This window comes from Labrus bergylta, chromosome 4 (assembly GCF_963930695.1).
Source record: "Labrus bergylta chromosome 4, fLabBer1.1, whole genome shotgun sequence".
Lineage (NCBI taxonomy): Eukaryota > Metazoa > Chordata > Actinopteri > Labriformes > Labridae > Labrus > Labrus bergylta.
This window is the reverse complement of record NC_089198.1, coordinates 3458261-3601519: the sequence shown is the minus strand read 5'-3', so window position 1 is coordinate 3601519 and position 143259 is coordinate 3458261. Positions and strand designations below refer to the sequence as shown.

Here is a 143259-nt window from a genome sequence, read left to right as displayed (position 1 = left end):
TGAATAAAAGCCTTCAAATCTCCCCAGCAGTCTAACCAGGTGTGTGTGTGTGTGTTGTTTTTCAGTCTCATATCAGTGGGGGGACATCAGAGTCGTCCACAAACCCTTCAGAGGAGCTGCTGGGACCGGAGGCGGGGGGTGGATCTGTCCTGAAGGTTTCCAGCGGACCCTGCTTGGTGCTCAGGTGTTTGGTGACGATGTTGGCGAGGTCGATGGCTGTGCTCTTGCTTGGGTCCACCTCCAGCCTCTGAGGGGCGCTGTTGTCTCTGCATAATACAGGATCAGGGAAAGAAACTAGTCAGGAGCAATTACACATCATTTTTAAATATTTGCTGAACAGAGTGGATCAACCACCGGAGAGGAGGGCAGACACAGGAACGCAAAGAGCATCCCGTCATGGACTCTATCCACTGCCCTCTGAACACGGATACAAAGCCTCCAACAACAGTCGGAAAAAAAGTGACTAAGGTGGCCGAAAATCAAAGTTTCAAAAAAAGCCCTTAGTCGGGAAACACTGTGATTAACAAGTAAGTTCTTGTTGGTTCATATTTCAGGTCTGAAAATCCTGAAGGGATAGCGTTCAGGTTTTGAGGGCTTAACTGACACCGAATGACTTAAACATGAAAACACGATAAATCACACGTCACACGTTTTTTTGGTGATGTTGCTGCAGAGACGTCGAAGTTAAAGGCTTTATATGTGATGTTTTGATCCAGCAGATGTCGCCCTTGAGCACCAGCATGAAACCAAAACAACTCTCGCTGCATTGTTGTGTTAGCATGCTAATGCTAGTGATCTTTATTATGCTGGTATCTTCACACTGCATGTAAATTTACCTGAAATGAGCGTGATCTAGAAACACAGTTAAGCTGTGAGTACAGTATGTTATTCTTCTTTTCTCTAGTCCCTCAATTAAACAACTTTTATACACGAGGGGAGGAGTCAGCCGGCCGTCCAGGCGATGTAAACAAAGTGAAGATAGGACTCTGAAAACTCTGAAAACATCACAGACAGTGGGACTCGGGTGTTACACCCATTGTAGACAGTCATGACTCACACAGTTATTTTCAGAGGAGATACTTGATTTATACATTTAAGTGTGAAAAATCACATATTAAGACTTTAAAGATTCAGATGTGGTTGAACATCCCTGATATATGATGCAGTTAAACCCTCAGACTATAAATATCACTGTGCACAAACTGTATGCATCCTGCTCTGGGTTTTATATTAAATAAAGCCTCATACTTCCGAACATGAGGCCTCAGAAGAGCCGTGACATAACAAACGACCAGATGTCTCTTACTGTGCGTCTCATACCTCAGATGGACGTAAACTCCCTGTCCAAGGAGCTCTTGGATATCTGATGAAAGAGCGCTGAAGAAAGATGCAGATCTGAATATGTATGTCTCTGGGCTGGGTAAAAGTTTCTAGTTGTATGTTGTTGTATGTTTATTCTAATTTCTTGTTATTTCTTGTAAATATCACCATTTTTCTTTTTTTGTTAATTAGTCCAAAGTAAGAATCAGTTGCAGCAAGTCGTAGCCCCTCTGAAGACTATTTCAGAAACAATCATGTTAGAGGAAAGCTCCCACATTCAGTGCTTAAAGGTCACATATAAACACTGATATGTGACCCTTGTCCGTCTACAAATCCCCCAATGATGAGAAAAGTCTGTCTTTCACCTTTTGGAGAATGTGTGCTCCAACTACAGACTGTAAATATTAATGCAAAAAGTCTGAGTGACGTCACCCGTCTGTTCCTGCAGGGGGCGCTCCCCCAGGTGGGTGTTTGTTCTGCCCTCTCAGTCTGCCTTGCAAAGATTGGCACATTACCTTATTTTTCTTTTTCATGTTAACAAGGGCTGAACAATATTCCTAAAATACAAAAATGTTCAGTAACATGTATGTTGTTGTTTTTTTAAAATCTACAGCTTTTACTATTTTACACATTTTTTTGTAAACTATGAAAAAAAACTTATGCAAAGTTTTTGCAAACAAGCGGACTGTTGTTTAACCATTTAATGACCTGAGCTAAATGCAGAAAGCTTTAACAAAAACATGAACCACGTTACAGACTCGATTCTGAGAAAAAAATAAAATAAAATAGAACGAAGAAATCAAAATATTTGATTTCCTTTTATTAAAGGGTTTCTTTAGCGAGCCTTTTGATTCTGATCTACAAAGCCTTTCTATTTTTTCAACTATATTTTAAAAAACAAAACCTGTGGCCCGCGAGCGATTCTAACACGACAATTTTGGCCGTCAAGAAAAAAAGTTTGGACACCACTGGTTTAAGTCATGCCAAGTCAAGTCAAATAAGGGATACTGAATATCTGGAGACCCCAGGGGGACATATTCTGAGTTAAAATACATATTAACTGACCCAAGCTATCGCTGACATTAGCAATAGAATTCAGCTACTTTCTTGTTTATATTTACGTTTGAGAGTCAATGATATGATATGAAAGGCGTTTATTAAGACTCGATATTTACGCTGATTTACGACGGAATTATTTTAGCAAAGTTATTTGAGCATGAGGTAAAACTGACTGGATCGATTTCCAGCGTTTCTTCCTCGCCATGTCGGAGTCTGTTGACGCTTTCTTTCCAATTCAGCGGTCTTTAGACTCAGCAGTACCTCAAACCACGTTCTGTTACTTCCCGTGCCAACATCTGTTTTTGTGGATTTCTCTGGCATCTCGCAAAGTCCGTCTTTTCCGTCTTTTCGGCCTCCATCGTTATCCTCTATCTCCGACAGTAAACAAACCAACGTCTAATTAACCGGATAAGAATCGTGTTCTGGCCAACCGTCTGCTTTTCGTAGCAACAGTGACCTGTAAAGGAATATCAGACTAGTGCGTCACCGCGTTAGTAGCCAATCAGACAGAAGTATTTAAGACAGCTGTGTTATAATGTATGATAAACACCTGTCTTGTTGTGTGATGACCTATGAGTGATGTTCGACCCCCTCCTCTGCTGCTAACAGACCATTAAAAAGAAACAATCAATGCCTTTTTAAAAAGTTGTTTGTTGTCTCTGTACCTGTCGTTACTCGCTCTATGACCTGAAAAATGAGTGGAAGGACTCTAATGGGACCAACAAGTAACAAATATCTCATTGGATTGTTTTATCTCTTGTTTGAACACCTGAGATGAAGACACATTCTGTGCACTTCAGTTTGATCTGCTCCCGAGGAGGACAAATGTCCCTAAAAATCATCTCCAGGGTGGAGAATCTTTGTTTTTTACCAACACGACCCGCAATGTTTACACGCCATCGATCTCACTGTGAAGTCATCACTTCCATCCCACAACAATGAAGTCGTTTGTTTTTTAGCGATTAATCAATGTGAGAGGGTTTCAGCCTGAGGTCTCCGACCACACAGTCTGAGCTGTGAGCGCTGAACGGTTTGAAAATCATCTCCGGGGATCACATCATTACTGTGTGTGTGTGTGTGTGTGTGTGTGTGTTCTCGTTTTTCTACCCTTATGGAGACCATGTTAAGGCACCTTTAATTTAAGGACCAGTCGACTAGTTAGGACCAAAAACATGCTCCTGTGTGAGTGTGTGTGTGTGTGTGTGTTTACGTAGACTGAAATAATGCTGAGTAAGCCATTTCCGACTTAAGAGGTTTAGGATATTCTATTGTAGTGTTGTAGCACTGGAAATTGGTCTTGGTCTCAAGACGGGTCTTGGGGCGACTTCTTGAAGGTCTTGGTCTTGGTCTTGAAATCAAAAGAAAGAAAACGCCTCTTTTTAACAGAACAAATAACTCCCATTAATAAGTTCATATTTATCCCCCGGTTACAGCAGAAACCTTCCAGGGGATACAGTGAGTGAGTGACATGCACACAAGTTGGTTATTTTTCAGTAATATTTATGGTCTTGGTCTTGGTCTTGGTCTAGGTCTTGGTCTTGGTTCTAACTCGGTCTCGTGTCCTAAATGTCTTGGTTTTGTCTTGGTCTCGTCCTGCCTTGGTCTTGGTCTTGACTCGGTCTCGATTCCTAAATGTCTTGGTTTTGACTCGGTCTCTGAGCACTCTTGTCTCGGGTCTGTTTTGGTCTCGGTTAGTGTGGTCTTGACTACAACACTTCCCAGTTGATGCGGTCTCATTTGTATCTGATGAACCCTTGTGAGTCGCTCATTATTTAATGATGTTGAAAGAAAAGCCTGCAGCAAACACAGACTCTGCAGGAACGCAATAAAATCTGCATTTCAACAACAGACTTTCATCTGGTTTGTTGCACACATTCTCAAAATCTCACTTTGGGCAGCTGATGTTTGAATCAGACTGAGCCGCGGTTGCTTGGAGTGGAACACCAAAAGGTGGGATGTGAAGAATAAAAGGTGCTGATTTTCCTTCCTGGAAGTATACCTTGCAATTATAATTCAATCTCCAGCACAGCAGCTGACGGTAAACAGCAGCAGGACACTGGAGGAGGAGCCCCTTCATTACGCTGTGCATTCTGACACTTGTTTATTGAGAGGGGAATAAAGCTGCCAGAGGACACACACACACACACACACACACACACACACACACACACACACACACACACACACACACACACACACACACACACACACACACACACACACACACACACACACACACACACACACACACACACACACACACACACACACACACACACACACACACACACACACACACACACACACACACATATACAGTATACAATATATATATACTGTACTGTAGCCACACTGCTGCATTCAGTCCCATCCTCATTCACTACAGTGATTCATTCTGCTGCAGGTACAGAGAAAATGGGAAAGTAATTTATCACATTGTGTTGCTGAGAGAAGAAGCAGGTGTCTATTTTTAGATCGGACAAGGTTAGATGAACGGACAGTGTGTCCAAACCAAACTGCATCTACCAAAGAGTTGCAGGTCCTCCAGTGTCCACTAGAGACTGTCTCCTGCAGTGAGTCAGTCCCCATAGAGCCCCATGTTAAAATGTCCAACTTTACAGCTGCAGTTCCTCCAGTGTCCACTAGAGACTGTCTCCTGCAGTGAGTCAGTCCCCATAGAGCCCCATGTTAAAATGTCCAACTTTACAGCTGCAGTTCCTCCAGTGTCCACTAGAGACTGTCTCCTGCAGTGAGTCAGTCCCCATAGAGCCCCATGTTAAAATGTCTAACTTTACAGCTGCAGTTCCTCCAGTGTCCACTAGAGTCTGTCTCCTGCAGTGAGTCAGTCCCCATAGAGCCCCATGTTAAAATGTCTAACTTTACAGCAGAAATAATAAACTTATTTACAGCCTGGTACAAAAACAGTTTGGGTCTCTAGAACTCATTTCTCTCTTCAACTGTACGGGCTGATTTTTATACAATTTACCTGGTTAAATCTTATTAAGACTTAAAGTGATGTAGCATTTGGGGGCGTGGCCTCTTTGAGTTACAGATGGGAGCTGCTAACTGTCTGCTAGGTGTCACATCGGCTAAATCCGACCCTGAACTTTAACCTCCGGTCCGTGTATGGGCTGGTTTTTTTGGGGGGGTGTCTTAAAAGCGCCTACCTTCTCTGGTCCAAACAAATCCAGAGCATTCAGGAGCAGAATCTAAAGTTAGAAGGAGGACATACTGGCTGCTGCATTGTTGTCAGAGAAGCCAGCACTTCAACATAGCATGTTTCCTTAATGATCAGAGAGTAAGATACCTTTATCATTTGACTCACGACACATCTCACTGATTGGACCTTTAATCACTATCAGAACTTGCTTTGCACTCCACTTGCTTCGATCTTGCTTGCATGACATCTACTCCTAATTGGTCTACAGGCTGTGAGAAAACAAAGAACTCTGAAATAAGGACGCCTACTTTGCATTTTAAACTGAACAAAGTGAACCATCAGGGATCCTCAAACCTCCACACTGCTGTAAAAAAGCAGAAGACATCGATTGTCTTTGATGGTAGATAGGATCCTTAATGCATGCTAACGTCAGAGCGGGGTTTAGAGAATGAGAGATTACTGTGACTGAACTCTTATGAGGTTATCGCTCTCAGCTCATTGACGGGGAACATGTGTAATTGAGTTGTAATCGGCGGCGGTAACAACATCAGCAGGTTCTGTTTAGTGTTTGAGGCCGATGATCCACCGAGGATTAGGTTTGGAGAGAGTGGAGATTCAGTCGGATAAGAACCAGACTGAACACGTCACACGGCGTGGTCTGAATGACCCGATGGGGGTTAGATAATAAAACGTTGCAGAACTGCATGTTTGCTGACAATCTTAACCTGTTGGAGACAATGCATTAAAATTGAAATTAGTTTTAAACCAACTGCTGTATTAAACAGAGTATATTTGTTTATGTCTTTCAGCATTTTTTCACATTTTCCAACAAAAATCCATCCATCCATTATCTATACTGCTTTTCCCGTAAGGGGTCGCGGGGTGCTGGATATAATCCCAGCTGTCATTGGGCGAGAGGCGGGGTTACACCCTGAACTGGTCGCCAGCCAATCACAGAGCTGACATATAGAGACAGACAACCAGACACACTCACATTCACACCTACAAGCAATTTAGAGTCAGCAGTTAACCTAACAAGCATGTCTTTGGACTGTGGGAGGAAGTCAGAGAACCCACACATGCACGAGGAGAACATGCAGACTCCACACAGAGAGACTCCTGTCAGACGAGGGAGTCGAACCAGAAACCTCCTCGCTGTGAGGGAACAACGTGCGTTGCCTTACAACAATTCAAAACCTGAAAATATTTGACTCACAATGTTTCAAAATTTTGAAAAAGCAGATTCTTATATCTTATTCATATATCTTATTAATGACCAATTAATACAATAGTATTAATTATTAATTATTAAATCAGGCCATTTTAGAGGCCGGTCTGAGTTTAGCTCGAAACACTAATCTTGATTACAGCTGAAGGTAAACCTAATCGTCAGCACTCCTCTATGTGAGATGGATGGACTCATTAGTCCTGTGCTCCTCTATAGTAACGACCTCCCCGGTTAGGAAGTCTTCCTGTAATGGGCCACCCAAGGCAGAGGCCCGCTGGTCGTCATACCACACAGGTAATGAGGCGTGCGTGCATCTCTGCAATCCACACCACATTATCAGGCAGAGAGCGAGTTGTAGTGCACGAGGGCAGCAGAGTGCTGTAAAGTTTGCAGCCGGGGTCAGGAGGCGGGGTGAAGGAGGTTCAACAAAGAGTTGTTATTTTGCATGTGTAGATAATCAAATCAGTCCCGAGGGGGCGCCATCACAGGGTCACAGGGGCCTCATGCATTATTATGATCTATCTGCAGACTTCATGTGGCCCTTAAGAGGCTGACCCCAGAGTAATGTATGTTAAATAAGTGTTTTTAAAGTCCTGTCTCTTACTGAGCTCTGAGTACATTCATCACCCTGAAGCCCAGATATTCAGTGTAATCACAGGTTGATCAATCAATAAGACAATTGAGAGGAAACGATGTCGTGTTGATATATTACGATCATTTGAAGACAACATGCTGGATCTTAAACGTCATATTTGAAGATGTGCAGCTTGTCTTGTTCTTATCTGATATCTCACTCAGGTTGGATTTTTTTGGGTTGTTGTTTATTTAAAGATTTACCCAGCGGATCTGGATAGTTCCATAGAGTGAATTAGTAAAGATTATAAAATTGTCCATCCATTATATATTCTGCTTTTTACCATACAGGAATGGGAGGCTGGAGCGTAGCCAAGCTGTCTTTGGGTGTAATATCTCAAATGAACTCTTGCTTTGAGATATTGCACGGTGAACTCTGCGACCCAAAATAGTCAAAGTCGATACAACCATTCCTTCGAAAGGGTCTCACTGGTTTTCGAGGGGTCTCATTCGATCTCATTCAAGATTGTTTTTGTGAGGATTTGGAGCCATACAAATAAAGATTGATTGATCATTAAAATGCCAGTCTCTCAGTCAACCACACGCTCATTCCTGCTATACAGGGGTGTTCAATGACTAATTCTACATATGTTTGCCTGTTTTGTCCAAATAAATCACTTCCCATAGCCCATCTTTGTATTAATACCACATTAATAATACTTGTAACTCGTAATTTTAACACCAGGCAGCATATCCACGTGTTCAGAATTTCATTGGCGACAAGAAACGTTACTCATCTGCACAGTCCTGTGCAATTGGCCAGGACATTTCAACTCTCATTGGCTATTATAGGCTGGGATTGGAAGGTCGTAATTGGCCAAGTGAGGTGTCAATCGAATGCTCAGAGTGCGGTCGCCATTTTGGTAAATCACAGTCGAAATAATTAATTCATAAAAGTAAATTAGAATTATAACAGAACATACAGTGGGAAATCAGGACATGTTTTAACAACTTTGAAGCAATCTGTCGATTTTCATGAATGTAATGTGTTTGGATTCAATCTTTAACTGGTTTTGGATCGTGGGGACCGCTGTTGATGACGAATGTACAAAGTTATGCATCTGTGAATCTATTTAGGAACAAGAGAAGCTTTGCCTGTTTTGCAGCTCTAAAACTCCTTATTTATCTTAAACTGTCGTCAGTGAAATCCCTGATTTCAACCTCTGCCTGAAACGGTGCAATTCAGCCCCTCCCCTTGGGCCCACTTTCTTCTGATTGGCCAGCACTCTGAAAGCATTCCGAGGTCAGAACGCTGCAGGGCTGCCACAAGAGGGCTGCTCTCCAGAGCTGGAAGAAGAGAGTCGATGTAAGAGGTTTAAACGGCTTACCTAGAGGCTTCAAGCTGTCTCCTGAAATTTTTCTCGTTTTAAATCGGGGAAATATCGTGTGATTTGCCAGCATATGTTTACCTCATGATCTGAAACTTCACCCACATTTAATATGGACATCCAGCATTGTAACCCTCACCTCTGATCTTTAAAAACCCACTTGGGAACTGAACTCAACTGATTTGTGCCGTGGGTTTGACATAAGGTTTGAGATTCCATTTTGTGACCCAAATCACACATCGCCCGCCTTATGTCATCGAGGCAAGCCCCACTTCAAAGTCAAACGCAGCCTTCAGATCCCTTTCCCCAAATGCTGGAGGTCAAATATAGAGTCTGTGGGTAAGCCTTGGGTCAGAGATCGCCCCTCATCATGTTTGAATGATGCAGTAACTCAGCAGCTCACCGTCACCTCGCTGCGGTGCCGCAGCAGCTAAGTCTTTTAATCGGATGTTTAATTTGAGGGTAGAAGATACCGGGGGCTCTTTAAAAGTGTTTGATGGGGCCAGCTGAAGGACGAGAGGAGACTCTGGGTCATAAAAATGGTAATGATGATGACGGTGAAATGACAAGGCGCCTCCGGGCAGGATAGGAAACAGAGCTCAGTGATAATACTCTGCGTACTGATGGTTCAACACTGAGAGGTGGAGCAGAGGCGATCTAAAGGACTCCTCAATGAGACTGGCAGGTTCACTCTACTGCACAAAGGAGAGGTGCTGTAAATGAGGGCTGTCATACTTATGTCTGCTTACAAATTGTTTTCAGTCTGTAGAGACTTTGGTTGGTGAGGTGGAATATCTGTAGTTATTTAGATTATAATGTAAAGACGTCATTATGTTTATTCACTTTTCTCTAATGTCAGTCAGACCTGACAGAGTTTAGCTGTGATTAAATGATTTTAAACACAGTCTTAAAACTCATTTATTCAGTCTGGCTTTTAATAGTGCTTTATATAAATTCAAATCTTAACATTATTGTATTGTCTTTTTTATCCTACTACAATTTTAAATATTCTTCAATATATTCTATGTATTCATTTTAATATCTTATTATCCTTTTATGTGTCGTATTTCATTTTTTCATTTTTATATATGTATTTCTTTAATTCTTATAGGTGTGCATTAGTCTCTCAATGATTTTATAAACTACTTTTTCTACACTCTTGTAAAGCACCTTGAACTGCAATTTAATTTGTCTGAAAGGTGCTATATAGATAAAGTTTGATTGATTGATTGATTGATTAGAACACCAAGTACAGCTTAGAGAGTGTCAACTGTTTTTCCTGATATCTGCTATCAGGATGTTTGGTAGACTTGTTGTCTGCTCCAGTGTAATTGACGTCACAGATTAGTCTAGGTTGGTCGATATGACACGACCCTTATAATGATAATGTCTTTTTGGGATATATGCAATGCCTTTCAAAAAGTTCTGCAGATGTGGTTGAGCAAGACACGAGTACAGAAGTGTGATGTTGATCCATGTCTCCTTGAGTATTCATCTTATGTCTAAACTTTCATCAACGTAAGCCATCTGAGTCAACTGAGTCTTATTGTGAGAAGTCAAGTTTTAGTAGTTTCCTCAACAGTTGGGAACCAGATTGGTTGCGGGTTCAAGCCTCAGACCAAGCAGACCAAGTCTGGAAGTTGGTCTGGTAGCTGGAGAGGTGCACCTTCACTTCTTGAGCAGTTGCCGAGGTGCCCTTAAGCAAGGCACTGTAGCTCCAACTGCTGAGACGATCTTGTGCAGCCCCCTCACTCTGACATCTATCCTATAGTAGTTTCTCCTTGAGGGATCAATAAAGGACATCTTCTTCTCTTTGTAAGATTTATGCAGCATTACTTCAGTCGGTGCCGACTTTAAAATGTGTTTGTGCTAAACCGTGATTCGAATTAGAAACGACCTTCAGTCGGGTAGGAACTGCACGATATTTGAAAAAACCTTTCTTTTTGCAAAAATGTAGAAAACCAAAACAGAGGCACGCTGCATGCACAGCAGTTCACTCTGTGATCTGCAATAATGAGCTACTAGAGAGACTTTTTAGGAAATCAACCATAAAAGGTGAATGGGGGGCGCCTGTGGTTAGAGACTGTGGTCCTTGAAGTGGACGTCCTGGGTTTGAGTCCCACCTGTGGCTCCCCCCCCCCCCCCCCTCTGTCCATGATATCTGACTATCCAATGCCCTATCTCTATATAAAAGGCATTAAAAAAGAAAAAAGAAAAAAGAAAAAAGAAAGAAAGATGAGAAACTGGTTTAGTTTTGTATCGAGAACCAAGAAAGGAGCAGTGTCTCAGGTCACGTGCTTGACATTGCATGTTGTGCAATGCGATAGTTAAGTATATCTTGTAGCCCTTAATCCAGGCGACATTTAAACGCACTCATGAGTTGCAACCCAGATATTATTCTGCTTGTTCCTCTCTACTGTATTGTAGTTTCATCTTCTTTGAGTCATAGCTGTGTGTCTTTGATTTAGAGCTGTTTCTGGATGGAGATTTATGAACAAGAATCCAACAAAAAGTAACAACTTCCTGAAGAGTCTCACATCATTACTGACGTGTGGTTACAGAAGGAGAAAAAAAAAACGTTTTCAGGCTAAAATTGTTCTGATTCACCGTCTGCTTCACTGATTCAGAGCTATCTCTCGGTTCCTACTCCTGGGGTTTAAGAATAGATACCGATCCTCCTCAGGACTGAAAATATCACAGAACAGCAGTGAGAGTCGGAGTGCCAGGAGCGAGGACTAAACACTTGTTCAGCGGAGTATGTTACCGTACAGTATGTGAAACGCAGGTTAAAGAGTAACCCCCCCTGCCCCTCAGGAACTGTGTGATGCTGCAGCTGTGGTCAAGGTTATCAGTAGCCGGTGTGTAGTCATTAGCAGGGGGAGCGCTGCCTTCAACACAGCTGATAAAATGAATCATGCAGAGCGTTTAATATACAACAGGCATGTGTAATTGGGACAACAGGGACCTGATAAGCCAGAGGCATTAGAATATGTTCTGCTTTGCTTGGCCTTGAGTCTAACACCACGGCCGGCCGAGACCAACACTTGACTCTGATAAACACAGAGCTGCCTGCAGGCTGCAGCTCTGCTCTTTACACCTCATCTGTATTTCAAACTGCCCTAACATTCAGTGTATAAAACTCACTTTTAATGACCTGAAAACCACCTTAAAGGTGAGCAGCGTCCGATATACTGGTGTGACAGATACACCGGTATAAAATACTGGGACATGAATCGTCATGGCCGCAAGTGCAGCATCTTAACATCTTTTCTACATCAAGAGGTCATTCCGTAATTCAAAGGGTAACTAAACCTCAGCGTTTCAGCTCAAGTGGATCTATCCTGGATAAATGCCATTTGAACTTCAATGTATGAAAATAGGGAGTGGGGGGAAACTTGCCAACTCACTCATTCCTGCTGTCACCATCAACTTTAACTACAGTCAATGCAACACAAGTTAAGATAGATTATTTTGCAGTTAAGGAAGACTCCAGAAGCAACTAGACACTATTGCAACAGAAATGTGGTTTGAGGTTGAGGACTTCTCTCCTCTCTACTGTATTATATTGAACCGTTAGCACAGCCAGCGAGCGCTGACACAACCGAGAGGACAGCGAGCGGCAGGAAAGGATGGGGGACGTCTCTAAATGGTAGACGCTGCCCCCTTGAGGATTTGAATGCTATGGCTTTAACACGTTTAAAGAAATAGACTTTTGTTTTGCTCTTAACAATCGGCATGTTTCACAACAAAAGTTGTGAAAAATTCAGTTGCAGTAGCCAAGTTCAACCTGTAGAGGTCAGTATCCATATCTCTTAGGGCTGTGTCTGAAACCACATTCTTCATACTGCCTACTACATTCTCAAAATATATACTGCATACTAACCCGACCATTAGTTTGCCGTTAGCAACATACTAAAATACAGGCCACACGACGTACTTCCAATCTTAGCTCCTTTCAAAGAGCTAGCATCAAGCTAGCACAACCGTCGGTCCATAAATATAATTCAACAACAATATGCAACAATGATTACTCATACAACTAAGTAGTCATTTTAGTATTATTTGGCAACATGTTGATGAATGTATTGCTCTTGATCCACAAAGGCTTACATTTCTAGCTGCGTCCACCAGATAGTTTAGAATGGAAGAAGGAGAGGTGAAACGTCTTCAAGATCTTCAACCAGTCCAGCTGCCTTTGGATCAAGCTTTGAATAAAGACAACAAGTGAGCAGAGGAGGTTGGCAGAAAGACTAGAGGGTTGTGGGTCCTTCACAATTATCTACATTACCACGGAGAGCAAAATTGCAAACTAGCTGCGCAATTTTCTGAGGCCAAAGGAAATCATCACACAGGTAGAGTGTGTTTTAACCTTTTTCAATCTGAGGGACAGACGCAGTCTCATATCAAGCATTACTTATGTGATGGTCACTGCCTTAGTCAGGCTATTACTAATTGATTCTGTCCCCCTAGTTCTTAAAGAATTGGATGGTCCAATCTAGAGCACCTGGGCCTGTTGCTTGCAGGGCATAAAAGCCCAACCCCAGGGTGGATCTCTGGCTCCCTCTCTCTCTCTCTCTCTCTCTCTCTCTCTCTCTCTTGCCTAACAATGACATTCATTCCATGTTTATTTGTGCTATAGCTGTGGGTGGGCTGTTCCAATAAATCATTGTTACCTCAATTTAAGTTGTTCTTTCTCATATTTGTCATGGCCATGGAGCCAGGTTATGACACTTATGTGAGTCATGTCAAATCATATGACGTTCTGGTACACTATTTTGATGTCTGTGTCGTCAGGTTTGCAGCTGCAGTGAGATCAGAAAACATGTTTACCTTTTGTTGTCCTCAGGCGAGCTGCTGTTCCTGGTTTGAGACCTTCTGGGTAGACGAGTGACGGCCTTTGTCACTTTGATTTCACCTTCAACCTTAAAAAACAATCATCAGAGCGGGGAAAAAAACATGTGACCTTGTTATGTCTGCAAACATCTTCCACACTTTCACTCCTGAACTTTATACTAGCGTTCTGCTGCAGGATGTAAGAGACACCATATGGAAGGGTAAATAGCAGCAGCTCTGACTCTGCAGTATCAGCACCTGTGTCTCTTTATAGACGCCGTAAAGAGCTCCCTCATTACACCTTACGGATCAAAATGCCACATCCACCGTTGGCAGGACAAAATAATCACAGAACACAGCCTGAAGTTCATGAGGAAAATGTTGTAATTTAACAGACTAAATGAGATCTGAAAAGTTCTCGGGTCTTATTTCATCATCTGATTCTGTTTCTACTCGACTCTGTGAAGACGTGATGGTCTACAAGCTTGGTGTCAGCCGTGTGTTCTCCGTGATAGATGACACCCCTCAGAAATGTCTGATGACTTTTTACTCCTGCTTTAGTTTCCATGAGCAGAGATCATTTCATCTGTCTAATAAAAGGACTGTTAAATTATGTTGGAGAGTAAGATTTCCCCACTATGTCACTGTTGTTATTTGACACCAGCTGTAGGCTTCAGTTCTCCCCTCATCATAATGCTTTGTCACGTCTGACAAACATTAGATAGATAGTTGACTTTATTTGACATGGACATCACAGATACATTGGACAGACTAGATGCATTGTTTAAGTGTTTTAGTATACATACTAATTCTCAACAAATTAGAGTTTGTGTTTGTGGATTAACGTCAGTGACAGAAGTTATTTTCAGCCGTTAGTCTGTTCAGAGACGATCTGACACTAAAGGAAACACTGGAGGAAGAAAAATGCAGCTCACCGATTGGTCACATCAAACCTAATTGCTGAGACAATATTTTGGTTGGTTTGGACATAACCCTCCAATAGTTAAGAAGAACCTTACGTCCCCGTGGTAACCGAACAATGACACAACGAAGGTTACAAACTAACAAGTGTGGACTTTTCACCAGAACTCAAGACACAACCTATACAGACTTTGCCTGCTGCAGTAGGACCACTCATCCATCTTTCAACCAATCCATCCATCCAACTATCCACCAGTCCATCCATCCATCCATTCATCCATCCACCAATCCATCAATCTATCCACAATCCATCAATCCATCCATCAATCTATCCACAATCCATCAATCCATCCATCAATCTATCCACAATCCATCCATCAATCTATCCATCAATCTATCCACAATCCATCAATCCATCCATCAATCTATCCACAATCCATCAATCCATCCATCAATCTATCCATCAATCTATCCACAATCCATCCATCAATCTATCCACAATCCATCAATCCATCCATCAATCTATCCACAATCCATCCATCAATCTATCCACCAATCCATCCATCCATCTATCCATCCAACCATCTATCCACCAATCCATCAATCTATCCACAATCCATCAATCCATCCATCAATCTATCCACCAATCCATCCATCCATCTATCCATCCAACCATCTATCCACCAATCCATCAATCTATCCACAATCCATCAATCCATCCATCAATCTGTCCACCAATCCATCCATCCATCTATCCACCAAGCCATCAATCTATTCACCAATCCATCCATCCATTCATCCATCAATCTATCCACAATCCATCCATCCATCTATCCATCCAACCATCTATCCACAATCCATCAATCTATTCACCAATCCATCCATCCATTCATCCATCAATCTATCCACAATCCATCCATCCATCTATCCACCAAGCCATCCATCCATCAATATATTCACCAATCCATCTATTCACCAATCCATCCATCCACCAATCCTTCCATCCATCTATCCACCAATCCATCCATCCATCCACCAATCCATCCATCCATCAATCCATCCATCCACAATCTATTCACCAGTCCATCCATCCACCAGTCTTTCCTCCATCCATCCATCAATCCATTCATCCACAATCTTTTCACCAATCCATCCATCCACCAATCCTTCCTCCATCTATCCACTAATCCATCCATCTTTCAACCAGACCATCCATCCATCTATTCATCCACCAATCCATCCATCCATTCATCCATTCATCCATCCATCCATCCAATAGCCTAAATGTGTACCAACATTACAATCTTAATATTGAAGTGTCTGGCTAAAAGTTCACTTTGTGTTGTCAAAAAAAAAAAATGTAACAGACATCCAATGAAAAATAATCATTATGTTTCTTTCTCCACCTCATCAGTCTTTGTAAGTCTTTCTGTTCCCTGCACATGGTTCAGATGTACGTTTGTCACTGTACGTACCCGTGGCATGCTGAGGACCAGGTGTCCGGTGGTCTGGGACCTCTGTGCCGTCGAGCTGTCGGGCTTCACTTCAGCAGGCAGAACTATCTGAAATATCTGCAAAGTAAATTATTCACAACTTTAATTAGAAAGATTAATGCGCTGATCTAGCACCGCTGCTGTCCCGCTGTGTCAAATGACTTTAATCATTAGTGGAGCTTTATATAGGTACACTTTCCAGAGAGTGACTAGAATAGCTCTGAATGAGAACAGTGGCAATCAATCACTGCTGCAAACTCCTATATGAAAACCCAAAATGATCCATGCGGGGGGAAAAATGGACACAAAATTAGATTCGCTCATTTTTCAATCAACCTTTCTTTTATTCAGGAGGCGATTAAGGGGGAAACCGTGCTCACAGCAGGCTGACGAGGAAAACGCCGGACTTCCTGCAGCTGTCAGAAAGAAGCTGATGGCTCCTGCACTCAATTCCCCCGGCTCCCCTAAACAAGATCATATTTAGAACAGATTTAGGAGGCCTGAGCTGATGTATCACGGCGTAAATCACACCAACTGTCCAATCAGGCTCACACCCCGGTATAATACAACCAACCATAAATATAAAAAGAGCTTGAAGTGACGCCGAGACGTCCAGGACTCAGGCGTCAAGGGCTGCAGATCTCCAAACCTGTAGAGCTCTGCGTTTTAAATACACATGCAGATGAAACAAATTATAACAACTGTCAGATTAGTGTGCTGTGTAATGAGGCTTTAACTCTGAGGAGGTCTGTTTGTAGGAGATTAAAATCCTCCACCTTTTTCTCTGCAGCTGAAGGAAAACATGGCTGAGTGGACAGTCAGGAGTCGGATGTACAAACACACAAATAGACTGACTTTATCAAACCATTTTTAAATCCCTTAAATGTTTGATACGATCATGGCAGCTCAATGAGTCAGGGAGAGGATCAGCAGATTTAACCCTGGATCTATTTAACTCAGCACAATCCCAGATGATCATCTGGGCCGAACTGTCACCAACCACACTCTACCTCAGATTAGTTTTTCACGCAGTGCTAATCTTCCATACTCAAAACAACTCCTTTATTTTGGGTTTGGTTTAAGATGACAAGCAGATCTAATCCTTCCTTAAGAATAAGAAATCAGAGGATCTCCTGCAGAGCAAGAATACAAACGCTACTCTTGTTGACACTGAATGTTCCTCTCTTTGCAGCTAAATCAAAAGATTACGGGTCCTTTTTTTATTGTACCTGACGTCGACACTTTGGCAGATCAGCTTTGGATTTACAACAGAGGAGTCTGCCTTTATGAGACAAAAAGTGTCTGGAGTTCATAAAGGGATATGACTTTACAGCCGGTGTAATAAACGTACCGGCACGTCAGAGTCTGAAACAGATGTGATGACACAGCAGCTTCTGACAGCCTTTTAATTCTCTCTAAATCTGACTTTGTATCCATCGCACTGTAGTCTGCACCGACTCAGCAAACGAGCATCATGTCCTTCAACTAACAGCAGATCACATCACGACCGAACAGTGGACGAATTAGCACGACAGGAGTCAGTTTGTTTAAAAGGAGCAGGTTAAAAACACAAATTTAAAAGCAATGAGGGCTGCGTGTTTGAAAATTTAATACATGAAAATATGTGAATGAAGCAGAAGGTCAATTTATTCTCAGACGATAAAAACGTAGGGTCTGATTCACAGAAGGATTGTGTAGCTTTTGCACCTGCTAAACCTGTGCAAGTGAGTGAAAAGGAGTGGACACACAAAGAGTTAAATGCTCCCCTAACTGCGCTGCAGCGCAAACAGCGAGTTGGTGGTAACTGCGCCGCAGTATTTGCAAGAGATTTCTCCAATCAGGGAGGAAGCTATGTTTTAAACGCTGAAACTCATATCACATGTTAAAGTCTTTATATGTGATGTTTTGATCCAGCAGATGTCGCCCTTGAGCACCAGCATGAAACCAAAACAACTCGCGGTGCATGGTTGTGTTAGCATGCTAATGCTAGCGATCTTTATTATGCTCGTATCTTCACACTGCATGGAAATTTACCTGAAATTAGCGTGATCTAGAAACACAGTTAAGCAGTGAGTACAGTATGTTATTCTTCTTTTCTCTAGTCCCTCAATTAAACAACTTTTATACACGAGGGGATGAGTTGGCCGGCCGTCCCGGCGATGTAAACAAAGTGAAGATAGGACTCTGAAAACATCACAGACAGTGGGACTCGGGTGTTACACCCATTGTAGACAGTCATGACTCACAGAGTTATTTTCAGAGGATATACTTGATTTCTATTATAGTTAAGTGTGAAAATCGCATATAAAGCCTTAAGAGTGCGTCCTCTTGATAAAGTGTGAAAAATTTCCGAGCTCATCGTCTTTATGAGGACAGAACTGAGCTCCGTCAGCATTAGAAAGCAGCTCTGTGCAGAGTGAAGGTGCAGACGGCTTCTCTCCACATTCATACACAAAACAAAGGAAAACTGCACGGAACACCTTGTGGATGTGTTTGTGTGTAAATATCATGAGCGCGGTATGCTTTATGAATTAGACCCTGACACGAACCATACAGGGGGAGAAAACAATGAACAATTTTATGGAGATAAAAGCGAAACAGACCCTCAGTGTTTCTTCTCACAAACTGTGGAGGCCAACATCAGAATGAATCAGCAAAAACACAGTTGTGACTATATCTCTGTGATGGAGAAAGTTGCTGTGCTGCGGTCTGACCTATAAACCTCCAGCTTCAATCTGAGAAGAGGAGAGGAGTCTAAATGTGTGCCGCTGCCCTTTAGGAAGTAAAGAACCCTGAGTTAATGCATCATCGGTTGGAAAGTTCAGAGAGAGCAGCACAAAACTGAGCGGATGAAAAACTTGTTTTGTCTGATCCTAAAGGTTACCAACTACTCTTTTAAAATCTCCACAGCGTACCTTTCCTTTGACGCTCACTCTGGCGTACGTCGGCTGGATGTCCACGTCCATCAGAGAGGTGTCCATGTGTCTGTGAGGGGAGAGGAGGGTGGAGGTCCGTGTTAGCTTAAGGACATGCGTGAAAGGTGAAAGCGTGTTTGTAGTTTACATGAAACAGGTTTGCAGATGGAGAATTAGGGTTTAAGACATGAAGCAGAGCAGAAGAGGAGCAGCACTTTCAAAAGTAGCCAACTAAAAATATGTAGTGAGTGAAATGATAAAGTGAGCTTACTATCTGATCAGACATTAAGGAAACATGCTATGTTGAAGTGCTGGCTTCTCTGACAACAATGCAGCAGCCAGTATGTCCTCCTTCTAACTTTAGATTCTGCTCCTGAATGCTCTGGATTTGTTTGGACCAGAGAAGGTAGGCGCTTTTAAGACACGCCCCCACACAGCCGTTTTGGACGCCCCTCAGTTTGCCAGATATGAGAGCAGTTATCAGGTCAACAGGTGTTGCAGCGATGGAAGCGGTCAAGAGAAGTGGTTCAGATAGAAGTGATTGTACCCGACCTAAAAAGCCTCTGCATGTTTCTAATAAGCTCCACGAGCAGAAACGTGCTCAAACTAGGATCAATATTGGAGATGCTTTTGAAAAATGGAGAGAGGTTAGAACACAGAAAGGTTTACAGACCCATGCAGAGCTGGAGAAACACTGAAGCTTCAGAGTCCACCACATGGTGACCTGAGTGAGGGGGGGGGGGGGACAGCTCTCTACGATGTTTAGAATTTGGACTGCAGTACCCATTTTAAACACTAGGAGTCAGAGTTAGATACTGCTCCTTTAATCTAATTATACGTTACAAGTTTAAAGATTTAAGACGTGACTCCGGTTACACAAGTACAATTGTGTAAAATCCTGAAGATTAGAAGCTCTGTTTAAAGAGTAATTCAAAAAATATGTACATTTGAAAGTCTTCAGGCATATGATTAATAACTCAAACTTCTGATTGGTCAGGGCTCATCGTTGGTACCTGTACACTCCCAGGTCTAAAACTATCATGTTGTTTTCTTCGTCTTCAGTCAGAGAGAAGTCCAGTCTGTAAACACAAACAGAAAGGAATAAAACAGACATGAAACAAAAACTCAGAACACTGCAGCAGAAGAACTTTGATAGTGATATATTTGAGCGTTGTGAAGCCATTTCTTTGTGTGTTATTGAATGCATCATTTGTTAAAAGACTCTCTTCTCTCTTCAGGAAGGGAAAAGAGGTGTGTGACCAACTTCAACGCCAATAAGTTTTAAGGCCCTGACCTCCTATCATAACCCCCCCCGTCCTGTCTCTGTGCTGGAGTACTAAATCACATAAAGGAAACAGTCCAGACCTGAGTGTGTCCTCAGCTCAGATTACAAATGAGATCAGTCGTGTTTCGAGGCCTCGACCTCCGTGGCCTCGCTCTGGATATAAACCTCTGGCTATTGGAGGGAGACCGGGATGCCCCACAGCACGCCAATCCACTGTGAGACATGAAAACCCGAAGGCCGATAATAAAGCAATCACACCTGGTGGCTCGCTGTCTGAGGCGTGTGGTCACTTACAGGAGGAAGTAATAAAAAGGTCGAAAAGAAGAAATCATTACAGCTTTGACGAAGTGTGAGGGAAACTAGGGTCGTTGTTTTCTTTATTGTTTTGTTCCCACGACAAATTGAAGCAGTTGATTGGATGTGTTCTGTCGTCGCTCTGAACAAAACTACAACCAATTACGTTGCTTTCTTTTGTGTTCACCGCTGCAGCAGCGTGTAGGGTTTCCCTCCCGTTTAATCTAAGACTGCAACAACCACGGTGAGATCTGACCAGCGCTGAAGTTTGTAGAAAGAATCTTTGTTTTTTCTTATTTACAGATCGAGTTTGGTGATTTTTTTTGTTTTTTCCAGCGAATGTGTTTTTGTTTACTTCGGCTCGTTGACGTTCATGACTCGTCCATCGGCGGTGATCAGCGTCCTTGGGGCCTTCGGCTTCTTCTCTTTCTCTCTGCAGATACACAAGGAAGCATTAGAGAAGAGATTGTAGTGAGTGTGTGTGTGTGTGTGTGTGTGTGTGTGTGTGTGTGTGTGCGTGCGTGCGTGTGTGTGTGCGTGTGTGTGCGTGTGCAGACCGACAGATGACAAAGAGAGTTATGAAGACTTTGGGGTGAAGGAGAGAGCAGCGTCTCCTCTTGGACCATCTTTAAAGAGATACACAACAGATATTGTGCTTGTACGCCACACACACTTACACACACAGTCACACACAGACACACACTTACACACTGAGACAGTACACACACTTTAAATAAGCTCTGCCTCTCCACAGCTTTTACAATCTGAAGCACTGAGACACTGAGAAAGGTTCATAAAAACAGTAAGAACTGCCCTGGATCCCTCTGATGAAATGCTCCTTATGATGTGAAATAGTAACACATCTGTCTTCCTTCAGACTGTGTTTGAATCAGTTCTTTAATTCATTTATCAGACGCTTTTATCCAAAGCAACAAACATCAGAGAGCCAGTGAGTGCAAACAAACAGCTCTAAGTCTGATCGGACCAAGCTCTGTTTAAAAATGAAGTCAATGCTGAAGTGTAAAAATCCTGCAGTTCCTGGAGTGTCCACTAGAGGCTGGCTGCAGGAACACAGGAAGTCACATACACACCCATTCTAAAAAGCCTGTTTTTACAGCAGAGATTAAAATGTTTACAGCCTGGTTAAAAAAAACTAAATAGGTCTGATAGTTATTGTCATCACTGGCACACACTGTACGGGGGGTGAATTTTTTTAAAACGGCTTAGTTTTGATTTTATGAACGATACGTGTTATCCATAGTTAGGCGTGTAGGTAACATGATTGACAGGTGGGCGCGGTGTAACGGTTTGTCAGGAGGTTTAAAACCCGCCTCAGCTCCAGCTCTCAGCCTGTCGTTAGGTTGACTGAAAGTTAGACTGAGACAGCATTTCCAACATGGAGACCGCCATCGATGGGACTCCAGCGCCCCCTGCAGGAAGAGACGGGGACGTCACTCAGGCTTCAAACATTAATATTTACAGTCTATGGATTGGACACACAGGTGCAGACAGGAAGTGACCAGAGGCAAAGCACAACATCGGCAGCTGTTCTTACCAGTTCTGATCAGCATCAAAACCATCCTAAATATAATCATCATCATTAAGTGTGTAGGTGTTCATAAAGAGCTGGGTCTTTAGCTTTTTCTTAAAGGTGCAGAGGGACTCTGCAGATTGAATGGAGTTTTTTAGTTTGTTCCACCACTGGGGGGGCGACAGAGGAGAAGAGTCTAGTCAGAGACTTAGGACCCTGTTGTGAAGGTTGACGGGCGGGAGTGTAGACCTGGATGAGAGAGTTCAGGTAAGGAGGAGGAGCAGGGTTTTAAATTTGATGCGAGCAGTAACTGGGAGCCAGTGGAGGGAGATGGGCTGTTTTGGGGTGAATCGGATTTCACTGTCGATGTCGTCTGTGTTTATGAAGTCTTCTGTGCACTCCTGCTGCAAAACAAATGATGTCCCCTTGTGGAGACAGTGAAGAGAATCTGAATGTGAATCTACCTTAAATATGGTCTGGATTACAAAGGGTGTGAGATGTCTGTCCAGCTTCACTGTGTCACTGTGTGACTCTCAACATGGATGACCGTTGTGGTAATAGAACCCAGGAAGTGTTGTCTCCCCGCACAGCTCCACAGCACCACTTACAACTCATTACAGGTGTCTCTGCAGCCCGTGGCTCTAATGAAAACTGGAGCCCGACATCCTTGAGGTCAGCAGATTGAAGGTTCCTCTCAGTGGCAGATTTACAGCTTCGGGGGTCGTGATGGCTGACCCTCCACAGAGTGCTAAACACTCGCTGCCTCGCTCGCCGAAACTCATTCATCCACTGCTCAGTGGGCTTAATGGATGGACGTGTGAGTGTGTGCTTCCCGGGCCTGTGCGTCTGTCACAGCCTGGCGACTGGTTTACAGCAGGTAGGGACGAGAACACGGTCAATCATTCGTCTCAGAGGGGGCGTTACTCGAAAACCAAGTCGTGTAATTTCATCCAGGCGAGCCGCACAGAGACTAAACATTTTGATGATCTTTTGTCAACACTCATTTGGATTGGATTAAAGATTAATCTTCTGAACCAGTCAAAAGCTTTCAATGATTTGGACCTCAGAGTCGAACCAGACATCTTCGGGGGAGAGGGGAGAGGAGAGAGAGGAGAGGAGAGAGGAGAGGAGAGGAGAGAGGAGAGGAGAGGAGAGGGGAGAGGGGAGAGGGGAGAGGGGAGAGGGGAGAGAGGAGAGAGGAGAGGAGAGGAGAGAGGAGAGAGGAGAGAGGAGAGAGGAGAGGAGGGGAGAGAGGAGAGGAGAGAGGAGAGGAGAGGGGAACAATCGTGCTGAATGTGAAAACGCCCTGGGACTTTCATTTTTGTTGCCGTGGTATCGAAACACATTGTCATTGTTTACTTTTCTTAAGTTTCTTATTTGGGGCGCTGGTGGCTCAGTGGTTAGAGCGCGTGCCCCATGTATGGAGGCTGTGGTCCTCCAAGCGGGCAGCCCAGGTTCAAATCTGACCTGTGGCTCCTTTCCTGCATGTCACTCCCCACTCTCTCTCTCTCTCCCTGATTTCACTCTCTCTCCTCTGTCCTATCTCTCCAATTACAGGCACAAAAAGCCCAAAAAACTAATCTTTAAGTTTTTTTTTTTTATTTTTTTCTCTCCTGACAACCCAAAGAGGGACATTACCAAAAACGTACAATCCGATCCGTTCTATTTTGGCGTTCATCACTCAGATTGAGCTCGAGCAGCGGGCTGGGGGTAATGAAGCGTCTCAACACATGATCGGAGTCCCATTTCCATCCAGAGATTGTGACCATTCAGCTGATCGTCATATTTCAGGTTTGGTTTCATTCTGGGAAAAAAACATGAAGACTGTCAGACAAAGTGTGTGCATGTGTGTGTGTGTGTGTGTGTGTGTGTGTGTGTGTGTGTGTGTGTGTGTGTGTGTGTGTGTGTGTGTGTGTGTGTGTGTGTGTGTCGGTGGGTGAGAGAGAGGCTGAGTATCCACTTCAGAAGATCGAACCAGAAAACAAGCATCTCCATCACTTTGCCTCCCACCTCAAACAGCGCGTGCCCCGCCTCCAGCTCATCCCAAGGTCACAGTGCGGCCCTCTGCGCTGTGAAGTCTTTTTCTGTCAAAGGGGGGGGTGTGACAGGGCGTCTATCAAACCGCTGAGTCATGGAGACATCAGTGGTGACAGCTCCTCTGCTGGTTTTTATGAGGAGTCCAGAGCTGAGGACGATGTGTTCAGACAGCTTTCTGTACAAACTCTGCAGAGAAGATTCATCCACAGAGCTACAACCGAGGCACAGAAGACTTCCAGGCAACAGACTGCAGAGCCTCTGTTTGGACCAGGACCACCCTCCAGCACCGTACACTCCTGTCAGTGAGTGTTACAGACAGTTGTGTGGTATTTTTTAGTGTAGGATGAAAGCTTAAATGCAATAATCTGATACTGAAACTTTTAAGTAAATTAGTTTATTGATAATGAAAAGGTATACAAGTTGCAGCTTTGCAGGTTTTCTAAGTAGTAACACTTCTGATCTGGTTGTTCACACATGCACCTCACAGCGGGAGACTATCCCTGTCAGACAAGGTAAGGTAAGACGAAGCAGCAGAGTCCTCTATACGACTCTATAATGAGAGTATCTCTATCAATGCTGCATGTAGTTGAAGAGAATCTCAATCTGAACTAAAGAGTGGAGAAGAACATCCTGGAGAACAGGAAACATGCAGCAGCAGGTTGATTAGAGCACGGAGATGGTAGAGGTGGCGTGCAGACAGTCTATGGTCGTGCAGCAAGGGTCTCCACCCCCTCCCACTGGCCCCTCCCACTGGCCCCTCCCACTGGCTCCAGGTGAATTCTCCTGATTATATCCTGCTGCGTTCTCACATCAGCTCACCCTGACTTTCTGCAGAATAAATTACTAGCAGGAGAAACTCCTGGAGTGAAAGTTTGCATTCACACATGCAGCTCTATCTGAAAAGTTTTGTGCCAGTTTGAAAGCTTTATGTTTCTACATAAATCTTAAATTATCTGCACGTGTCCACAAAGCATAATTCTATTCCATCACTCATTCATTAACAGCCATAAAACGCTTTATTTAAACATTTTCTCACGTAGGAACCCTTCATGCAAATATCCACCCGCCCGTCTCATCCCTGCACAACAATGATTTACTATCAGCCTGTCGGCGTCCCTCCACCTTAAAGCCACGCTGTGTTTTGAAGTTTCAGTCGTGCACGCTGCAGGTTAGTTCCCGCTGCTTGTCTGCTGTTAACCTCCCTCTCAGAGACAAAAACGCAGCAGCCATTAAACACAGAGGCGGTCTCCTGGTTGACCTTATCGCAAAATTTCCCACCTCAGGAGCAGGAAATTCATCTTTCCTGACAATCCAGTGACTGCATGACTGCATGCATCAAGTCAGCGCCACTCTGACAGCCGCGCGCGCGGGGGGGGAGACGATAAAAACGGCAACACCATATCAGGCTGATTTTCTGCTTGGACAGCATGCAGGCCTGGGATGTTTTTTTGTGATATGGATTAGAAGGCAGACTGTCACCGGTTGGCTTCTTAGACATCACAATGGATTTCTCTAAATAGGGTTTATCCTGACGTCTTATCAACAGAGGGGTTTCAACGGGCTCCACGGGGAGTTATTTCATTTCAAGTACATAAAAATACAGAGTCGGAGTGAAGCATGTGTGTGGAAAAAAAGATCTTCATTCAACTCACATGAAAGTGTTGACACATGACTCTTCCCTTTTGACGAGCGTCAGAAAAGCTCACTGACTAACACAACACGAGTGCTGAAATAGCTCCGGGCCGAGGTTTCCTGTGGGCAGGGGATTTAGCAGCGGTGGGAGCTCTAACACAGCAGGATACTTGTACGCTATTCGTCATACGCAAGCGCCGCTTTTGTGAGCGTGTGGCCCGGGGTGTTATGAAAGCTGAACGCAGTGAGTCAGCGATATGTTCACGGTCACGGGTCAGCAGAGTGATTACAAACAACAACAAAAAAGGATAGGTGGCAACATGCCTTGCCAAGAATTGCCAGAAACAAAAACCCAAAAATGAAAAATAAACAGAAAGTAAGCAGAGGTTGAAAGAGATTTTCACTGTTGGAGCCTCAGTGGACTCGGGTCCAAACAAAAGCCCCCTTTCACATGCACCGCGCTCCTGAACTTAGCAGCAACCTCCGCTGTTTCAAAATGAAGCCAATGCAGAAGTGCAAAAAGTGTCCACTTGAAGCTGTCTCCAGAAGTGAGTCAATCCCCATAGAGCCCCATGTTAACATGTCCAACTTTACAGCAGAAATAAACATGTTTACAGCCTGGTAGAAAACTGCCTTAGGTCTGTGTAGCTTCTGTCTGACAACTAAACATTAAAGGTCACATCTCCTCCTCCTCCTCTTCAGTTTAAAGAAGTCTCAGAGCTCCTCAAAACATGTGTGTGAAGTTTCTTGTTCTAAATCCACTCTGATCCTGTATTTGATCATGTCTATAAACCCCTCTATTTCAGCCCTGCTCAGAACAGGCTGTTTCTGTGTCTGTACCTTTAAATATGTAAATGAGCTGTGTCTGACCACGCCCCCTCTCTGGAAGGGTCTTGGGTGTACTCAGTGCTTTCTCGCTCCATGTCCTATTGTTTATGGTGAGAAGGCAGACTCGGAGGGCAGAACAAACACCTAACTAGCGTGCGTTAGCTTGCAGTGTAGGTACGAGCAGTGAATATACACACTGCGTCCTGCAGCATTGAGTGTGTGCTTCTAGGGGTGATGGGCCCAGGAGGAGGGGCCCAGTTTGAATGTTTTTCAACGAAAAATGCTACTGACTCCACCTTCAAGTTTTAGAGGGAGTTTTTTTAGGCGCCCTAAGGTCTAAAAGGTTTAATAATCCGACCCAGCAGGAAGGTTTATCCTGCTGTGTGTATCACAGAGCCTCTCCCCCGTCACAGTGCTCTTGGACAGAGTTGAACCCCCTCACTGACCCTGAAGCCTCAGCAGATCTGGACGAGCGTAGGAGGCCACATGTATTATTTATGCTAGATGTATTACATGTCAGGTTTATTTGGATGGTCTTTAATCACAGTTACTTGGCTGGCCTCAGAACGCCCACGTCGATGAAGAATTGAGGACGGCACAATGCAGAAAAAACAAAAATGACACTCTCAGACCTCAGACCTTTAACAGGCTTAAAATCTGTGACAACAAGCCAAACGTTAAAAAGACAAACAGCCGTAAACAATAAAGAAGGAAACCATCAGAGGGAGGAGTCCTTCAAGGATGCCGAGGACAGGCTGAGAGAGATTTATAACTCTAACTGGTTACTAAAATCCTGAGAGAAGATGCACAACACCATGCACTGTTAAACCCTTACATAACTTTGTTATTTTCTCTTAAAACCGGACTGAAGAAAGATACAAACCTGCTTTAACACAATAATGTTTCACTAAAGCCGACAGAGACGAATCGATGAAAGGTGAAAACAGAAGTCTGTTCAAATTCTGATTGATCCCCTCCTTGTGAGCAAAGTGTGACCACTTACAGTTGTTTTTGTCCCGGACAGGCTCAGATTGTTATTCTTAGTGTCTGACAACATTACAGAAAGGAGATTGAATACACAGAGACAGATCTAGTTAGACCAGAGAAGGTAGGCCGTTTTGGACGCCCCTCGGTTTGTCAGATATGAGAGCAGTTATCAGGTCAACAGGTGTTGCAGCGATGGAAGCGGTCAAGAGAAGTGGTTCAGATAGAAGTGATTGTACCCGACCTAAAAAGCCTCTGCATGTTTCTAATAAGCTCCACGAGCAGAAACGTGCTCAAACTAGGATCAATATTGGAGATGCTTTTGAAAAATGGAGAGAGGTTCACACACAGCCAATTAACGCCCCGGCAAGAGGGTCACCTTAAGGGTGAGCTCTAATTAGTGGCATGGAGGGATAATTAATTAGGCTTTAACAAACGCTTTGACGACTCACTCCCAACTAGCCCGACTTAAATGTGATTGGCTCAGGAGGCCAGCGAACAAATGTTTAAAACTATGCTGTGGAATATTTCCAGTTCCATAAAAACTCTGTTAAGTTTTTAACTTAACACAGTGGTGACCGAGCCGACTGATGAAAGCCTACAGCATTTGTAATCATCTTCAGATCAACTAACTGTTTGTGTCCCCATATACTCCTGACAGGGACGTGCCCAGACTTTTTTGAATGACTTGTGGACACACGCATGCAAACAAATGACATTTTTTCACCCCTTCTATCCCCACTGATGAGATGTACTTGCAAAGCCGTTTGGATATTTTCAGGACTGCATCGGATATACTCCTGACCTCGCTGTTCACACATGCACCTCACACATCAGCTCACTCTGACTTTCTGCAGAATAAATACGAGGAGGCTGGAGGGGAAACTCCGGGTGAAGAATGAGTAATAAATTTGGTTGTTTGCGTTCACACATGTAGCTCCTCCTGGAAATATCAGGAGTTTTGAAGTGTGAAAGCACTAAACTAAAACTAGAATATACATCTTCTTAGCTTGCCTCTTTAGGGCCTCAAAAAAAAAAGATGTATGTGCAAAGTCACAAATTAAAAAAATTGCAAACCGTTTTACACTGTTTAACTTGAAAAAATAAATGTATTGGCAAGTACGTCCATTGCAACACAGAGCTTTTGCTCAGATTTTTTTTATGGAAAGTATGTATAAGAAAACTAACAGCAGACTGTAGGAAACATCCAGAATAGTTGATTTGTACTTAAGTCCTGCCTCTCATCGATTTGGATTTTGGGGGTGGCCAATCAGATTTCAAGGGGGGGCCATGCCACCCCTGTGGACTCGCCCCTGATTCCTGGCTTTTGCAAAACCCAGCAGTGGTTAAATCCCTTATTTCTTTGTTTTTGTCTGTAATAATTAGTGTTTTAATATTTCAAGAAACCTTTATTTAAAGCACCTTTTTCCCCATTTACAATCCTCTCTCGTAATGCTCTTGTAGTTTAAACAGCCTCCTCTTCAGACGGGACAAATTTCTGCCAGCAAACCTTCCAGCTCGGATATCCCAATATCAGAAAAATAAATAAATAGAACTTCACACCCGTCCTGTGTTAACATCGTCCCTCAAGTAAATCACAAACACAGAAACATCAATACCTGCTTCTGTCGGCTCATTTAACGACTGTAGCAACATCTGTAAATAAAAATGTACACTTCTCTCTGACGACCTGGTGCTTTGAGAAGAATCAGCATTCTGCGTCCTCAACATCACAGACATGAACGTCAGCATCTATTGAGCCCTGAAGCACTAAATGCTCCCTTTGTGCCTCATACATGTCACCCGGTGATGAGTGTGTTGAAGTGTGTGAGGCAGCCGTCACGTTTAACCTTCACAGTCTCATGTTCATGTGTGTTTTTATAACAACAGCATATCTGAAGCCTTCTTTTGACGACTCACAGCTCATGACAGTCAAAAGTCCAGGATTTTTAAATGCTAGAATATTACATAAGACTCAACTCGCCGCTTGATGGTCGTATACCCACTTGTTCCAATTTTTCTCCTGGACCTCTCCACCGCCTTCTTTTAGTTGACGTAGCCTCAATGAATGCACCTGATTGGATAAACGCGCGGCTAGTACGGGAGGTCCATGGACTTGCATAGAATAGAGCTCTGGCCTATTCTTTTCCGGTACGGATACCCTGTGAGGTGAAGTTCTGTAACTTTTAGGGCATTTTTTCCCCGGCATTTGTTGGATGTTTAGCTTGGAAGAACTCAATTAAGTTTTTCTATGCGATTTTTTGATCCAGCAGATGTCGCCCTTGAGCACCAACATGAAACCAAAACAACCCGTGGTGCATTGTTGTGTTAGCATGCTAATGCTAGCGATCTTTATTATGCTGGTATCTTCACACTGCATGTAAATTTACCTGAAATGAGCGTGATCTAGAAACACAGTTAAGCAGTGAGTACAGTATGTTATTCTTCTTTTCTCTAGTCCCTCAATTAAACAACTTTTATACACGAGGGGAGGAGTCAGCCGGCCGTCCTGGCGATGTAAACAAACTGAAGATAGGACTCTGAAAACTCTGAAAACATCACAGACAGTGGGACTCGGGTGTTACACCCATTGTAGACAGTCATGACTCACAGAGTTATTTTCAGAGGATATACCGTATTGGTCTTTTTTCCCCATCAAAATAGGTCCGAAAAAGTCGGGTCGTCTTATATTCGGGGTCTAGTATTCAGAGCGCAGCTCTAATTGTTCGCCTGTCCCTTTAAATGTCAACACACATGACGCGCTCTGGGAGGAGCAGGGGAGCGATGACAGTGAGAGAGAACACAGCGGGGCGGAGGACGTGTGTGAGGAATAGGAGACATCGGAGGAGAAGTTTGGCGAGCTTTAGTTTAGTTTAGTTATAGATGTGGCCTGTATTTTCTCTCTTATTTAAAAATGTTGATAATATTGCTTGATTTTAATGTTGAATCATACTGTACAGATTTTGACCTTGTGAAAAACTTTGTTTTGAAAAGTGCCGTAGCATATAACGATAAATAGGCCTACGTTTATTATTGTTATCATTATTACAACAACAGGTGTTTCAATGTGTTTTTAATATTGGGGAGCGATGAGAGTGAGAGTGAACACAGCGGGACACAGTGTGTGTGTGTGTGTGTGTGTGTGTGTGTGTGTGTGTGTGTGTGTGTGTGTGTGTGTGTGTGTGTGTGTGTGTGTGTGTGTGTGTGTGTGTGTGTGTGTGTGTGTGAGGAATAGGAGACATCGGAGGAGAAGTTTGGAGAGTTTTAGTTTAGCGGTAGTTTAGTTAAAAACGTTGCCTGTATTTCCTGTTATTTCAAAATGTTAAAAACATGTTGATAATATTGTTTGATTGTTAATCGATTTTAATGTTGAATCATACTGTACATAGTTCGCCCTTGTGAAACACTTTGTTTTGAAAAGTGCCGTAGGCCTATACCGATAAATACGGTATGTTAATTATTATTATAATTATTAATACATCAGGTGTTTAATTCAATGTGTTTTTAATATTGTTATTTTCAAATAAAATGAAGTTCTTTAAAAAAAGTTCTTTATAAAAACAAGATCTGCTCTGCAAATCTTTTTTTTCTAAATATGAGTGTTGAAAAACGGGGGTCGTCTTATAATCAGGGTCGTCTTATATTCGGACCAATACGGTACTTGATTTCTACATTTCAGTGTGAAAAATCACATACAAAGCCTTTAAACTTCTACAGAGTAGTAGTCTACTGAGCTTTTTTTGGGAGTCCAATATTTTTCTAGTGAGGTATTTTGACTAATTGAACAAATCCAGGTCCATCTTCTGGCTTAGCCTGGATTTCTCTGATCCGACAGATTCTCGAAGTTTTTTCAAACAAAAAATCGCAAAGATATCTGAAAGATCGAAAAGAAGAAGCCCACAAGATGTTCGGCTAGATTCCTGGCTCCAGTGTTGGTTCATTGCTCCAGGACAATAACGAGAGACAGAGAAACACAGTCGTCAAACGACAGGGTTTTAAATGTTCAGAGCAAAAGTCCAGCTCAGGTTGTGAGAATCATCACAGTCTGTAAATCATTCAGGGTAATTGGTCTCCTCCAGCTTACCGGACAGATTCATTAAAGTTACAAACATAACGTCTTCAGTGACGCTCTGGACCTGCTCACATGTCTTACAGATTATTCTCTGCTGCTGTCCCGACCCTGACAACGTCTCATTAACCCGACAGATGAACCTGTGAGAGGGGCTTCATCTGTCCGGTTAAGTGATGTGTCAAAACATGAAACTTATGTCCCATTGTTGCTGTTGGACGGAAAACAAATTACCTCGCCCGGGGTCGATAAAGCGACTCATTGATTGAATTTTTTTCCCCAGGTGATCGAATGTTTCCTTAAATTACCTTTCTGAATGTCTGAGGTGAAGAGTTTCAAACTCAGACCAAAAGGGGGTGCAGAGGGTCTGAAGTCAAGAGTTTCATACTCAGACCAAAAGGGGGTGCAGAGGGTCTGAAGTCAAGAGTTTCATACTCAGACCAAAAGGGGGTGCAGAGGGTCTGTAGTCAAGAGTTTCATACTCAGAACAAAAGGGTGTGCAGAGGGTCTGAAGTCAAGAGTTTCATACTCAGAACAAAAGGGTGTGCAGAGGGTCTGTAGTCAAGAGTTTCATACTCAGACCAAAAGGGGGTGCAGAGGGTCTGAAGTCAAGAGTTTCATACTCAGAACAAAAGGGTGTGCAGAGGGTCTGAAGTCAAGAGTTTCATACTCAGAACAAAAGCTGGCTCTAACTGAGTCTGTCCGCTCATTGGACCAGCTTCAGCATCATGATGGTTGATGTAACAGTGACACCTGGTGGCTGAAACAGTGAACTACAACCAAACCATCAAACAGAGAATAATGTTAAGTTGTTTTCAGCAGTTCAATTGGATTTCAGTCCACGTCACATCCAGTGACCCTGAGATATTTTTTGGACTTGTGAAGCTTTTATCTCTCTCCACATGCACAAGTTTGTTTTATTATTTTTTTTACTCGTATTTTAGATGTCGTATATTTGACGTCGAAGGTGGCAGCAAGCTGTGGTCAACAAGTTCTACATGTAACAAGTCGGGCTGCACAATAAATCTCAATGGCGTCGTTATCTCCATAAACACATTGCAAACGTCAACGAATAAATAAAAGTATAAATATTTCTCACTCAGTTTGTGCACATTGGACTGTACAGGTGTGACGGCCATGCTGTCGGTTCAAGCTCCGGCTAACTATCAGATACGGATTAATTGGTGCCAAATTAGCGGTTTAAAATGATTTATTTGGGCTTCAGGAGAAGCTTGTTGAACATAAGTATTGTGTAAACAGGGGCGTGTCCAAAGGGGGGGCGAGGGGTGGCATGCCCCCCCCTAAAAATCTTTTTGGCCACCCCAGTCGCCACCCCAAAAATCCTAAACTGTGGTTGACCATTTTCTGTGTCAGAGGTTAAAAGCAGCTATGAGGTGGTAGATATTATTGGTGGAGTTAGAAAGGGTAAACAACTGAAATGTATGTGTGTAAGATTGTGAGCTCATCACACTTCAGGCCACCCCCACATAAGTCGGAGACCCTGTTGGCCCACCCGAGTCAAAAAAAAGTCTGGACACGCCCCTGTGTGTAACTAACGGGCTAACGGGCATGCTTTAATATGTGTTCATTCACCGCACTTCATTTGGTTATCGAAATACCAAACAAAGGAATCCCACACTGTAGAGTTTCTAATATCCTGCAGGAAGACTCATTTTGGGAGTAAAATTACCGTTTTTAATCAATGGATTGTTTAGGTCTCTTTCCATGCAGGTGTTGAAAGGTGCACTGAGCTCATACATACGGGTTTGTGTCCCTATTTGGAGATTTGAAAACATGGTCACCCTAGTTTAAGATGCTCTCTGACACCAACCCTGTGCAGGATCTTTAAGTCTGATTGGAAAAACGAACTCCCCTTTGGAACGTAGAATTTGAAAAACAGTCCTTAACTTCGGTGTGTGAAAGTCAGGAGCACTTACTTCTCCTTTGCCCTCTTCTTCTCCTCCAGGTGGCGGTGAGCCTCCAGGCGAGATTCAGGGGTGAATGAACACGGCGTGTGCCAGAACTCTCTCTCCCGCTGCTCTTCTTCCAGGTCGGGGTTCACCTTTTTCATGTTCTCCTCCGCCTCCTGGTTCTCCTTGTTCTCCTCCAACGCCGGACTACAGAGACAGAGAACACGGCTTCACTGTGACACTTCAAGCCGAGGTCGTAAAGTAACGTCCCTCAGAGAATTCAATTTGATCCACTGCGACAGAGGAAGATCTCTTTATTACATTCACTGCAAAAGAAAATGCTGAAATATGAGGAAATATCTCGGTGCACTAACTTTAATCCACAGTCACTTGAATAGTGCAGATAAACATCTTATATCGAGACATCAGAAGTAAAAACTGAGGCCTTGTGTGCTCTTGATCATTAAAAAAAAGATCTGCCATAAGGGGTTTGCAATATTCACTATTTGAATCACTTTAAGACATTCAACAAGTGCATGTCATTTACTCCAGCCGCACATTTTTTTTGTTCCTTTATAAGAAATGCAGAGGTTATTTTTGTCTTGAACTGCAGAGTTTATCAGGACTTGTCAGATGAGAGAAGTTAAAATAAGTGTAATTAGATCTCTACCGGTAAACAAAGAGGTGAATCTTTAAATCCTTAAGGAAAGTGTGCCTGCTGGTCGCTAACAGTTTACACTTTGAAGTAGGACTGGGCCTGCAAATACAATCTGTTTAACACCAAACTGGATTTATGGTTTGAAATCATCCAGGTCTACACTCCCTCCCGCCCACTACGCTGAGCAAATGAAAGGCATCTGATCAAACCTTCACAACAGGACCATAACCCCTAAATTCCACCAGATGTGCGCATCAAAGAGACAGGAAGTCAGACAGCGAAACGACATTAAAACATCCGGTTTATTTTCAAAATAAAAGACTCCGCTCTGACAGTATGAGTGATTGTTGAAGTGTTTATAAGGGTTTTATATGGTTTTATACCACATGCATCGTTGCACATGATACCGTAATAACCAAGGGAATGCCTTTGTCTTTGTACTCAGCTGATCGGCGATGCTGCTCCGTGCTTTGCTCTGAGAACGCAGCCTGTGGGTGTTGACGGACGAGGGAGAACGGAGCCCTAACGGACCGGAGCAAACACACAATGCACAAGTCTCTGGTGGAAGTTCGGGGGTTAGTATTTTTACTGCACACGGCCTCCATGTAGCTGAATCAGAAGAGGAGGTGACAGTTTCCTACACTTCCCATAATGCAACACAATCCTCCCCCCCCCCCCAATGGAAGACTTCCAGCTCATAAAGAAAGTCCAAACACAGTGAGAGGAGGAGGTCCTGTTTGTACTCACACTGTGTTGTTGATGTCGGTGTACCAGCGTCCATCGCTGCCTGGCCTCCTCTCCTCGTTTCCTTTCTCCTCTCCTGCAGCCTTCCTCCGCGCCTCCTCTTTCTCCCTGGCTCTCGTCTTCAGGTACTCCCTCTCCTGCTCCCGGACTCTCCTCTTCACCTCCTCCAGTCCCTGAGAGGCTCGGATGCGCTCCGACCGGCTGATCTGCGTCCCGTCCAGGAACTGAAGGAGGAGGAATCATATGCTCGACATAATCAAGTGAATATCAGGAGAGATGAGTGTCTGACCACGCTACAGAGAGGAGAGGAAGGACTTTTTGTCAAAGAGGGAGATGAAACAAGAAGCTGTCACATCACTCTCCACAAACACGACGAACTCCATTCAGAAAGAAAACATACATTTTGACCTGACAGAACGCAGGAGCCGCCGCTCTACTCGTGCACTGAACGATTCATTTGTGTGTGTAACTTTGAGAATTTGGCTCCAACTAGGAGCTCAAAATCATTTTTTAGCTGAATGGTGGCAGACGATATTTATCTGGATAGCGTTGCTTTCCTGCAGAACAAAACACACCCAGCTTTGGATTTTGAGATGCAGGTGGATTTTGTTGTTGTTTTGCTCACAAAGAGAGAGAGAGAGAGAGAGAGAGAGAGAGAGAGAGAGAGAGAGGCGGAGCATAAATTATATCGACGTCAACGATATTGTCATAGCTGATATCTTGTATGGAAATATATCGATGTATCTTAAAAAAATTGAAAAATAGCCCATCCTATCTGGAAAACAGTGTTTGTTTGAAACACAAAACACACAATAAAAGCGGAACATCCATCCATTTTTCTTCTGCTTATCTGAGGTCAGGTCGCGGTGGCAGCAGGCGCATAACGTCAACCCAGACTTCCCTCTCCACAGCAACGTTTCCCAGCTCCTCCTGGGGGATTCCAAATCCTTCCCAGACTAGACGGGATATATAATCCCTCCAGCGAGCTCTGGGTCGACCCCGGGGGTCTCCTCCCAGTTGGGCGTGCCTGGAAAACCTCCAAAGGGAGGCGTCCAGGTGGCTCTGAGGCTGAGCCCAGACTCCCTCCGACAACTCCAGAGGTCAAAAAACTGCTTTTCTTAATGTCGTTTTGAGACTGTAAACAGAGCGATGTAACAGCTGTGTCTGGGTTTGATAAAAAGCACAACAGTCTCTCTCTCTGTAGGGGTCTTTTCTGTCATGTTGTCACACCACTTAAGAGTAACTAAATCTGAGCCGGTCAGCTGATTGGCTACCTTGAGTTGAGGCAGAGATGCCACCACATACTGCCTGTAGCCCTCAAACTCAGTGCAGGGGTTCCCCACCAGGAACAGCTCGGCCAGGTGGACGTTGCACTGCAGGGACTCCACGCTGCTCAGACGACCCACAAAGTTCACAGTCAGGTCCAACTTCTGAAGACTCTCACAGCCTGAAGACAGGGGAGAAAAAATCCAACGGGTAAAATGCTGCAAGTTTGTAGGATTTATAGATGACTGTGCAACTTCCATCTGAAACAGTCTTTAGGGAATCATCTCTGGAAAGTTTCAGGACACCCTGGCCCTGAAGTTATTACAAAGTAGCCCTTTCATTTCCTTATTATATGCCGATGCCTTCTTTCATAAGCTGACTCGGACTTGCTGCAGAAAAAAAACATTGACGCTGTCAGGAGAAACTCCGGGTAAAGTGTGTCTGTTAGCGTTCAAACATGCAGCTCCTCCATGTGAGTTTTTCAGGAGTTTTCTGCAGGTGTGAAAGCACTAAAACTCTAATAATCATTCATGACATCATCCTGATTAAAGCATCAACAAATACTCCAGAACCCTGCCTGTGTTCTTGCAAACGGACCTTCGAGGTTTTCGATGACTTCGATGTTGTTCAGAGCCAGATTTAAATACTCCAGCTTCTTCAGGCGGCCGAGATTCTCTGGAGATAAAAGACAGTTTTCACTGGTTTCAGCTACAGTGGCGTCAACGATAAAAGTCACAGCAGGGGGTCAACAAGTTTGAAATGACAGTTTTATGAATGTGTGGTCAGAGCTGTGTTCAGTGAATAAACACACTGTGCAGATGTGTGGAGATGATGGATGTTCAGTGGAGCTGCTGGTGATGGATGTCTCACCTATCCTGGGGATGAGGTTGTTCTGCAGGTAGAGGATCTTCAGGTCTCTGCACCACCTGCCGATGTGCTCGATCCTCTCGATGTCCTGCTGATGAAGAGACACTTCCTCCAGGGAGAAGATCTCACACTCGTTGTGCTCGGCCCGTCCACGCACCATCTCCTCTGTGACTGGACGAACAGAACAGCACTCTAAAGCCGAGTTTCCACCAAGTGCGCCGCTTAACTCTGATCTTGCTTGAAATTCCACAATTTATCTGGAAATGTGACGATTCTTTCGACCAATCAACGGACTGCAGTGTGTCGAGCTCCACCCTTTAGGGTCGGATCGGGAAATTTGGTACATCGACAGAAGGGTAGCAAAAAATGTATGACAGTACCATTGATTGCTATAGATTACTAATAGACGAAGCCTGAGAGACGTCACTCGACTGTTCCTGCAGGGGGCGCTGAAGTCCCATCGGCAGCAGCTGGAAATCCTGTCAATCGTGTCAGCTACGCGTCTTATTATGGATAACTTGTAATTGTTCATAAAATCAAAAAGGATGAGTTATCAAAATCACCGCCGTACAGTGAGTGCCCGTGAAGACAATAACAAATCAGACCTATTTGTTTTTTTGAACCAGGCTGTAAACATGTTAATTTATGCTGTAAAAACAGGCTTTTATTTTAATGGGTGTGTATGTGACTTCTGGTGCTTCTGCAGCCAGCCTCTAGTGGACACTCGAGGAACTGCTGGATTTTTCACTTATGCCTTGGCTTAATTTTTCAACCCTGGAGGTGGCCGCTTGGACGGCATGAGCGGTTTATATTGGTACCCTTCCTCACTTTTGACAGTGGAAACGGCAATAAATGTGCACCGCACCGAACTGAAGAGTAAAAGAAGAGTTCAGATTAGGGCTGTCAATCTTCTTCTGCAGTCCTGATCACATTTTGTTCCTTAAAATTTGTCATTTTTAAATTGCATATTAATTTTTATGATCAAATTCTATTAATAATAGTTAATATATGATGAGAATAATAATACATTATATATTATTAACATATTAATGTTAGCTTTAGCTTCCACTAAGCTTCCGGTTAGCAGTAGCAGTAAAAAGCTATCTGAGGTTATAGTAACATATTTTAACCAAGACTAGGCTGCGTTGATGAACAAACACGATGTGTTTAATTATTTTATTTAGCTTAACATTACCGTCGTTAACGTTAATAATTACAGAGATAGCAAAAACACCCCAAATAATTCGGTTTAATTACGAACCAGCTTACCAGTGTTACGGTGTAAATGGTGACCGTGGTATCTGGAGACTTCAAGCCTTTTCGTAGTTGCAACAGAAAGTGTCCTAACTTTATTTTCAACGACATATCTGATGAGTATTTTGACATAATAATAAAAACTGCATAAAGAGACATTCGTTGGCACACTTTCCATCTTTAAACTACGTTGTAGCTACAACAGCTACAGACGCATTCGGCTGAGAGTCACCAGTTAACACGGTCACTCTTTACACCATAACACCAGGATGTGAAAGAACTTAATGCTACTCGTCGATTGTGGGTTTTATCTTCAGAAACTACACAGCTGTCACTCTGAACACAAAGTCAACCGGACACTTTGAACCACAGTGTTTACTGGAGGCTGTAAACATGCAGTTAAATGTTGTAGGTCAAGTTATTTGTTAGCGGTTAGCGTTTTTAACTTACTGTAAACCATCGTCCTCTGTGTTGTCAGCCGTTGCCGTAGAAACCACACCGGTGATGCGTTCGAGCGCAGTAGGGAAATCTCATTTTCTTCTGCACCTACAGATGTGATACGGAAGCCGTGGAAGCTCATTTCCACGAGTAAAAAGGGGAAAAACTTACATGATAATTTCGACTTTTTGTCTCTTAATTAGGCTGTGACTTGTTATTTTACAATTTAAACATTTAATCTCATATCAATGACTTACTTTCTCTTAGATTTTCACTTCTTATCTCAATAATTTGACTTTTTAACACAATTAAGACTTATTTTCTCCTAATTTTCACTTTCAACTCATAATTACGATAAAATATCTCATAATTTTGAAATTAAATCTCCAAATTCTACGTTTTTATCTTAACTGTATCTTAAAAATTTTCACTTTATATCATATAAAATTGACTAATTATCTCATAATTCCCCCTAAACTCATTTATGATTTACTATCTTATTATTGTAACTTTAGATCTCATAATTCCGATGTCCTGTCTCATAATGTTGGTTATTTATCCCACAATTTGGACTTTTATTTCATACTTACGACTCGCTATCTCATTACAACGATATTCTTTCTCATAATTTTGCCTTTTTGAGTCTTGTAAGTTTGAATATTTCACAATAATTGTCATGTCAAACTGCATTGGTGTCTCAAAGCAGGACAATAGAGAGAAAATCAATCCTAATAATGGTAATAATAAAAGCTGTATCATCAGGGAGAAGACTTAAAGGACTCTTCTGGTTCAAAACACATCTTGGAAAGTAACACATTACTTCTCCCATAGGCGGAACAATGTACATATTGCAAGTCCCATCACATTACACTGTTTTATTGCTTTTGTAAGATGACTTGAGGCGGATCATGTTTCAAAAACCTCCGTTCAATATGTGATAAAAATGTCTTTCATGGTTTAATGACAGTTAAAGGTTACTATCTGTAACAGGAATCCAAGAGGCAAAGAAATATGGAGCCATGGACAGAAGAGAGGAGCATGGTGCTGCTTTTAACCTGGGCTTCTTTGTCAATGAGGAAACAAAGTTGAATTCATCAGCGCTGCTCCTCTTCCTGGAATGAATCTTAATTCGATCGCCCCTCCCTCTTCTTCTTCCCGCTCGAAAAAACACTGTCTCTTGTACTTCCTGGTTCCTTCCCCTTTCTCAACAGTTTGGAGATGGTTGTAACCAATCAGAGCTGCACATTCTCTGCACAGCCGCATGTTTTGTAGATCAGAGGTGAAACTAGTCTCAGTTTTGAGGAAGTGAAAGTCAAGCAGTCGTTGTTACTGAGAGGAGAAATGGCGCAGCGAGGAAACCAACTGGACCAAGAGAGATTCTGCTGTTCCATCTGTCTGGATCTACTGAAGCATCCGGTGACTACTTCCTGTGGACACAGCTACTGCAAGAAGTGTATTAAGAGACACTGGGATATAGAGGATGAGAAAAGAGTCTACAGCAGCTGCCCTCAGTGCAGACAGGTCTTCACACGGAGGCCTGTCCTGAAGAAAAACACCATGTTAGCAGATTTAGTGGAGGAGCTGAAGAAGACTGGACTCCAAGCTGCTCCTGCTGATCACTGCTATGCTGGACCTCAAGATGTGGCCTGTGATGTCTGCACCGGGAGAAAACTGAAAGCCTGTAAGTCCTGTCTGCAGTGTCTGGCCTCTTACTGTGAGAAACACCTCCAGCCTCATTTTCAAGCAGCTCCATTAAAGATACACAAGCTGGTGGAGCCCTCCAAGAAGCTCCAGGAGAACGTCTGCTCTCGTCATGATGAGGTAATGAAGATATTTTGTCGTTCTGATCAGCAGCCTATCTGTTATCTGTGTTTAATGGACAAACACAAAGGTCATGACACAGTCTCAGCTGCAGAAGAAAGGAGCAAGAAGCAGAGAGAGCTTGAGGTGAGTCGACAAAACATCCAGCAGAGAATCAAGTACAGAGAGAAAGATGTGAAGCTGCTCCAACAGGAGGTGGAGGCTATCAATGGCTCTGCTGATAAAACTGTGTGGCACAGTGAGAAGATCTTCACTGAGCTGATCCGTCTCATGGAGAAAAGACGTTCTGATGTGAAGCATCAGGTCAGATCCCAGCAGCAAACTAAAGTGAGTCGAGTCAGAGAGCTTCAGGAGAAGCTGGAGCAGGAGATCACTGAGCTGAAGAGGAGAGACGCTGAGATGACGAAGCTGTCACACACACAGGACCACCACCAGTTTCTACACAACTACCCCTCACTGTCACCACTCAGTGAATCTACACACTCATCCAGCATCAAGATCCGTCCTCTGAGGCTGTTTGAGGATGTAACAGCGGCTGTGTCAGAGGTCAGAGATAAACTACAGGACGTCCTGAGAGAGAAGGGGACAAACATCTCACAGACAGTGACTGAAGTGGATGTTTTACTGCCAAAACCAGAGCCCAAGACCAGAGCTGAGTTCTTAAAATATTCATGTGATATCACACTGGATCTAAACACAGCACATACACGGCTGTTATTATCTGATGGGAACAGAAAAGTAACAGTAATGAGACAACATCAATCTTATTCTAGTCCCCCAGACAGATTCACTGATTATAAACAGGTCCTGAGTAAAGAGAGTCTGATTGGTCGTTGTTACTGGGAGGTGGAGTGGAGAGGAGGAGTTCATGTAGCAGTCGCATACAAGAATATCAGCAGAGCAGGGAGCTTAAATAAATGTTTGTTTGGATACAACGACAAATCTTGGGCGTTCGATTGTTCCAACAACAGTTATAACTTTATGAACAACAATGTCAAGACTCGTGTCTCAGGTCCTCGGTCCTCCAGAGTAGGAGTGTACCTGGATCACAGAGCAGGTATTCTGTCCTTCTACAGCATCTCTAAAACCATGACTCTCCTCCACAGAGTCCAGACCACATTCACTCAGCCTCTACATGCTGGACTCAGGGTTTATGGTTTTGGATCCACTGCTGAGTTGTGTAAACTGAAATAGACTTTCAGGGACAGAGGCTTCAAGTCTGTGTTTAAACTCTTAAACTTATTTAGTCTTCATGTTTGTAGCGGAGAGCTCATTGTTGTCTCTCACTGCACACAGATCACCTGTCAACCAAACATTAGGGGCGGTACTTCGAAGTCTAAATATCTATCGTTGGGTTTTGAGGGGTTTTTTTTTAAGATGGAGCTCCTTCCTGTGTCTGTTTAGCAGTGGAGGCTATCTCTACTCATGATGATGTTTGTTCAGCAGAACACTGTTTTTCTTTTTTTTAATGAATCCCTCATTGTAATTTCTTTGTAGTTGAAATCAAACTTTTTGTATTTCAGGGTAAAATAGTTCATTCAATCCAAACTACTTCTTCTCTTCTTTTTGAGATATATGTTGTTGCTGCACTTTGTGTAAAAGAAACCTCTGATCAGATTGACTGTGATTAGTTTGTCAGACAGAATGATTAAAAAATTAAAGCAAACAAAAAAACAAAGACAAATCAAAAGAATTTGTACATTTCAAGCCATGTTTCAAAATAAGGCAACTAACAAATATCAAAGTGAGATGAGACCATTATTGTTTGAGATATTTCTACTCACTAGTGAAAATGTAATACTTTAACTGATACATGTACATTTTGAATGCAAGCATTGAAACACAACTTATTAAATAACTAAATATGAACGTCATTCTTGTAATCTGTACAGAGGAATAATGTAAATAGTCCTTCCACATTCTTCAAATCAATTAACAAAAAAAATGGTTAACATATGAACCTAAATGATTTCATGCTGACAATATTATCATGCTGACAATATTCTCATTATGAATGGGGGGAGGGGCAAAGAAGAGAATTGAAATTGATGTTGCCTACCTGTCCCACAATATACAGAGATGGAACAAGAAACAAATATTGATACCTTTAAATGTAAACTGAAAAATATATCTATTCAGTCTAGCTATTGTGAATGGTTTTGTAATTTTCATCATTATTGGTGTGAATTAGTCTATTTTTAAATGAATTCATCTTTGTATCATGTTTAGCCACATTGTTGTTTTTCTTGTTTTTCAATAACTTTAAAACACGTTGAATTGTATAAAAGTGTGTTATATGAATAAAGCTTGATTGATTGATTGATTGATTGAAGAACATGGTCCATGTAAGTTAGGCAAACGGGAACATGGTCTCCCTTAGGCAGATTAATAAAAAATAAAAAATAAAAAAAAGGAAATCCAAGGTAAAGTGGCTCATTAAGAGAGGGGTGGCAGCAGAGGGTTTATCAAGATAGAGGGAAAGTACATTTTAGGAAAAAGCCTGTTTGTAAGCTAAATGTCCTCATAAACCAACTGTCCCCACAAACCACCTGTATCTGTTCTTAAAGAGAGCCGAAGAGAAGAAGGGCTCATGATGGGGGGAGGGGCCAAGAAGAGAATCTTCCATTATGTACAGAGGCATTATGTCACTGAGCTGCTGCCGCCAAGGAGCATGGGATGGCAACATAGATTCTGTGTGTAAACATTACAAGATCTGGGGCTTTTTAAAAAACATTTTGACATGACATGTTACTAAAGGTCACATATTCTCCTCCTTTTCAACAAGTTAAAAGTCTCAGAGCTCCCTAAAACATGTCTGAGAAGTTTTTTGTTCTAAATCCACTCTGATTCTGTATTCGATCATGCCTATAAACCCCTGTATTTAAGCCCTGCTCAGAAAAGGCTGTTTCGGTGTTTGTACCTTTAAATATGAAAATGAGCTGTGTCTGACCACGCCCCCTCTCTGGAAGGGCTCGGGTGTACTCGGTGCTTTCTCGCTCCATGTCCTATTGTTTAAGGGGAGAAGGCAGACTCAGAGGGCAGCACAAACACCTAGCTGTGGGAGTGTCACCCACCTGGGGGAGGGGTTACTGCCCTTTGTGATGTCATGAAGGGAAAATCTCCAAACAGCCTGTTTGAGCACACATTTTCTGAAAAGTGGAGCAGGCACAAGACAGAGAGGATGGACTTTTCTCATCATTGAGGGGTTTGTTGACGAAATAAGCACACATAATAGTGTTTGAAAAACATGTTGAAGTGTATTTTGCACAATATATGACCTTTAACATTAATCTACATGGGTAAAACTTTTCATGCAACATAGATTTAAATGCCTCTGTAAATAGGCAGGAATTTATAATATATTGTAAATATATATATTTAAAACAAATGCTCTTTTGGGGTGGACCATTGATAACGTATTATGTATCAAGGAGGTAAACACTTGACCAACCTTTTCAATAATTTGTGAGTAGTTTGCATGTGTCCCTGAATGTGTTTTATTTGGCACCAAGGGGCTTAATGCTACAGGGTCCATTTTTGTTCAGATAGACATATTGTAGGAGGCATGTTTAGGAGTAGGAAGTGTAAGACACAAATTGTTCCAGCAGGTGTCACCTTTGCGTTTAGGTGATACTCTTTATAGCAATTGGAAAAAAGACAAGCTACAGGTTTCTTATGAGATTCTTAAGGAAAACTGGTGTAGATATCAGAAAGCTGTCGAAGCTCAAACGAATAAAAAAACTTTTCTGATGTTATTGTGAATAGGTCTCATAAACACTGTGTTCTTTTTAGTTCTATTAACAGTATTCTTAATATCCCCCAATCCTCCTGTCTTGAAGCTTACTCTGAAACCTGTGAATCTTTCATACACTTTTTGACCAATCTATTATTGTCACCTGCTCTGCTGTTTTTACACAGTTTGAACCAGCGCTACTCCTCTTCCTGGAATGAATCTTACTTCGATCAACCCTCCCTCTTCCTGCTCTCAAACACAGCCAGCTGCACTCTGTCTCTGGTACTTCCTGGTTCCCTCTCCATTAGATCTACAGTTTCAGGATGGGTGTAACCAACTAGAGCTGCACATTCTCTGCACAGCCGCATGTTTTGTAGATCAGAGGTGAAACTAGTCTCAGCTATGAGGAAGTGAAACTCAAGCATTCGTTGTTACTGAGAGGAGAAATGGCTCAGCGAGGAAATCAACTGGACCAGGAGAAATTCTGCTGTTCCATCTGTCTGGAACTCCTGAAGGATCCGGTGACTACTACCTGTGGACACACCTACTGCATGAAGTGTATTAAAAGCCACTGGGATACAGAGGATGAGAAGAGAGTCTACAGCTGCCCTCAGTGCAGAGAGGACTTCATACCAAGACCTGTAGTGAGGAAAAACACCATGTTAGCAGATTTAGTGGAGGAGCTGAAGAAGACTGAACTCCAAGCTGCTCCTGCTGATCACTGCTATGCTGGATCTGAAGATGTGGCCTGTGATGTTTGCACTGGGAGAAAACTGAAAGCCTGTAAGTCCTGTCTGCAGTGTCTGGCTTCTTACTGTGAGAAACACCTCCAGCCTCATTTTGAAGTACCTCCATTAAAGAAACACAAGCTGGTGGAGCCCTCCAAGAAGCTCCAGGAGAACGTTTGCTCTCATCATGATGAGGTGATGAAGATATTCTGTCGTACTGATCAGCAGTCTATCTGTAATCTCTGTTTAATGGACAAACACAAAGGTCATGACACAGTCTCAGTTGCAGCAGAAAGGAGCGAGAGGCAGAGAGAGCTGGAGGTGAGTCAACAAAACATCCAGCAGAGAATCCAGGACAGAGAGAAAGATGTGAAGCTGCTTCAACAAGAGGTGGATGCTATCAATGGCTCCGCTGATAAAACAGTGGGGAACAGTGAGAAGATCTTCACTGAGCTGATGCGTCTCATGAAGAAAAGACGCTCTGATGTGAAGCAGCAGGTCAGATCCCAGCAGCAAACTGAAGTGAGTCGAGTCAGAGAGCTTCAGGAGAAGCTGGAGCAGGAGATCACTGAGCTGAAGAGGAGAGACGCTGAGATGAAGAAGCTCTCACACACAGAAGATCACAACCAGTTTCTACACGACTACCCCTCACTGTCACCACTCAGTGAATCTACAGACTCATCCAGCATCAAGATCCGTCCTCTGAGGTACTTTGAGGATGTGACAGCGGCTGTGTCAGAAATCAAAGATAAATTACAGGACGTGGCGAGAGAGAACTGGAGAAACATCTCACAGACAGTGACTGAAGTGGATGTTTTACTGTCAGAACCAGAGCCGAAGTCCAGAGCTGAGTTCTTAAAATATTCATGTGACATCACACTGGATCCAAATACAACATACTCACAACTTTTATTATCTGATGGGAACAGAAAAGTAACATATATGAGAGAACAACAGTTTTATTCTAGTCACCCAGACAGATTCACTAATTGTTGGCAGGTCCTGAGTAAAGAGAGTCTGATTGGTCGTTGTTACTGGGAGGTGGAGTGGAGAGGAGTAGTTTCTGTAGCAGTCGCATACAAGAATATCAGCAGAGCAGGGAGCTCAGATGAATGTTTGTTTGGACTCAATGACAAATCCTGGGCGTTAGATTGTTACAACAAGAGTTATGACTTCTGGTACAACAAATTCGGCACTGATGTCTCAGGTCCTCAGTCCTCCAGAGTAGGAGTGTACCTGGATCACAGAGCAGGTATTCTGTCCTTCTACAACATCTCTGAAACCATGACTCTCCTCCACAGAGTCCAGACCACATTCACTCAGCCTCTACATGCTGGACTCGGGTTTTATAAATTTGTTTTTTTTTCTTCTAAAGGCACTGCTGAGTTGTGTAAACTGAAATAGACAGAAGTCATTTCAGGGACAGAGGCTTCAAGTCTGTGTTTAAACTCTTAAACTTATTTAGTCTTATTGTTTGTAGCTGAGAGCTCATTGTTGTTTCTCACTGCACACAGATCACCTGTCAATCAAACATTAGGGGCGGTACTTTGACATCTAAATTTCTGTTGTCGTGTTTTAAGGCTGTTGTTTTTTTTAAGTTGGAGCTCCTTCCTGCGTCTGTTTAGCTATGGAGGCTATCTCTGCTCATGATGAAGTTTGTTCACCTGACCTGACGTGAAGATTTAAATGTGTGTGTGCTCTGAGTGTTTGTTTGATAGTTGAATATAATCAGATCAAAGAGGAAGGAGAAATATTTTCATGTTTTACAGGATTTTTCATGTTTTACAGGATTAGTGAAAATACTGAATATTATTGTTCTGCCTTATCTGTTCTCTAGTTAAAGAAAAATGAAGAAAATGATACAGAGAAAGAACCATTTGGTGTTTTAAATGGATGTTTAATCTAAAGTTTGATCTGATATTTCAGTGTACATGATTTTTTTTTAAAGCACAAAAAAAGATCTTCCAAACTTTATTCAGTCATTTATTTGAATGAGAGAGCTCAAGTCTGAACTCAGAAGAAGAGGTATTTAAAACAACAACAAAGACAAATCAATAGAATAAATTTAAATCTGTCAAAGGTTCAACTTGTGAGAAAGACAATTTGTACATTTCCAACCATTTTTCAAAATAAAATGACGAACAAATATCAAAGTGAGCTGAGACCATTATTGTGTGAGATATTGCTACTCACTATTTACAATTCATAAATTAAACTGATCCATGCAAGCATTGAACTTATTAAATGATGTAAAGATATATATTGATATGCAATCATTCATTTAATTTATATTTATTTATCAATACAAAACATACATTGTGTTTATTTGACATTAAAAATATTTAGAATATTGATATCGAATAATTATAACCACACATAATATAACTACTTCAACGTCGTTTTAAAACTACTCTTGGAAATAACACTACGCACGCTTTTACTTTGAAAAGCAGTGAGCGGAAACAGCGTGTTTAGCGTGTTACTCTGACAGCCGCTGGTGTTTCCGGTGTGTGGGTGGGGCTCCTGTGACAGCTGCAGACTGTCTGAGTGTGTTTTTTTTATCGTCCTGAAGGAAGAACAGCGAGGTTTTAAAAAAAGTAAAGTCAGGAGGAAAACTGACGAGATGAAAAGTTTGATGGCTTCACGGTTTTAAATTCACTTCCGGCTGAAAAGCACAAACAAACCCTGAGGAGGTGAAACAATCCGACGATCCGGTGAGTTCAGTTCTGTCCGTTATTCTTTCTTTGTCTGGATTTATCACAAAACATTTAAATATAAAAACGAGCACTTTGTTGTTGTTTTTAGCATTTTAGACATTTTTTTAACCATCGCAAAACGTTCTGATTTCCTGTTATTGGTGCAGAAAATGTAAAATAACTTCACTTTTTAAGAATGCATGTTCATTAAATCCCCCATACGATAAATAAAAGAATCCCTTAGCTAATGTACCAAAATAAAAACCATAATTTAACACTGTGACACATGCAGGACTCACTTTATTGTGAAAAACATTTTCTTTAAAACTCATTTTAAGGCTTAACTTTAAAACAAGGTGTGATATTAACAATGTGGTACTGACATCAACATAGGGTAACCCTACTTTGAAGGATTTAATGAATACCGATGATAATGTAAAAATATATAGAAGTTAAAGATGAAAATATTATGTTTTATTTGACATTTTTTCTTCGTGTATCTGCAGAGTTAAAGAAGAGAATTGTTTTCTTCCAGCCCACAGCAGTGTAATATATAAATACAGATGTAGGCCTATTTATTTAATAACTGTGTAATGCTGTCAATGCAAAAAAATTAAAGGAGCAACAATCTTTAACTTTAAATACTAATAAAGCTGTTAAAGTAGATTTAATGGCAGTTAAACAACATTACAGGTAATCCTGTGTGTGTGTGTGTGTGTGTGTGTGTGTGTGTGTGTGTGTGTGTGTGTGTGTGTGTGTGTGTGTGTGTGTGTGTGTGTGTGTGTGTGTGTGTCTGATGGTGATGGGGAAATGGTTTGATCCATCTCTGTGTTTCCTGCTACGCATTTTCCTCCAGCATCAGCAGCTCCAGCAGAGACAGGGCTGCTGCTGCTGCAAGGCATGCTGGGAGAAAAAAAAAAAACAGGGTTGGAAGAGTCCATATGAGACATAAAAAGGGGGGGGGGGGGTTAATTGAATGAATGGACCCTCACTCATATTGAAGAGAGACGGAGACACTGGAGTTACAGACATTTTTAAAAAACAACAAACAGAAGTGAAGCAGGAGGAGGAGTTTCATTCTTTATATTTTGTGGTCGATACATTTAAATGATTTGATTGTTTTTTTTTTTAAATCATCATATAAACCATATTGGTTTTTCCTTTCTCACCACGTAATTCAAATATGTGACGACCATGCATGCAGAGATTCAAACCTTAACATGAGATCTGGGGACGGGCATTTTCAGTGACTTCAGCATCCGAGAGCCTTTGAAGCTTTGACGCATATAAAGACTTTAAGGAGTAATTATGACGGCGCTGCTGTCATATTTACTCTTGTGTAACATGACATGATACAATGCAATAGTGCATAGAAGAATACAGAAATAAAGACATCAGAAACAAACATCACAAAAATCCCCCTAACAACCAAAATCCCCCTTCCTCCTCCTGTTTCCTGTTCTGAAACAAGAGTCTCTGTCCGGAGGCTCGACTAGAAGACCTGATCTTGAATTCTCAGCACATTTCCTCCTCTCTGTGTTTGCTCTATAAAGGAACACAAAGCTCTGGGTTCTTTGCCCGTTTGTCATTTTCAGACAAACGCATTGAAGAGGAACTTGTGTTTGCGGGCATGTTATCCGTAAATACAGAGGTTTATTTTTACACTCCGGACACAGAGGCACAAAAAGTGGCCGCCATCCGTGCAAAATAGTTGTGCTTCTTGTTTAAATAGGAGATCTTTAAGGAGAGATGTTGAATGTTTTAAATCCCAGTTTCCATCTTTTAAAGGAAGAATGTGCAACTTTTTTCTTACTGATCCAGTAGATGTCGCTCTTGAGCTCCAGCATGCAACCAAAACAAACTGCTGTTAGGCCACGCCCCCTCCATGCTGAAGCCTCCGCTCTCCTGCAGAGACACACCTCCGACCTCCCTCCCCATCGCTGTCACACGGGAAGTTTAGCGCAAGCGGCGGGCAAAATTGGTCTCTGTCTCGTAGCTGCAGTCACCTGTGTCCTGCATTGTTGTGTTAGCATGCTAATGTTAGCGCTCTTTAGTTAGCTCGTAGCTTCACATTGTTGTGTTAGCATGCTAATGTTAGCGCTCTTTAGTTAGCTCGTAGCTTCACATTTCATGTAAACTGACACAGAATGAGCGTGATCTAAAAACTCTTACTAACATCCAAATAATCAGTGAGTATGTTCTTCTTCTTCTCTCTAGTTCTTGACTAAAACAGCTTTTCTACACAAGGGGAGGAGCCGGCCGTCCCGTCCATGTAAACACGGCTCTGACAACAACACAGCCAGCGGGACTCGAGCTTCTCCCTCATTGTAGACAGTCAGGACTCAGAGACACATTTACACAGGACAGACTTTATGATTTATTTATCTGTAACATGTCGCTCATTCTTCCTGTGAGTGTGTCGTGGTGTGACATTCTGACGTGCTCACATCAGCTCGCCCTGACAATACAGGGAAAATTTAAAAAGGGTGCTGGTTACAAATTTTGGTTCACACCTCGAAAAGTTTTCAGAAAGTTTTCAGGAGTTTTGGGCATTTGTGAAAGCGCCGACATGTCACATGCACAAGCTGTTACTCTCTTTTCCAGAGATGTGATTGGTCAGTGTAAGAGCAGTTTTTCATTTAATTCCACGAGGTAGGCCCCCGCAGCGACTGCTGGTCGCCGTGGCGATCTCTCCAGGCTAAAAGTGAAGCAGCGTCATGATGCAAACAGGAGTCGGACACAAAGACAGCTGCTAATCTGTGCTCTGTGCTCCTGATGTCTCACCGTCCTCATGAAGCCACAGGGAACAACATGTGAGCTCACCGCTGCAGGAACTCAAAGCCTCCTTCAGCCGCTGTCTGAGTTCCTGCTGGCGCACACGGAGTTAACAGGAAACATGAGCTCAGAGTCACAACCCTTTTGTTTTTCTTCTCTTCTTCTGTTTTTTTTTTTTCTCAGGCCGCTGAGGATGTGAGAAAACCACAACACGAAAACACTTCACCCACCGCTGAAGACGACGTCTGAGCAGGAAAAAGTTTTAACTGTGAGTTTTTTAAAAACTTAAATACTCCCGCTAATTATTCTGCCCTCTGATCCGCGTGGAGTAGAGCGATGTAAAGCCCGGAGAGTCTTAATGCAGTTAATGCAGGGAGGGCTCTGATCAGCTCTGCAGGGATTACCAGAAGTGTCTGAGGTTTGTTAAGTTAACGGAGAGTCGATCAGCAGGGAGGACGAAGTCTCTGCTTCTCCCTCCTCTACTTTTTTTAACAGTCAAAAAAAAAATCAAAATTATGAGTTGAATCCTTCTCATGTGTTTTCTGTTAAACTATCCAACCTCTGAGTAACCAGAATATCAGAGAAGCTACTCTTTATTTTCTGAGTATCGGTTTGTTGCCTTGAAGACAGAGGTCGGCTGACCGTTTGGTAATCCCTAATCTGTTGCCTCGCATCATTTTACTGATGGAGTTAGGGGGCCATCGGGGGTCGCTATGTTTTTGCCTGCTGTCAGGTTTTCCCTTTTGGAAGTATCAATTGTGAGTTTGTGAGAAGTGTAGTATTTATTTTTCTTTATTACATTTTCCATATTTGTTAGAGGTGGGAACAAAAATTGATTTATGTAAAAATCAAGATTTTTCTCTTCTACAATTCACTTAGCAGACACTTTTATCCAAAGCGACGTACATCATAAAGTAGGTACAACACTAATCCATTCATACACCGCCACAGTAGCAGCAGGAGCAATGCGGGGTTAAGTGTCTTCCCGAGGACACATCGGACATGTTGCTCAGCTGGGAATCGAACCCTCGACCGAACCCCCCCTTCGGTCGAGAGGCGACGGCTCTACCAACTGAGCCACAGCCGCCACATCAGCCACAGCCGCCATCTAAGATTTAAAATTGATTCAAAACTTCCAAAAATTGATTTAAAAAAAACATGTTTGGGTTAATCAGGTTCTCCCTGCTAGGTGCTAATGCTAGCTCTTGAACTCAGTAGAACGCCAAATGGAGCAGAATCGTGACCCCAAGAATCGAATCGTGAGACACCTAAAGATTCCCAGCCCGGGTACTTGTATCAAGGTTTATTAAGATTCTGCTTTTATTTGGAAAGGACAGTGGATACAGTAGGAAATCTGGGGTAGAGAGAGAATGGGGTATGAATTGCGGGCCGCCCATTTGGAGGTCGATAGCCTCCCTACATGGGGCTCAACATAACCGCTAGGCCATCTTCTTCGCCCCTTTGTATTGATTTTTTTATTGTATTTCCAGGTTTACGTTCCGAATGCAAAACAAAAGCAGTCAAACTCAAACAATGGACGCCACAGAAACCTCCAGGCCTCTAGAGGGCGCTTTTTAAGTAGACCTTATTTTTAGGAGATGTTTATTTACTTTGTTTGGGCTGCCGAGAGCATGAGATGTAAGGTTTGTGAACACTGTTTTAGACATATTTTCCAGATGTGTGGAGACAGTCTGGAGTGATTTAATGTAAACGTTCTTCTCATGGTGGATAGGTGCTCACTCTGCTGCTATTGGTCTTCTGACCGAGGAAAGAAAAGTGGGTGTGTTTCTCACTGCTGGTGTCGTGTTTCTGATGTGTTTCACAGATCGACAGAAGACCCTCGGCTGCAGACAAACATGTCTCTGTTCTTCTCCGGAGCCGTTACAAGTATGTCAGACATCACAAACACATCTTTTATCAGCACGTTTGTCAGCCTGTCTGATGCTAACGGATGCTAACGGATGCTTCTTGTTGGTTTGCTCTTTTTCTGGTGCCTGAGAGTTGGGCAAGTCTTATTAAAGATCGTCTCTGTGCAGCCCGATTAATCTGCAAACATTTGATGAGTCTGCAGGACGTGCAGCTTCGATTAAAAATCATCTCAAGTATGGAATTATGTCACAGCAAAGGCTTTAAATCTGAGAAAAACGTCCTCAAAAAGTCTTCAAATCCATATATCTTAAATATTAAGATAGAATTTGAACCGCACGCTGCAAACACTTTAGGATTGGATTGAATGATTATGTGTACAAAAACAAAAAACTGTGGGCCCTCTCTGTTCATCATTACCGAACATGTGTTAAAGACGGCAGGCAGCAGGGGCGAGTCTGGAGGGCATGGCCAGGAGTGGCATGGGCCCCCCCTTAAAATCTGATTGGCCACCCCAATCCTAAACTGTGATTGGCTATGCGATTTTTTTTTTGTAGTTTTCTTGACATATCGATGAAGCAAATTTATTTTTGTTTGCACTTAAAATTGGAAATAAAAACTTTGCACGTCTATTTCATAAGACGGGTGCATGGGGAAATGATGCACTCTGTCTAACTTGCAATGAACACTGCAAGTTAGTTTGCATGCACATTTGTAAGTCCTTTAAATTGGGACTTTCAGCATAAATCTTCTTTCTGTGTCATTAAAGAATTAAGCTAATGTTGCCATTATCTTGTGTTATAAAGTAGATATTATTGGTGAAGGTTGAAAGGGGTAAACAATTAATATTTTCTTCACATCACACTTCAGGCTACCCCTGCACAAGTCAGTGTTCCAGTTGGGCCTGTCCAAATAATCTGGACACGCCCCTGCCAATGAGCTCCCGTCACATTCCTACAGAGTGTTTATCAGCGTTACATCACCTCCTCTCAGCAGAGTAAATTTACTCAAGTGGTTTCCCAGGCTGACCTGAGGAATGCTCTCCGCTCTTCAAGCTGATACGAGTCAAGTCGTCTTTATTTTGAAACAAAAGTCACCGAGCTACTCCAGAGGACACACACATTGTTTCTTAACTGAGTGTAAATATATCGTAAATGATCTTTTCTGATATCTTGTGTTCAGGTTCACCCATAAAGCGAAGGCTTCGCTCCAATCAGTCCTGTCAGAGGTAAAAAAAAACTTCAACTTCTTTCTCTTTGTTTCTGCTTTTGCTGATTTACAGTAACACAATTATGAATCATTCATTCCAATGAAGAAAGATGAAATGCTTTTGTTTGGCTGTGAGCAGGGGCGTGTCCAGGGGGGGTGGCCAGGACCCCCCTTGAGCATCTTATTGGCCACCCCAAAATCCTACAATCATGATTACTTATTTGCCTTGTCAGAGCAAGAAATGTTAAAATCCAATATTCAAGATGTTATTTACAGGTCAGCTTAGAACATTTCCTTGTTGTTACTTTAAATGTCAGATATTACTTTAAACAAGTCTCAGATTTTTTTTTACTTGTAATTATGGTTTTGTGTAATTTTGTATTTGTGTGAGGGACTACAGATTGAAATTAGCCTGAACTCGTATTGTTGAATTTTGACCTGACACCCCCCCTGTAGTATCTTCACAGCTGAGGTGACTGGCTTCATACTCGTCTACCACACACTGACCGGTTGAAATCTGTGTCTCCCTCAGCCTCGACACGTCCCTCCTCTCTCCTGACTCCTCCTATGTCTTTCACTCGTCCATGGAGGGCGGGGATCCGTGCTCCTGCCGCCGCTCGCCACGCCTCCTCACCAATGGATACTACAGCGTCACGGAGGACAGCTTCTCCTGGGACGACCAGGGCAACGTGTCTCTGTCTCCCTGCAAGAGCAACGTGTCCTACAAGGAGAACCTGGTCAGGTCAGTGCAGGTTTTAGAATATAAACTTTATATAAACCGGAGTCTAAAGGGATCTTGTGGACTTAAACTCTCAGGCCTGTTTATGGCTGCTGGTTGAAACAATCTACTGCAGCAATGCACAATGCACATCTTTTTTGTATAATTTAGTCGGCCACAGACTTTGGGCCAGAGTTGTAAAATACAACAATCGTCCTCTAAGGCACTTATGAATTGTTTCTTAATTTGAGATCGAGAGGCTACATCTCCTTTTTTACGTACAGTTTATGGGTTCAACACTGAAAAGGCGGCAGAAATGTATTGATATAGCAAAATTAGCATAATTATCAGGAGGAGATGAGACGTCAGGATCTTATTTTGTCGATTTTTCGTCGCAGGGTTTTCCGTCGCAGGCGGCGGCCTCGCAACTCACTGGTTCGCCTGCTGAGCGACGTGACAGAGAGCTGCCAGTCCTGGCTGGACGAGAAGGTCTTCAGAGGCGTGTTCGGGACAGGACACAACCAAAGTCAGAGCTGGGACCAAGAATTTGTCAAGGACCAGGACCTGGACTGGGCCAGGAGCAGTAAGGAGGGCCTGGCCCCACTGGACGAGTCGTCGTGGTCCAGATTAAACAGCACGGAGCTGGATGACAGCCGCAGTTTCACTTACGGTCAGTTTCAGTTAAGATGAGATGTTTCCAGATCTACCTCCACTCAAATCTCTCAAAGTTTTTAAGTGTTCTGGTTGCTGTTTTTAGAATATTTCATGTCCGAGTAGTATTGACCAATCACGTATCAGCAGGCTTTGGTGTATGCAGGAATAACAGTCAATATGGAGAGCAAAACCAAACATAATCAAACATAATGACATCCTGGCTCCCATCACAGATATCAGAGCAGCTAATGCTATATGTTGTAGTTTAAACATTTACACTTCAGTAAACAATCTATTTGAAGCTGTTTGCATCACAAACATTGATCCGTCCCCATTCAACAAACATTTTTAAAGTTTGTTTTTCAGGTTCATACTGCTGAAGTGATCTGGAGTGAAGCCTCTGTGTAACTTACTATTTACAGATAAACTGAGTCTCACCACAAAACTGAGTCTCACCACAAAACTGGTACCGTCACAGAAAACACCAAGAAGTTGGTCATGGCATCTATGAGGCATATATGGTCTTCAGATGATAGCCCATAGATTACAGATTTAAGAATAATAAGCTTCTTTTGTCTTTTTTCAACAGGGAAGTAAGTACTGCAAACAATCATTCCACAGGGCTATGGTACTTCACAATCAATATAAGTGGCTCAAGAATAGAGCCTTGTGGTACTCCTTAACTAATTGAATTCTGGAAGACTGAATCTAGAAAAGCTGCCAACATTAACACCGCTCTGCAGCACACTTATGTTACAGAGACATGATACCGTCAACAAGAATACATTGATGTCAAGTAGAAAATGTGATTTCATCCACAGGATAGCTTCCTCAGAAAATGAATATGAAACAGCAGCCTAAATAGGGCTTACTGTTATTGTTACAATCCTCTTAGAACAAAGCCCGAGTTATACTAAAGCGTTTGGATTTTTTCCTTTCTTTTACAGACCATACTGAGATCCCGCCCCCTCCTGACAAAGAATCCCCGCCCCAAAAGCTCCTCATCCAGGAGGAGATTTGTTCAGAGATCTGTCAATCAAAGGAGCGGTTCACTCAGTCACTGGGCGGCCTCTCTGAAGTCCCGCCTCCCTTGGCCTTCTACACCAACAGCTGCTGCTGCCAGGCCTCACCTGAGCACACAGGTGAGCGTTCTATGCATTTGTTTGTTTGTTTTCATGTTTTGATTGGCTTGTTGCTGTTTCAGGGTTTTTAAATTCTTTCATTTTAAATATTCAAAATAACAAGAGTACAAATGCACTTACGGCACTACAAAAGCAAATTTCAAAATAGCAAAATTTGGACATAAAACAGGTGGGTTGTATAAACATTCAGCCCGTACAGTTAAAGAGAGAAATGAGCTCTAGAGAGCAAAACTGTTTTTGTACCGATCTGTAAACTGAAACTGCAGCTGTAAAGTTGTACATTTTAACATGGGGCTCTATGGGGACTGACTCACTGCAGGAGACAGACTCTAGTGGACACTGGAGGAACTGCAGTTGTAAAGTTGTACATTTTAACATGGGGCTCTATGGGGACTGACTCACTGCAGGAGACAGACTCTAGTGGACACTGGAGGAACTGCAGTTGTAAAGTTGTACATTTTAACATGGGGCTCTATGGGGACTGACTCACTACAGGAGACAGACTCTAGTGGACACTGGAGGAACTGCAGTTGTAAAGTTGTACATTTTAACATGGGGCTCTATGGGGACTGACTCACTGCAGGAGACAGACTCTAGTGGACACTGGAGGACCTGCAGTTTCATTCATTCACCACATATAAAACAATGTTTTTTATTGGCTGAGAAATTAGTTATCTGATTGGTGTCATCAGGCTTCATTGATAAGAACATTTGAGTATCATACAATGGTGAACATTTTGTTAGTTTTATCATATTACATTTTTAACATTGGGCTCAATGGGGGCTGACTCACTGCAGAAGACAGACTCTAGTGGACACTGGAGGAACTGCAGGTTTGCAAAGATTTTTCTGCTACAGAATTCAGAGAGAGACCCTTATGCCCAAAGTTGGGGTTGTCTATCACAATGGAAATAACTTGTATTTAATTAATTTTATGGTTGTTTTGTCTGTTTTTTTTTAGATGTTTTTATGTGTATTTGTGTTTCAGGTTTGACGATGAAAGCCCTTCTCCTGTTCGTCTTCACCATCTTCATCTTCACTGCTTTATACTCTGGGTAAGATTTTTTTTTACCCTAAAGCAATATCCTTAAAATAAAATAGCCTAATTGATAAAGAAAGTTCTAGTGACTGATTTCTCCCAAAAAGTTATTGATTATTGGATTTTCCTATTCACTTCAATACAATACAATCCGAAACAACGACATGCTGTCGAGCTGACATTCAAAATCAGATGTATGACTGAAAAATCAGGTCCAAATCGGCCTGAAATCATAGTATCAGCCTGCCTTTAATCATTTTTCTAATGGTCTTGGACTTGGATATTGGTTTTGAAACTGGGATCTTTTGTTTGGATTTTAGCTCGTCACCACAGCAGGAACTCTTTTTCCATGTGTCGAAGTTTGATTCAATACTAAACTGTGCTTTATGTTTCTGCCTTTCTTCTCTTCAGATGTTTCCTTTGGAGCCTGATGGTTGCATCCACCGTGTTCATGATGATCACAACATTTATGGGTAAGGTTCACATGAATCAGGCTGAAACATTATTGTCGGTTGAAAGGGAGGTTTTTTTGTTTTAACCCAAAGATCTTCATTCATCACAACAAACAGAATTTGCTCAGTGTTTTCAGGAGGGGGGAAATTGACACTATTATCTTAAAGGGTGTAACCCGCCAAGTTTCCTTTTTGATAACCAGCTTTTTTAGTTTCTTGATCCATCTTGTTCATTGATGCAGCAAAGAAAGGTGTTCAGTTTGGTCTGTATCTGTGAGTCCTTTCATTTAGTTTTTTAACTTTTGTGATGATCCGATTTCTTCCAGTTCTGACAAAGTCGGGCCCGATGGGCGACTGGCGGAGGGCGAAGACGGAGGTGAGAACCATATCAGAGTAGTTGCGCTTCATTGTATAGACTTTAGTAATAAGAGTATCTAATGAATGTTTTTGTTTTCAGGATATCACATCAAGAAACGAGTGAAGAGAAGAGTCAGACGTCGGGGGGACGGCTTTTCAAAGTTTGTGATGTGAGACTGTAGGAGAAACAGAAAACGTCCGACGGGACGGAGTAGAAATATTTCATACTTCAATAACTGTTTGCATGTGAGTCGCAGCTAAAGGACCAAGTTACACTGAGCTCCGGAAGACTTTTTACAGCAACGCACGTTTCTGAATGCCAATCTTTATCTGATCATGTTTGAAAGGGCTGAAGTTCTTAAGTAGTTTTAACATAAAATGAAACTTTCAAATCAAAACAGCGGGAAGGTTCATCAGACTTCAGGACTAAAAGCTCACAGAGACTCTCAGATCTTAAAGTCACATTTCTCCTCACAGCTGCTCATGAGTGACATCGAGCCGATATAAGTTCATGTTCTCTCCGTGTTTAATGCCTGAAACACATAATTTTTTATGTCCGTCATGTGTGGACTTTCCCGGTGTGTAAACGAGACTGTGTGTTTCTGTTCAAGCTGAAGGAGCTCATTCACACGGGGAGTTACTGTAGTTTAGCAACTTTTAACAAATAGAGAAACATTTTTTATCACGTATAAAACCACCTGAATGTAGCTGATGTATTTTAAAAATATTGTAAATAAGGCTCCGTGTCCACCTGGCGTTTTTTCCAGGCAGACGTCCGTCATGTTTCTATGACAACAGTCTGTTGACAACGGTTGCTATATAAACGACACTGCTCCGTTACTTTTTACTGCATGTTTTATATTTGAGGTCGTGGAGGGTCATTGAGGTCGCGAGGAGAATGTGGGTACAAGACAAACATCCCCGTAAAACTTCATTTGGAAAAGAAAAGTGGCGTCAACAGCGCCTTTCTGAAAGGTTGAAAGATTTTCAACTTGAGTGCTCGAAGTGGCAGCACGAAAAAGGCGATTGCTCGGTAAAAAGGACGCTTGACGCTGTGCTTTTTCTCCGGGTTCCCGCCTGCTGCTGCAAACGCTCTCTACTCATTGAAAACAATTGATAAAAGACGCTGGCGCTCAGAAAAAAACCACCAGGTGGACACTGGGCCTGAGGGTTGTCAAGAGACCAGAACATGAAACTTTGATACGATACTGATTAAGTCAAACGATGTCGATACCATGGCAACAAAAATAGAAGTCCTAAGCCGCAGATGCTGGGTGTGTTCCTCGTTTTCAATGATAAAGATTTCAAACTCCTCAAAACGTTGCCAATGTATTCGTGCAATTTACACAGAGTGCAGGAGTTCGTTTGTTTCCTCTCGTACGCAGCTGTTTTCTAAAAAACATTACGAGAAACTATCCATTAAAATAACTGAGATTGTATCGTTTTAAATGACGTGGTATCGCTGAAAGTGTTTGGACAACCTAACAAAGTGAATCTCTTATTGTTGAAATGTGAGCTTGGCTGACTTTTGGGCTGCAAAAAAAGTGACTAAACCTGCAACTTCACTCGTCTGGAGAACAAATTCAGGTCAGAGCAAAACAAAAACAAAAGCCTCGTGAATTTAAAACAAGAGCTGTGATTTTTTTTTTAAGAAATACAAATGCACAAAAACTATGATTAAGTTTCTTTTTAATCCACCTGCAATTGTTACCTCGGGATATCAGTGCCATGTTTTTACCTGGGGAAACTACGGAAGGTAAATTAAAGAGTTTTACTCCGAGTACAATCGAAAAGGATGCATTCAAAGAAAACTAGGACATGTCATGTCGATCAAGCTACATTAGAGCTGTACGAGCACAGGATTTAATGGATCAAACTTTATTGAAAAACGTTTTTAGAATAAAACGTCCTTTAAAGGAAATTTATTCTGCCTATTTAAAGTCTTTCTGTGATTTTTCACACTTAAATGTAATATAAATCCAGTATCTCCTCTGAAAATAACTCTGTGAGTCATGACTGTCTACAATGGGTGTAACACCCGAGTCCCACTGTCTGTGATGTTTTCAGAGTTTTCAGAGTCCTATCTTCACTTTGTTTGTTGTCTGTACTAAACCTCTGAAAAGTTACACAGTTAAATGCTAAACGCCCTATTTTGTCGCTGCACTCACAACACTCTCAGTTGAAAGTAGTTAAACTTTTGGAACAGCGCCATGCTCGTCAGCGTCCCTTCTACCTCACCGACCAATCAGAATCAAGACGAGGCGGGATTTACAAGATTCGCTTTGTTGACAACAATGGCGGAGCTCGTCTTATCGAGGAATCAGTTTCCAGTAGAGCTGCTGCTGACGTCAGGACTCGTTTATATCGTCTTCATTTATTCTTTGTGATATTTCCTTGAGTTAAAGCAAATATTAAACTCACTTTACAGACATTACAGAGGGATGCAGAAGTTAACTAGTCACCTAGCAACAATGAGCGCTGCTGAGAAGCGCTCTGAAACGGAGGTTGTGAGCTCTCTGTGGACACAGGTTACCTGATCGACAGGTGGAGGGGCGGAGCCACATGATGTAATGATTAGTTTAAATAATCTGAACTCATTCTGATAAAGTCGTTAATCCGATAAAAACCTGATCAATAAATTTGAGCCTCACATCTTAGTATATTTTTAAACGTCAAAATAAAACCATCAGCAGCTCAAAAAGCCTCGAAGGAAATATTCATGTACGAACAGCTGATTGTTTAGGAGCTTAAAAATGACGTGAATCCAGATATTACTTTTCCTTGTGCAGCTTTAACTGTAGCGGGTAAATTAAGAGCATGAATCTCCTGTAGTTTAATGTGAAATGATCGTGTTGTAGTAAAACTCTTCAGTGTTTAAGTGCCTTTGTATCAACCAGCAGTGCAGAAACACGGAATAATCCAGGGACACGTTTGATTCAAAGCTAACGTGCTGCTGAAACAGGAAACGGCTCCAGTGTTTTATAACGTTAATATAAATCATATAAAACTGTTAAATCAGACCGGATGGAGTTACATATTTTTTAATTTGATCATAGATCTGCAAGAAGAAAAACTACAATGCAGTATGAGGGGATAAGAGAATAAAAGCATAACAATAGGCTTGTATTAGCTGGTATTTTATTTTGAAGGATAATTTCAGAAGAGCAGCCACCTGCTCGTGCCAGATTAACAAACTGAATACTTAAATTTCCCCCGTTTACGACGTAACTCTAAATATCACAGCGTTTTCACAGAAGATTATGACTAAATTATTGTGATATTGCGACTTTATTCACAAAAATATTACGACTTTTTTCTCTTAAGACTTTATTTTACAATCTATGTCAAAATTATGACTTTGTTCTTTTACGACTGTATTCCCCTAATATCTGACTTTATTTTACCTATTTTGACGATCTTTTTTCATCATAAAATAATGACTGTTCTGTTTTTTTAATTTAATTAATTTAATTGTTTTTTTTTATTTTACGACTTTGACTTTGTCCCCTTATGATTTTATATATATATTAATATATATATATATATTAATATAATTCCCAAAATATTACGATACAAATTTATCTCAACATTATTCTTGAAGTATTAACCCTTTGTTTGCGTTGTATTGCAACGTAATCTTCAAGCATTACAACTTTATTACTACAAATTATTCTTGAAATATTTTAATTTTATTCTCAAAATATTTAAGACTTTATTCTCTTAATGTTATGACTCCATTCTCTGAATCTTTTTGTTCTTATATGTAGAGCTCGACCGATAATTTGGCCGGCCGATATTAGCATATCCAGTGACTATCGGAGTCTTCTAATTTTATCTCAGATATGTTCCGATATTACTCGATTTATTCACCAGTCAAACAGCATTTAATTTGAGTTTCATTGTGTTACACTAGCAGTTCTCTTTCACCAGCAGAGGGCGCTATATGGATTACAACAAGCATCATCACTCTCCAGAGTGTCGAGTGGTGATGCACGTACATGCTCAGTTACTTTCCAGCTGAGTGACCATCTCGTCTTCATTATGAATCTTTTCCACAAGTGTTTGATGACTGAGGGATCAACACAATCAAGGTGTAAATCTATATATTTATCTCTACAGATGAAACATAGATTTAAAAAAAGATATCGGGCGATATATCGGAATCAGATTCTTTTCTCCCTGATATCGGTATCGGCCCCAAAAATATAATATCGGTCGGGCCCTACTTGCATCATACTCTGTCATAGAAAACAGATCCAATGACTTCATATGGGATCTTCTTGAGGGATGAGGAATCTTCGATATGAGTTAAAATCAAGCAAAAACTAATTGTTAAAAAGTTTCAGGAATAATAAAAAACAGTCGTTTGTACTGATCAATCTGTCAGTCCTTTAAGAGGAAAGATAAAGAAATGTTTTTACCAGGAAGTTAAGAGAAGCTGGGGCTCATGTTAGATAATAAATAAGTACTGTACGACTTAATGAGGGTTTGAGTTTATAAAGTTTTATAAATCCAATCATGTTTGGGGCTCATACTTCGCCAAGAGAACCTTCTGGAGGAAGAGTTGAGTTGGCTCCGTTTTCACAGGTAGCTCAAATCAACTTTTTCTCCGAGACATTTAAATGTGTATTATTGTGGACTTTAACTAGCCGAGTGTTTAAAGGTCAAAGGTCAAACGTCACAGTGTGTGTACACGAGGAGTTTCTGAATCGTCTGCTCAGTGTTTTTTAGTCCCTTAGTGCCAAATATTTAGAAACGAGACAATTCAGGAAATGTTACAGTGACAATACTACGTCGATGAATTCTATATTCCTAATATTTAATAGAACAATGCACGACTTGTAACCTTGAATTTAAAGCTGCATTTATAAATATAATAAATGAAAAGGAGGTGCGAGAAGCCGTTTAGCCTTTTTTAGCTCCTAGTTTCTGTTTTTTTTAGGCAGAAAATAGGAGCCAAGTGATTATCTCAGGAGTCTGTGACCAAAAACAGAGCTGAATATTTTGAATTATATACAAGACATGGACGCAAACGCCCCTCCGATGGGATGTTCCAGGTAGCAAGCGAATGCAAAAACTGCTCCTCTGCCCTCTGGTGGCGTGGAGCGTTTTTTTAAGCGGCTTTAAATGATCAAAGTTAAAAGACTTTTATGAGGTGGAATTATATTGAATTAACCGCAATACGTTTAATATGAACATATAGATAAGCTCTTCTTGTGTGTTTGTGATGTCATAAAAAGTTGTACAAGTTGTTGTACATTGTTGGATTTTGACTGCACAGGTTTTCCTAAGGTGGAAATGTGACGGCACTTATTACAGCTCTTATTTTTTATTTTATTACACTGTACTGTATTAAAGTCGTTTAAAGGAAGAATGTGCGACATGTTCCACATAAATGTTGTTGTCAGAGCCGTGTTTACATGGACGGGACGGCCGGCTCCTCCCCTTGTGTATAAAAGCTGTTTTAGTCAAGAACTAGAGAGAAGAAGAAGAACATACTCACTGATTATTTGGATGTTAGTAAGAGTTTTTAGATCACGCTCATTCTGTGTCAGTTTACATGAAATGTGAAGCTACGAGCTAACTAAAGAGCGCTAACATTAGCATGCTAACACAACAATGTGAAGCTACGTGCTAACATTAGCATGCTAACACAACAATGCAGGACACAGGCAAAGGACCGTTTTGTCCCCCGCTTGTGCTAAACTCCTTCAAGTGAACGTGAGTGGAGAGGGGTTGGAGGTGTGACACTGGAGGAGAGCGGAGGCTTCAGGATGGAGGAGGCGTGGCCAAACAGTTTGTTTTGGTTTCATGCTGGAGCTCAAGGGCGACATCTGCTGGATCAAAAAGTCACACATTCTTCCTTCAAAGATGTATTTGCTCTGAAGACTGTAGAAAAAATTACATCCTTAAACGAAGCGCAAACTTTATTTTATTGGATGAAATAAGAAACATGATCGCTGACCCCAGATGAACAAATTAACTCTTCACAACTCTCTGAGTGTTGACCACTACACTGAGATCAATCAGATGCCCAAAAATTATTTAGTAAATGAGATTATGCATGTTTGCCAATTCCGGCATTTTAAGGCTGCTGCGTTTATGGTTGATGTTTTTTACAGTGTTTGACAAAATGTCAGATATTTTGCAGATTCTGTGAAGATGTTTTTGCTCTATTGGAAGTTTAATGTTATGTGTGAACATCCATTAAACTCTCTTTATAAGACAAACTGTGTTTATTTTCTCTGGTTCCAAGTTTCTCTAGAATAAATCAAAATCAGAAAACAGAAGCTGCTGACCGAAGACGAAACAAACTCTGGTTTAAGCTCAAGGAACGACGAAAGACATCAAATTACACATGAAAAGATTATGATTAAATCCTGTAGAAACCGACCTAAAGATAATAATGCATGTGAATCCAACAAAACAAGAATAAAGGAAGGTGTAAGGTCCATTTTCAACTCACAATTCGGTTTTCTTTGTAGCAGTTCAGGCTTGGTTTGAGGGGAAGAGGAACTTTCGGTTTAATTGTCTTAAAAACAATCAGCCACCCAGAGTATTTAAGAATAATTAGTTTTGTAGATTATCCATGTGATTACAATTTTAATTTTAATTTTCAATGTTTTGACACATGATCCCTTTGTACGTTTTCTTTTTCAAAATCTTAAAACACACAAATTTCCTAAAACTGTTCAAATAAAATCCCCAGCACATGAACCTCAGACTCTACCTTGTTAGTAACCAAGCGTCGTCTTGTTTGATCTTCTTAGTCCAGTGGTTCTCAAACTATGGCACCACCGGTGGTATGCGGGCTCCCTGTGGTGGTACGCAAAGGAATCTCCACAATATTAAAAAAACAAAAAAACATAATGGTGGTACTTCGAGAGCCAAATATTTTCAGAGGTGGTACGCAGTCTCAAAAGTTTGAGAACCACTGTCTTAGTCAGTACGTTTACATGCACAGTTAAAGTGGAGATACAGAATCAGCTCGTCTTATTGGACGACTGTTCTTGTCCTAGAATACAAGCACGGAGAGAATCGATTAATAGAGTGAAGTTTGTATCACTCCGCTACAGTAGGTGGCGATGTGTTCCCTTTCTGCAGGTCAGCCCCTATTTACTTTACCCGGCTTTCTTCTAAACATTTATGCTCTTTGACTTCCGGGTCAAAGCCTGGCGCATGGACTGTGGAGCATGCTCAGAACGCCTCAGCCAGTGTGGGTCTGATTGAGGTGTACACATGAAAGAGTAGAACGACCTCCAACCACATTATCTAACGCTAATGCTCTTAATCGTCTTTAAATCATGACTGCACTTTACAGCAGCACTAGAGCATTTTATGTGTTAGAAAGACTTCCAGAAACTCGACTGAAGAAGTTAGAGGGAGGGTTGGTAATTTTCTAAAACTAGCACCAGTCGCCCTGACTGCCTGGGGCCTGTAAGTTAAGAAGTCCAAGGTCCATTTCACCAACCCAGCATCAAGGTTACAAGTGGACAGCAGTTTATTTTCTAAAATGTGGGGTTGGATGGCATTAAAAGTGGAGGAGAAATCTACTAATAAAAGCCTTGAATGTGTTGAGTATAGGCCCAAGATGCAGACTCAGGTCTCTGGAATGTCTGGATTACATTCATTTATTTTTACCGGTTATATAAGTCCTCATTATCCAGTTGTATTGAATCAATTTCAGTCTAGTATTTATGTACTGTTCCAGTATGTATGCACTACGTTAGTGTGACACAGCCATAGAGTTCTATACAATCCGACCAGTAGAGTTGCCCCCTGCTGGACATTAGAAATAATACAGCTTTATGAATGCATGTTTGTAGGGGTTACATCTTCCTCTAAATGTCCCAAATCTCCTCCATGCAGAGCAACATGGACTCAGATCTTCAGGAGAAAATCAGGAAACTGTGGACCCAAAAACTGAAGCTACAAACTAAAACAAAGAAAAACAACATCTTCTTTGTTATTAATGAAACTCACCTTCATCAGTCTTCAATGTTCAGACTCGTCACACCAGAGATATTTAATCTGTGTATAACAGACCCTGTTACAGGCCTGATGACGTGGTGACGTATCGTTAGCTTGCTGTTAGTTAAAGGGGAAATGTGCAGATGTTTAACCAGCTGTGTATCACTACAGTAGAGATATTATATGTAAATGAACAATGTGTCACTCCCTCAGTGTTAACTGTGAGGAAAGCTTCCTGCTCATGTACGGGCCGATTCAAACTACAACCTGCACTTCTGCATTTTTTCTGTGCTTGCTCACAGAGAGGCGCCCTGAGAGAGGGGCGGAGCCAGAATCAAGACATCCCATCTGAGATCAGCTGGTGAGAACACACGTGATCAATCCACTGTTTCATCATCTGTACCGTGCCCAAGCACGCTTCAACCCTAAAAAACACAACGCTGACAGCCTTCATTATGGAGAAATCCAGAGTGTCATGTCTGTATCTGACTAAAATTACTCAGTGTGAGCCACAAAGTAGCTGTCATGTTCTCTGTGTTCCCTTTTTTTCTTTATCTCTCTCTCTCTCGTCTGTCTGTTTGTCAACTGAGCACGCTTCATAATAACATAAAGCATGCATGTTGTATTACAACGTTATGTACAAGAGGTACTGGGGCTCATCTGGTGCTGCTGTGGGACCTTATCTTGCCTGACTCTCCGAGGTCCCTGTGACCCCTCTTCTCAGTTCTTCTTAAATATTACGTGTATGAATCATCTTTATGTGTTTATGTATGTATGTTCTTCATTCTCTCTTTTTTCAACTTTTCAGAAAGGTGCTGTTGATGTCACCGGCGCTCTTTTCCAAATGTACGATACTCCCCGTAGTTTTGTCTTCTACGGCTCGTGTCTTGTACCCTCTATCCTCTTTGCTCCGTGTCTGATCGAGTAATAAACGATCTCAAATATAAAACATGCAGTAAAAAGTAAAAGAGCAGTGTCGGCCACACAGCGGCTCACAGACTGTTGTCATGGAGACAGAATGGATGTGCAGCATGTGAGCGATCCTGTGAGCACAGCCAGCGCTTTTTTCTTCCTGGAGAAAAACACTAGGTGGACACGAGGCCTCATCACTATACCTTTTATTTTATTATTATTTTGTATACATTTTCTTTCCATTAATATTTATATATACTGTATATTGACTTATTTTTTTAGTTTTAGTTTGTTTTCTCTTTGCTTCCCACTCAGCTCCTCTCTTCGATGCATCACACTGCCACACACACATTCACACATTTTATAATACACTACCTCAACATAAAAGTTACAGCTTGACTTTCACCATATCTCATTTAAATGTATTTGCCCGTATTGTTGTGTTGTATCTTTGCTAATGTGGTTTAAAGAGTTTTGGACAGCGATGTAGTGGAACTAATAACAAGAAGATTGTCTTAGAGATTTCACTTCAAGCTGCAGGAAGAGAAACGAGACTGTTTTCTGTGTTCCTGCTCTGAAGAAGCTCCGCCCCCTCAACTGTTTGGTCTGAGACAAACCAGGAAACAGGCTGTTATTCTGCCTCACTCTGAAGAGACACACACGCTGACAGACGGACCGACCTGCAGACACAAACCAGCACGACTTCCACTGAGAGAGGACAGGAGGAGGAGGAGGGGATACTGGGAGTACTTGTTATACTGGGAATACTGGGAATACTAACACTTCAACCTGCTGCTGAATCCACAAACTGAACGTGAGTTTCAAAGAAAAACAATCAAAGTGAAAGTAACTCTGAGGGACGGGGAGTGAATTCCTGTTTTTTCTGCTTGACTCTGAGATAAAATGGCGTCCAAGTTAGAGGAAGGTCTGAGCTGTCCGATCTGCCTCGACATCTTTAAAGATCCAGTCACCCTGTCCTGCTTCCACAGCTTCTGTAAAGACTGTCTGCAGAACTGCTGGAAGGAGAAGGAGAACAAGGAGTGTCCACTCTGTAAGAGGAGACATTCAAGGGAAGGATTTCCTCTAAACTTTGCTTTAAAGAACCTGTGTGAGAGTTTTGTGCAGGAGAGAGATCAGAGAGCTTCAGAGGATCTCTGCAGTCTGCACTCTGAGAAACTCAAACTCTTCTGTCTGGACCATCAGGAGCCGGTGTGTGTTGTCTGCAGAGATTCAGAAAAACACTCTGAGCACAGATTCAGACCCATCGATGAAGCTGCTGGACAACACAAGAAGAAACTTCAGGAAACTCTGGAGCCGGTAAAGAAGAAGTTAAATGTTTTTAAAGAAGTTAAAGTGAAGTTTGATCAAACAGCAGAACACATTCAGGTCCAGGCCCGACACACAGAGAGGCAGATTAAGGAGCAGTTTAAGAAGCTTCACCAGTTTCTAGAAGAGGAAGAGGAGGCCAGGCTGTGTGCACTGAGGGAGGAAGAGGAGCAGAAGAGTCAGAGGATGAAGGAGGAGATGGAGGCTCTGAGCAGAGAGATAGCAGCTCTTTCACACACAGTCAGAGACACAGAGGACGAGCTGAGAGCTGAAGACGTCTCATTCCTGAAAAACTACAAGGCTGCAGTGGAAAGAGTCCAGCAGCACCCCCTGCTGGAGGATCTACAGCTGCCCTCAGGAGCTCTGATAGACCAGGCCAAACACCTGGGCAACCTGAGCTTCAACATCTGGAACAAGATGAAGGACATGGTCTCCTACAGTCCGGTCATTCTGGACCCAAACACTGCTTATCCAAACCTCATCCTGTCTGAAGATCTGACCTGTGTGAGAGGAGGAGAGAGACAGCAGCTTCCTGATAATCCAGAGAGGTTTGATTTATTCTGCTCTGTCCTGGGCTCTGAGGGCTTTAACTCAGGGACTCACCGCTGGGACGTCCACGTTGGAGACAGTACACACTGGTTACTGGGTGTGTTAGCAGAGTCTGTAAAGAGGAAGGGAGTCATACAGTCTGGATTTTGGTTTGTATGGTTCTATGATGGTAAATACACAGCACGCTCCTCATCACATCCAGTCACTGTTCTCTCAGTGAAGAAGAATCCTCAGAGGATCAGAGTGAATCTGGACTGTAACAGAGGAGAGCTGTCGTTCTCTGATCCTGATACTAACACACACATACACACCTACACACACACTTTCACTGAGAGGATGTTTCCATACATTTACACTGGTGATAAACTAAAGATTTTACCAGAGAAGATCTCTGTGACTGTGGAACACTAATACATGATGATGATGATGTTCTGAATCTTCGTCTCTGATTCTCTTAGGGTTGTGTGACTGCGTTGTCATGGTGATAGTGATGTTGTTTTGTTGAATCATTCGTTGTAACTTTGAGTATTTCCACAGCACGTAAAATCTTGATCCTGATTGGTTGGTTTGTTAGAGTCTATTTAAAGATAATCTGCTCAGCGTGTTAACTGGTTAACTGTCATCTGTTGCTTCAGCTGCTGTCAACGTTTGATTTCTGACTTTGTCACTTGAACTCTAAGGAGTCCCTGAAGGCATCATCTGTATCTTTGTGTGCATTATGAGTTATTATCCTGCATGTAGAGAATAAAACAGTAATGATTATTATCTGATCTGAAATCACTCTACAGTTGTAGAATAATAACTTCAGATCATCACGTTTTCCTCTTCTTACTAAATCGTAGTTCCATCTTTAATCTTGTTGGTGTAGTCAGGACTGTAACCAAGGTTTAGAAAATAGTGAGGTCCAGAATTCTTTCTGTTAATATATCGTATTCAAGGCATTTTGGGACATGCAAGATTCATGGCCAAATGATATCTTCAAATTCAACAGAAGCTAAACACCCAACCAACACAAACTCACACACACATTCACTTCCTGTATGTAAAGTGAATGATCTGTAGATCACGTGCAGCCCGAACCACGGGTGGTTATCCAAACAGAGCATCCATGACATTCAAAAGTAAACATTTTAAGCAGCTTTCATTTCTTTTCCTGCATCCTGGTCAGTTTTTATTCACCATTTTTTGTTTTGTTTCTGCAGAACTTTATGATTCTTATCTCGTCTTTTTGTCCTTTTTGTGTCTTATGCACAATAATGAATGCATTCATTGAATATTTTATAAACATGTGGACTGGACAGTTGACTCTGCACTATTCCAGCCCTGCAAAGTTTCTGTTTACAAGTAGCCAATATGTAAAAGTGATATATAATTTAGTACGGCATTATTTTGTTTATGAACTTGTAAGAATGGCAAACTTTGAACTTTTAAACAAAATGATCCAGATTGTGATTAATTTTCTGTGACAAATGGTCATACAGTGATCTTATCTTTGATGTTTGTTTGGTTTATTGTTGTTCTTGTTTAAGAGGGGTTAGGACAGTTTGATGACTATCGCACAAGAGAGAGAGAGAGAGAGAGAGAGAGAGAGAGAGAGAGAGAGAGGGAGAGAGAGAGAGAGGGAGACAGAGAGACAGAGAGAGAGAGAGAGAGAGAGAGAGAGAGAGAGAGAGACAGAGAGAGAGAGAGAGAGAGAGAGAGAGACAGGGAGAGAGAGAGAGATGGAGAGAGAGAGAGAGAGAGAGAGAGAGAGAGAGAGAGAGAGAGAGACAGAGAGACAGAGAGAGACAGCGAGAGAGAGAGAGAGAGAGAGAGAGAGAGAGAGAGACAGGGAGAGAGAGAGAGATGGAGAGAGAGAGAGAGAGAGACAGAGAGACAGAGAGAGACAGAGAGAGAGAGAGAGAGAGAGACAGAGAGACAGAGAGAGAGAGAGAGAGAGAGAGAGAGCGAGCAGTTTTTTATTTTTCCTTACTTATTCTTCAGGGGTTCCAAATAACTCAACATTACTCCTGTTTTTAAAAGTTTGAGTCATTCTGGAGCTTCATTCTACAAAGGTATGGCTCCGTAGATTTGTTATCATGTTTGAAATGTCAAATATCAGACCTGAAGACTGTCTTTGTCAAAGCTTTTGTTCATGTTTCTTTACCATCTTCATCTTCAGTGGATGAAACGTCCTCTGAAGAATCCAAACTAAGAACGCTTTATGTTCTTTGAAAACAACAGAGTTCAAAATAAAGAGTCAAAATATCTGGTTAGTGTGAATCCTCTGTCACCTGTAATCACTCATCAATAAAGTATTTCTACACTTGATCTGAATCCGTCTTTATAACTCGTGTTGTGTGTTTTATTGATGCTTGTAAATGTCATCATGGACGACTCTTTCTCCTGACAGAATGAGTTTGTCTCTGTGATTAATAATAAAGTTATTCTTATTAATTCAGGTGTTTCTTTAACTCCAGTCTGAACCTGCGACATGTGAAATCAAGTCGATCAGTGTCGTCTCTGACTCATCCATCAGGTCGGACAGGAGAAAAGAAATGTCCTGAAGGGAAAGAGTTTGATTCAGAGATCCAACGAGCTCTGGAGAACACAGGTTCATTAATGAAGGTTAACCACCTGATGAACATCACATGTCAGTTATTGAACACTTTAACCGTTTGAAGATTTATTAGAGGAGGAACAGCAGCTCACAGCGACACTTAACCCCTCCACCACCTTAAGCTGATGATTCTTGGAGGGAACACTCAAAATATTGATTGTAATTCAACGATTGAAACTTTATTCCTTTTTAAGAAATTATTAAAGAGAAGTTGAGTCTGTGTGTGTGTGTTAGAGGTCTAAGACAGTAAATTAATAATAATTTAAAGACAGAAAACACTGTCCCTCAGTGCTCCGTCTGCACCCCCTCCCCTCTGTGTTCCCTCGAAAGCCACGCCCCCTCACTTACGCTGAGGGGACTTACAAACTGATACAGATGATGGATTTTCTTTGTTCCTTTTTCAGAGAACATGAGTTATTCATTTCTGTCAGGACCTAAAGACAATTTACACCAAAATCTTAAAAAAGTGGATCTGGAGGAAATGACCAACTGGACTATTTTAAAGTCCAGTTATAGTCATACTGAGACAATAAATCCACTTTTGTAAACATCATGTAAACGTACTGACTGATTCATTTTATCAAAGAGACTCTAGCTGGAAAAAAGTTTATTTGCTGTCATCGAAACCAACAAGAAAAAAAAAACACATATCAGTTACGTCTTATGAGTAAAAGAAGAAGTCCTGTTCATGTTGATTTCATTATCTCCTACACGGGTAGCTCCTGTAGGATTTAACACCATTTCCCATAATCCCACCTTTGTCACTAAAGCGTTAATCTATTCTCTTCAGCGTGCGTGGTGACGTGGCGGCGCAGGTGGCTGCTGGAGATGAAGGTCTTGCCGCAGTGCGAGCACCTGAACTGCTTGCAGTCCGTGTGCACGCTCATGTGGACCTTCAGGGATCCCGACTGGGCGAAGCGTTTGCCGCAGTGGACGCAGTTGTAGCGTTTCTCTCCCGTGTGGACCCTCTGGTGGCGTTTCAGGTTGCTGGGGTCGGAGAAGCGTTTTCCGCAGAGCATGCAGACGTACGGCTTCTCGCCCGTGTGGACCCTCATGTGGGTCTTCAGGTTCTTCAGGCAGGCCAGAGTTTTCCCGCAGTAGTTGCACACAAACGTTTTCCCCGCGCTGTCCTCCCCGCTGTTACTGGACACCCTGCTCGCGGCGTCCAGATGTCTCCACCGGTCCCGTCTGAGGAAAGCACTTTGCCTCTCTCTCGTCTCTTTTCTCGCAGGAAGCTGCAGCGCCATCTGCTGGTTGTTCTGTAAGCCTGCAGGCTGTCTGCACTCTGCCACCGGCGGGCTCAGCTCCCCGACGGTGAAAGAAACGCTGCCCGAATCGGACGCAGCTGAAACTCTCCCTCTGGTGTTCGACGCGTACGAGCAGCTGGGATCCTCTGGCAAAGGATTCTGGGTACTCATTGAGCCGTGCTGAAGCTGTGGCTCGAACATCAGACAGTCGAAGCTGCCGGTTTCTAAACTCTGGCTGGTGTTTGTCGTATTCTGGACGCACACTGAAGTGGAGCTGACTTCCTCGCTCGCCCAAGCTCGAGTAGAACCGCCACCTTCCTCCGTTACTTCCTGTTTAGTCAGCAGGGGCGGAGCTTCTGCGTCTGCCGTCTGTTCGTCAACAACAGGAATAAGATCTGCTGGAGAGAGAGAGAAAGAGAAATATCTTACCTTTCTTACATTTTCAGTATTCAGATAAAGAGCAGGTGTAGTGCGTACCTCTTGTCACAGTAGTCTCAGAGACTCATCATGAATCATAAAAAAAAAAACGTCCTTTAAAGCCTCGCTCACACTGTGAGATTTTCCCCCGATCGTATCAAAGTCGTGGTGGCACGTCAGCTCACACTGTACGACCTGATTGTCGGACACGTCCAGAGAGCTCACACTGTACGAGTGAAATTAGGACGGAGCGTTGACAGTTGTTAATAAAGTTTCATTTGAAAACCCCAACGGACGACGGCCGGTGAAAGAGAAGGAAGTGGAAGTTGTTGTAGGATTTAGGAAAGTTGATACAATCGTAGATATATGGAGACAAGTTTCAGAAAAGTGCTGCGCTGATGATCTGTACCGGAAAGTAAAAAAATAAAAGAAACACCGTGTTGCGTCCTGCCGCTGGTCGCCATGACTACAGTCCTCCCTTGTCTCTCGTGATTATATTGTAGTCACACACAACTTCTGCCGGACCCCTTCATGACGTAATCGTCAAGATTTTAATTTCTAAATATCAAACATGTTTGAAATAAATCTGGGCGTCCCCGACGATCGCCGGGCAGATCGGGGACGTTAAGATTGGATCTTTGGACCGCTCACTCTACGAGATAATCTGAACAGAGAATCGGGTCCGAGCAGCCTCGAGTCAGGAGAGACCCTGAGACTGTCTGGAAGGAAGAATCAGAGCTCAACAACAGGGCCCTGGTAGTGCTGGGCGATATATCATGAAGCTCGATTCCATCGATATTTAATTAATGCTTGATATGGAAAAGGGAACATCCATTTTATTTTTTAAACCACTTCAAAGTTTTCTCGCGATATTTCGTTGCTCCGAGAGATTTCCGCAGCAGCGCTTGTTGCTCGGAGACGAAAGGGCGGAGGAGACTTCACTCCTGCTGCTGAGGAGCCTCGCTCTTATAAGCGACCAACACGGAGGAGAAAGAGAAAGATGAGAGCGAGGCCGAATTACTTACAAAAAAAGGTTCATAACGCAGAGCTCAACATCACAAGTGTCCCACTGACCCGGATGAAGGATTGACAGTCCAGCTGATTGCAGGTTCAGCTGGAGGCTTCACTGCTGTCACTTCACTCGCTGCACTCGAGTTGTTCACACTCAGATCTGAGAGCAGGTTTTCTCTGATAAAACACACGTTTGGTAAAACGGTTTTAAAACCATCAGATCCCGACAAAAGCCGAGTTTAAATCAGAATTCAAAGAGAAACAAATCACCAGAAGAGTGGAGAGTGACAGCAGGACGAAAACAGAGAAAAGTTTGATCCACAGTGACAGACAGCTGGAGGAGCTGGAACACGTTAAAGTTAAAGACTAGATCCTGCTAAAGATAAAAGTTATTCACAAAACATGTTAGCCCTAAAGAGAGCTCCTAAAGTAAAGATGTAAGGATGAAGAGTTTCTCACAGAGAAGAAAGAAGGAGAGATTCCAGATCTATCACAGCCTCATATTAATATCACATTAAGTAGACTCTTACAGCATGGTGAATAAACATGAGCACATAAATATAAGAAAAATACACAATATGTTTATAATTAGAGCTCAATTATTAAATCTTGCATCAGAATGGTTCAAGAGTAAATTGGTGACTTTTATTTTTAGAATCTAAAGTAATGTTCCTGGATCAGTGATATTTTTTTTTATACAGTGGAGATTCACTTTTATAGGCTACATTTATAAACTTTAATACGATAAATATCGAGTCATATCGACATTAGGCAAAAAAAAAAATCGTTATATCAAATTTAGGCCATATCGCCCAGCACTAGGTCCTGGGTCTTGTAGTTTTTTGCTGATGGCTAGTTGTAGTTTAAACCAATAATAATAGAAAAAGCAGTTATAAATCTAGACGTGAAAATGAAAGATCATGTCTACATGTGGTTGTCGGTGTCCATCACTCATACTGTACTCACTGTCCTGAGCAGAGCAGCCCCAGGTCTCATCGTCGTCCTCCACTTTGATGACCGCGGTCGTCGGTTTGGCCGTCTCACCTGCAGCCGGCTGTAACGGAGCGCACAGAGAGCGAACACGATAAGAGCGAGGATGGTAATAAGGTCAGGAACTAGGACGGGAGAGGAGAGCGTCTCGTACTCACCGTCCCCTGTGTGGCGCCCCGTCCGGAGGATGGATCGATGTCTTCACACCGCAGTGTCTGAGCAGGTGCTCTGCACAGCACCAGCTCACCTGGAGGACGTGATAACACCTTTAAAGATCACGCACCTTCAGACGCACTGAGGTCACTATTTCATGAACAACGGATTCGTTTATACTTTAACACGACACAAAATGCTGCAAGTCCTCCTATTTAAGAAGCTTTAACCAGATACGAGGGATACATCGGTTCAACATCTGTATCGGCCGATAGCGAGCGAGTGACAGCAACTAAATCAGCTTGATTCTATTTTTCATTGTATTGGAGTGTCCTAACTGCCTACAGCGACGCAGAACGCCGTTTTAACCCTGACGTCCCGTTTTTATTTTCCTCTGTCGCTCTCTAGCAGGGTCGAGGAAGGAGGAGGCTCTACGAGGCGCTGATACTCGTTAGCTTGTTTCACAAAGTGGGGAAAGTCCTGCATTAACAATATACACATACGTGATAGAAATGTTGAGCTGTGACTTGTTTTAACACCGGAGAAAAAACTATTGACAAGCCTCTGAGAAGAGCTCACCACACTTCAGTTTGTCCACCTTCAAAATAAAAGCACCACATGTCATACTGTTTGCAAAGGGGAGCTGAAATTATCCTAGCAGAGAAGTAAATATTTATGGGATGCAGAGTGGACAGCGATCGTGCACAATGCAACATGATATCTAACGCTTGCTTGTTGTTAGGAGACGGTGTTATTGTGAGAATTTTTTATCCTTCATCAAATCAAAACTGATGAGTCATCAAAACATTCACCCCCCGTACAGTGTGTGTCCATCCAGACATGAGCTAATCACACCTATTTGGTTTTTTGAACCAGGCTGTAAACATGTTCATCTCTGCTGTAAAAAGAGGCTTTTTAGAATGGGTGTGTATGTGACTTCCTGTGCTTCTGCAGCCAGCCTCTAGTGGACACTCAAGGTACTGCAGGATTGTGCACCTTCAAAATAAAAGCACCACATGTCATACTATTTGTAAAGGGGAGCTGAAATTATCCTAGCAGAGAAGTAAATACTTATGGGATGCAGAGTGGACAGCGATCGTACACAATGCAACATGATATCTAACGCTTGACATAATAAATCAAGATGAAACTAATAAATAACTTTAAATATCGGACTCAAAACTCTGCGGAACTGACACAGGACAAGTCGAATATTACCAGGAACATAACACCAGAGTTTGGTTTAATATAAATCACACAAAAAATACTTTAATACGAGTTTATCAGCGGAGCGTGACTCATCAGTAACTTACCTCTGACCGTGCTGAAGACTGCTGTGGCGGGAGCACGCACACACACACACATACACACGCACGCACGCACGCACGCACACGTGCACGCGCACACACACACAAACTCCGGTCGATAAAGAAAAACGCAAAACATATAAAATGAAAAATTCGTGTTTTGGTGAAATTCATAAGCTGTCTATATAAACCTGTTACATATAGCCTACACCCCCCCCCCCCCCCCCCCCACACCCCATATATCTCATCATGAATGAAGAAAAGGAAAAAGTAGGCGCTATGCCGTACAAGTCATAAAATATACAAAGTGCAGCAAATATTTAAACAATAGTGCAGTAAGAGCACGCTGTGTCATTCATTTGTAGAGCGTGGTTATAAGAGCCGACATTTTCAGTACAAACACATAAAGCACATTCATTACACTATTACCACTTCTTCTACGCAGATGACACTCAGCTTTATCTACCGGTCAAACCAAACAATCTTGCAGAACTCACCTCTCTTACACAATGCCTTGAAGACATAAAACACTGGATGGCCCATAACTTCCTACAATTAAATGAGTCAAAAACCGAAGCTGTTCTTTTTGGCCCCCCCCGACATCATCAAACAGGTCTCCAACAGCTTAGGTCACTTATACAGCCACATTAGGCCCCACGCCAGGAACCTTGGCTTTATCTTCGACTCAGGCTTTACATTTGATCGGCAGGTAAATTCAGTTGTCAAATCCAGTTTCTTTCAGCTCCGTACAATTTCCAAGCTAAAACCTATCCTCTCATTCAGTGACTTACAGACAGTAACCCATGCGCTCATTTCATCCCGGCTTGACTACTGCAATTTTTTATATACCAGGATAAGCCAGTCGTCCCTGTCCCGTCTGCAGCTGGTCGAAAATGCTGCAGCAAGGCTGCTGACTGGAACCAAGAAGAGGGAGCATATCAGTCCTGTCCTAGCGTCCCTTCATTGGCTCCCAATAAGATTCAGAATCGATTTTAAGATTGTGTTGTTTGTTTTTAAAGCCCTGAATGGCCTGGCCCCCCTTTATATTACCGACCACCTCAGGCCGTACACCTCTTCTAAGCGCCTGAGATCATCAGACATGGGCCTCCTGGCTGTTCCCCGCTCACGGCTCAAGCTAAAGAGAGATCGGGCCTTTTCAGTAAAAGCCCCTAAACTGTGGAACAGCCTCCCTCATTCAATCAGGTCTGCACCCTCTGTTGACTCTTTTAAGTCCCGTCTCAAGACATACTTTTATATTTTAGCATTTGAGTCCCCTGGTCCTGAACAGACCATCTCTTTCAGGTTCCTTTGTTGCTTTCTTTATATATTCTTTCTTTTTATTTATATATATGTATACATATATATATTTCTCTCGTGGACGTTGTGATCTGAAGTTGTTTTTTCTTTTTTAATGTATTGTAAAGCACTTTGGTCAGCTGTAGCTGTTTTTAAATGTGCTTTTTAAATAAATATGACTTGACTTGACTATTTTATGCAGATTGAAAAATAAAAGAATAAATATGAATGTAAGGAGGAAATCGAGGAGAGGGATTATACATTTGGGTTCTGATACACAACTTCACTTTGAAGGAGGTGTAAAGAGGCCCCAGACTTTCCATAAATCACTCAGCTTATCTTTAAAGTTCCCATATTATACACATCACACTTCAACATCTTTCTCTAAAACTAATACCGTAATTTCCACACTATAAGGCGCACTTAAAAGCCTTTAATTTTCTCAAAAAACGACAGTGCGCCTTATAATCCGGAGCGCCTTATATATGGATCAATTGGTTAATTGGTTGATCCATACTGGTTGTACACGGCGCTCAGCGACACTGACTCGGATAATGACGAGAGGGAGCCGGGCATGTTGGATGCCGTACTCACCCAGCTGTTCAATTCGGACACTGAAGAAGAAGAATTTGAGGGATTCGTGGACGGGGAATGAACTGAAAAAGTGAGCTTTACGTGTTATACGTAACTGAACAATGTTGAGTCATGCACTAACGCAGGGGTGCCCAACCTTTTTTGAACCAAGATCTACTTTTAAAGTTACCAGTCTGCAGAGATCTACCAGTCCACATAGTGAGCCATAGCCTTTACCAACAGCCTACAAACGCATTTAATACTCACACAACAAACAGAACATAATAAATGAGAGTTCTGTAAAAAATAATGCAGACTACAGACTACAGCAGGCTGCTGTGAGATGATGTTGCTTTTGTTAAATTAGCTGCAGACACAGTGAGAGTGAACGGAGTAAAGTCCAACCGACTGTTTGACCGGGTCACGTGTGTTCCCACCTCGGTCCGTACGGATCACGGATCAACTGTGTGCTGTAGCACTAAAAGTAAAAAGGTTCGCGTGGTGGCTGGCGCTCCAGTGCAAGTGTTGTGTGTGTGTGTGTGTGTGTGTGTGTGTGTGTGTGTGTGTGTGTGTGTGTGTGTGTGTGTGCGTGTGCGTGTGCGTGTGCGCTGTTTGTTGGTGTGTCTCGTGCCCCGCGATGCTCACAGTCATGACAGCAGAGAAAAGTAGCTGCAGCTTCATCAAATGCGCTTAATACTCGTAGCATAGTTTCTATATATGACTTTTTGGTAAAACATTTAGCCCCCCCGGTTTTACCTGCACGTCATTGCGCATGCCTGCACTCTCTCTTGCGCGCGCTCTCTCTCTCTCTCGCTCTCTCATGCACGCAGCAATTTCATGAATAAATGAAAAATTAAATACACACAGGTCGGAAGTATACTTGGGCTCCCCACACAGATATCGTGTGTGGGAAACAGTGCAATGAGATGAAATTGAAATCACTTTTCTATTTTACAATTGTATTTTATATTGACTAAACATCTCGCGATCGACTGAGAATCAGTCAGCGATCTACCTGTCGATCGCGATCGACTGTTTGGGCACCCCTGCACTAACGTTTGAATTAGCGGTATCAGACTGTGTTTCTTTTACGTGTTTACAACTGAACAAGGCTGGGAGATATTGTGAATATGCACATTAACGTTTGAACAACGTTGAGTTATTGTGAATGCACTACGTATAAAACTACGTTTTGAGAGTTAAGAGAAAAGTCAAAGAAATAATTTATTATTTGGGGAAATCGTCTTATGTACTTTTGTTTTTGTAGTTTTATACGTTACGTTTTATACATATTTATATTTATATATTCACAATATCTCCCAGCCTTGTTCAGTTGTAAACACGTTCTATTCTATGCGCCTTATAATCCGGTGCGCCCTATATATGAAAACAGTTCTAAAATAGGCCATTCATTGAAGGTGCGCCTTATAATCCGGTGCGCCTTATAGTGCGGAAAATACGGTATATAAGTCAGTAAGTAAGTAAAAGTTTATTTATATAGCACCTTTCAAGAGCAGACATCACAAAGTGCTTCACAATAAAACAAAAACAGAGTACAAACAGTCACATAAAATCAAATACAGACAGATCAAACAAAGGCAAGTCTGAACAGATAGGTCTTTAGCTGCTTTTTAAAAGTGCCACAGAGGTCAATATGTTTCTGTAGTCTGTCTCCAAACCCCCCAATGATGACATCAGTCCATCCTTTCAATCTTTTGCCTGCTCTACTTTTCAGTAAATGTGTGCTCAAACAGTCCATTAATGCATGGTCACTTAAAGTTTCTGGATTTGAAGCATTAAAGAAAGACATGTTGGTTGTAGCACGACACACATGCACCCACCTTCAGCCCAGGAGAGATTTCCTCTGCAAGGCTGGCCAGCCAAGAGCCCTTCCACAGTTGCGCTATTAAACCACCAGGCGGCGACAAACTAACATAAATGTGACAGCCACATCAATTTAGCAGAAATTCAACATAGAGGTTAATTCTAACTCTGTTACACTGCTTGAAAAGTGCAGTTAAGGTTTAACGAAGAACAGGAGACAGTACTGTTCCTGTTGGTCTTCCCCCTGGGCGGCCTGAACCTCCGACCAGAGGGGAGAAGAACAAAGTCCTCCAAGAGAGGACGACGGTCAGAGCTGGCCAAGATCGACTTTGCTCTCCTCACAATTTGTCTGTTTCAGATATCTGACAATGAAAGCCTCTGAGTGCTGATTATTGTACTTGCTGTTTTAATGATACTGGTCAAACGGTTTGTGTTGTGCACTGAAAGGTTATTACCATGACATGAAAACAAAAGGTTAAAAATGGAACCAATGAAAGATTGGTAGAATAAAACCATCAGTGTCTTGCCCACATTCAAAGTATTCAGTCTATGCAGAAAGTAGAGTCTCCGCAGTTCCTCTTTGCAGATTGCATTTGTGTTGTGGTCATGATTCAAGTTCTTTTCAATCCCTGTGCCCAGGTACTTCTACAAGTCAACATTCTCCACAGGTGTGCCTTTGATCAGAGTTGGGAAAGGTTGAATGGGAGGTTTTCCGTAAGTGGATGGGCATCTCTTTAGTTTTGTTGACATTGAGCTTCAAGAAGTCCCTCCACTCCACAAAATCTTTTACAAATGGCCCATGATCGACCTCTCTCTCCTGGAGCAGACTAATTAAAACAGTGTCGTCTGCAAACGTTGGGAGAAGCCTGTTGTCAGAGGTGCTCCTGCAGTCATTTGTATACAAAATATACAGTGAAGGGGACAGGACACACACCTGGGGTAAGCCTGTGAATGACAACCGCTTCACTGATAGAGCACCAGTCGCCCTGACTGCCTGGGGCCTGTAAGTTAAGAAGTCCAAGATCCATTTCACCAACCCAGCATCAAGGTTACAAGTGGACAGCAGTTTATTTTCTAAAATGTGGGGTTGGATGGCATTAAAAGCGGAGGAGAAATCTACTAATAAAAGCCTTGAATGTGTTGAGTATAGGCCCAAGATGCAGACTCAGGTCTCTGGAATGTCTGGGTTACATTTATTTATTTTTACCGGTTATATAAGTCCTCATTATCCAGTTGTATTGAATCAATTTCAGTCTAGTATTTATGTACTGTTCCAGTATGTATGAACTACGTTAGTGTGACACAGCCATAGAGTTCTATAGAATCCGACCAATAGAGTTGCCCCCTGCTGGACATTAGAAATAATACAGGTTTATGAATGCATATTTGTAGGGGTTACATCTTCCTCTAAATGTCCCAAATCTCCTCCATGCAGAGCAACATGGACTCAGATCTTCAGGAGAAAATCAGGAAACTGTGGACCCAAAAACTGAAGCTACAAACTAAAACAAAGAAAAACGACATCTTCTTTGTTATGAATGAAAATCACCTTCATCAGTCTTCAATGTTCAGACTCGTCACACCAGAGATATTTAATCTGTGTATAACAGACCCTGTTACAGGCCTGATGACGTGGTGACGTATCGTTAGCTTGCTGTTAGTTAAAGGGGAAATGTGCAGATGTTTAACCAGCTGTGTATCACTACAGTAGAGATATTATATGTAAATGAACAATGTGTCACTCCCTCAGTGTTAACTGTGAGGAAAGCTTCCTGCTCATGTACGGGCCGATTCAAACTACAACCTGTACTTCTGCATTTTTTCTGTGCTTGCTCACAGAGAGGCGCCCTGAGAGAGGGGCGGAGCCAGAATCAAGACATCCCATCTGAGATCAGCTGGTGAGAACACACGTGATCAATCCACTGTTTCATCATCTGTACCGTGCCCAAGCACGCTTCAACCCTAAAAAACACAACGCTGACAGCCTTCATTATGGAGAAATCCAGAGTGTCATGTCTGTATCTGACTAAAATTACTCAGTGTGAGCCACAAAGTAGCTGTCATGTTCTCTGTGTTCCCTTTTTTTCTTTATCTCTCTCTCTCTCGTCTGTCTGTTTGTCAACTGAGCACGCTTCATAATAACATAAAGCATGCATGTTGTATTACAACGTTATGTACAAGAGGTACTGGGGCTCATCTGGTGCTGCTGTGGGACCTTATCTTGCCTGACTCTCCGAGGTCCCTGTGACCCCTCTTCTCAGTTCTTCTTAAATATTACGTGTATGAATCATCTTTATGTGTTTATGTATGTATGTTCTTCATTCTCTCTTTTTTCAACTTTTCAGAAAGGTGCTGTTGATGTCACCGGCGCTCTTTTCCAAATGTACGATACTCCCCGTAGTTTTGTCTTCTACGGCTCGTGTCTTGTACCCTCTATCCTCTTTGCTCCGTGTCTGATCGGGTAATAAACAATCTCAAATATAAAACATGCAGTAAAAAGTAAAAGAGCAGTGTCGGCCACACAGCGGCTCACAGACTGTTGTCATGGAGACAGAATGGATGTGCAGCATGCGAGCGATCCCGTGAGGACAGCCAGCGCTTTTTTCTTCCTGGAGAAAAACACTAGGTGGACACGAGGCCTCATCACTATACCTTTTATTTTATTATTATTTTGTATACATTTTCTTTCCATTAATATTTATATAAACTGTATATTGACTTATTTTTTTAGTTTTAGTTTGTTTTCTCTTTACTTCCCACTCAGCTCCTCTCTTCGATGCATCACACTGCCACACACACATTCACACATTTTATAATACACTACCTCAACATAAAAGTTACAGCTTGACTTTCACCATATCTCATTTAAATGTATTTGCCCGTATTGTTGTGTTGTATCTTTGCTAATGTGGTTTAAAGAGTTTTGGACAGCGATGTAGTGGAACTAATAACAAGAAGATTGTCTTAGAGATTTCACTTCAAGCTGCAGGAAGAGAAACGAGACTGTTTTCTGTGTTCCTGCTCTGAAGAAGCTCCGCCCCCTCAACTGTTTGGTCTGAGACAAACCAGGAAACAGGCTGTTATTCTGCCTCACTCTGAAGAGACACACACACTGACAGACGGACCGACCTGCAGACACAAACCAGCACGACTTCCACTGAGAGAGGACAGGAGGAGGAGGAGGGGATACTGGGAGTACTTGTTATACTGGGATACTGGGAATACCAACACTTCAGCCTGCTACTGAATCCACAAACTGAACGTGAGTTTCAAAGAAAAACAATCAAAGTGAAAGTAACTCTGAGGGACGGGGAGTGGCTTCCTGTTTTTTCTGCTTGACTCTGAGATAAAATGGCGTCCAAGTTAGAGGAAGGTCTGAGCTGTCCGATCTGCCTCGACATCTTTAAAGATCCAGTGATCCTCTCCTGCTTCCACAGCTTCTGTAAAGACTGTCTGCAGAGCTCCTGGAAGGAGAAGGAGAACAAGGAGTGTCCACTCTGTAAAAGGAGACATTCAAAGGATATCTTACCTCCTAACTTTGCTTTAAAGAACCTGTGTGAGAGTTTTGTGCAGGAGAGAGATCAGAGAGCTTCAGAGGATCTCTGCAGTCTGCACTCTGAGAAACTCAAACTCTTCTGTCTGGACCATCAGGAGCCGGTGTGTGTTGTCTGCATTACTTCAGAAAAACACAACAAACACACGATCAGACCCATCGATGAAGCTGCTGGACAACACAAGAAGAAACTTCAGGAAACTCTGGAGCCGGTAAAGAAGAAGTTAAATGTTTTTAAAGAAGTTAAAGTGAAGTTTGATCAAACAGCAGAACACATTCAGGTCCAGGCCCGACACACAGAGAGGCAGATTAAGGAGCAGTTTAAGAAGCTTCACCAGTTTCTAGAAGAGGAAGAGGAGGCCAGGCTGTGTGCACTGAGGGAGGAAGAGGAGCAGAAGAGTCAGAGGATGAAGGAGGAGATGGAGGCTCTGAGCAGAGAGATAGCAGCTCTTTCACACACAGTCAGAGACACAGAGGACGAGCTGAGAGCTGAAGACATCTCATTCCTGAAAAACTACAAGGCTGCAGTGGAAAGAGTCCAGCAGCGCCCCCTGCTGGAGGATCCACAGCTGCCCTCAGGAGCTCTGATAGACCAGGCCAAACACCTGGGCAACCTGAGCTTCAACATCTGGAACAAGATGAAGGACATGGTCTCCTACAGTCCGGTCATTCTGGACCCAAACACTGTTCATCCAAACCTCATCCTGTCTGAAGATCTGACCTGTGTGAGACCAGGAGAGAGACAGCAGCTTCCTGATAATCCAGAGAGGTTTGATTCCTACAGGTTTGTCCTGGGCTCTGAGGGCTTTAACTCAGGGACTCACAGCTGGGACGTCCAGGTTGGAGACAGTACATCCTGGAGACTGGGTGTGTTAGCAGAGTCTGTAAAGAGGAAGGGAGTCATACAGTCTGGATTTTGGAGAATAGGGTTCTATGATGGTAAATACAAAGCATGCTCCTCATCACATCCAGTCACTGCTCTCTCAGTGAAGAAGAAGCTTCAGAGGATCAGAGTGAATCTGGACTGTAACAGAGGAGAGCTGTCGTTCTCTGATCCTGATACTAACACACACATACACACCTTCACACACACTTTCACTGAGAGGATGTTTCCATACATTTACACTGGTGATAAACTCCCACTAAAGATTTTACCAGAGAAGATCTCTGTGACTGTGGAACACTAATACATGATGATGATGATGTTCTGAATCTTCGTCTCTGATTCGCTTAGGGTTGTGTGACTGCGTTGTCATGGTGATGGTGATGTTGTTTTGTTGAATCATTCATTATGACTTTGAGTATTTCCACAGCAGGTAAAATCTTGATCCTGATTGGTTGGTTTGTTGGAGTCTATTTAAAGATAATCTGCTCAGCGTGTTAACTGGTTAACTGTCATCTGTTGCTTCAGCTGCTGTGAACGTTTGATTTCAGACTTTGTCACTTGAACTCTAAGGAGTCCCTGAAAGCATCATCTGTATCTTTGTGTGCATTATGAGTTATTATCCTGCATGGAGAGAATAAAACAGTAATGATTATTATCTGATCTGAAATCACTCTACAGTTGTAGAATAATAACTTCAGATCATCACGTTTTCCTCTTCTTACTAAATCGTAGTTCCATCTTTAATCTTGTTGGTGTAGTCAGGGCTGTAACCAGGGTTTAGAAAATAGTGAGGTCCAGAATTCTTTCTGTTAATATATCGTATTCAAGGCATTTTGGGACATGCAAGATTCATGGCCAAATGATACCTTCAAATTCAACAGAAGCTAAACACCCAACCAACACAAACTCACACACACATTCACTTCCTGTATGTAAAGTGAATGATCTGTAGATCACGTGCAGCCCGAACCACGGGTGGTTATCCAAACAGAGCATCCATGACATTCAAAAGTAAACATTTTAAGCAGCTTTCATTTCTTTTCCTGCATTCTGGTCAGTTTTTATTCACCATTTTTTGTTTTGTTTCTGCAGAACTTTATGATTCTTATCTCGTCTTTTTGTCCTTTTTGTGTCTTATGCACAATAATGAATGCATTCATTGAATATTTTATAAACATGTGGACTGGACAGTTGACTCTGCACTATTCCAGCCCTGCAAAGTTTCCGTTTACAAGTAGCCAATATGTAAAAGTGATATATAATTTAGTACGGCATTATTTTGTTTATGAACTTGTAAGAATGGCAAACTGTGAACTTTTAAACATGATCCAGATTGTGATTAATTTTCTGTGACAAATGGTCTTACAGTGATCTTATCTTTGATGTCTGTTTGGTTTATTGTTGTTCTTGTTTTAAGAGGGGTTAGGACAGTTTGATGACTATCGCACAAGAGAGAGACAGAGAGAGAGAGAGAGATGGAGAGAGAGAGAGAGAGACAGAGAGAGAGAGAGAAAGAGAGAGAGAGAGAGAGAGAGAGAGAGAGAGACAGAGAGAGAGAGAGAAAGAGAGAGAGAGAGAGAAAGAGAGAGAGAGAGCAGTTTTTTATTTTTCCTTACTTATTCTTCGGGGGTTCCAAATAACTCAACATTACTCCTGTTTTTTAAAGTTTGAGTCATTCTGGAGCTTCATTCTACAAAGGTATGGCTCCGTAGATTTGTTATCATGTTTGAAATGTCAAATATCAGACCTGAAGACTGTCTTTGTCAAAGCTTTTGTTCATGTTTCTTTACCATCTTCATCTTCAGTGGATGAAACGTCCTCTGAAGAATCCAAACTAAGAACGCTTTATGTTCTTTGAAAACAACAAAGAGTTCAAAATAAAGAGTCAAAATATCTTGTTAGTGTGAATCCTCTGTCACCTGTAATCACTCATCAATAAAGTATTTCTACACTTGATCTGAATCCGTCTTTATAACTCGTGTTGTGTGTTTTATTGATGCTTGTAAATGTCATCATGGACGACTCTTTCTCCTGACAGAATGAGTTTGTCTCTGTGATTAATAATAAAGTTATTCTTATTAATTCAGGTGTTTCTTTAACTCCAGTCTGAACCTGCGACATGTGAAATCAAGTCGATCAGTGTCGTCTCTGACTCGTCCATCAGGTCGGACAGGAGAAAAGAAATGTCCTGAAGGGAAAGAGTTTGATTCAGAGATCCAACGAGCTCTGGAGAACACGGGTTCATTATTGAAGGTTAACCACCTGATGAACATCACATGTCAGTTATTGAACACTTTAACCGTTTGAAGATTTATTAGAGGAGGAACAGCAGCTCACAGCGACACTTAAACCCCTCCACCACCTTAAGCTGATGATTCTTGGAGGGAACACTCAAAATATTGATTGTAATTCAACGATTGAAACTTTATTCCTTTTTAAGAAATTATTAAAGAGAAGTTGAGTCTGTGTGTGTGTGTTAGAGGTCTAAGACAGCAAATTAATAATAATTTAAAGACAGAAAACACTGTCCCTCAGTGCTCCGTCTGCACCCCCTCCCCTCTGTGCTCCCTCTAAAGCCACGCCCCCTCACTTACGCTGAGGGGACTTACAAACTGATACAGATGATGGATTTTCTTTGTTCCTTTTTCAGAGAACATGAGTTATTCATTTCTGTCAGGACCTAAAGACAATTTACACCAAAATCTTAAAAAAGTGGATCTGGAGGAAATGACCAACTGGACTATTTTAAAGTCCAGTTATAGTCATACTGAGACAATAAATCCACTTTTGTAAACATCATGTAAACGTACTGACTGATTCATTTTATCAAAGAGACTCTAGCTGGAAAAAAGTTTATTTGCTGTCATCGAAACCAACAAGAAAAAAAAAACACATATCAGTTACGTCTTATGAGTAAAAGAAGAAGTCCTGTTCATGTTGATTTCATTATCTCCTACACGGGTAGCTCCTGTAGGATTTAACACCATTTCCCATAATCCCACCTTTGTCACTAAAGCGTTAATCTATTCTCTTCAGCGTGCGTGGTGACGTGGCGGCGCAGGTGGCTGCTGGAGATGAAGGTCTTGCCGCAGTGCGAGCACCTGAACTGCTTGCAGTCCGTGTGCACGCTCATGTGGACCTTCAGGGATCCCGACTGGGCGAAGCGTTTGCCGCAGTGGACGCAGTTGTAGCGTTTCTCTCCCGTGTGCACCCTCTGGTGGCGTTTCAGGTTGCTGGGGTCGGAGAAGCGTTTTCCGCAGAGCATGCAGACGTACGGCTTCTCGCCCGTGTGGACCCTCATGTGGGTCTTCAGGTTCTTCAGGCAGGCCAGAGTTTTCCCGCAGTAGTTGCACACAAACGTTTTCCCCGCGCTGTCCTCCCCGCTGTTACTGGACACCCTGCTCGCGGCGTCCAGATGTCTCCACCGGTCCCGTCTGAGGAAAGCACTTTGCCTCTCTCTCGTCTCTTTTCTCGCAGGAAGCTGCAGCGCCATCTGCTGGTTGTTCTGTAAGCCTGCAGGCTGTCTGCACTCTACCACCGGCGGGCTCAGCTCCCCGACGGTGAAAGAAACGCTGCCCGAATCGGACGCAGCTGAAACTCTCCCTCTGGTGTTCGACGCGTACGAGCAGCTGGGATCCTCTGGCAAAGGATTCTGGGTACTCATTGAGCCGTGCTGAAGCTGTGGCTCGAACATCAGACAGTCGAAGCTGCCGGTTTCTAAACTCTGGCTGGTGTTTGTCGTATTCTGGACGCACACTGAAGTGGAGCTGACTTCCTCGCTCGCCCAAGCTCGAGTAGAACCGCCACCTTCCTCCGTTACTTCCTGTTTAGTCAGCAGGGGCGGAGCTTCTGCGTCTGTCGTCTGTTCGTCAACAACAGGAATAAGATCTGCTGGAGAGAGAGAAAGAGAAATATCTTACCTTTCTTACATTTTCAGTATTCAGATAAAGAGCAGGTGTAGTGCGTACCTCTTGTCACATTAGTCTCAGAGACTCATCATGAATCATAAAAAAAAAACGTCCTTTAAAGCCTCGCTCACACTGTGAGATTTTCCCCCGATCGTATCAAAGTCGTGGTGGCACGTCAGCTCACACTGTACGACCTGATTGTCGGACACGTCCAGAGAGCTCACACTGTACGAGTGAAATTAGGACGGAGCGTTGACAGTTGTTAATAAAGTTTCATTTGAAAACCCCAACGGACGACGGCCGGTGAAAGAGAAGGAAGTGGAAGTTGTTGTAGGATTTAGGAAAGTTGATACAATCGTAGATATATGGAGACAAGTTTCAGAAAAGTGCTGCGCTGATGATCTGTACTGGAAAGTAAAAAAATAAAAGAAACGCCGTGTTGCGTCCTGCCGCTGGTCGCCATGACTACAGTCCTCCCTTGTCTCTCGTGATTATATTGTAGTCACACATAACTTCTGCCGGACCCCTTCATGATCGTCAAGATTTTAAATTCTAAATATAAAACATGTTTGAAATAAATCGGGGCGTCCCCGACGATCGCCGGGCAGATCGGGGACGTTAAGATTGGATCTTTGGACCGCTCACACTACGAGATAATCTGAACAGATAATCGGGTCCAAGCAGCCTCGAGTCGGGAGAGACCCTGAGACTGTCAGGAAGGAAGAATCAGAGCTCAACAACAGGGCCCTGGTAGTGCTGGGCGATATATCATGAAGCTCGATTCCATCGATATTTAATTAATGCTTGATATGGAAAAGGGAACATCCATTTTATTTTTTAAACCACTTCAAAGTTTTCTCGCGATATTTCGTTGCTCTGCGAGATTTCCGCGGCAACGCTTGTTGCTCGGAGACGAAAGGGCGGAGGAGACTCCACTCCTGCTGCTGAGGAGCCTCGCTCTTATAAGCGACCAACACGGAGGAGAAAGAGAAAGATGAGAGCGAGGCCGAATTACTTACAAAAAAAGGTTCATAACGCAGAGCTCAACATCACAAGTGTCCCACTGACCCGGATGAATGATTGACAGTCCAGCTGATTGCAGGTTCAGCTGGAGGCTTCACTGCTGTTACTTCACTCGCTACACTCGAGTTGTTCACACTCAGATCTGAGAGCAGGTTTTCTCTGATAAAACACACGTTTGGTAAAACGGTTTTAAAACCATCAGATCCCGACAAAAGCCGAGTTTAAATCAGAATTCAAAGAGAAACAAATCACCAGAAGAGTGGAGAGTGACAGCAGGACGAAAACAGAGAAAAGTTTGATCCACAGTGACAGACAGCTGGAGGAGCTGGAACACGTTAAAGTTAAAGACTAGATCCTGCTAAAGATAAAAGTTATTCACAAAACATGTTAGTCCTAAAGAGAGCTCCTAAAGTAAAGATCTAAGGATGAAGAGTTTCTCACAGAGAAGAAAGAAGGAGAGATTCCAGATCTATCACAGCCTCATATTAATATCACATTAAGACTCTTACAGCATGGTGAATAAACATGAGCACATAAATATAAGAAAAATACACAATATGTTTATAATTAAAGCTCAATTAATTTAATAAAAGTTGTAATTAAATCTTGCATCAGAATGGTTCAAGAGTAAATTGGTGACTTTTATTTTTGGAATCTTAAGTAATGTTCCTGGATCAGTGATATTTTTTTTTATACAGTGGAGATTCACTTTTATAGGCTACATTTATAAACTTTAATACGATAAATATCGAGTCATATCGACATTAGGCAAAAAAAAAATCGTGATATCAAATTTAGGCCATATCGGCCAGCACTAGGTCCTGGGTCTTGTAGTTTTTTGCTGATGGCTAGTTGTAGTTTAAATCAATAATAGAAAAAGCAGTTATAAATCTAGACGTGAAAATGAAAGATCATGTCTACATGTGGTTGTCGGTGTCCATCACTCAAACTGTACTCACTGTCCTGAGCAGAGCAGCCCCAGGTCTCATCGTCGTCCTCCACTTTGATGACCGCGGTCGTCGGTTTGGCCGTCTCACCTGCAGCCGGCTGTAACGGAGCGCACAGAGAGCGAACACGATAAGAGCGAGGATGGTAATAAGGTCAGGAACTAGGACGGGAGAGGAGAGCGTCTCGTACTCACCGTCCCCTGTGTGGCGCCCCGTCCGGAGGATGGATCGATGTCTTCACACCGCAGTGTCTGAGCAGGTGCTCTGCACAGCACCAGCTCACCTGGAGGACGTGATAACACCTTTAAAGATCACGCACCTTCAGACGCACTGAGGTCACTATTTCATGAACAACGGATTCGTTTATACTTTAACACAACACAAAATGCTGCAAGTCCTCCTATTTAAGAAGCTTTAACCAGATACGAGGGATACATCGGTTCAACATCTGTATCGGCCGATAGCGAGCGAGTGACAGCGACTAAATCAGCTTGATTCTATTTTTCATTGTATTGGAGTGTCCTAACTGCCTACAGCGACGCAGAACGCCGTTTTAACCCTGACGTCCCGTTTCTATTTTCCTCTGTCGCTCTCTAGCAGGGTCGAGGAAGGAGGAGGCTCTACGAGGCGCTGATACTCGTTAGCTTGTTTCACAAAGTGGGGAAAGTCCTGCATTAACAATATACACATACGTGATAGAAATGTTGAGCTGTGACTTGTTTTAACACCGGAGAAAAAACTATTGACAAGCCTCTGAGAAGAGCTCACCACACTTCAGTTTGTCCACCTTCAAAATAAAAGCACCACATGTCATACTGTTTGCAAAGGGGAGCTGAAATTATCCTAGCAGAGAAGTAAATATTTATGGGATGCAGAGCGGACAGCGATCGTACACAATGCAACATGATATCTAACGCTTGCTTGTTGTTAGGAGACGGTGTTATTGTGAGAATATTTTATCCTTCATCAAATCAAAACTGATGAGTCATCAAAACATTCACCCCCCCGTACAGTGTGTGTCCATCCAGACATGAGCTAATCACACCTATTTGGTTTTTTGAACCAGGCTGTAAACATGTTCATCTCTGCTGTAAAAACAGGCTTTTTAGAATGGGTGTGTATGTGACTTCCTGTGCTTCTGCAGCCAGCCTCTAGTGGACACTCCAGGAACTGCAGGATGCTGCACGTCCACATCGGCTTCATGTTTAAACACCGGACGTTGCAGCTCGGTAGGTGCAAAGACCTCTCAGTGTGACGTCATGTTAACGGTTACCTTTAGGTGTTCCGTTCCTCCTCGGCACGTTGCCAGGGTGATGATGAGCGGGCCACTGAGCTCGAGCGCGGCCGCTTCCGAGTGGCAGCGCGGTGCCGCTCGCGGTAGCCGCGGCGCGCAGGGCGGTCGCCCGGGCGGCTCGGAGCTCCATGAGCCGCAGCTTTCTCCGCAGCACGTCGTTCTCTTTGCGGCTCCGGGAGATCTCCAGCTGCAGCACCGAGTACTCGCTGTCCACCAGCTCGCAGATCTCCGCCACCGCCGTGTTGGCCAACACCTCCACGATGGAGGCGAGCTGTGCGTGGAAAGCAGCCGCCGGGGACATCTTAATAAACACAATGAGAACAGTCCAGATCACCTGAGGCGATGCAGGTGGTTAAAAAAATACAACAGAAGCCCAGCGCCTGCTCAGAGTGCTCCGATTTAGACTCACAGCCGATGTAAACACAGCCGAGACTAACCAGGAAGTGATGCGTGTGTAGAGGACGAGAGAAAGGCCGGACTGCGCATGCGCAAAGGATCATTTCGCAATAGTCATGTACGACAGGGATGAGATGTTTTCACCCCTCAGAGAACACAAACATTCATATTTCATGACTAGAGTCAAAGTGTTTCTGAGGCTCTGTCGTTTATTCATTGATGTGTTTTGTCTTTTTGACCTTGTGGTCGTTTTAAACATCTTTTGAGTTCTGTGTTGTGTGTCTGAGGTCGACTGGCCTGTGTTTGGTTAAAGGTGGGTTTCCAGGACTCCTCTGTAGTTTGAGTCCCAGCTCATTTGGCTTCTCTTGTTTTCTACGGAAGAGGATTAGGGCCAGACACGAGAAAAGAACATGAAGAGGAGGAAGATTTTCTCTTTCAATAAGCAGCTCCAGAAAACAAAGATGAAAACTCAAAACATTGTTTATCAACTTTTATATCAATATTTCAACTTTTTCCTCGATATTGTTTTTCAATTTTATTCCCGACATTTCTGTTTCGACTCACACCATTTCCACTTTTTCACATTTAAAGTATTTTGACTTTTATTCTCTACATTTCAACTTTTTTTTGATATTTTGACTTTTTTCAGAATATTCTGATTTTATTCATTGATTTGTATTTCATTTTTATCCCAGTTTGACGTCTTTCTCAACTTTTTGACTTTTTCCTCGAGATTATATTTCAACTTAATTCTCGACATGTCAACTTTTCTTCTCGAGGTGCGTAATGAAAAAGAAAATTCCTTATTGACTTCTCAATGAAGAACACATGACACATATTTAATCATTCTTTTATTCTCTGCTTGCATCGTAAAGCAACACAGACCAAACCAAAACAATATCCATTCTAAATTAAATAATTAAACATAAAATATTTTCAACTAGAAACAATACAAAAAAACAATAATTTGACATTTCTTCCTCAGAAACTGTAATGCTGCATCTTTCAGCCTCTCTTCTGTTAGAGGTGGATACAAAGCTTTGTTTCCCTCTGTTGAAGCAAACTTTCATCTGCTGACAAAAAAGTATTTTGTTTGACTTTACGTATTTATTTATTGTTTATTTTACAGGGGCAATGCAAAATGTAATTTAAATTCACCAGTTTGCTAATAGTTTATTTGAATCTGTTGTCCCTGAGCAGGTAAACAAATAACATAACAGGAAGTATGTGACCTAAAATAACAGAATATGTTAAAAAAGTCCATTTGTGTAATATTACATACCGTGTTAATGAACTGTATTACTTTGACGGACAGATGCTGGCATAGTCAACGACTGCAAATCTAGATTCTGTAATCCTGATCTTGTGGTATCTGGATGAAAACGATCCTCTCTGAAAAGAAGTGGGCCCAGAGGGTTCTGCTGGGCTTCGATGCAGAATGATGTTTCTCAGGTGGTTTAACAAGAAATGTTTTTATTTGTGGGTTCATTGTTTGTCCCAAGATGTCTTCCTCAAACTTCTGCTCTGTCGCATCATAAAACCGGAAAATAACAAACAGGAAAAGAAGCATCATTTCCTTTTTTTATTACAGAAACTTGAACAATCGCATGTCGTTCAAGACGATCAAAAAAGTCACTTTTCTATCGTTTCATTGGCGGATTAAAATATGAACTCGTGATTATAAAGAGACAATTTTAAAAGCATCACAGTTTGATTTTCTCTCTGCACAAACTGTCCTTCCTTTAAAAAACTATTTACAGCACACGGCGCCTCCACGCGCTCAGTCACTCGGGACGTCGGGGTGACATTTCCTCATGTGTAACTTGAGGCTGTACTTGATGACGAAGCTCCTGGAGCAGTGCGAGCAGGCGTACGGCCGCTCGCCCGTGTGAACGCTCATGTGCGACTTCAGGTGAGCCGACTGGGTGAACTTCTTGCCGCACTGCTCGCAGCTGAACGGCCTCTGGCCCGTGTGGATCCGCATGTGGACCGCGAGGTTCTGAGCCGTGGCGTAGGTCCCGTTGCAGACGGAGCAGACGAAGCGTTTTCCCCGGGGGCCGGCGCCCGTCTGACCCGGCTGCTCCCTGTAGAGGGCGTAGTTCACCATGTCTGCACCGTCTTCGTACTCGAACGCAGAGTTGCTGCCCTCGGACAGCTGGCAGTCGGTGGAGGTCGAGCCGGAGACACTGACCAGCTTCAGACCAAAAGCGTCGCCGTCCACGTTCTCGTTCTGGTGAAAAGGAGCAAAGGTCATGTGACTCTTTGACTGTTTGGTCCACGTGACGCTGAGGTCGAGCTCGGCCCTGTTGGTCGGAGAATGAGCCTCCATCAGGGAGCCGTTCCCGAAGTACGCCGTCGGTCTGTTAGCGCTCGGAGGGACCATCGAGCACTCCTGGAGGACCAGCTGGACGTCCGGGTCCATCTCTGACGAGAAGGAGCAGACCGTGTCGCCCGCCTCCATCTTGTCCCCGCCGAGCTGGACGGAGCAGCCGGGCTCGCTGCGAGGAGAGTCCAGGGAGTAGACGGACGCGCTCCTCTTCTGCGTCCCCGCGCTCGCGTGCGAGGTTTTCGGTGCGAGCTGATCGGAGGACAGCGTCCTGCCCGGCTCTTCGCTTCCCGGCCAGACTCTCTTCAAGCTCCGGCCGGCGGGAGAGGACGTGACGGCGTCTCTGTTTGCAGACATCCCTCCATCAGACGGTGTCCTGTAATCTGAAAGAAAAGAGAAAACACTTCAAGAAGCAGAAACTGGAAAGTCATGCTGGAGTCTGTTTGTTACAGAGACTTTAGAGATGTAAATGCATTGGAGGGAGTTCTTATATGGACTCACTCCCGCCCTTTGCACCTATATGAACCATGTAAAGCATATATTTACAGTTCAAAGGTCACATATTATTCTCCATGTTTCTCTAACTCTAACATGTGTCTCTAGTCCGTCTACTAAACAGACTTGTTCTGAGGACAGGGGCGGAGACATTTCAGAGGAAAGCAAGAAAAGTGAAGAGAACTATGACCGTCAGAAGTCCTCAACCAGAACTGCTCGATGATTGGCCAGCGAGCCGGTTTACACTCACCTTCCTCGAACGTTTCGCTGCTGTCAGAGTCTTCATCTTTGATCAGCACCACATCTGGAAGCTGGGGGAAAAAAACAGATTCAATTAGAAGTAAAAACAGGCAGCAGGGTCTTTCCACTTCTGTCACATCCCAACACCATCAACAGCGACTTTACAGAACCATGAAGCCGCTGAGAGGTCGGCTCGTACCTCGTCTGACGCGTCTAACTTGTTGTAACGTGCATTAAGTCATGATCAGACATCAGTGGGCGGTCTCTCTCTCCCACTGGGATCAAAAGGTGAACAGGTGAGTTAAATCAATACAACGGGTCCCGCTCTCCACCTACGAGGGCTGCATGGTCAACTGAGAAAAACACAAACATGCCTCCTCATGTCTACAGGATGGTGCTTCACTCTGCAGTCAGAACAAGCTGCATTCAGTGTTTTAGTCAAGACCACACTGAGACCAAGAGAGACCAGAGACCAGAGTGCTCAGAGACCGAGTCAAGATCCAGACACAAGACCAAGACCATAAACATCACTGTGAAACCCTCATCTTGTGTTTAGGGGGCGTGTCCCTCACTCAGACTGTAACACTGAGGGATAAAACTCAAAGTAAGAATAAATTGAAGTTGTTTGTTCTTTTAGAAAGAGTCGTTTTCCTTCTGATCTCAGCGATGACGTGAGAAAGAAGCCGATCAGTGGAGGTCTTGATTTGAGGTCCGGAGTCCGCCCAGTCTGAGACTGAGACAAGACCGAGTAAAAATGGTTTTGGTTCTGAGACGAGACCTTCAAGAAGTGTTCTGGAGACAAAGACCGAACTGGAGCACACGAGCACGTTTTTAAAAATCGTTTGAATAATAAAATGTGTAAACCTGAACCATGGTTCCTGTTTGTTGTTTTTAATCATCTCTCTCTCTCTCTCTCTCTCTCTCTCTCTCTCTCTCTCCCTCGTTATCTCTCTCTCTCATCTCTCTCTCTCTCTCTCTCTCTCTCTCTCTCTCCCTCATCTCTCTCTCTCTGTCTCTCTCTCTCTCTCTCTCTCCCTCATCTCTCTCTCTCTCTCTGTCTCTCTCTCCCTCATCTCTCTCTCTCATCTCTCTCTCTCTCTCTGTCTCTCTCTCTGTCTCTCTCTCTCTCTCATCTCTCTCTCTCTCCCTCGTTATCTCTCTCTCTCTCATCTCTCTCTCTCTCTCTCTGTCTCTCTCCCTCTCTCTCTCTCTCTCTCATCTCTCTCTCTCCCTCCCTCATCTCTCTCTCTCTCTGTCTCTCTCTCTCTCTCATCTCTCTCTCTCTGTCTCTCTCTCTCTCTCATCTCTCTCTCTCTCTCCCTCATCTCTCTCTCTCTCTCTCTGTCTCTCTCCCTCATCTCTCTCTCTCTCTCATCTCTCTCTCTCTCTCCCTCATCTCTCTCTCTCTCTCCCTCATCTCTCTCTCTCTCTCTCTCTCTCTCTCTCTCTCATCTCTCTCTCTCTCTCTCCCTCTCTCATCTCTCCCTCTCTCTCTCTCTGTCTCTCCCTCGTTATCTCTCTCTCCCTCTCTCTCTCTCATCTCTCTCTCTCTCTCTCTCTCTCTCTTCCCGCCTTCTGTGGTCCAAACAAATCCAGATCATTCAGGACCAGGATCTGAAGTCAGGATGACGTAGTGGACACAGTGTCTATAGTGAATAATAATTAGTGGTCAGTCAGAAGCGAGCTGTTTGTTTACCTCCTCCCGCAGCGCTCCTGCCGCTCCTGCCGCTCCTGCCGCGTCTCCCCCGGGAGCGGTAGGTGTTTCCGCCTCCTCGGTGGGAGCTCCCTCCGGTTCCGCCGTCTTCCCCCCGCTGCTCCCGCGGACCACTATGGACTCGATGAGGTGCAGCTTCTTCCTCAGGTCCTCGTTCTCCTTGTGGCTGCGGCTGATCTCCATCTGCAGCACCGCGTAGCCGTCCTCCACCAGCCCGCAGATCTCCAGCACCGCCGCTTTGGTCAACGCGCCCATGATGACGCCGAGCTGCTCGTGCAGAGCTCTGACGGTAAGAACGGACATCTCGACCCGACCGGACTCAAACCACCCCCCTTTAGGTCTGAGACGCTCGGTGTGCCGGTGAGCTTTCCGTTAAATAGCTCTGTGTGGACGTTAAAGCTGTCCGTCGGTGATTACAAAGGTGAGCAGGCCGTCTACTTCCTGTACATGCGTAGTTCCGGTTACACGGAGGACTTCAAAATAAGAGCCTGTTGTTTTTGCTGAGACGGTATTTTAAGAAAGAAAATAAAGTTTTTTTTATACAAATACATTGATAAAATAATTAATTATTATATATTATAGGGCCCCATTTTTACTGTGTTTTTTATTTTGTATTATTTTGTGAAAACTAGTGTTTTTCTTAAAAAATAATTATGTCTCTGGCATAGATCGTTTTTATCTTGTCGGAGCAAGTTATTACCATGTGGTCGTGTTGTGGTCAAGAGTTCTACAATCCTACAATTCACTTAGCAGACTCTTTTATCCAAAACGACGTACATCAGAGAGTAAGAACAACACAAGCAAGGATCTAGAAAAAAGGGAACAATGTGAGTAAGAGCAAACGATCAGCTTTGAGTCTGATTGGACACACAGGTGCTGACAGGAAGTGACCAGAGGCAAAGCACAACATTGAGGGCAGTTCTTGAGAGCTCTAATCAGTATAGAAACCATCTTATAAGTCGTCGTTATCAAACAAAAACCATCGTCATTACCATCATCATCATCAATAATATGGAGACCATCATCATTAAGTTAGTAGGTATTCATGAAAGAGCTGGGTCTTTAGCTTTTTCTTAAAGGTGCAGAGGGACTCTGCAGATCACATGGAGTTTGGAAGTTCATTCCACCACCGGGGGGCGACAGAGGAGAAGACATACCTGAGGCCAGAGTGCTCCGAGACCGGGACATGACCAAGACCGTGGTGGGCGTGTCACTCACTTAGACCGTAACACCGGATGCGGACGGAACAACGGCATAAAAATGTGACTACAAATGATTTGAAGTCATTTTTAAGAAAGATGTGGAAAAGTAACCTCAGTGGTGGTCTTGGTTCAAAATCCGGAGGCCGCCCAGTCTGAGACCGAGACAAAACCCGAGTAAAAATACTTTGGATTTTAAGACGAGACCATCAAAAAGTGGTCTGGAGACCAAGACCGGTTTTGAGTACTACAACATTACCACGTGGTAACAAGATAATCATCTTGTGCTAATGTAGCAGTGGTAATTATTAAGTGAAAATAATGTTTCTGATGTATTATCACGAGCTTTCACGTCACACACAAAGAACAAACCAAAGGAAAACAACGTTCAGTTTTTTTAATTTCAGACACACGAAGCATTCACAAACTTCCCACAGCTGCTGACTCTCCTCATGAATCCTTTCTCACGTTCACCGACTGTCGGTGCTCGAGCAAATAAAATGAACAGACATGGGCGACAAGACAGCTGCCCAAAAGTGAAGCCAGAACATGTGGCACTCCCCTTACTGGATGGCTGGTCGTATAGGTCGTATGCTCCGCCTCCTCCATGTTAACAGATGGGACAAACTATAACGTCAAAACAAACGCTCGTTTTGGTCATTATAGTTATTTCTTATCACGCTGATTTAAGTCTGAGTGTTTATTTTAATAAAAGTTTATTTATTGTTTCAACGTATATAAAGGGGGTATAGCGTCATGATTGACAGCTCTGTTGACCAATGAGGCGCCTGCGTTGCTGTGTGCAGCTGATTCCCAGAGTGGAGGAGGAACGGTGAGAGGGAAACGTAACAAACACGAACACAAGAGTCATTAAACTTTCCGTAAACCGTGAGTGTCTGCTTCAGACTGACTGAAGAATCTGTTGTGCCGTGAGCGACCTTTGACCTTCCTTCAATCAGGAAGTGTGTGTGTGTGTGTGTGTGTGTGTTTGAGTTAGAGCCAATAACGCAGCTCCACCAGCGGACCTCTCGGGGATGTTTGGCTTCATTTTTGGGAGTAGTGTCGTTCATACAGTCGGTGATCAACACTAACCCTGCATCTCAGTTCTCTTAAACGCTGTCTCCTCGCTCCTCGTCTCCTCGCTCCTCGTCTCCTCGCTCCTCGGCCCAACCAGAAGTAGTTCTCGACCCGCCATGATAAGGATCGTCCCAAAGCTCTTATAACTGAACGGAGGAGAGAGGAGGGAGATCTGAGGAGCGATGGCCGAGGATACACGAGAGCTGACTTTGCGGAAGTCTTTTTACTGACAGACACGCCCCCTTATCGAATTTCACTCACTGATTGGACGCTGCAGCGGATCAGACTTCAATGAAACTTCTCAACATCAGCGGAGTTTAATAACGGAGACAAAACAGACAATAAAAAGACGCTTAACGGAGCGTCGGACATTTAAACAGATTCTAAACGTGTCAGTTTGTAATAAAATCAATACCTAAGCGAGTGTAGGCCGATCACTCCCGACATCTGATTTGTTTTTGATTAACTGTCAAACAAAAAGTCTGTTAATATGAAGTGTTCAAATAAAAAGATCATAAATGATTTCTTCATAAGTTTTCTTTTTATGATCACTCAGACTGTTTGCCCTTTTTCATTTATGATGACGTGAATGAACGGCTGACAGAGGGAGTCTGTCAGTTTTACATTCATCATTATTTACGTTTGTAAAGCTTCATATAAGACTGATCATTAATGATCTTCTGTTTGGAAAATGTCACTTTTTTTTCCTCTGTTATTTAGAACTCGTAAATAATTGTCAGTATTCCTGAGACGTAAGTATCTGTGTTTATAAAATACAGAGTTCATTGTCGAATTAGAAGTCAAAACAAATACAAATAATAAATAGACAATTTAATATTAAATAGTTTTGTCAGTAGAAATCGTCCTTTTGGTTTGAAGCAGACTGCAGGTTGTTCTTCAGGTGTTTGTTTTCAGGTAAAGTACACAGATTAAACACAGCTGTGTGAGTCGACTGACAGCTGAACGTGATCAGCTGATGTCGTCATTACAAACGGACGTCGCTTCACGTCACGCTACAGAGGAAAGGACGTCTCCTGTCTCTTAAAACATATCTCCTCATTTCCTCTCTCCTCTGCTTCGTTTCCTTGCATCTCTGGTGGGAGGGGCTAAGACGCAAGTGGAGGAGGCAAATTGGAGGACACTTGGATGCAATTAAGGGAACTGGGATGCACCCTAAAGCTCGGAGGTGGACCCAAAATGGCCCACGCTCTTTTTGAGGTAAGGATTCATCAGGAAAGTGTAGTTTCAGTTTGTGTCCACAGCAGGTCAAAAGGTCAAAAGGTCAAACGTATACAAGGCCTGACAAAGTGAAACCAGTCATACTGTTAGGAAAAGCATCAATTCATCCAAACAACTCAATAAATACAAAGGAAGTCCAGAGAGAGCAGTACGGTTCTGGTCCATCAGAGTTTAAGTCGGGTTAGCGCTGACAGTGTCTGAGTCACTTCCTGTTGAGCTAAACAGGAAGCTCCCCCTGGTGGTGTTTCTGCTGATGGATCCTCAGGTTCTGCTTCCCGGCGAATCGTTTCCCACAGAGCTCGCAGGCGAACGGCCGCTCCCCCGTGTGGACGCTCTGATGCGTCTTCAGGTGTCCCGACTGCGTGAAGCGCTTCCCGCACTGAGCGCAGCTGTACGGCCGCTCGCCCGTGTGGACGCGAACGTGCGTCTCCAGGCTCCGCGACGACGTGAAGAATTTCCCGCAGTAGCTGCAGACGAAGCGCCGGTCTCTGCAGAACCTGTTCAAGTCTAGAGGGTCCAGTCTGGATCCGCCGAGACCGAGCACCATGGGGAAAGCTGCGGCGTTCAGGTCCGGCACCTTGTCATGGAGCGTGGGCCTATGAGGGACAGGCATCATGCTGGGCAGGCTTTGACTGGTCCAGGAGGAGCACAGGTCCAGCTCCATGTCGTAGTTGATCAGAGACGCTCCCCGACTCAGCTCGGACATCCCCGGCAGGGAGGCGGGACTTCCCCCCGCTCCGGGGAAGAACTGCCTCCTCGACTGGGCTGTGGGCGGAGCTTCACAGTCAGACTCTGAGGCCAAGTCTAACACGACCCCTGAGGAGCTGCTCTCAGCGCCCCCTGCAGGACCTGGAGACCCCGGTGCACTGTTGGATTCTGTCAGCCTGTCACTGTTCAGATCCCACGGCCTCGTTTCTGCGACTGAGATCATCCTCCCTGAGGCGCCTTCTTCACCGCCGTCTGATCCCATCAGCTGCCCCTCGGCTCCTTTAGACAAACAAATATAAACAAACAACACAAAGCTGTGACTTCACGACACAAAGATTCAAGTGAGACAAACACCTAAATACTGTTAAAGGTCACCATGTTCCTCTAACTCTCTGTGTCTCTAGTCTGTCTACAAACCCCCCAATGATGAGAAAAGTCCATCCTCTCCGTCTTCTCCCTGCTCCACTTTTCAGAAAATGTGTGCTCAAACAGGCTGTTTGGAGATTTTCCCTTCATGACATCACAAAGGGCAGTAGCCCCTCCCCCAGGTGGGTGACACTCTCACAGCTAGGTGTTTGTTCTGCCCTCTGAGTCTGCCTTCTCACCGTAAACAATAGGACATGGAGCGAGAAAGCCCATGACACCCAAGCCCTTCCAGAGAGGGGGCGTGGTCAGACACAGCTCATTTACATATTTAAAGGTACAGACACAGAAACAGCCTGTTCTGAGCAGGGCTGAAATAGAGGGGTTTATAGACATGATCAAATACAAGATCAGAGTGGATTTAGAACAAGAAACTTCACACACATGTTTTGAGGAGCTCTGAGACTTATTTACACTGAAGAGGAGGAGGAAGATATGTCACCTATTTTCAAACCAGACCGTGTTGAATCCTGCATTACAGTCTAATCTCACGATATACGAGACGTGTCTTATTAACGTTCTAAAATTGCGTTTGTCAGACAGTCCAGCGTTGTATCTGGAGATATGTTCACGACAACCAATCAGGGCGTCTCCTCTCTTACCGTCGTCTGTGAGAAGCAGCTCGTCTGTGTCGTCGTCGCTCACCTCCTCTTTCGTCGTCTCTTCCTTTATCAAAATGACGTCCTGATCTCTCGGCTCCTCTGCAGGAGCCGCTGCAGAAGAATCCTGGAATAAAAACAATACTGATTCAGACACTTTTTCTTTCTCTTCGTATCGTTTTAAAAGTGGAGGCTCTGGTGCTTTTATGACCAGAGCCTCCTGCCTGAGGAGAAGAGTCTACAGAATCACTTTATGGACCTGCTTTTATCTCATGCAGTCTCTCTTTATTGCCTTCTATCGTCTTTTCAACTTGGATTATATTTCTTATTATTCCTTTCATTTTACTACTTTCATTATTTATTTTTTACTGCTATGACTTATTTATTTCTTTTCATTCTTTCTTTTTATTGCTCTTATTTCACCCTCTTTCATTTATTGGCCTCGTTATTGCTTTTCCTTCTCTATTTCCAAAGAGATTTGGATAAAGGGAGGGAGTTTAAGTCCTGCTACGAACCCAAATCTGAACATTTGGTGTGGTTGCTGGTGAGGTGCTAGCCAACCCTGAAACTGCTCGGGGGCGCCAGTCCCTGCTAGGGCTGTCAATTCTTATTTTAAAATCGAACATTCATTTGAACCTGGAGGACAATGTTCCTGTTGCACGCACTCTTTACTTTTGTTTTTTGAAAGGTTTTTTTGGGGGGATTCAGAATCTATTTTCGATTCAAAACAATTCTGGATTCATGATTCAAAGTCTATTTTTGAATGAGTACATACTTCAGGATCTACTCCAATCATCAGTGAGACTGGCTGAATTTATTGCTGCTCTATTTTTCATTCTCCTGAGTTAAAGAGCTAGCTTTAGCACTTAGCAGGGAGTGACTGATCAGCAAAAAAAGTTGGAAGTTATGAATCTATTTAAAATCTCAGTAGATAAGAATCTTGATTTTCATATAAATCGATTTTTTTTCCAACCTCTAGTGTACGGCATGTCTCACAATAACAAAGTGAAAAGTTGTGATATTCCTCAGCATCTTTAAACCAAATAATATACAACATTGAAAAGACAGTGAGTCGTACACGCCACCAGATGTCACTGTGTCCCCAAAGCTTCAGGAGGCCTTTTCCTCCTCGATAAGGAACTGTCCTTTTTACCATCAAGATGTATGAAGATAATCAGATATACACAGGAGAGCTAAAGGTTAACTTTCTGAAGATACAGAATTTAGATATTGAACTTTACGATTTATGCATTTTCACTTCTTCAATCCAAATGTCCTTAAACATGAATTACATAAAGCATATAATTCGGCTTTAATTCAATCATGATTTGACATTTACAGGCTCAAACTAACTGCTCAAAAAGTCATGTGTCAACCTTAAAGGGGACATATTATGAAGAATTCACTTCTTCAGTGTTTTTGAACATATATCTGTTTAACCTGAGAGTCTACTGACCCACAACATGTGAAATAAACCCATCCAGTCCTTTGTTTGTGGTCTGCATAAGTCTTACAACACAGAGAAAAATGCTCCGTTTCAAATGTGCTCCCCTTGTGATGTCACAGTGGGATTCTGGTAAAATAAAATCCCCTTCCCTCGTATCTCCACCCATAGACTCCACCCCCAGCCTAGAACAAAACTGTTGCGCAGGCCCGCCATTTTTATTCTCTCTACAGAGGAGTGATGTCTACGGGGAAAACTTGGGGGGGGGGCATTACATTTAAAGAGACACACACACCAAAACGCAGCGTTCTGAGACAGCTGGTTTATACAGGCTCACAAACCTCCTCTGGTGTTTGATTCATGTTATATTTTGACCAAAGCACAGCACAGATGTTTCATTTAGACCACAGGGGACTGTTTGAAAAGGTGGAGGAGGGGACTGTTTAAAAGGTGGAGGAGGGGGATCATATGTCCTCTTTAAAGGCTTAAAAACAATGAGCTGAAAATGAAATGCTACTCGTTTAGCACGTCCTCTCACCTCTTTGCAGGTTGCAGGACTCAGCTCTATCGTCGCCTCCGACACGGGGGCCCGTCCGCTTCTTTTGATATTTGCTATCGGCAGTCTGGACACCACTCCAGCTGTTAGGGCATAATCTGAGAGGAAAACAAAAAGACACGCTTACAACACTGGTTCCTGTAGTGGGGGAAAAGGAGGCTAAACAAGAGTCTTTGAACGGTTCTTGGTGGGTTTCAGTGTAAAAAGGCAGACTGCTTCAAATCCAGGTTACCACATGTTTTAAAACCATACAATGTCTGTTATTTTAGTGCTCATGATCAATATCTCAAAAAGCACCAGCACGTTTTGAAGCTACATCTGTTTCATAACGCAGGTGTGTAGGAGAGGAAAGATTTACGAGATTAAACTCGTAAATTTACGACTTCAATCTCATAAATTAACGAGTTTGAGACCAGCCTGCGCAAAATGATTAAAGTAGAACTCTTAAAGTATTTTCCTCTGCAGACAGCTTCCTCCCAGTCAGTGTGGTTCTTTTATGGCTATGTGAAGATGATTTGTAATTTGTAATTTGTAATTTATTTCAAGGATAGCCCCTTGAGATGCATCATCTCATTTTCAAGGGGGTCCTTTTTAGCTTTAGCACTTAGCAGGGAGATGATGATGTGCCAAAAGCATGTGTAGTTTCATATCTGCATTATGGAGGACGAGATCTGACAGAAGTATAAATAAATAAATGTATAAATAAATAAAGAATAAATAAATAAATAATGAATAAATAAATAATTAAACATGTGAATAAATAAATAAAAACTGGTAAATTAATGGGACATAAATAATTAAATGTCTTAAATGTATTTCTGCATTTATTTATAGAAATATTTCAGTAGAAATTAGTAAATGTGGAAATAAATAAATGTATAAATAAATAAATATGGAAATAAATGTAGATATAAATAAATATGGAAATAAATAAATGTAGAAATGAATAAATGTGGGAATAAATAAATGTACATTTACATACATTTAAGACATTTAATTATTTACATCCCTTTAATTTACCAGTTTTTATTGATTCATTCATGCATTTAATTATTTATTCATTATTTTATTTATTTATTCCAGTATTTATTTATACATGTATTTATTCATTCACTCTTTTATTTATTCCAGTATTTATTTATACATTTATTTATTTATTCATTTATACTTCTGTCAGATCTCGTCCTCCATACTGCATAAGGAAAGCCCCAACACAACTATTGTGTCTGTTATCGGTCTGCCTTGTTAAAGTGTCTCACAGACAGTTTGTGTCCTGTTCCTCATTTTACAGACAAACAAGGTCTCGCAAGTTGAAGTGAAAACTTCTCTTAAACTATTTTTACCGACTACACAAGGAAGTATCCTACTTCCTTATTAGTGAAACCTTTAGGACAAAATGCTCCAACAGGATGCTGCTGCTCTTCTGATATAGAATAAAATAACCACTTTATTATTTTATTCTTTAAAGAGTTCTACTTTCATCATTTGTGCGCAGGCTGGTCTCGAACTCGTTAATTTATGAGTAAATTTACGACTTTAATCTCGAAGTGTATTTATTATTTTATTTACCGTGGCCCTAATCCTCCGCCGTACATAAAGAAGGTTAAAGCAGCCAAAGCGTCTCCACTTTACATCCATCATGAAATGTACAGAACTTTTGCTAATGACGGACTAAAACTCAGGTTTTATTGAAGTTCCAGAAACTCACCTTTACTGAACTCCATCAGCCCCCCGCCGGTGGTCGCGTCCCCCCGGTGTCCCCGAGAGATGATGGTCTCGATCAGCCCCAGCTTCCTCCTCAGCGCGTCGTTCTCCTCTCGGTTCCGGCTGATCTCCAGCTGCAGGACGGCGTAGCCCTCCTCCACCAGCTCGCAGATCTCCGCCACGGCCGCCTTGGCAAGCGCCTCCATGATGGACGTGAGCTGGGAGTGAAACCCCCCGTAACTCGTCATTTTCAAGTCGGGCTGAATGGAAAGTGAATTAAATCCACATCGACCAACACGGTGCGTTCAGAGACACAGATTAACGTCGGATTAAAGAAGCATTCTTTAGCCAGTGTGGCGGGTTAGTGACTGGGACACACGGAGGGATGCTGAGGTTTCTGGTTGTTGCTTGTTGTCTTCTCCTCCTCGGCGTGTCGTTAAGCAACTTCCGTAATACCACTTTCAAAATAAAATCCCAGCCTGAAAAAACCGTGCTGCAACTATGGAAGCCCATTTCTGCCAATTAAAAAACAAAAACGAAAATTTGTCTAAATTATAAGATACAAAAATCGACATTACAAGATAATTGTGACTCTTTATCTAAAACGTCCACTTTTTATGTCATAATTTCTCATAATTATGACTTTTATCTCATAATTTCAACGTAATATGGGCAAAAAAAACATTTCTCAACAAAGCCAAGTTTTCAGTTTTATTTTTTTAAATGGCGGAACTGGGCTGCCATAGATGCATCCGAGTACGCTTTGTAAATTCAGCAACTGCTCACCCGAAAAGAGTTTTTTAGACATAAAAAAAGATGATTTTTTAAGTTATTTTTTAATTATTGTAACTTTAAGTGATCCTTTGTTATAATGCTCCACATTTTCGTTCAATTTAACTACATGACGTCTGAAACAAAATAAAGTGTACTTGTGACACACCGAAATGTGTTGTCACATTTTGTTATTGTATTTGGTTATTTTGTATGAATATTATACAAACGTATCTGTGTTTTGGTTAAAGTTATTTTGAAGTTGTTCCTGTATATGCTACAAGGGGGCAGCACCTCCCCTGCTGAGCGGGCTGTTTATTGTCTTTGCTGTGCTCTGCTTCAGTCTGGCAGAAGCATGAACAGGCGAAGGACAAAGTGCATGATAGAGCTTGTGGGCTTGATTAGTGACGTTGATAAAAAACAGTCATCTGCATTACTCTGCAGATGGAATATGACTCTGACAACCGCCCATGTGGAGGACCTGTATCTTAGATCTAGACAGTCTCATTACGAACACGGGGAACGGGCCAGTAAACTACTTTCCCATCACCTAAGGCAGTCGGCAGCAGACAGTCTAATAACGGAAATCACGACAACAACTGGGGACACTACGACTGACCAGGGGGATATAAATGATCAGTTTAGGAACTTTTATGAGACACTTTACTCCTCTGAGGTCGCTGATGGCTCCTCTGTTACAAACTTTTTCAACGATCTTGAGCTTCCCACACTAGGCCCAGACGAGGCTGCGGCCCTGGAGGGGGATATATCTAACAGGGAACTAGAGTGTGCGATTAAGGCTATGAAGAGTGGAAAGGCCCCTAGGCCTGACGGACTGCCGATCGAATTTTATAAAAGATTCTCTAGCAAAATAGTGCCAGTACTTCAGGGGGTATACGCAGAGGCCTTTCGCCAGGGGTCACTGATGTCACAGTGTGGCTGATCTCTATAGTAAGGGGGTATTCCTATTTTTTGATAATCTGGTTAGAGAATATGGCATACCAAGGACACACTACTTCAGGTACTTGCAAGTGCGAGACTTTACCCGGAAACATGTCCTCTCCTTCCTGACTGCTCCGTTAAGGAGGTGGTTGGAAGATTGTCTTAGCCTCGACCCCTATCGGGGGGGATGTGTCTCTAGGTTGTATAATATAGTCCAGAACATCTCTAGTCCATCTCTTTATCACCTTAAAGACTCTTGGGAGAAGGAATTGGAGATGAAACTGTCTGACGAGACCTGGCAGTCCGCTATTGAGAGAATACATAAATCCTGCCTATGTGTAAGAAATGGTGTACTCCAATTTAAGGTTTAGATTACATCTCTGCAGAAGCAGGCTTGCAAGGCTATACCCTGGTACCGATCCCACCTGTCAGAGGTGTCATGCACCCTTTCTCACGTTTTTCTCCTGCCGGTCGATTGCCCCATTCTGGACCTCCGTGCTTGAGACTCTCTCTTTTATGTACTCACGCAATATACAACCTAACCCTGTAACTGCTATATTTGGCCTGGCTCCAGAGGGGTTGTCCCTTTTGAGTTGTCAATCGAGCTCTCTTGCCTTTGGCTCTCTTCTGGCTCGCCGACTTACTCTTCTTAAGAGGAAGGACCGAGCTCCGGCCTCACATGCTCGGTGGGTCAGAGATGTAAAGGCACATTTAAAACTAGAGGAGCTAAGATACCGCAGCCAGGGCTCTGCAAAATGAAACATGGCAGCCCTTCCTGGATTACTTTAACAATCTGCCGAGCGCAAATGTGACTGACTGAGACCCTCATGACCCCCAAAAATCAATAAAAGACAGTTGAAATATAAACACAGGTAGGTGAAGATAGCGGTTCAGCAATAAAAACAAATGCAGCAGCTTACAGCAGATAATAAACAGAATGTGAAGTTCAGTCAACAATGATACACAATTATCAGTTGTTATAAAATAAACCTTCCTAAACTATTCTGTGCCCAGACTAAAGTCTTACTTGGAATCACTTTTCTGAAGACTGTTGCAAGGTTCGGTTGGTCTCCAATCTGTTGAATCTTAAAATCAACAGATCCAGCCACATTTCCGTGGCAGAAGAAAAGAGAGACAGCAGCAGGAGTCAGATTTGAGACAAGAGCAATGCACTGTTGTCTTTCTGGTTTGCAGGAGCAGATTTTCCTTGGTGTTTTCTTCTTCAGGTAACAGTGGGCTGTCTGTAGCGCTCCTGTCCAGTTGCGTTCAATGACCTAGAAGAAAATAAAGAAAGAAAACGCTGTGCTCGACCACTAGTTACTGATTGCGCCAAAACTCTTAAAAATATGCCATTGGAGTAGTTAGCTGAAACCTCTGATGCTTGAATTAAGCACGTAAGCAAGGAGGAGGGGGTTTGCCTCCTCGAATGCTGGGGGTTCAGCATGTGAGAGAGGTCGAAAAATGAGAGACGACTGCTCGACCCTTCACTTAACACCTGCATGTGTTACGTGCTGCAGAGCATGCTGGGAGTGTTTTTTTCAGAGCAGGGCATGCTGTGAGTAAGAGTCATTTAAAGTACTCCTACTCAGGCTTCTATATCGGCTACAGGCCGGACCTTTGTTTCAACACATGGAGATCCAAAACATTGAGCATAATGAGAATGACAGCCTGACAAAGTCGGAGTCGTCTGTCAGTCAGAAACACGTTTTACATTCTTAATGATCGTTAATGATTGTACGGTTTGAAAATGTTATGTATAGTTCAGCTTTCAACACCATAGTCCCCACCAACCTCCATTCCAAGCTGATCAACCTCGGACTTAACACCTCCTTGTGTGCTTGGATCCTGGACTTCCTGACGAACAGAGCCCAGGTGGTCAAAGTGGGCAGACACACCTCCAGCCCCTGCACCTTCAACACTGGAGCACCACAGGGCTGTGTCCTTAGCACCCTGCTCTTCACCCTGTACACACATGACTGTGTGGCCACAAGCAGCTCCAACATCATTATGAAATTTGCAGATGACACGGTGGTTGTTGGTCGCATCAGCAACAATGATGAGCAGACGTATACAGGGGAGGTTGGAAACCTGTCACAGTGGTGCCAGGACAACAACCTGCTCCTGAACGTCAGCAAAACCAAGGAGCTGATTGTGGACTTCAGGAGAGGACAGCAGAGGGATTACACCCCACTAAGAATTGATGGGATGCTGGTAGACAGGGTGTGCAGCTTCAAGTACCTAGGGGTGCACACCTCTGAGGATTTAACATGGACAACCCACATAGACAGTCAGGTAAGGAGGGCGAGGCAGCGTCTCTATCACCGCCCCTACTCTCCTGTTACCCTGACAAAAGTTACTGTGGGAGGCAAGGATGAAGTTTAAGCCTTCAGCCTTCATGGTCTCCCCTGAAAAATACACACATACATCTCTTTGAATTCTTTGAAGAGCTCTGATGGACAACAAACGTCTGCTGTTCTTGACTTGCAGCAGTGAATGAGGTTTTTCAGTTCCAGTTATTCACACTATGCTGTTTATTTATGAAGGAGAGGGAGCACAGAGTTATCTCGATGGATCAAAGTTCACTGCGGGGTAAGAGATTTCAGTCCTTTAGAGAGGTAATATACAGGGCGTGTTACCTGTGACTTACAGCATGCAGTAAAAGTATTTGGACGTAAAGAGAGGACACTTTGCTCTCAACAATTACACATTAAACATTATTCATACTTTCATACAGTAAAGCATGAAGAAAAAAAAGCAGTCAGTGCTTCCTTTTTTTAAAATCCATTGTTCAGTTTTTAATATTTTATTTTCTTGCCTACAGATCCTCAAGGCTTGTTGAAGAACCTTTTTATTGTTTAACCTTTGCCCATTGTTCGGTCTAAAAAAGTACCATGTCATTACAGTATACAGCTTTAAATATAATATAACCACATTTCTTCACAGATATGGATAACAATAAAGGACTCATACCATATTATATACCTTTCATTGAGATAAATCATCCACCACTCGTCTTCCAAATGTTGACCATGAATGTTCCCGTATTCCAAAGTTCACGTCTCTGGGACACGAGACAGCATTCAGCTCTGTGCTCATACATTAGTATTTGAATTGTTTGTAACTCACCTCTTTATGATCATTTTCTTCACTTTTCTTTAGATTTTGTGGTTGATTAGTAGGACTGGGTTGAACAATCCCTGAGGTTCATGTTCTGCAGTTGTCATGGGTGGGGTTGTCCGTAGTTATGACCCATACGTTAGGCGATGGTGTTACTTTTACTACAGATGTTCACTCGATGTGTTTGGCATTTCATCTTCACCCTCTTTGTTTCATATTCATATGTTTCCAGGCAGCATTATGGTTTCCCTTTTAATCAGAACACACCAGCACTGAGCTTCTAACACGGACATACCTCTGACTCTTGGTATCCTAACAAAGCTGGACTGTTACTTAGCTGACATCTAACCTGCTCTGCAATGGACTTGTGAGAGGTTCTTCTTAGAATGACCATCAGGAAATGTTGCTTATATCCCAACACATCTTCAGTTTTGTGCCTCGAAGTCACTGAACATTTGGCCTTTGATCACAAAACACCCATACCCGTGGCTGGAAACTTTCAAGCTGGTCAGACCTTGGTGTTTGGTGTGTACAGTGTGTCCATGGAGGGGAGGTTGGAGCCGATAACTCTCTCTGCAGTCTTATGACCCGTTGAAGTGAGTTCCTCTCAGCCAGTCAGGTAGTTCCTGGACCAAACGGTGATTCCACTGGTGAGGATGCTTTCAACGAGTCCTCTCTAGGCCTGGGTGAGGGGCTGACATTTGAGCCCGGGTCTCCTTCAGCAGACTGATGAAGTAAAACCGCTGCTATGCTTTCTTCACTGTTTTAGCAGTGTTTTGAGCCCAGCTCAGGTCTTACCAAGGAATTTGTAGCTGTCAGCCCACTCCACCACAGTCCCCCTGATGGTGAGAGGCTGCAGAGGGGGGGCTTTCCCTCCTGAAGTCCAGAATGAACTCCTTTGTTTTGTCTATGTTGAGAACAAGGTCGTTGTCCTCTCCATAGACAGTGACTTTGTGGACCAGTTCCCTGTAAGAGGACTCATCCCTCCCTCTGATGAGGCCATGGATGGTCGTGTCGTCTGCATATTTAATGATGATGCTGTTATTGTACAGGGGGGAGACACATTCATATGTATACAGCGATAAGAGTTTTGGGCTGAGGCAGCAGCCCTGGGAGGTTCCTGTGCTGACTGTGAGCTCAGCAGAAACCTTTTTTCCCATCCTCACCACCTGTGGTCTGTCTATGAGGAAGTCCAGGATCCAGTTGCACGTGGGTGTCGGTACTCCAAAGTCTGCCAGCTTCCCAGTCCGCTTCATTGGCGTAAAGGTGTTAAAGGCAGAGCTGTAATCTAAACAGAGCAGGCGTGCGAATGTGTTATTGGTGTCCAGGTGTTCCAGTGTGGAGTGGAGTGCCAGGGCCACCGCGTCGTCAGCTGATCTGTTGGTGCGGTAGGCAAACTGTTGGGGGTCTACGGTGTCTGGAACCACAGAGTTTATGGAATGTAATAGAGAATTGTCAATAACCCTTAGACATCCTTAGTGTCTATAAATTACAGAGTTCACTGTCAGATTATAAATCATTTAATATTAAAGCTTTGTGCCTTTAGAAATGGTCTGTATGTGTTTTTGTATGTTTAAAAACTGGAGCAAGAACAGTTTCTTACCCCAGGCTGTCACTCTGATGAACGCTAAACAGTCAGAGTGTCAGACCTGTCACTGAGAAATAACTCGAAAACCAAACTGTCACTGTGAATGTACATATATACACACATATAAAGGCAAAGCAGCTGTCAGGCACTCATCTATAATGAGAACATGGTAAACTGTCACAGCCCTGCTCTGCCTCTCAGTACTTTTTCATTCAGACTGTCTCTCTCTCACTCGACCTGTCAGCCACACCCACCTCATCAGCTCACCTGCTCTCTCAGCTGCAGTAATCAAGCCACTACATAAGCCACTGCTCCACACTCACTCATTGCCAGATCGTCATCGCATTCATGAATCCAGAGTTTTCCTTTTGGACTGACATTTGAGCCCGGGTCTCCTTCAGCAGACTGATGAAGTAAAACCGCATTTTACTTTTGAGCATTTGAGCCCGGGTTTTCCTTTTGGACCCGGTACCGTCTCGGCCTGCCTTGGACACGCCCTCTCCGTCAAATCCCCGGTTATGACCTCAGCGTTCTGTCCCCGACTACGAGTTTTGTATGGAGTCAGATCTGTCTCAATATTCATGAATGCACACTGAAGTATTCACAAATGTATTTTGCAAATTTATATATAAATTACTCTATCCACAAAAATATTCTCCAATGCACACACAAATATTTATCATTTTACATAAATGTTAAAAAAATCTACAAATTAAAAAATAAGATTCACAAATGTAATTATGATTCAAACAAATATTTATAGTTTTTTATATTTGTAATAGAAATCCACAAATATATGATATACATATATTTTTAAAAACACAAAGTCTGTTCAATGATTTCTCTTCATCTACACAATCAGTTTGTTTCAGCACAACCTCTTTATATCTCAGAAAATAATCCATCATGTCCTCAATATTAAGATCATCACAGTGTTCAAATACCTCTCTGTACCTCATTATATTGACAACATTCGGTCTGACTAACTAATCACAGTCAATCTGATCAGAGGTTTCATTACACAAAGTTTAGCAACAACATATATCTCATAAAGAAAAGAAGTAGTTTGGATTGTTTTAACTATTTTACCCTGAAATACAAGTTTAATTCCAACTACAACGAAATGACAACAAGGGATCCATCAAAAAAATAAAAACAGTGTTCAGGTAAACACATGTCATCATGAGCAGAGATAGCCTCCATGGCTAAACAGACACAGGAAAGAGCACCACCTTGAAAAAAACAACTCAAAGCATGATGAGAGATTTCAACGTCAAAGTACCGCCCCTAATGTTTGATTGACAGGTGATCTGTGTGCAGTGAGGGACAACGATGCGCTCTCAGCTACAAACATGAAGACTAAATACGTTTAAGAGATTAAACACAGACTTGAAGCCTCTGTCCCTGAAATGACTTCTGTCTATTTCAGTTTACACAACTCAGCTGTGGATCCAGAGGAATAAAACCCAAGTCCTGCATGTAGAGGCTGAGTGAATGTGGTCTGGACTCTGTAGAGGAGAGTCCTGGTTTTAGAGATGCTGTAGAAGGACAGAATACCTGCTCTGTGATCCAGGTACACTCCTACTCTGGAGGACTGAGGACCTGAGACAGGAGTCCTGACTTTGTTGTGCCAAAAGTTGTAACTGGTGTTGTCACAAAATAACATCCAAGATTTGTCATTGAATCCAAACAAACATTTATCTGAGCTCCCTGCTCTGCTGATATTTTTGTATGCGACTGCTACAAAAACTCTTCCTCCTCTCCACTCCACCTCCCAGTAACAACGTCTAGTCAGACTCTCTTTACTCAGGACCTGAAAACATCCAGAAAATCTGTCTGGGTGACTAGAATAAGACTGTTGTTCACTCATTAATGTTAGTCTTCTGTTCCAATCAGATAATACCAGATATGTGTTTGCTGTGTTTGGATCCAGTGTGATGTCACGTGAATATTTGAAGAGCTCAGCTCTGGTCATTTGTTCTGGTTCTGACAGTAAAACATCCACTTCAGTCACTGTCTGTGAGATGTTTGTCCAATTCTCTCTTAGGACGTCCTGTAGTTTATCTCTGACTGCTGACACAGCTGTTGTCACATCCTCAAAGTACCTCAGAGGACGGATCTTGATGCTGGATGAGTGTATAGATTTACTGAGTGGCGACAGTAAGGGGTAGTTGTGTAGAAACTGGTTGTGATCTTCTGTGTGTGAGAGCTTCTTCATCTCAGCGTCTTTCCTCTTCAGCTCAGTGATCTCCTGCTCCAGCTTCTCCTGAAGCTCTCTGACTCGACTCACTTCAGTTTGCTGCTGGGATCTGACCTGCTGCTTCACATCAGAGCGTCTTTTCTCCATGAGACGGATCAGCTCAGTGAAGATCTTCTCACTGTTCCCCACTGTTTTATCAGCAGAGCCATTGATAGCATCCACCTTCTGTTGAAGCAGCTTCACATCTTTCTCTCTGTCCTGGATTCTCTGCTGGATGTTTTGTCGACTCACCTCCAGCTCTCTCTGCCTCTCGCTCCTTTCTGCTGCAGCTGAGACTGTGTCGTGACCTTTATGTTTGTTCATTAAACAGAGATAACAGATAGACTGCTGATCAGTACGGCAGAATATCTTCATCACCTCATCATGATGAGAGCAGACGTTCTCCTGAAGCTTCTTGGAGGGCTCCACCAGCTTATGTTTCTTTAATGGATCTGCTTCAAAATGAGGCTGGAGGTGTTTCTCACAGTAAGAGGCCAGACACTGCAGACAGGACTTACAGGCTTTCAGTTTCCTCCCGGTGCAGACATCACAGGCCACATCTTCAGATCCAGCATAGCAGTGATCAGCAGGAGCAGCTTGGAGTCCAGTCTTCTTCAGCTCCTCCACTAAATCTGCTAACATGGTGTTTTTCCTCAGGACAGGCCTCGGTATGAAGTCCTGTCTGCACTGAGGGCAGCTGTAGACTCTCTTCTCATCCTCTGTATCCCAGTGGCTTTTAATACACTTCATGCAGTAGCTGTGTCCACAGGAAGCAGTCACAGGATCCTTCAGTAGATCCAGACAGATGGTACAGCAGATTGTCTCTCGGTCCAGTTGGTTTCCTCGCTGAGCCATTTCTCCTCTCAGTGATGGTGACGGTCAAACAGTTCCTTTTTCACTGGATAGAAACACAGTCAGAGCTCTGATAGACAACAACATGCAGTGAATGAGGTTTTCCAGCTCCAGTTATTCACAGTATATAGTTCATGCCCATCCTCATACTTGAAGTCTTATGACGGGGAGGGAAGAGAGGAATGTTTTCCCCAGGTGTAGTTCAGGTTTGACTGCGTTCCTCAAAGAGCAGCTTTGTACAAGAGACAGGGTGTGTCTCATAAACAACAAAGAGTAATAATAGTTGGACTTGAGCGAGCACACTGTTTGCTGTTTGATTCATTTATCAAGACAAATGATGATTATAAAAACATTATAAAAAAGGAAAACAGAGAAATACATAAACAGAGGGTTTCCATGACAGCCCTCACATAAGTGGGCAGAGTTTAAAGCATTTGACCAATCACAGACTTTGACAGGGCTTCTGACAGCAGAGCGGCATTTTTACCAACTCAGAGCAAACTTAAATATTGACTAATAATAAAAGTTTAACATCTTATCCTGGATTACAAAACAATGCATCAACAAGGGACCGGTGGCTTGTGGTTACCCTGGAGACAGCTGAGGATCCCGGACATCATAGATGTAACCATCCTCAGACCTGACATGGCCCTGACATCGGGGGAGTCTACGCAAGTGGTCTTGATCAAGCATACCAGCCCATGGGAAGACCGATTGTCGGAGGCAGGGATGGAAGGCCTAATGTGAGCCTGTGGAAGTGGGTTGTTGTTGATTCAAAGGCCTCTTGGGATTTGTTGGCTGTGAAGTAGGAGAGCCATCAGGAACATCCTGGAAGCAGCCAAGAAAGCTTCCTGATGGCTCTGGTTGAAGTGGTCTCTGAATTTTGTGACCATCTTGTATTTATTATATATCGTGTTTGATAACTGAATTTGAGGGTTCAACACAATAAATGTGAAATACTGTATCTCTACAGATCGAACATAGAGCTAAGAAATATATATGCCGATACAAGATTTTTCTTCTCCCTGATATCAGTGTAAGCCTCAAAAAATCCCATATTGGTCGGTCCCTAATTCAATCCCTACAGGAGCTCGCTGTGAGGCCGCCAAAGTGAGTATACCAGCCATCAAACTAAATAAAAAACTAAACTATGAAACATGTTGGCTGTGCATAAACATACGGTTCAAGCTGACTACTTATTTCAACCCAAGATTATTTTAGTTTTGATGTCTTCAGTGTTAATCTACGATTTAAAAAGAAAACAGAAAAATCAGGACTTGGCAAAATGTGTCAGAACCAAAAGAAGATTACTGCTGTGGCTTGAAGCAGCACTTACACTCTTTTATTTTAAAATAATGACTATTAACTACATTATAACTTCCAGTGGTTTGACTTCATTAACCATGATTCACTTCTTCACAAACTAAGTTGCAGTTATCAGGAGGAGGGCGCCCTCTTGTGTTGAGAAGCTGCTACTGCGACGTTCACGGCAGGAAACTTCCCTGAGCCTTTTGTCAGCTTCACACGACATCAGTAAAAACAGATTTGAATATTTGTTCTATCACACTGTTTCAGTTTGATCCCAGGAGTCACAGCCTGATACACTGATGCTGCATTCAAGTCACATGGAGAAAAATCAGACATGAGAGCATCAACTTTACAAATATTCTTCCCATGAGCTCTAAGGTTGTAAAAAGTCTGAGTGAAGGTGAGATTCGAGGCTGTAGGTTCAAATGTGTGTGAATTGTTGAATTCTGAGTGAACAACAAGAAATACTAAATGTAAAGAATCCGATTTGAAATCTTACACTGGTTGTAAAAGCTGTCACTCAGCGTGTTGCTCGCTGTCTCTGCAGTAGTGTCACATTTAGTTTCCTGGTGTCTCTGTTGGGTGCTTCCCGTTTACAACATTTCATATCATCACATTTGACACGTTTAACTTAGGGCTGTCAGCAGTCAGTGGTAAATCCTGATTAATTAAGGTCTAAAATTAATACATTGCTAATTTTGAATCGCGATTATTCTCATACTATTTTGTCCCTTCAGGCTCTCCGTAGATAGTGGTCCTCAGTGTCTCCCTGTAGTCTCACTGATGTAAAAGAAGGACACTGCTGCATCTTTGAATGTCTCATTTCACTTCAACAAACTCTCAGACAGCTCAGCTGATGAGTCCAAAGTAATATCCACCTTATGACATCACACATTGACCTTATGACATCACACATTGACCTTTGTTACCGTTCCTTTGAGAAGCTCCTTACTTTATTTCAAAATAAAAGCACACAGCAACCAAAGTATTCTCAACGCAAGACAGTACAAAAATTGAGAGTAGTGTTAGTTCAGACATCACGATCTATTATAATGCCTCATCAGCTGATGGCCAGCTGATTTGCTTCAAAGCATCCTATTGCCTAATAGTTCTTAAGCCGCCTTATTTAAACTGTTCTAGCTGCCTACTCTTTGCTGCTCCCTCTGCATCCCTCCTCCACCCAAGCTCCTCCTTTGATGCTGTTCTGACTTAATCCTCGTCATACTGTTGTCATTGACGCCTGCTCTGTTTGGGTTTTTGCTGCTTCTCTCCCCGCCTTAGGCTTTCCTTGTGTGCATGGGAAGGACAGGAATGTGTGCTGTTCCTGGTTATGCTTTTCATGGAAGCCCGTGGAAGAGAGGGGAGATCCCAGAACAGAGCCACGCCACCAAATATAAAGAACTACAAATAAAGTATCAGTTCTTGACAAAGTGGTCCTGAATGAAATTCTATTTATTTTCAAATGTGAAATAATGGAATTCGAAACATTTTATAACGACATGAGACCTCACCTAGCTGAGCCAATGTGCTCAAAGAAGAAAATATTTAAAATGTCGACAGAGGACAGAAACTATTCTTTGCAACAACATTTATTCGACCTTCATAACGACAAAAATACAGAGAAAAAATAATTTACTAAGAATTGAAGGCAAGGAATAAATAAGAAACATTCAGGACGAGTCAAATCCATGAAATGTTCAAATGTTAACATCTTTACAAGTTCATGTTCATGGACAGGACAGCGTGCAAAGAATGTTTGTTAAATGTAGCACAGGTTTGAAACCGTGTGACGAGGCGGGGTTCCGTTTTTAAATTTGATTCTCGCTTGTTAAAAGGTTCCAAAGTTAAGATGTTCAACACTTCAAAGTTCAGGTGAGAGAGGAAGGAGACAGGTGGAGGGAGAAGGGCCCCTGTGTTCAGGTATTCCATAAGAGAAGGGCCCCTGTGTGCAGGTATACCAGCGAGAAGGGCCCCTGTGTGCATGTATACCAGCGAGAAGGGCCCCTGTGTGCAGGTATACCAGCGAGAAGGGCCCCTGTGTGCAGGTATTCCATAAGAGAAGGGCCCCTGTGTGCAGGTATTCCATAAGAGAAGGGCCCCTGTGTTCAGGTATTCCATAAGAGAAGGGCCCGTGTGTGCAGGTATTCCATAAGAGAAGGGCCCCTGTGTTCAGGTATTCCATAAGAGAAGGGCCCGTGTGTGCAGGTATTCCATAAGAGAAGGGCCCCTGTGTGCAGGTATTCCATAAGAGAAGGGCCCGTGTGTGCAGGTATACCAGCGAGAAGGGCCCCTGTGTGCAGGTATACCAGCGAGAAGGGCCCCTGTGTGCAGGTATTCCATAAGAGAAGGGCCCCTGTGTTCAGGTATTCCATAAGAGAAGGTCCCCTGTGTGCAGGCATACCTATGAGAAGGCCCCTGTGGCGGGCTCGGGGATGTTGGTGGCGTGCATGTCGCGCGTCATGTTGGACTTCTCTCTGAGTTTGGCCTGCAGCAGCGTGTGCTCGACGACGCCGATCCGCACGTCCATCTGAACGATCTCCTGCTTCAGCTTGGTCAGACTCTGCTTGATCTTCACCACCGGAGCTGAAGGACCGACACACACACACACACACAAGCAGCAGTCAGGAGAAAATACACACAGCCCACTACAGTCACGCAGAGAATCAGTCGCCATTTTTACCTCCGTCCGACATGCTGCTGCCTTTCTCCTCCATCTCCTGCTTCACCTTCTCCAGCTCGTCGCTGATCTGAAACACACACAGATTAAAATGAGAAGAGCACAGAGCTCACTGCATCAGTACCTGCTGAGCCTGATAAGCCGCTCTCCTGCTTTGGTCTCTCTGTCCTCACGTTATGTATTCTGTAGCCAAATCGTTCTGTGCAGGTTTTTTTTTAAAACAAAAAGTTTTGTGCATTTTTTTTTTTGTAGGAAAAAGTCTTAAGAGGAGGTGATAACTGTTGCTGCTGTGACGTTGCTTGACCAGGCGCAGTCTCCTGTCTGCTGCGCTGCTCTCACACTGCTCTGTAGCGTGAACGTTTGTTTCTGTCTCTGATTGTCGCGGTGTTGTTGTTAACAAAATAATAAATAAGTATAAGTCACAGTTACGATAATCCTTTTCCTCGTTTCACACGGATTGTTTTGCTGCAGATTTTACAAACTGCATCGTCTAAATCAGCTGGTTCTCATTTTTCATTTGACTGAAAGCTGAAATGTTCCCAAAGAGGAGAAGTTGCATTCGATTCAGGTAACAGTGCAGTCGCCTTTCTGTCCGTCTGAACAGGATGTGAGGTGATTACACGTGCGGTTTTGACGGTTGCCACCTTGCTCCGCTGTTGGCTCGTTTTTTCAGCAACAGCCTAAGTGCAGTAAAACCAAAGGTGCTACTTTGAGTTCAGAACTCTGAAAGACTCAGTAAATCTCAGTAAATCCTGGATGAACTGAACCTGCGGATGTTTAGGAGTTCCTGTTGCTCCTCTCTGGCTGCAGGTAAACCTTACAGGTGTGCACAACAAACAGACTGCCATCAGCCTTACTGCCAATTTCCTCTAATCCCTCTGTCCCAGCTGTCAGAGGGACTCGCGGGCATAGCTGCTGTGGAAACCTCTGAATCTCTCAGACGGGGAGCGCTCTGCACCACTGGGTCCGAGCGCAGCCATGAGCAGCTGTTCACACATCACGGGAGAACTACAAGATCACGCGGGAATAAAGAGAAAAAAACGTGCAAACAACATGTTGCTTTGTCTTTCTGAGGATGATTTGTTGTTCACTCTGTGCCTGTTTTGACATCATGTTGATAAAGTGATAAAAAAAAATATATGATTGTGAGTCCGTATATGTGTTTTATTTTGAAATTGACCAAACGCTCTGTGCGTTTCCTTGTCTCACTTTCGGTATGGGTCGTTCTATTCTATCCAGCTTGACGCGTGATTGCTTTTAAAGAGTCCATATTCTGCCCGTTAAGGGTTCTCATATTTAATCTATGTTCCTACTTTTGTACGTTCACAATAGATAAAGTTCTAAAAAAGTGTCTGTTTTCATGAACTGCTCCTCCTTGCTCCCTCTACGCTCTGAGTCCGTCAGCTGCACTCTGTTGAGCCCACACTGTTAGACCCCACGTGGGCCAAGTCTGCTCTGATTGGTCTGCAGATCCGCTCTGTCGTTATTGGTCAGTTGCTCAGCACGTGTCTCGGAAATTGCAACATGAGCTGCTGGGCCACAACGAGCCAATGGGCTTAGATCAGTGATCTCACACTGACAATGACGTCGGACTGACAAATTTTTATGGAGGGGGGCTAGAACCGAGCGTTACATGCAGCTAATGCTACAGCTAACAGGAGGACGTAGGAGAAGCCACGTTTCCGCGGACTTCGAATTTCTGCACATAGATGTGCCTAAACATGCACAGGACACTTGGAAAACACACTCAAGAGCAGATAAAACCAGAAAAAGAAGAATATGGGACCTTTAAACTGCAAAACTTAAGTTTATCTGAAAGCTTTTAAATCTTTATGTAAGCAGCTGTTTGATCTCAATGGGAGTAATCTGGATGATTAAAGGTTGAATAAAAAAAACTGACCTCTGCCAGGACTCTGGTCCTCTCAGTCACTCCTCCGCTGGCCTGCTGGTAGCGCTCCTTAGCCTGGTGAAGAGCACAGCTTTGTAACCACACGTGAGAGAGGTGGCAGCAGCAGTTTGAAATCTAAACGTACCTCAGGACAGATTATTTATTCACACTTTTCCCATCTTTTCTAACATTCCTCAAACCTCCAGTAGGTGTCATGTATCCGTTACAGTCCCCACATTGGAGGAGTTGAAGCTGTTGCTTTTGTGTTTACCTCGCTGAGTTTGGCCTGAGCGCTGCGGTACTCCTGGATCAGATGCTCCAGCTGGTTGTTGATGTATTTCTCTCTGCTGCCCACCTTCTCTAGAGTCTTACCGATGTCCTCCTGCAGTTTGTCCAGGTAGCTCTGCAGAGACGGAGGACGACACACCAGGGACGTCAGTTAAACATCTCGTCACTGCTTTTGTGGTTGAATATAAGGTCAGTGAACGCACCTTGGTGTCCTTGAGCGAGGACTTGATCCCGTCTCTGTGTTGATGCATCTGGTCCACGTGGATCCTCCAGTCCTGCAGGTCGACACACAAAGCAAAGCGTCTCAAGATAACACCGATAAAGATTGATTGATGATGGAGGGGAGTCATAGAGTCGCTGATTGTTTAATAATACTCATTTGTCAACCTTGTTGTCGGTCCTGACGGTGACTTTGAGTTGCGGCAGGACTCTCTCCACCTCCAGGCTCCACTCTGCTGCATCCACCGTCGACTCCAGAATCTCGTCCGGTTTGGAGGACGCGTCGGCTTCCTGTTTGAGAACGAACAACATAACGTTTGTCCCGATAAAGTGTCACAGATGTACGATTATGAACCAGTGACACTTCTTCTGTGTTCAAGGGAACATTTCTAAGATGAGAGATTAGCTGCATGAACATTTAGTTAAATAAATAATAAATGACTATTTAAGTATTCCAAAATCATCTCTCGTGCTCAAAATGTCAAGCTGTCAAACAATTCACATTTTTAAATCGCGATTAATCACATGTTTGAAATTCCATTTACAGATAAAAATTGTTTTGGATCTTTGAGCTGAGAGTACTTTACTTGCTGTGTGCTTTTATTTTGAAATAAAGTAAGGACCTTCCTGTAGATGGAAGGTTAGGACATGAAGTTAAGCACAGAAACAGGAAGTGGTTAGAGATCCCAAAGTGAGGTCAAACAGCTCAAAGGAACGGTAACAAAGGTCACTGTGTGATGTCATCAGGTCAATGTGTGATGTCATCAGGTGGATATTACTGTCTGAGAGTTTGTTAAAGTGAAATGAGACATTCAAAGATGCAGCAGTGTCCTTCTTTTCCATCACTGAGACTACAGGGAGACACTGAGGACGACTATCTACGGAGAGCCTGAAGGGACAAACAGGAGATTAATCAGGATTAAAGAAAATGTAAGCGTCTATTTCTGCCCTTTATTAAACGTGATGAACTAGTTAACGCTGACCGGCCACGTTTTGAATCATTTGAAGCTCTTCGTGTTTTTAGGAGAACTCACAGTGTGAGTGGTTCTTAACTTCAGAGCCTCCAGGTCCATCACGTTCTCCTCGTCCTCATCAGGCTCCTCCTGAGATGAGATCACACACACACACACACACACACACACACACACACACACACACACACACACACACACACACACACACACACACACACACACACACACACACACACACACACACACACACACACACACACACACACACACACACACACACACCACACACACACACACACACACACACACACACCAAATTATTGAAATTATTCAGTTAAATCGATAAAATGGAGAAAGATAAACAGGTTTTACATTCATCTAAGAGGTTAAAGGTCAGCAGTGACAGTAAGATATGGAGGAGCAGGACTACTGGACTCACGATCATCTCCTCCTCCACTCTGCTGAGTGTGAGCTCCGCGTCGTCCTCCATTACTGACTCTTCTTCTGTGGTTTCTGTCGGGTAGTTTGGCCTGGAGCAAAGACAAAAACCGGACACATTCAGCTTGTGGTTAAGTGTTGTTCCCCCTCTCTCTCTCTACTATCCTATCTCTAAATTAAAGGCATGAAAAGCCCCAAGAAATAAAGCTTTAAAATAAATGTATGGATGGGAGACGTTCAGAGACGTGGGTAAGGAGAGCGAGGAAACCCGACAGCGTAACAACGAGCACCTTTTGTTAGACGCACAGAGAAAAGAGACAGGAGGAGAAGTGTTCCGGTACCTTCTGAAGGAGAACCCTCTCCTGCTCAGAGCTTTGTCAGCCAGCTGGTCCAAAACGAAGCAGACGTATTCTCCCGATCCCGACTTCAGTTTGGAGGGCGGGAAGTCCACCTTAACGCCCTGAACACACACACAGTGACGAGTCCAATCAGACACAAACAAAGCAATCGGTGCAAACTCAACAAGAACTCTGCAGCAGAACAACGTCAGCGCCCACGTCTGAAAGGAACAAACGTGTTGCAGCTCATGATGTGGTTGATATTGCCACACATGTTGTTTAGCTAAACATGTTGTCCTTGTGACTCCACTGTCACTGGAAATCGTTCCTACCGAAGGCCATGACTCTGTACAACAGCTCACCTCGTGTGAGCAGAGAACTGTCATCAACAGGTCATCATATCTGTCTCTCCATACTGTCATCTGTTCTGCACATGTTACATTTACTAATGATCCCTGCACTCATGTTCACTTCATCTGTCTACTCACCGTTGTATTGAATAGTTTCTGCTGATAACATGTCTGCACTCATGCACTTTAACTTCCATTTACGACTCTGTTTTTACACATTTACATTTAATCTTTCATATTTAAAACTAGTAATGCTAAGTTAAATCCTGGTTGTATATATTCACATTCTTAGTTTTGATATTTTTAGTGCTCATTTACTTTGTATTTAATATTATATTAGGTTTAAATTTGCTAACATTGTGTTTTTTGCTCATATTGTGTGTTTGGACAACCTGCTGCTGTAACGCCACAATTTCCCAGTTTGGGATCAATAAAGTAATTCTATTCTATTCTATTCTATTCTATTCTATTCTATTCTATTCTATTCTATATAAAAGCAGATGCAGACATGCTCAAATCTGTTCAAAATGTTAAAAATCAGCTGCAGACACTTTCATTCAAAGCACAAATGTAGCACACTATTATTATTTATTATGTTACAGTAAATAATTGTAATAAACATCATAATAAAATCTGACAAAGAGCCGTAAAAACACATCAAAATAAACAGGCAGGTCATAAAATCATAAGCAGATATTGAGACAACAGATTTGAGGGTTTCACGTGACTCACGAACGCCCGGAGCTCTGCCAGGATGTTGGACACGGTGGCGTTGGGTTCGTCGTACTCCTGCGGCTCGGTGAACGGCCTCCCCGCTGCGTTGATGAGCCACGCTGAGATGATGGTGAACATGTAGAACTGCTCGCCCGGGTTCAACCCCAGATACGGACTGGAGACAAAGTAATGTCTGACGGAGAGAAACAGAGGAGGGTCATAATGAGTAGGGCAGAGCTGAAGGTAATGAACAGGGGCGTCGAAGTGGGACTGACTACCCAGGGCCCCAGTAGGGAGGGGGGCCCTTCATGGACCTGAAATAACAATCTATTAACTATTAAGTAACTAAAATTGTCTGAATAAATGAACAAACATTCAGAATTCATTTCTGGAAAAAATGTGGAGTCTGTCTCAAAGGCCCCCCTCCCCCCTTCTGAATGCGTAGAATGGTTTAGTCCGCCTGCACCTCTCGACCCTCTCGACTGGATTGATCTGTCGGCAGTCAGTCGAGTCAAGAGTGAGAGATGTAGCAGGCGGCAGATTAAACCAGATTAAGCCAAGAATATCGTTTTGTTCAATTTGTGTTTTATGCATAAATTCATCACATGAATCCTTCATAGATACGACTTCATACGACCCTATTTCGTAAAAATATTACATGGCGGTAAAAAAAAAAGTCCACTTTGGAGCGTTTTTCCCAGCTACAGTAACATGTTTGATATCAACAGATTCTTTGTAAACTGAGTCCGCTACTTCAGCCCAAAAAACAACATTTTGAACGTCAGGTGAGACAAATGATAACGCAGTGAAGAAGAATTAAAGTGAAGTCAGAACTGAGAAGAACTATTACAGCCTCATTTTAAAATCATGGTAGAATCTAATTCACATTTATTGTTTGTTTACAGTTTATCATTAATGCCAGTAGACTTTTTTATTTAACAAGCTAACCAATAAGATCACTTTAGACAATAAAAGCCTTTAGAACATTAACTATAACAAGTTAAAGAGTAAAATAATGCTGCTGGAAATGTTTCAACTGTCTGAAAGGTGCAAATATTAATAAGTTTACATTATTTTTAAGCTGTGAGGAAATATTACAGTGATTATTTATCTTCTATTTTCAGGGTGTAAAACAAAGAATAATTGTTTTTACGGGTCATTTGTTTGATGGTCATAGAAACTTTCCGGGTTAGTTTGGGGCCGTTGTAGGGGCCCAATGTGACATCTTTTCACGGGGCCCGGAGTTCCTGGCGGCGCCGCTGGTAATGAACATTATGACTAATGGTCTAACAGGAACACTGGTTTAGGGTTAGGGTTTGAGAATAACTGCTGGACTCTACACTGGGCCTGTCAGCATTACACCTGGACACACCTGGACTCACCTGGACACACCTGGACTCACCTGGACACACCTGGACTCACCTGGACTCACCTGGACACACCTGGACACACCTGGACTCACCTGGACTCACCTGGACTCACCTGGACTCACCTGGACACACCTGGACTCACCTAGACACACCTGGACACACCTGGACACACCTGGACTCACCTGGACACACCTGGACTCACCTGGACAGGTTCTTCATGTTGTGTTTGGTCAGAACTTCGTCCTCGTAGTTTAACACCTTTAACTTCTCCATCAGAGCCTCCATCTTCACAAACACCTGGTGAGCTGCACCTGGCCCGCGCTCCTCTTCGTCTCCTCTTCTCACCTCGTCCCCCATTAACAACGGTTTCAATCAAACACACCAGGAGCTGTTCTCTGTTCTGTTCTCTGTTCTCAGTTCTCTGTCCTCTGTTCTCAGTTCTCAGTTCTGTTCTCAGTTCTCTGTTCTGTTCTCAGTTCTCTGTTCTCAGTTCTGTTCTCAGTTCTCTGTTCTGTTCTCAGTTCTCTGTCCTCTGTTCTCAGTTCTCAGTTCTGTTCTCAGTTCTCTGTTCTGTTCTCTGTTCTCAGTTCTCTGTTCTGTTCTCAGTTCTCTGTTCTGTTCTCAGTTCTCTGTTCTCAGTTCTCTGTTCTGTTCTCTGTTCTCAGTTCTCTGTTCTGTTCTCAGTTCTCCGTTCTCTGTTCTGTTCTCTGTTCTGTTCTCAGTTCTCTGTTCTCAGTTCTCTGTTCTGTTCTCTGTTCTCAGTTCTCTGTTCTGTTCTCAGTTCTCCGTTCTCAGTTCTCTGTTCTCAGTTCTGTTCTGTTCTCAGTTCTCTGTTCTGTTCTCAGTTCTCCGTTCTCAGTTCTCTGTTCTCTGTTCCGTTCTCTGTTCTGTTCTGTTCCCTGTTCTGTTCTCTGTTCTCAGTTCTCTGTTCTCAGTTCTCTGTTCCCTGTTCTGTTCTCTGTTCTGTTCTCTGTTCTGTTCTGTTCTCTGTTCTCAGTTCTCTGTTCTGTTCTCTGTTCTGTTCTCAGTTCTCTGTTCTGTTCTCTGTTCTGTTCTCTGTTCTCTGTTCTCTGTTCTCTGTTCTGTTCTCAGTTCTGTTCTCTGTTCTGTTCTCTGTTCTGTTCTCTGTTCTCAGTTCTGTTCTCTGTTCTCAGTTCTGTTCTCTGTTCTGTTCTCTGTTCTGTTCTCTGTTCTCTGTTCTGTTCTCTGTTCTGTTCTCTGTTCTGTTCTCTGTTCTCTGTTCTGTTCTCTGTTCTCAGTTCTGTTCTCTGTTCTGTTCTCTGTTCTGTTCTCTGTTCTCAGTTCTCTGTTCTCTGTTCTGTTCTCTGTTCTGTTCTCAGTTCTCAGTTCTCAGTTCTCTGTTCTGTTCTCTGTTCTCTGTTCTCACCCAACACGATGCTAACTGCTGTCTGTTTAGCTTCCTCTCGGTTGTTAGGGGCAACCGAGCGCTAGGTCGCTAACGGCAACGACGAACGAAATAATGCTTAAAACTTAAATGAAGCACTTTCTCGAAAGCTTTTTAAAGTATGCAGGTTAAAACAGTACCAACAACTTTATATAACACCTCAGAAACGAGCTCCAATACTTATATCGTCTAATTTTCAGCGCCGTTAAAAACCAGCGTCGTCCATTTCCGGTTTCCGCCAGTCTCCTGCTTCTTCTTCTTTGATTTTGTTTAATGGCAGTTCCTACGCGTTTAAGGTGTATCAGCGCCACCTTCCGAGCTGGAGTGTGGACCAGCATTATATCTTATTATTCGAGCTGAACAAAAGACAGAAATTAAAAAAATAAAAATGAATAGATGAATAGAAAGTTAATTTGAAAGCACATTAATTATTACATTGACAGAATGCAAAGCTTAAGAAATAATGAGTTCAATAAGAAAACGTGTTTATATTTTCATTTCATTGTACAGTGTTCCCCTTGTTATTTTTTTTGTATTATATCTTTGCTTTAATACAGTGTATAACTTCTGTACAGTTTATTTTAAATCACTTAGCTGTTACTACAACTTGTTTATTTTTACTTTTTCTTTTTCTGTACTTTTCTACTCTTTTAATGCTTTTCTATTTTATATATAATTTTAACTTTTTTTTGTAGAAGCTGAATCAGGGAGAAACGCACAAGAATTCCAGTGTACCTGTACTGTCCTGTACCTGTGCAAATGGCAATGAACATCTATTCTATTCTATTCTATTATGGGAGAGAGACCAGGGGGAGCACAATCATACACCACTGCACGGCTCCTACATCACACCTTTTGTACATTTTGTGTTTCTTATCTTTATTTTTTATTTTTATATTTTACATTTTACATTTTTAAATTATATTTTATATATTGTAATATCTTCTTATTCTGTATTATTTAAGTTGTTGCTAGTTCTGTTAATTGTTTAGCACTAATACACCAAGTCAAATTCCTTGTATGTGTAAATGTACTTGGCAATAAATCCAGATTCTGATTCTGATTCTGATTCTGAAGATATTTGATGTTAATTGGAGTCTATAAAACTGATAATTAATCCAAACTGAACTTTTTTATTATTATCTAATTTTACTTGCATGTTTGATCACTTGTAAAACATATGTTTCAAGGTACACAGCAGGTGGCCCATTAATGGTAAATATTGTACATTATTTTAACTCAACTTTATTTGTCTGATGGCTTCAGTTACCTTACAGAATATATATATTTTTGTAATCTCTATACTGCTAATCAAACACATGTATCAAACGATGCCCCCTTGTGGCGCAGGAGGCATTACAGGGAGAAGGTGTTTGTTTGGTCTGCAGGCTTTCTCCCGGCCTGCGTGTGAGCTCACAGGCCGGGCTCCCCTGTGACTGCGTTTGATTGACAGGCCTGATGCACGGACGATGACGCTGAGCGAGCCGCAGAGCTGCTTCACCGACAGCTCCAGCTCACCACCACCACTCAAAGAAACAGAGCACGGAGAAGTTGGAGGGAATCACAAATGTAAAAAATAATAATCAGACATTTTGTACTCTCTTTCTTCAGATGTTGCATTTTAAAGCTCATTCTGTCTGGTGTTTTTGAGTCAGTTTGTTGAAACCACTGACTGTAAATAAAGATGGACAACCCGTCTCCACCTCCTCCTTTTGTACAAGTGAAGCTAAAATCTCTCCTGTGACAGGCGCTTACATATAGCATATTTGCAGAGCTGGGCACACATCCTTTAATCTGCATCTCATTCAGAGGGCTTTGTGTTTCTTTGCAAATTACTCTCAGCCTCCATGAAAGTGATTTCTAGGCGACACAGTTGTTTATCTGCTTGTTGATGCTGCAGAAATGCAATGTTTTTTCTCAGTCTCTCTTTCGGCCCCTGGTTCTCTGTAACGCTGACTGCTTCTTTTGTTCGGTGAATAGCTCTTCTTCTGTGGTCTCGTAGCTGTCACTGTGCACAAAGAAAAAACATAAATTCAGTCTTGGCTGAAAGAAGTTTAGAGCAGAGCGTCCCTGAATCGTAACCGGAGAGTTTGACTTTTCAGGTAATGAAACAAACCAAAGAACACGGTCCTGGATTAAGTGCAGACTCGCTCGTGCTAATGGTGACAAACTGTAAATCCCACCTGTGAGAGAGAAGGATTACCTGTAGTTCTGCTCAGAGAACAGACTTGATAAGTCAGATCACGGGGTATTGATGTGGTTTTTTTTTTCACAGAAGAAGAAGTGTTCGCACCCTTAGGTAGAAGATGAAAATGTTTAAATGGAGTGGTGGATCCTTCTCTGCACTGGAATCACTCGGGGGCCGTTTCTCCTCCGCAGATTGCTTGAAGAGCTCGATTGTGTTCGGCTAATGCATAACAAACAGATGGAGCTGAGTGGAATCACTCTGGGGTGGCGTCTCCGTCGCTTTCTCTCTGCCTCTCTTTTCCTAAACGCTGAAATAAATCAAAAATAATGTTTTTTTTTGGCGTCGACAACTCTGCAGATTGACGCAGTCTGCACGTGGCTCGGGGGATCACAGATCTGCCTGAACGAGGGGAAAATTAATTAACGTCATTTTGCTTCACTCCACTCTAAAGGCTTTGATGGGTACGGTTGCCTTGACAACCAGGAAAAGGTGAAACACAGGTGCCCAGTGGGCGACGACTGGCGGGAGGTGCAGACGATGTCGCTGTGTCGTCTTTCCAAAGGTTATAAAAAGCAGCCGTGCTGAAATTAGACGGAGCAGCTGACAGCCTGCAGAGAGCAGAGTGTGCAGCTCATTCATTCCCCCCCCACACACAAACACACACACAATCACACACTTTACGGATGATTACAGTGAGGGTGTTGTTAAAGCAGAGTGGAACGTGACACAGGGCGAGCAGGATCCCAACGCAAGGCCGCCACTCGTGGATACTTTAGGTGACCTCACACCTTGAAAGGTTTTGAAGCGGTTGACCATAAACGTGTTTGACATTAAAGCAAACATCCCGTGTTTCCTCTGGTCAGGTGTCCCTTTAAAATAAAGCTCTGGAAAAGGAGAAATGTGATATTTCTTCCTCCAGTCGGAGCATCTATTCCGACCCTCCATCTTCACTCACTTAACGTCTCAGCCGGTCCGTTTGATTGGACTCTGTGAGGAAGTAAGAGCCCCGGTGTTTGTTTTAGGGCCAATAAATCCACAATTGACAAAGTGCATGCTGAGACCTCCGCCCACACACACAGAGATGAGTCGAACTGTAAATTCCCTCCAGGCTGAACCAAAATGATTGGCGTTTCATTTAGGTGCGGGCGCCGGCGGAGAAGTGAATCTGCAGGAGCCTGCTGACTCAGTTGAGTGATCGTGTTTTGCTCGAGCCGACATCGAGTTAGTGATTTAATTTGAGCCGCGGAGAGATGAGCTCAGGGAGCGACAGTGGCGGAGAGGAGAGATGATCTGAGCCTCTGCTGCTAGCTGCTCTTAAACACAGGTTTCAGATGGAAGTGATCAAAACAAACACATTTAATGTGGGGGGTACCGGTGCATTCTCATCTATCTGTCTTTACTGGTTTTCACCCAAATGGGGGAAGTGGTAGTCGAAAGTCCTTCAAACCACTCGTGGTTTAATACGAGGGACCGGGGACCGGGTCCGACAACGTGTTTGACTCCAAAGTCTGATTCATTTGATCGGTGTTCTGTACTCGTATCGTATGATGAGAGAGCGTGCACCATGCACTCTCGTTCGATCTCTCGTGAATCTGCAAAGTCCAGATAATCAAAACAGATGATTAGAGACTGTAGTCGAAGTTGCAAAGATCAAAAATACTCAAGTAAAGTACAACACCTTGGGTAACATGTGGCAAGTTTTTTTATTGCAGTGTAACAGGCTCATACAGGTGAGAACTTTATACAAAAACAAAAGTTATTTTTAATAACTGCTGGTGCTCATACAGTTAGGACTAAAAACAACAACACAAGGTAGGGCTAAATCAGCTGTTCAGTCAGTCGGAAGGGTTAAAACTGGATAACTGAAAACGAGAAACCGAGCTGTTTTCAAAGAGGTGAAAATGTTCAAACAGACAAATGTGAAACTTTCTGCGGCCTTGAAACACACGCTGACTCAGTAACAGCATCACAGGAACATAAATAGTCGGTTTTTAAACGATTTTTCTGATATGTATATATCAGAAAAAGTTGAATAAAATCAGCATATCAGCTAATATAAGCTAGCTGTAACAAAACACCAAAACACGTCGTTTCTATCATCTCTAACAAAGCAGCAGCCTCACTAATCACTGACGGAGAGTTAAGTCAGTGCTCACCAAACTTCAAAAGAAACTATGAATATCAAGCAGCAAAATTGAAAAAAAAAAAATTAAACATTCATACATCAAAATTCAGCAGAGCTCGAAAAGCTTTGAAGCCACCAAAACGCACGCCTCAAACCCCTCCACGTTTACGTTCGGATGAGTAATCGCAGAGTAACGTCTAAAATATGACAAAAGCTTAGTGTCGAAAGTAAATCTAAGAGGCTGTGTTGCTCTGAAGTTCATGCAAAGTATTTTTTCTATCACTACCTACTGTACTGCATGTGCTGCTCAAACAAACTTAAAGCTGCACAGAGCAAAAGGTTTGATCAAAGTGGTTGATAGGAGCTTAAAGGTCACATATTTTATTATTTTTTCTAAAAGGTTAAATAAGTGTCAGAGCTCCTCAAAACATGTGTGTGAAGTTTCTTGTTCTAAATCCACTCTGATCCTGTATTTGATCATGTCTACAAACCCCTCTATTTCAGCCCTGCTCAGAACAGGCTGTTTCTGTGTCTGTACCTTTAAATATGTAAATGAGCTGTTTCTGACCACGCCTCCTCTCTGGAAGGGCTTTGGGTGTACTCGGTGCTTTCTCGCTCCATGTCCTATTGTTTACGTTGAGAAGGCAGACTCAGAGGGCAGAACAAACACCTAGCTGTGGGAGTGTCACCCACCTGGGGGAGGGGCTACTGCCCTTTGTGATGTCATGAAGGGAAAATCTCCAAACAGCCTTTTTGAGCACACATTTTCTGAAAAGTGGAGCAGGCAGAAGACGGAGAGGATGGACTTTTCTCTTCATTGGGGGGTTTGTAGACAGACTAGAGACACATATTAAGAGTCAGAGGAACATGGAGAAGGGTATTTTGTATAATATGTGACCTTTAAAGCTGCACTGAGCAAAGATTTGGTCAACGTGTTTGATAAGACCACTTTCCAAAAATACAAATCCAAAGATCTGAATTTAGGGGAACAGTGTAAAGGGACTCTTTATCATCCATGTCCGGTGCAACCTTGAGCATCATTTTAACATTACACTCAGTATTTAAATGCACCTGGTATACTAAGCGTAATATACAAAATAGTATTAGCGTTTAAGGTACTGTTAAACTTTGTTAAAAGCTACCCATAACTGTACATTTCAAGGTACCCTTGTTAAAGGCTTCTTTTAGTCTCTGTTTAAGTTATCCTTTAGCATACATGTCAAGGTTAAGTGTTTAAAATTGGTGCCTTTAATGTTTGTTTCAAGGTAAGAGTATCTTCAAAAAGGTGTCAAGTTACATTTTTGTGTTTTTAATTTAGGTACCTTTTAGTGCACACTAAATGCTAATACACTTTGAGGTACCCTTTAGCATTTGTTTCTTAGTACCTTTGAAGTATCTGTGATAGGAACCGAAAGCACAAGTTTCCCGCTACCATTTGGAATTTGAAAGAAGGTTACCCTTTACCTTCAGTTCGGTGGTAGCTGGGGTGTACATTTCAAGGAACCCTTTGGGGTTTATCCAATTCCCTTTAAGTGTGTGTTTAAGGTACCCTGCGGATTAAGTGTCAACTTACATTTCATTTTTTTTAAAGTGACTCTTAATATATGCTTAAAGGTCATTCTAGCATTGATCAGGGAAGCAGGAATTTTCAGGTACCCTATAGGGTTTGTTAGGGGGTTAGCTTTAGCATAATTTCGGAGGTATCTTATTGTAACTTACAAGTTTGCCATTTGTAGTTTTGGAGACGTTCAGTCTTTTGAAGATTCCTTAATGGTGACTTTTGAGGTACCCTTTTGTATTCATTTTAACATGAATTTGAGTATCTGTTTCAGGTACCTTTAGCACACATTTCAAGCTACAATTAAGAGTTTGTAAGAATATTTCTATCATCAGTTTGAGGTTGCTCTTAAGGGTTTGTTAGATGGTTCCCTTAAGTTTCTTAGTGTTTGTTTTATGGTAACCCTAGTGTTTGTAAAATTAAAACCTTTACTGTATTTTTCAAGGTAATGGTGGCATCAGTTTAAAGGTACCTTTAGCATAATTTCCAAGAAACCAGTGGTTTTAAGGTACCCTTTAGCATCCGTTTGAAGGTACATTGAGAGTAAGCTTCAAGGGGCTCTAAGTGTGTGAAAGAAGGTTCTCTTAAGGGCCAGTTTTAGGTACCTTAAGTATATGTCCCATGTTGTTTTAGCCAAACTTTCAAGGTACTTTTTGCTGTCTGCTTTCGCAACATTAGCACACATTTAAAGCTAACCTTTAGAGTTTGTATAAAAGCACCCTCTGGTTCCGTTTGAAGGTACTTTTGGTTACGTATCAAGGTACCTTTAAGTGTGTTAGAAAGATACCCTTAGCATTTGTTTTTGGTGCTTTTACTTTAAGTTTTTAAGTTACCCTTTGGAGATTGTTAGAAGCTTCCTCTTTGTCTGTTTTATGTTCCTTTAGATCGACTGTTTTGCATTTAAAAAAATTGTCCCCAAAGTGTTTGTTTCAATGTACCTTCTTGCTGATGTGAATGTGGTCATGCTAACCTTATTTCACCCTTTCATGGTCTACACGGTCAGCTCCCAAAACTGAGTTCTGTCTCTTTGGCTCCCTGTGCAGCTTGAATATCTACCTAAACAATCACGGCGGTGGCTTTTAAGCAACTTAAAGTTTACTCTAACTTTACTGCCATGTTACTAACTGCATACAGAAACCAGTCTGAAGTTGAATCCATGTTTATTATTTTCTCAGCGGGCTCCTCAGAGACCAGCTGCTGAGGCCTGCTCGGACCGAATTACACCGTCACCAGTTCAGGTAGTTTGTACAACAACATATGTACATCCAGATAAAATATCAAAACATGAACCTTAGACCAACATTCATAATCCTTAAGTAACCTTTTTTTTTAACATTCCAGCCATCTTTTCAAAATAAACCTCGACCCAACCTGTACTCCGACTGCGGACACGTATCACAACACGATCTGTTGACACTCTGAGATATGAACTTCTGAAGATTAATTTTTCTTACAAAAAATACAGATTCTCACATTGTTGTTTTAATGTATTTGTGGTATTGTCAGCAGGAAGTAACCTGACCCTGAATAAGAGCTGATAAGTAATCAGTTTATATCCTGATGAGTTTTGGTGTCGGAGCGGAGACCCATCCCAAGACCATCTTCTGTTTTAATACACTCCTGAAATAAAGATCTTCTTCATCGATGCCAGCTGATCACACCCTTTCTCCAATGTCCTTCCTCCTCACTGACATGTCGTCTGATCTACTTCCCTATCCGGGTGGCGCCGGCCTCCTCCACAGGCCCCTCCCTCTTGGATTCCATGGCTACCTCAGTGTAGGCGACCCCCGGGAGCTCCTCTGGTTCTGCGCTCTGGGCCTCGGCCTCGGCCCCGGCCTCTGCGCCCTCCTGGCCCTCGGCGACGGCTCTCTCCTTCTTCAGCTTGATGCGGAAGGTCTCTTTGTTCGGAGCCTTCTTGGCGATGTTTTCCTTCAACCGCTCGCCGGACTGTTTCAGCCGCTCGCCGGCTTGGTGCATCTTGTCCCTGCGCTCTTGCGGCATCACCTTATCTCCCAGGTTGTGGAACTTGGTGCCCAGGCTGTCTTTGGTCTTGTTCATCTTCTCCTTGGAGAAGGCGGCCTTCAGGGTCTCCGTGCTCTTTGCGACTGATTTCTTAATGCGTGCGGCTCTCGACGGGTCGGCCTCATCCAAGCTCAGGTACTCCTCGTCGGAGGAGAGGTCGACAGGGATGTCATACAAGTCAGGCTCGATCTCCAGCCCGTCCAGGCCGGTTCCTTTGGGAGACTTTGTGACGGCGACTGATGGGATCTCCGTCTCACCCTACGGAGAAGAAGAGAGGTCAGGAAAACAGCTTTTAAAACTTGAATTGAGAATCAAGCAGTGTGACAGTAAACCATCAGAGAATTGGAAAAATTAACATTCCTGGTTTCTTTACGCTGCTCTGAACAATGCTGCAGACCAACACTCCCTGCAGCCTCACGGTGAACTAATGACAGGAAGTAGACCGAGTTCTTAGCATCATTATGTTGAAAAAGACATCGGTGTCTGTGAAGATTAAATTCCAAATATCAGTATATTAAATGTGTGTTTTGGTTAGAGGAAGAACAGCTCCACTATCCGAGCATCAACTCACCAGAACAAGATTGTAGGAATGATTTGGCTTCACTTTTCTACATATAGGAGGTGGAGACATGTCGTCCATCTTTACACACAGACAGTCAATGATCAAGACTCACAGAGATGAAACTAATACCCATCTTCTCATCTGTCTCCTCTATCCATAAGAGATTAATTTCTGTGTTTTATCGTCGATGCACGTCCATATAGAAATAATGTGATATTCCTTTGAGAGGCTCCATCATTCAGAACTGACCTGCAGCCTCTTGTCTACAGGACACAGGCTCCTCCATGAGATCGAGTTTGTCTATTTTTACCCACGAGGAGTAACTGAGACTCACTGAGACAGGAAGCCGCTGGCAGGAACAACACCTGTAATTCAAGATGGAGGCTAATAATAATGACGCCATCTGATTTCAGCAGAGAAGGGAAGAATGTTGCTCCGCTGCTTCGACTCAGACTGAAATACCTCAACGACTCAATGTGATGAAATATGGTCCAGAGAGAGAGGAAGATATGCCCGCACACTTAAATCACAATGATTCAACCAGAGGTCATCTTCGGGTGGTCATTTAAAAAAAAAAAATGGGGGCCACACCCTTATAAAAAGATTTCTCCACCACTAGGCTGATAGGCATTAGGATGGCAGGTGTGGTCAAACATTCAAAATGTCCAGAGGTGAAACACGTCAACATCGGCATCAAAGACTAATCCTAAGAAATACTAATCCTGAATGTTTGTCACTGGCAGAGTGTTAGAAGCCCAGGAGGCCTTAACTCTCGAGTAGACGGAGCTCCCCAACCTGAAGCGAGATGATCTGGGAATACTACCAGCCACCACCATCGGACTGTGTCGTCTCCACAACCACCGTGCACGGCATGCGCACCAAGGAAGTGTGGACAACAGGAACGTGAGGAATACAAAGGAGAAATCCTTCCTGCATCTTATCCCATCTCCCCCATCCCATTTTTCTTAACAATGAGTAAGATCTTTAACCGTAACTTACTGTATTTCAGAGTAAAAGTAGGGTTAAGTTCAAACAGGAAGAAAAGAACACTCAGCTAAAGATAGTACAAACATTCAAAATAAAAGTCTCACAAGTTTTATTTTTAAATGTGAAATAATGGAATTTCAAACATGCGATTAAAAATCTGATAAATCGCGACAAACATTTCAAATCGTTCGACAGTCCTACAAGGACATTTATGTCTTCTAAGTTACAGTAACTATTACGATGTACAATATGTTGGATTTGTTCATATCTGGGGATTTTAAACATTTTTAAACTTTTCCAAAAAAAAGTTTAATTCAAGGAAATGTTTAATGTCGCACTCTTAATAAGTAAAAACTTATATTTGTGGCATCCAAGCACGTGTGCAGGCGTATCTTCTCTCTGCACGTGATGTGCGTATATCTTGCCCTTTCAAATGTGATCCAGACATTCATGCTCCCTTCAGGGTTCATTGTTATAACTTTTGTGATCTTATTGTCTGAGCTCTTTACTTTAGACCACACAGCATGTAAAATTCCGCCACCAGGGGGCTCTCAATCAAAACAATAACAAAAGATGCCTTCAAGGCAGACGGGGAATCATGGGAGTGATCCTCTCTGCTACTCCGTTTTAGTGTAAAACTTCTACATATTGTATTTTTAAATTGTGTTGAGGCTGCTGTGCAAATTTCTCCAACTCTAATCTGCCCATTAAACAATCCGGCTGTCATATGGATCCTGATGTCTAAGCCAAACAAAGTGGCTCCTGCCCGCTCCACCTGCTGCGCCCTACATCTGACTTTGGATGTTAAAGCTAATTAATCCTAATTAGACTGACGCCACCTGCACAGATCACGCTCATTAATCAGGGAGAAGTCGTCGCAGAGCGTCCAGACATTGTGAATGATACAATAATCACACCGGGGGGGGGGGATTTGGGTCGAGGCATGAGCTGACACCCTCTGCTGATTTGAATGTGATGTTTTGAGCACGCCTGCTCTTCATCAGACTCTGTCGACTCGTGTCTGATGAAGAGCAGGCGTGCTCCTTGATGAAATCAATTTGTGGAGTATTGGAGCCCCTGCAGTGTGCGAGCCGTCTTTCTCATTGTTTTAAAAAATGGAATTCGACCAAACATAGAGATCTCGCTGCTGCTTTTCTCCTACTTGATTTGATTGGCTGCTTCGGCCAAAAGGGACAAATGGACGAAGAAAGCGCACTGTACTAGACGATAACAATAGTTTTGCAGGCGACGCTTTCTCTCTACGTGATCGGGCCCTTTCTGCTAAATTCCACCAGATGCATGTTTTCAGTCTCAGCAGATACACAAGGCTTCTACTTTTGACCGATGGCTGAGCAGGGCCCAACAATTTACCACATAACAGATCGAACAGGACGGGACAGGAAGTCAGACACCAAAACGACATTAAAACATCTGGTTTATTTTCAGAATAAAACCCTCCGTTTTGACGGTTCAGAACAATGACTGTATGTGTGTTTGTTTATGTGTTTATAAGGGTTTTTATAAGAATTCATACCTCATACATCGTATTATCTCGCGCTGTCAGGTTCGATTCTGTAATTACCGGGGGAACTTCTTGGTATTGGAGTAGTTCTGAGATAGAATAACAATCTGATCCTGCACTGACGAGAGCTGGAACTTTTAGTGGACTCTATTTAATTAACATATTTGAGCTTTACATTGCAGCCATAAGAACCTGTCTGAAGAAATCTACTGAAGGAATTACGAAACCTTTTAAAGCTATTAGAATGACATTCACACCCAGGTTTGAAATCACAGGGCAGTAGGGGCACTGGTGGCGCAGTGGTTAGTGCACGCCCCATGTATGGAGGCTGTAGTCTCCAAGTGGGCGGCCCAGGTTCAAATCCAGCCTGTGGCTCCTTTCCCACATGTCATTCCCCACTCTCTCTCTCTCCCTGATTTCCAACTCTATCCACTGTCCTGTCTCTCCATAAAAAGCCCAAAAATAAATAATCTGTACATTCCACCATTGCTCTGTTTTTAACACTTGATGAAGCAAGAATATTTCAAACCTCCTTGCTGTTAGCTGAGCGACCTCTGGGTTTCATTTCGACTCATATTCGCGTCATTGCTCAGCTTCTCTCATTGTCACACAGCAGAAAGATCACAAAGTAAAGTCCATTAGCTCGTCCTAAATGACGCCCTGTCCTCTGATGTCCAGTGTCGTGACAAACAGCCGAGGCAGAGAGGCCCTGGGTGTAAACCAGCGGACATTTATCTTTTTCTTATTACTGTCCCGGCCTTCATTATTCAGCCGCCGGCCACGACCGCCTCTGACAAAGCTCCTGTTGCTTCCTGGTTAAATGAGCACAGCTGAAGCTCTATATTAGGAGATGAACGGAGGCCTCAGAATAACCGACAGCACATCCGTCATGAAGAAACTCAACACTGCGACTGTCTGAGAGAAAGACTGAGCCACCGGGGAGCAGACATGGACTCCACAGAAATACAAGACAGCGCGGAAACAGGACTGATGTTGTAGCCCGGATTGAAAATCAGACACTGGAGCAACGTCAGCATCAGAAAGTGAACTCCTTATTCATCTGATAATGGCCTCTGTAAAATACCTCATTTCAGCCTCTGCCTGGAAACGGTTCGTTTCAGCTACTGTCTCTTTAAGGCTCCCCCTCCCCATGTGCCCACTGTCTTCTGATTGGCCAGCTCTCTGGAAGCCTTCCTGGGAGGGCGCAAAACGCTGCAGGGCTGCCAGGAAAGAGCTGCTCTCCAGTGCTGGGAGAAGAGAGGCTTTCAACGGCATACATAGAGGCTTGAAGCCGTCTGGTGACATTCTCGGGAGCTATCGTTTAGTGCTCTCTGCCGACTCATCCTGGGATTACTCCAACATACGTTTACCTCACGATCTGAAACCTTACCCACGTTTAGTTTGGACAACCAGCATTGCAAAAAAAATGCGAGCTTTAAAATGGTGCTCAGCAGAATAGGTCGACTGTTCATTTCATATTTACATTCGATTGTCAAAAACACACTGTTTACAGTACGGTACAGTCGGACGCTGCAATTCTTATCCATATACCGTGGAAACACCAGATGTTAGGTCAAAGACAGCTTTATAAGGAAGTGTGAGCTGCTGCTGAAAGCTGCCGTACTGTTGCTGTATGTGCTGATGTGATAAAAACATCATGTGAATTATACTCGGATACATTAGCGCGTCGGTAAACATATTCTCTTCCTCAGGACGGTTTCACCCGGTCGTCTTGACTATGGACAACTCAGAGTCGTTTCCATCAGGGGTGGAAGGGTAGCAGACAGATTCACTCCCATGATTCCCCGCCAGCCTCGAAAGCCCCCCCCGGTGGCAGAATTTACATACTGTGCGTTTAAGTTGTACAGATTTAAGGTATATGAAGTATTTGAAGACAATCCAATAAATGACATTGAAATAAACAAAAACACAGATGTAGGCGCTTTAGCATTGCAGATTGCTGAGGGTTAAGGGGGGCGGGATTTTGCAGTGGCAAGTGGGGATGATTGACACCTCTCTCTCTCCTTCTCTCTCTCTCTCTCTCTCTCTCTCTCCTTCTCTCTCTCTCTCTCTCTCTCTCTCTCTCTGTATGTTGACCCCGGTGTTAAGCTGCCATGTTAGAGGCTGACTCTGGTTGACAGCAGTTTATAGCGTGTCCCCGTTGGCAGTGAGGCAGAATGCTGTGGTCCCAGAATAGTTCTCTCTGTCATGGAGCCACAGCAGCTGTTAGTAGCACATCGCAGCCCGCTTTCTATTCTAAAGCCTGGACGTTAAACCCCGACCCCCTCCCCCCTCTGTCCCCCACCCCTCTGAACAGTGACTGTATGTCTGCAGAGATGCGTGTAAAGATGAGTATAGACAAGTGTTCATCTCTGCTGCTTCGTCCATCTCCAACATCAGCAGGGTCTCTTGTGTTTGAGAGAGTTTTTCACACCTTTAGTTCGTTTGCTCTGGTCTGACTCACGGATCAGTTTGTTCCATTGTTGCACAATTACCTCAGGTTTGGTCTGTGTTCACACATGGACATTCACGAGAGGTCTAAAATGTGACATGCTTGAAGGAAATGCTCTCTGATTGGTGCAAATTTAGTCAGACCTTCTTCCGAGAAAAAATGTCCCTTCATGACATCACAAAGGGCAGTAGCCCCTCCCCCAGGTGGGTGACACTCCCACAGCTAGGTGTTTGTTCTGCCCTCAGAGTCTGCCTTCTCACCGTAAACAATAGGACATAGAGCGAGAAAGCACCGAGTACACCCAAGACCTTCCAGAGAGGGGGTGTGGTCAGACACAGCTCATTTACATATTTAAAGGTACAGACACAGAAACAGCCTGTTCTGAGCAGGGCTGAAATAGAGGGGTTTATAGACATGATCAAATACAGGATCAGAGGGGAAAAAGAACAAGAAACTTCACACACATGTTTTGGGGAGCTCTGAGACTTATTTACACTGGTTGAAGAGGAGGAGAATATGTGACCTTTAAAGTGAGGGGGAGTGGCTACTTTGAGTGATTCTGCATATGATATGATTCTGCATGAATATAAATTATGTTATTATTAAAATTACATCTCCTCTCAGTCAGCCTGCAGTGTCGTATGAAGAGGAATAACATGGAAAAAGTCCACAGCTCCGATCCGCTGTTTTAAAATCTGTCCATCTTTGTTGTTTTTTTGTTTTTTTTACAAGAGCCGTACCTTTTCTCACTCCTTCTCACTTCTGAAGGATGTCAAAGCATCTATTTGGAGTTACAAACACCTCGTTTTGTTTATTTTTAAACCCTCCATGTCATGAGATGACTAAACTGAATGTTTGTTCCTGTAATTTCTTCTTGTTTAGGCTTCAGAGAACTCGGCGCTGCGCTGCGTTGCACATCACAACGCAAACTCTCAAGTGAATCATCCTGTTTTCTTCTGTTCCACCTGACCTGATTAATACTCCCCTCCAGGATGCTTTTCTATAAATTGCCAGCGTTGCCGAGTCGAGGGCTCTTAAGCGTCGCGCTTAAACCGCCATTCATTGCCTCACAACCCCCTCCCCTCGCTGCCTCCCTGCCATAATGAATCGAGTCAGAGCTGATTTGAGCAGAGACCTCTCCACTTTGCTCTCAGAAGTTTCTGCTGTCAGAGAGAATGAGCTGACTTTATTTCTGATCCGTAACTTAATTTTACCCCAATGCCTACAAGGTGTGTCTGTTAATCAAGACATGAGCTGATTGGCTGCTGACTGGATGCAGAGACTATTATTACAGTTGATAAGAGCAGACTAAAGAATACAGCAATCATAAAAAGGACTTGACTTACATGTATAACACAGTCAGTATGTTTAAGTGTGCAGGCTCTGTCCCTAAAAATGTTAGAAAATCACTCCAGAAATGTTTTAAAGGTCACATATTCTTCTCCTCTTCAACCAGTTTAAGTAAGTCTCAGAGCTCCTCAAAACATGTGTGTGAAGTTTCTTGTTCTAAATTCACTCTGATCTTGTATTTGATCATGTCTATAAACCCCTCTATTTCAGCCCTGCTCAGAACAGGCTGTTTCTGTGTCTGTACCTTTAAATATGTAAATGAGCTGTGTCTGACCACGCCCCCTCTCTGGAAGGACTTGGGTGTACTCGGTCTTTCTCGCTCCATGTCCTATTGTTTACGGTGAGAAGGCAGACTCAGAGGGCAGAACAAAAACCTAGCTGTGGGAGTGTCACCCACCTGGGGGAGGGGCTACTGCCCTTTGTGATGTCATGAAGGGAAAATCTCCAAACGGCCCTTTTGAGAACACATTTTCTGAAAAGTGGAGCAGGTAAAAGACGGAGAGGATGGACTTTTCTGATCATTAGAGAGTTAGAGAAACATGGTGACAACAACAGATTGTAAAGGCTCTCGACAGATTTGATGACTGGCTGGTCGTCCAGAAGATATGATTAGTGGAGACAGAAATTATAATATAATGATATTCAGACTTTTCACCAATGTGAAACAGGGGCTGGTTCTGGGCTGGTGCTAGTGCTGGTTCAATATGCAATATTTTGGATCCACGAAAGAGCGAGTTCCATTACTGGAACTGGCTTGGTGGAAAAAGGGGGTCTTAGTGACGGATTCTCCCATCCAGGTCTACACTCCCTACACCTCCTTCCAATTAGCGGTGTATTTAAGCTGCAAGATTTCCGCTCTCTCCCTCTCTGCTCTTTCATTACCAGCTCTGACCTCCACCAGTACTGCAACCCTGCAACCACCACCCCAGCATCCACCTGTAGACCACGACTGGGGGGTTTAAGATACCATCCCATCACTCCTCAAACTTCTGCATGTTACACAAATCTGCGAGGAGCGAAGAGGTCAGAGACTAGATGGCAAACACAGACTATGTTTGCTGCAATAAATATTTTAAACGATACAAACGTGAGTTGGCTGACTGAAATTGGTTTTGCCAGAATAGAGGGGGTATGGTTTTCTTCTCAGAGATCCCCTCAAAGTCGGAAGTCAGAGGATTTTACTGTTTCGTCCTTAGAACAAATAATTTATTTACACCATCAAACTTTAATCC

The 143259-nt window shown here is 42.9% G+C and overlaps 9 protein-coding genes across 11 annotated transcripts in view; 4 read left to right on the top strand and 5 right to left on the bottom strand.

Moving 5' to 3' along the window:
- The window catches only part of dnaaf11 (dynein axonemal assembly factor 11), a 39049-nt gene extending 266 nt beyond the window's left edge, over positions 1-38783 (bottom strand). For 2 of the 3 annotated variants that reach the window (XR_010666281.1, XM_020656263.3), the window contains exons 1-12: positions 38700-38783; positions 36999-37166; positions 36726-36803; positions 36137-36309; positions 34866-35086; positions 33488-33667; positions 20825-20902; positions 19904-19969; positions 18891-18960; positions 15958-16053; positions 13559-13650; positions 1-266 (exon numbers count right to left, since the gene is read on the bottom strand). The exon at positions 1-266 is cut by the window's left edge. Coding sequence is in view for 2 of the 3 variants with exons in the window: in XM_020656263.3 (XP_020511919.2) it covers positions 68-266; positions 13559-13650; positions 15958-16053; positions 18891-18960; positions 19904-19969; positions 20825-20902; positions 33488-33667; positions 34866-35086; positions 36137-36309; positions 36726-36803; positions 36999-37166; positions 38700-38709 (1431 nt within the window). In the remaining variant the exon portion in view is untranslated. The remainder of the gene's footprint in view (positions 267-13558; positions 13651-15957; positions 16054-18890; positions 18961-19903; positions 19970-20824; positions 20903-33487; positions 33668-34865; positions 35087-36136; positions 36310-36725; positions 36804-36998; positions 37167-38699) is intronic. The other variant, XM_065953526.1, reaches the window with a different exon arrangement.
- A 1135-nt stretch (positions 38784-39918) lies between these two features.
- Positions 39919-47229, top strand: LOC110000886 (uncharacterized). Its single transcript, XM_020656256.3, has 2 exons — positions 39919-41699; positions 44619-47229. The coding sequence occupies exons 1-2, from the start codon at positions 40029-40031 to the stop codon at positions 46371-46373; spliced, it is 3426 nt and encodes a 1141-aa protein (XP_020511912.2). The 5' UTR covers positions 39919-40028; the 3' UTR covers positions 46374-47229.
- Positions 47230-47465: 236 nt separating this feature from the next.
- On the top strand, positions 47466-64107 carry tmem71 (transmembrane protein 71). The gene is made up of 11 exons (XM_020656259.3): positions 47466-47683; positions 50624-50708; positions 52266-52327; positions 53489-53534; positions 54048-54257; positions 54632-54903; positions 55835-56029; positions 57018-57084; positions 57480-57541; positions 57847-57896; positions 57978-64107. The coding sequence occupies exons 3-11, from the start codon at positions 52297-52299 to the stop codon at positions 57999-58001; spliced, it is 957 nt and encodes a 318-aa protein (XP_020511915.1). The 5' UTR covers positions 47466-47683; positions 50624-50708; positions 52266-52296; the 3' UTR covers positions 58002-64107.
- Positions 64108-65955: 1848 nt separating this feature from the next.
- LOC109976075 (nuclear factor 7, ovary-like) lies at positions 65956-70945 on the top strand. Its single transcript, XM_065953525.1, has one exon. The coding sequence runs from the start codon at positions 67664-67666 to the stop codon at positions 69044-69046; it is 1383 nt and encodes a 460-aa protein (XP_065809597.1). The 5' UTR covers positions 65956-67663; the 3' UTR covers positions 69047-70945.
- An 879-nt stretch (positions 70946-71824) lies between these two features.
- On the bottom strand, positions 71825-106242 carry LOC109978100 (uncharacterized). Its single transcript, XM_065953352.1, has 16 exons — positions 105788-106242; positions 104062-104177; positions 102083-102206; positions 100573-101336; positions 99126-99282; positions 96817-97208; positions 95131-95191; positions 93848-94768; positions 91643-92017; positions 90564-90652; positions 90382-90469; positions 87503-88382; positions 80070-80157; positions 75058-75165; positions 74876-74963; positions 71825-72879 (listed from the first exon to the last, which is right to left on the bottom strand). Exons 1-16 carry the CDS (start codon positions 106029-106031, stop codon positions 71999-72001), a joined length of 5376 nt encoding a protein of 1791 aa, XP_065809424.1. The 5' UTR covers positions 106032-106242; the 3' UTR covers positions 71825-71998.
- On the top strand, positions 82548-86447 carry LOC109975589 (E3 ubiquitin-protein ligase TRIM39-like). Its single transcript, XM_020625928.3, has one exon. It carries the CDS (start codon positions 83404-83406, stop codon positions 84790-84792), a length of 1389 nt encoding a protein of 462 aa, XP_020481584.2. The 5' UTR covers positions 82548-83403; the 3' UTR covers positions 84793-86447.
- Positions 106243-113262: 7020 nt separating the features above from the next.
- The window catches only part of LOC110002779 (tripartite motif-containing protein 16-like), a 35347-nt gene continuing 5350 nt past the window's right edge, over positions 113263-143259 (bottom strand). The window contains exon 2 of the mRNA XM_065953522.1: positions 113263-117499. Within this exon, the coding sequence (XP_065809594.1) occupies positions 113622-115295 (1674 nt within the window). The 5' untranslated portion in view covers positions 115296-117499 and the 3' untranslated portion in view covers positions 113263-113621. The remainder of the gene's footprint in view (positions 117500-143259) is intronic.
- On the bottom strand, positions 118035-126439 carry ift57 (intraflagellar transport 57 homolog (Chlamydomonas)). Its single transcript, XM_020625962.3, has 11 exons — positions 126059-126439; positions 124505-124679; positions 123426-123544; positions 123086-123176; positions 122707-122775; positions 121841-121963; positions 121657-121728; positions 121437-121568; positions 121178-121240; positions 119281-119347; positions 118035-119183 (listed from the first exon to the last, which is right to left on the bottom strand). The coding sequence occupies exons 1-11, from the start codon at positions 126211-126213 to the stop codon at positions 119002-119004; spliced, it is 1248 nt and encodes a 415-aa protein (XP_020481618.2). The 5' UTR covers positions 126214-126439; the 3' UTR covers positions 118035-119001.
- Positions 131980-143259, bottom strand: part of cavin4a (caveolae associated protein 4a) — a 12268-nt gene continuing 988 nt past the window's right edge. The window contains exon 2 of the mRNA XM_020658429.3: positions 131980-135412. Coding sequence (XP_020514085.1) covers positions 134837-135412 — 576 coding nt within the window. The 3' untranslated portion in view covers positions 131980-134836. The remainder of the gene's footprint in view (positions 135413-143259) is intronic.

Bases quoted from the DNA above. Each gene is read 5' to 3' on its own strand.
- LOC110000886 (XM_020656256.3), top strand. From the start codon at position 40,029: ATGGCGCAGCGAGGAAACCAACTGGACCAAGAGAGATTCTGCTGTTCC. The intron at 41,700-44,618 runs TAGACTTTCAGG...CATGTTTTGTAG, and splicing joins CTGAGTTGTGTAAACTGAAA to ATCAGAGGTGAAACTAGTCT.
- tmem71 (XM_020656259.3), top strand. From the start codon at position 52,297: ATGTCTCTGTTCTTCTCCGGAGCCGTTACAA. The intron at 54,258-54,631 runs GTCAGTGCAGGT...TTTTCGTCGCAG, and splicing joins TACAAGGAGAACCTGGTCAG to GGTTTTCCGTCGCAGGCGGC. The intron at 57,542-57,846 runs GTAAGGTTCACA...GATTTCTTCCAG, and splicing joins GATGATCACAACATTTATGG to TTCTGACAAAGTCGGGCCCG.
- LOC109976075 (XM_065953525.1), top strand. From the start codon at position 67,664: ATGGCGTCCAAGTTAGAGGAAGGTCTGAGCTGTCCGATCTGCCTCGAC.
- LOC109975589 (XM_020625928.3), top strand. From the start codon at position 83,404: ATGGCGTCCAAGTTAGAGGAAGGTCTGAGCTGTCCGATCTGCCTCGAC.
- LOC109978100 (XM_065953352.1), bottom strand. From the start codon at position 106,031: ATGACGAGTTACGGGGGGTTTCACTCCCAGCTCACGTCCATCATGGAG. The intron at 94,769-95,130 runs GTGAGTGTAAAC...CTTTTCTTTCAG, and splicing joins CAGCGAAACGTTCGAGGAAG to ATTACAGGACACCGTCTGAT. The intron at 72,880-74,875 runs GTGAGTACAGTA...CTCTCTCTCCAG, and splicing joins GGGCTGCTCTGCTCAGGACA to CAGATCTTATTCCTGTTGTT.
- ift57 (XM_020625962.3), bottom strand. From the start codon at position 126,213: ATGGGGGACGAGGTGAGAAGAGGAGACGAAGAGGAGCGCGGGCCAGGT. The intron at 121,964-122,706 runs GTGAGTTCTCCT...GTTCTCAAACAG, and splicing joins AGTTAAGAACCACTCACACT to GAAGCCGACGCGTCCTCCAA. The intron at 121,241-121,436 runs GTAAACACAAAA...GCTCTTCACCAG, and splicing joins CTCAGGCCAAACTCAGCGAG to GCTAAGGAGCGCTACCAGCA.